Below are 110,826 nucleotides of genomic sequence, written 5' to 3'. Positions count from 1 at the left end.
TCCTGTTGGAGGCCATACCTGAGTGCCCACAAAATAACCTCACCCTCCCTGGCAAACTTAATTTTTAACCTGTCTCATTTCAGTGGCCAGGCTGCACGTGTGGGTACAGAAAGTCACTGTGTGCTTGGGTATGGGATGGGGGGAAATCCTGACCCCTGCCTTTACCAGGGCCCACCAGCCTCTCCCAGGAAATTGTGAGGAGCACAGCACTGTGGAGAGCATAGGGGATGTCCTTTTCCTGTGTCAGGTGGGAATTGTGCCCTGGGAGAGAATCTGGATTTTTCTTAGGGACTTTTGAGTTTGTTCCCCAAAACAGAGCAGAGATTTCTCCGGGACAGGTAGTTTGGCAGCTGAGTTGAGTTCATCACTGCCCGTGTTCACATCTGCTAGCAGAGCTCATGAATCCAGCTCTGAGGAGGGGCAGGAGTGTGAGGACTGTGGGAGTGATGGGGGTAGGATGGTCGGGATGGATGGAGATGAGAGATCTCTGCAGCCAGGGCTTGGAATTGTGGTTTATTGCAAAGGGCCTGGGTGCAGGGCCCTGCTGGGAGCTGCCAGCCACAGCTTGGAACAGGTCCCAAAGTAAGAGAGTGAAGGCATGAGTGTGGTAAAGAGGATAAGAGAGTAAAAGAGAGGATAAGAGAGGGAGTAAAAGAGGATAAGAGGGTGAGGTTCCCGTTACAATACCATAAATCTTCTTCTGTGCTGAATATTCTAATTCTCACTAACCAATCTAGTACAATATACAAATCCTATAGCATTTACATACAGCCTATAAGAATCATTACATTACCATATTGTGTTACATTTTAAACCCTAAAAACTCCCCTTTGGGCCCCTTCTGCCAAGCTGGCAGGGTCTGCTCTGACCCTTGGGCCTGTCTGCAAGCAGAGGGTGTTGTTCCATCAAAAGGGGATTACCTTCAGCTGGCCACACCATTGTTTTCCAGTTGTTCAGTAACTGAGGGATCTCAAAGCTTGCTTTTATTTCAGTCTTGCTTCTAGTTTCTATATTCTCAAAATCTTTTGCCAGGCAATCATATTTATAAGGCTTTCCTGTTTCATCTTCCCCAACAGAGGACAAACCCTGCAAGCTCCTGAGCCCAGAACCTGCAGGCAGAGCTGAGGTTGTGCCAGGGGACAGAGGGTGGCCAGGGCTGGGGCTGCCCGGGTGGAGCCATTGTCTGCAGGAATGCAGCCCTGCCTGTGCCAACCAGGAAGGAGCAACAAAAATCCACCACCCACCCCTAAAGGCTGGGAAAATGCCACCCTCCTGTCACCCCTCCCTGCTTTGTGCAGTCCCCAGGGGTGCAGTCAGTGCCTGATGTCGTTCCTTGGCCCATTACCCCCCGTGTCAGGTGTTGGTCACATCAGGATGCAGGGAGGAGCTCTGCCACCCCTGCTGCCAGCACCAGAGGGGGGATGATCCCCACCACAGCCTGCACCAGCTGATGGATGAGCAGCAGGAACCCCACCAGGTGCTGTAAACACCTCCCTGTGCACTTCTGCATCACCGTCTCCACCTCCTTCTTGTAGATCAGCCCAGGAGCACAAACTGGGAGGGCTGGGTCCACAGAACTTTTCAAAAATGGAAGATAGAACAGTTAAGGCTGGAAATGACTTCTAAAAAATGGAAGATAGAACAATTAAGACTGGAAAAGACTTCCAAGGTCATCCAGTCCAACCATTAAGCCAGCACTGCCACGTTTACCACCAAACCATACCCCCCAAGATGAAGTGCAAGTCTGATTTTATTATTACAGCTTTTCAATGAGTGAAGAACTCAAGCAGCCATTCTTTGGGCAATGTCACAGTCTATATACTTCAGCTGCCTTGTCAGAAATGACCTCCAGAGTCCAGACCAGAGCTGAACCCCCAGCTCTGTCTCCCCTGTCCCCTGGGGGCCACACCTGCTGTGCTGCATGTGGAGATAAAAGGCCAGCACAGCCTTGGGTGCCAGCAAGGATTGGTGAGAAAAATGCCAATCACTTGTTTTTAAAATTGTAAAAGTTTAATAGTAATAAAATGCTTATAAAAATAGTAATACAATCAGAGTAATAATAATTTGGACAATTGGAATTAGGACAATATGAGACAACAAATACAAAGAGTTACAGACGTCTGGGTACCTTTTTCTGGGCAGCACAAGCCTGAAAAAGGACCCATGTTAACAGAGGATTAACCCTTAAAAACAATAACCTGTTGCATATTCATACATCTCATACATGATGCATAAATTCCATTCAAACACAGGATTCTGTCTGGTCAAAGTCAACTCCTTCCTCTGAATCCAACAGCGCCTTTGAGGTGGGAAGAAGTTCATTTCTTCTGATAAGGGGGCAATAAATTCTCTTTCTGTGAAAGATTCAGGTGTCCTGTGGCTGCTATCTCGCTGTGAGTCCTTTCTTTAAAAAAAGTATCCTACATAGCGTCATTTCTATTTTAATATTTTTTATAACTTAAAACTATATTTAACACAGTACTTAAGAGAATTAATACAGCATTACTTTCTAACACAACACATATAATATTAATTTTAATATTTGCAAAAAGCCAATCATAAAATACGCATTTTTCACACAGGGGAGGAGGGAAGGGCAGGGTATTCACACCTGAGCAGCAGTGCTGGCCCTTGAGGCAGATCTGTTTGGGTTTGGGAGGTTTTCTGTCCTCAGCAAGGATCTGGGTGAGGCTGAAGATCAGAACAAGACTGGGACTCGAGTTCTCTTTGCTGAGAGATTTCCTGGGCAGGATTTCTCCAGACTTTCTCTCCACATTCCTCGTGCACAGAGACCCAGCAGCTCCAGAGGAGGATTTGGGGAGAGGCCCCAGGGCTGCCTCCAGGGCTGCATTCCCGTGCTGGGGGTGAATCATTCTGCAGCCCCACAAGGAAGGAGCTCGGCTCTGGGGCACTGCGGGCCAGGGAGGGGCTGGAACAGGCCGGACTGGTTTGGGAGCTGCGGGCAGCTCAGGGAGGGGAGGGAGAGCACCGAGCACTGAGCAGGGAATGTGTGTGCACAGCCCCGCAGTGCCAGCAGCTGCAGCCTCTGCTCTCTCAGGAAATGCAGGGACACAGGGATTGAGGAACTGCAGGGAACAGGGATTGGGGAACTGCGGGGATTGGGGAACACAGGGACACAGGGATTGGGAAACTCAGGGACAAAGGGATTTGTGAACACAGGGCGTGGGGACCTGCAGGGAACACAGGGATTGGGGAACAAAGGGATTGGGGAACTCAGGGATTGGGGAACTGCGGGGACACAGATTGAGGAACTGCAGGGACAAAGGGATTGAGGAACTGCAGGGACAAAGGGATTGAGGAACTGCAGGGAACACAGGGATTTGCGAACACAGGGATTGGGGAACTGCAGGGACACAGGGATTGGGGAACAAAGGGATTGGGGAACTCAGGGATTGGGGAACTGCGGGGACACAGATTGAGGAATTGCAGAGACACAGGGATTAGGGAACTGCAGGGACGCAGGGTTTGGGGAACAAAGGAATTGGGGAATACAGGGATTGGGGAACTTCAGGAATCAAGGGGATTGGGGAACTGAAGGGAACACAGGTATTGGGGAACTGTAGGGAACTCAAGGACTGGGGAACAAAGAGATTGGGGAACACAGGGATTGGGGGACAAAGGGACACAGGGATTTGGGAACAAAGGGATTGGGGAACTGCAGGGAACACAGGGATTGGGGAATTTCAGGGATTGGGGAACTGCAGGGACACCGGGATTGGGGAACACAGGAATTGGGGAACTGCAGGGACACAGGGATTGGGGAACACAGGAATTGGGGAACTGCAGGGAACACAGGGATTGGGGAATTTCAGGGATTGGGGAACTGCAGGGACACAGGGATTGGGGAATTTCAGGGATTGGGGAACTGCAGGGACACCGGGATTGGGGAACACAGGAATTGGGGAACTGCAGGGAACACAGGGATTGGGGAATTTCAGGGATTGGGGAACTGCAGGGACACAGGGATTGGGGAATTTCAGGGATTGGGGAACTGCAGGGACAAAGGGATTGTGGAACTGCTGGGACTGGGGAACTGCATGGACACACAGATTGAGGAACTGTAGAGACAGGGATTAGGGAACTGCAGGGACACAGGGGTTGGGGAACAAAAGGATTGGGAAATTGAGGGAACACAGGGATTGGGGAACTTCAGGGGAGATAGGGATTGGTGAAATCAGGGGACAAAGGGATTGAAGACCTGCAGAGACACGGGGATTGGGGAACTGCAGGGACACAGGGATTGGGCAACTGCAGGGAACACGGGGATTGCTGCTTGGATACCCTGCCTGAGGAGAAAAGGACCTGATGTTTCTGAAGGATCACACTTTACACACAGGAAATGTGTGGTCTGAACAAGTGAAAACCCAGAGGTTTCTCAGGAACATTTTTGCACTTCACCCAGAAAATGGCGATTATTACATAAAGCCCACACCCCAGCTCTCAGCTACTCCAGCCAAACTCCAAACCACTGCAAATCTCCAATGATGCAGGCTCCAAGTTATTTCCTTCCATCCCCTTTCTCCTCTCCCAGATCAGCCTTCCCAGCTGGATCCCACTTCCCAAAGTCTCCAGCCCTTCTCCCTGGGCTGCTTTGCACCTCACACTCCCTGGCAGCAGAGCAGCAGCAGGTAACTCCCTCCTGGCTGCTGGCAGCTCCCACAGGATTTGCTGTTGAGGATGAGTCCAGCTGCATTTGTGCCAGGAGATTGCAGCTGCAGATGTTCCTGTGGCCCCAGGGATGCAGGGGGGACAGAAACCTCACATGCAGCACGGTGACAGTGACAGGGGGTGTGCTGCTCCTCATCAGGGGAGTGTGAAATGGGAAATGTGGAGGAAGCTGAAGAGGACACACAGCTCCTGCCCAGCTCTGTTTGGAGTCTGCAGAGCTGTGTGATGCTGGAGCCCAGTGGTTGAGTTTGGTTCTCAATATCCTCACTAAAAGAAGCTCACAGGTGCTGCAGGTACCTTGTTTTGGCATTTATAGAGGAGAGAGGAGTGAAAAGAGGCGGGGAAGAGGGGGAAGGGAAGGGAAGGGAAGGGAAGGGAAGGGAAGGGAAGGGAAGGGAAGGGAAGGGAAGGGAAGGGAAGGGAAGGGAAGGGAAGGGAAGGGAAGGGAAGGGAAGGGAAGGGAAGGGAAGGGAAGGGAAGGGAAGGGAAGGGAAAAAGTTTTCAGTTGGAAAAGATCTACAGAAATCACCCACTCCAGCTGCAGCACATGCCCTTGCAGGAAGGATGGAGCTGCATGCTTGTCCTTACACATTGCTGAAATCTCATTTTTGTGTTGAGAATTAATCCTCCTTTTTGATGTGACACAAATCAGACGTCCTGCTGAAAGCCAGGCATTTATCCTGGTAACAACTTTCTGCCTCTTCTAGAGTCCTGGGGTGGTTTGGGTTGGAAGGGACCTTAAAGATTGTCCAGTTCCGACCCCCTGCCATGGGCAGGGACACCAGAGGAGAGGAGAGCAGAGCCTCTCTCTGTGATGTTTTTCTCCCCCTGTGCTTTCCACACTCTGTTCTGTGGCACTCCCAGCCCACTTTATCTCTGATTTCTGCCCAAGGGCCCACTGGCACTGACCACAGCTCTGTGGAAGCCTCTCTGGCACCCAGCAGAGCAGCAGCATTTATTTCCCATTTTTATGTAACTCCCCTTTTGAAAACTGCCATTCCTTGAATGAGATGGGGATTTTTTGGGCAATGCTTTGTTGTCTAAATTCATGGTTGTTTTTCCTTCTGAAGCACAGCACAGGTGATCCAGCCAGACCTTGTCATTCATTGCACAGGATCATTCAGTCTTTACATTTGGAAAATTTAATCTGTGATCCATGAGTCCAATCTTTAACCCAGCACTGCCAAGCCCACCGCTAAATCCTGTCCCCAAGTGCCACATCTACACATTTTTTGGACACTTCCAGGGGTAGTGACTCCACCACTGCCCTGGACAGGCTGTTCCAGTGCCTGACCACCCTTGTGGTGAGGAAATTTTCATTAAGATCCAAACTAAACCTCCCCTGGCACAACTTGGGGACATTTCCTCTTGTCCTGTGCCTTGTTACACAGGAGAAGAGACCAACTCCCACTTCATTATCCCCTCCTTTTATCCCCCTGCTCTCTATTCATGTATTTGATCTGCTTGGATTTATCACTCGAGATCTCCCTGCTCCCATCTCGGATTTCAGACATTCCCAGGTGTCACAGACATCTTTTATGGAAAATCCTTTCCTTAGGATTTTTCCTCCTGAGAAGCTGAGAGGCCTCAGGAACAAAATGTAAACATTGATTATCTGCTGCTGTGGAATGCAACAGGGGCATCTGTGATTGGTCTCATGTGGTTGTTTCTAATTAATGGCCAGTCACAGTCACAGAATCACAGAATCACAGAATCACAGAAGTTCAAGACTGGAAGAGACCTATAAGATCATCAAGTCCAGTCAATGTTCTAACTGTTCACTAGATCATGGCAGCAAGTGCCACAGAGAGCCGAGCCACAAACCTTTGTTATCATTCTTTCTTATTCTATTCTTAGCCAGCCTTCTGATGAAATCCTTTCTTTTATTTCTTTAGTACAGTTTTATGTAATATATATAATAAAATAATAAATCAGCCTTCTGAAACATGGAGTCAGATCCTCATCTCTTCCCTCATCCAAAAACCCCTGTGAACACTGTCACACCCAGGGACAACTCTCTTCTGCTCCTCCTGCATTTTCAGCTGCAGGTTGTTCCTCCATGGATTCAGAGACTGGATTCAAACCTCCTGGTTTGGCTGGGCGAGCATCACTCAGGTGTGGCTGTACCCACAGATCCACTGACAGAGGAGGTGATTTTGCAGGGAGCTTCCCTAAAAAGCAGCAGGGCCTTGCTTTCATCTCCCTCCTGCTCCACAGCTCAGGTCACACAAGGCACTCACCAAATCCTCACAGAAAGGGCTCTCCCTGGGGAAGCTACTGCAAGAAATGGTGCTTGGAAAACCCCTCCAAGCCCACCCAGCTCAGCTTGAGACAGGAGGGTTTAGCTCTTTCCAGGGGGCTTTGCGCATGGCTAAAGCAATTTTCCCCCCAGATTTTGTGTAAGCAGCACTTCTGGTCAGGCTGGGGGAGCTGAAGGATGAGCAAAGCTGTGTTACAAACCTCTGGTGGAGACAGACATCAGCTGGAGCAGGTAACAGCAAGTGTGCTGGTTTGGAAAGCCAGGTATCTGCCAAGGAAGGCAGGAGCCTCCCCTGAAATGGAAAATGAAAACCCCCTCCCTCTGAATTGTTATAATTTTGAAATTAAGGGCCTCTCAGGCAAAGATATGGGAGCATGAATAACAGTTCATTATTAGGGAAGAAAATAAAAAAATAAAATAAACAATGCAGTAAATCAAAACAACACTGACAGAGCCAGAACCCAACCTGACACCCTGTGGGTCAGGGTGTTGGCAGCAGTCCCATTGGAATTGTGGCTCAGCCCTCCTGCAGTGTCAGGGGTGGTTCTGCTGGAGCAGGGATCCTGTAGAGAAGGATGGATTCTTCCTCTGAAGATCCAGTGGAAGGAGAGGCAGCTGCTGTTCCTCTGGGGAATCCAGTGGAGAAGCCGTGCTGGTGTTCCAGAATCTCCAGATTAAATCCAGGTAGGAATGCTTGACTCCTCCCCTGGGCGGAGCATCTCCCCATGGGATGCTGGGATTGGATCAGCCCTGCAGGGACACTCAGTGGCCATGGACAGCAGAGATCTCCTGCAGGGAGGGTTGGCTGTGGGAGAGAGAAAGAAAAAACTGCCCCATGAACAGAGATAACTGCCCCAGCTCTGACAAGTGGGAATAGAACACACATTGCCTTGCACTCTAGGACACAAGGGAAACACTGACCTCACCTGCCTCGTGGGATGTGTCCCTACTCATGGGACTGGATGGGATTTAAGGTCCCTTCCAGCCCAAACCATTCCCTGATTCTGTGAATGACTTTTTGGCCATTCCCACCTTGGTCTGACCTGAGATCAGAGAGGATTCTCCCAGCACTGTTTTTCCCAGGGAGCTCACTCTGCCCCTGCCCTGGGCACTGCTGGGGTCACACCTCGAGTGCTGTGCCCAGCTCTGGCCCCTCTGCTTGGGAAGGACCTGGGGACACTGAGCACATCCAGAGGGGACAGCGAGGCTGGAGAGGGGCTGGGAACACAAACCCTGTGAGGAGCCCCTGAGGGAGCTGGGGGTGCTCAGCCTGGAGAAAAGGAGACTCAGGGCTGCCCCCATCACTCTGTGCAGCTCCTGAAAGGTGCCTGTGCTCAGCTGGGGCTGGGCTCTGTCTGCAGCAGCACTGACACAGCCAGAGCACACAGCCTCGAGCTGCACCAAGGGAAATACAGGTTGGATAGCAGGGAAAAGTTTTTTACAGAAAGAGTGATAAAGTTCTGGAATGGCTGCCCGGGGAGGTGGTGCAGTCCCCATCCCTGGGTGTGTTTAACAAAGCCTGGATGTGGCACTGGGTGCCAGGGTTTAGTTGAGGGGTTGGGGCTGGGTTGGACTCGATGATCTTGAAGGTCTCCTCCAACCTGGTCATTCTGGGAATTCTTTGAAATAGGCACCTGGTTTTGTTTTTTCTTTTTTTTATTTTCCCCACTCCTGCATGTTTCCCAGCTCAGGTTTGATGCTCTGAAGCTGCTGCTGGAGATCTGAGGGCAGCTCCAGCCCCTGACAGCTTCTGCTCCCCATCCTCCCTCCTGCCTGGCACCCTCATCCTCCCCTCCCACCTTGCACTGTTCAATTTTAAATAGAGCATCAGGATAAGCTCTGAGCATTTAGCAAAACAGGGCTGTGATTTCACACAATTTACAGAGCTGGACTGGGACCATTTAGAATTCAGCCTCTCTCTCCCCTTCCCTCCCTTGAATAGTGGTTTAGGCTACCTGCAAGCTAAAATTGAATGTTCAGAGGCCACATACAGCTCACTGCTACAGCAGCAGCCTTAGCTTTCCCATCTCTGTGTTTCTTTCATTACAGCAGTGCAGCTTTTTTATAACAGCCTCAAGGCTGTTGGTTGATAAAGCAGTAAAGCTGCAGTTGCTGCTTGTTTAAAGAAAAAAAAAAAGGAAATAAAATAATAATCACAGAATCTTTATGAACCTTGAAAATGCTGTTGGAAAAATGACTTTTTTTTGTATTGTTCCAGAGCTGTCTAAGAATAGAAGAGGGGAGCAGAAAGTTTGTAGTAATCAACAACGTTTGAGGTTTGTTTTGATAAAATGTTGGCCTTTAAAGAGGCAGCTCAGAGCACTTTGACTCATCTCTAATTGCTGTCATTCTCAGCAGGGCCATGGCAGGGGGGATCTCTTAGAATTCCAGAATGGTTTGGGTTGGTTGCCTCTCTGTCAATTCCTAAACTCAGTAAAATACAACCTAAAATTGTCTTGGTAGGAAACTAAGATATATCCCTTAAGAATTAATATGCCCCTCTCAAAATATGACTTCCATATTTCATCTGGATATGAAGATTTGTTACATCCCTCAGGTTTTTAAATATCTGAGTTGTGCATTGGTGAGAAAGGATCAGTGTGAGCCACACGATGAGGTTGGTAAAAGTGTGGTTGTGAAAGGATCAGGAACATGCAGGGTCTGTCACAGGAGGGGATTTTGTTTGGTGGGGACAGTCCTTCACCTGTGACAGGGCACCTCTTCAGTCACAGCCTCACAGAAGGGTTTGGGTTCAAGCCCATCCATTGCCACCTCCTGCAAGGGCAGGGACATCTCCCACCATCCCAGGGTGCTCCAAGCCCCATCCAAACCTGGCCTTGGGCACTGCCAGGGATCCAGAGGCAGCCACAGCTTCTTTGGGCACCTGTGCCAGGGTCTCACCACCCTCACAGGGAACAATTTATTCCTAATATCTAATCCAAATCTTCCCTCTTTCAGTTTAAAGCCATTCCCTGTGTCCTGTCCCTCCATCCCTTGTCTTCTCCAGCTCTCCTGGAGCCCCTTTAAGGCACTGGAAGGGGCTCTGAGCTCTCACTGGAGCCTTCTCCTCTCCAGGTGAGCACCCCCAGCCCTCCCAGCCTGGCTCCATCCCTTGGAACATCTCCATGGCCTCCTCTGGAGTCCCTCCATCAGTCTCTCCAACACATTTTTGTGGTGTTGGGAGCCCAGAGCTGCTCCCAGCCCTGCAGGAGGGGTCTCACCAGGGCAGAGCAGAGGGGGAATCATCTCCCTTCCCCTGCTGGAGCCAATCCTGGTGATGCAGCCCAGGATGGGCTCCACTTGCTGCAGGATGACCTGCTGCCCTCTTCATTTGCCCAGGTTCTTCATGATCCCATTTCTACTTCACTGATAATGACACACCAGTTCTCAGGAGGTGCCTGCTCTAAAGCTCAAGATGATATCAGGGAAAAGAACCCACCATTATGACTAATTAGTGGCTCAGCTTCAGCATTTCTGGCTGTCTCCAGGATGGAGCTGAAACCTATTTTGGTAGTGAGATCCCTAAAAATGGGTAACAGCACACAAACCCAGTGCCTGTGTGATCCAGCCTGTCAGCAAGCACATCAAATTCATTATTTTAAAAAACATCACAACAAAGTGTCACAGCTGACAACCTGGTTATGAAAAAGTTAAAAGAAGAACTTGATTTTTTCTGTAAAGTTGAAATTTAGAAAATCTGGCTCCCTTTGCTGCCTTGTAGCTGACTCATTGCAGGCAGATAAAAAACATTTATCCCCCAGCACTCAGAGATTTTCAGGAGAACAAGAGTGATGTGGAATTAAATGAGATGAGGCCACAACCTTTACAGAACAGAAAAGAAAATATGTTATTTGTGGAATGGTTTTACCCCTTGGACAATGAGTGTTCCAGATTGCAGTGCAAGATGTTTTCAGTTACCATCTGTATGGCAGATTACCTTTGTCAAGTGGGCAGTTTGCCTTATCTCTCTCTTTGAGTGACCACAATCACTCCTCCCTCGGGAGGGGACATCTGCTGATAACAGCTATTGAATGTCACTGCATGGCTGATAAGAACTACAGCATCCCATTGGGAGATGTGAGCCCAGAGGGAGGAGCCAAGCATTCCTACCCAGATATAATCCAGAGGTTTTGAGACACCAGCACGGCTTCTCCACTGGATTCCCCAGAGGAGCAGCAGCTGCCTCTCCTTCCACTGGATCTTCAGAGGAAGAATCCATCCTTCTCTACAGGATCCCTGCTCCAGCAGAACCACCCCTGACACTGCAGGAGGGCTGAGCCACAATTCCAATGGGACTGCCACCAACACCCTGACCCACAGGGTGTCAGGTTGGGTTCTGACTCTGTCAGTGTTGTTCTAGTGCACTGCATTGTTTATTTTATCCTTTATTTTTTTTCTTTTCCCTATTAAAGAACTGTTATTTCCTGCTCCCATATTTTTGCCTGAGAGCCCCTTTATTTAAAATTTATAGCAATTTGGAGGGGTGGGGAGGGTTTATATTCTCCATTTCAGGGGAGGCTCCTGCCTTCCTTAGCAGATTCCTGTCTTTCCAAACCAAGACAATGAGGTATAGATAATTTCCTTCCCTTTCATTCAAGTGAAGGTGAGAAGTGCCTGTGCCCCAACAGCATCCAAGGAACTGAAATAATTTGAGGAGAACTGGATCTTGGAGAGACCCAGATTTAACACCAAGTCATTAACTGGGTCCGGACCTTTTCCCTGGCACACTGCAAAGGTTAAGAAATGCTTGTCAAGGAATTTTTCTCCTTTTAATTTAAATTTTCCATATTGACTGGATTACATTCACTGAGTTACACCCCTTCATCCTGCATCCCATGGGGAACATGGATTTAAAGATAATCTGATTTTTGCAGCCAAGAATGTCTTTGTTTTGCTAACAGAGATGCAGGAGTTGCTTGCAATCCCCTCCCCTTAGCTCCAACAGCCCTAGGTCCTGTGTGGCTGGACAAAAGGTGTCTCCTGGAAAAGCCAGGATCTGGGCCCAGGCAGGGATCCTAGATGGGATTTAACTTCTAGGGCAGTCTTGTCCTCATGAATTGAGGCAAAAGAGGAGGAGCCATCTGTTGGGGAAGATGAAACAGGAAATATGCCTTATAAATATGATTGTCTGGCAAAAGATTTTGAGAATATAGAAACTAGAAGCAAGACTGAAATAAAAGCAAGCTTTGAGATCCCTCAGTTACTGAAAAACTGAAAAACAATGGTGTGGCCAGCTGAAGGTAATCCCCTTTTGATGAAACAACACCCTCTGCTTGCAGACAGGCCCAAGGGTCAGAGCAGACCCTGCCAGCTTGGCAGAAGGGGCCCAAAGAGGGGTTTTTAGGGTTTAAAATGTAACACAGTATGGTAATGTAATGATTCTTATAGGATGTATGTAAATGCTGTAGGATTTGTATATTGTACTAGATTGGTTAGTGAGAATTAGGATATTCAGCACAGAAGAAGATTTATGGTATTGTAATGGGAGCCTCACTCTCTTATCCTTTTACCCTCTTACCCTCTCATCCTCTCTCTCTCTCTCATCCTCTCTCCCCCTCTCTTCTCTGGGGCTGCTCTGAGCTGTGCCTGGCAGCTCCCAGCAGGGCCCTGCACCCAGGCCCTTGGCAATAAACTCCAAATTCCAAGCCCTGGCTTCAGAGATCTCTCCTGTCCATCCATCCCCACCATCCTACCCCCATCCAAGCCAGAAGGAAACAGCCAAGGTTGGGTGGCTCCTCCTCAGCTGCTGGGGCTGCAGAGCCCCCCTGCTTCACCATGGTCATCCCATTGCTGGGCACAGCCTGCCAGGAGGGGCAGGGTGATAAATGGGAGTCACAGAATCAAAGAAGATCCCAGGCTGAAAGAGATCCTGATCACCTGCTCCAGCCTCTCATGGAATGGAAAGGGAGCCTGGGTGAGCTTTCCATCATTGTCCAGTCCCACCTGGAAACCCTCCAGCCTTGGGGACTCTACCACATCCCTGGGGAAGTTTTTTCCATGATTCATGGAAACATTTTTTGTGATTTTCCATGACTTGTGTCAAAATAAAAGATGTCTTGTGTCAAAATAAAACCTTTTTGGGCAACTTGTAGCCATTCCTTGTTCTCTCCATGGCTCTCTGGGAAGAGAGAGGGGAGGAGAGAGCCTCCATCCTCTTTGTGGCACCTTTCAGCCCTGGGCTGCTGTGATGAGGAGCTCCCTGAGCCTTCTCATCCCCAGGCAGCAGGGACCCAACTCCTCTGGTTTTTCCTCAGGTGCTTCCAGGTGGCAAGGAGCCTGCCAGGAGAGCAGAAAGCCAAGGAGATTTGTTGAAAGGGGTGGCTAATGGCCTGGAAAACCCACCCTTCTCCCAAAAAAACCCCAAAAAGCAGATGCTGCAGTCACTAAAAAGGATTCCATTTCCATTCCCTGGAAAGGCCCAACCCCTTTGGTGCAGGCTGTTCCCTGTCCCTGTGCCCCTGTCCCCTCCTGGACGCGGGCAGGGAGCGGAACTGGCACAGGCAAGGTGCCTTGTCACACACCTGCCAGCCTGGCACCACCTGCCAGCCTGGCACCACTTCTGTTTCTTCTTTTTTATTCCCTCCCCCTCCTGGAGAGTCAACATTTGTCAACAGTTCTCCTCGTGAACTTCAGCCAAAGCTCAATTTAAAATGATGTTGTTGAGGAAAAAAAAGGTGAGCAGCGAAGATTTTGGAGGAAAAAATGGTTTAGCACAATAGGGGAGGTGTAAGGACATAATTTAGAAATCAACAGTTCGAGAAACACTGATTTCCCTCTTAAAATTTTCCTGCTCTGATCACATATTTCTGCATTTTCGTGGAAGAAAAAATAATCAGTGACTAGAATTATCATGAATACTTACCCTGTGTTCAGGTGTGGAGCCACCAGTTCCTTTCTCAAAGGAAACTCAGGAATAACTGGGCAATGAAGAAATTGCTTGTGAAGTACCAAAAGGGATTTTTTTAACCTGAAGGGAGGCGTTATCCATGGACCTGTGGAGCACAATCCTGGCACTCAGACACCCACAGCTGTGGTGATGCTCCCTGAGATAATAAAGTCATTTACATTTCCTCCAGGGCGCTTTAAAGGGCAGCGCTGCCCGGCTGCACCATCTCGTGGTGTGACCGAGCCCTGCACGGCCTGAGCCTTTCAAACCCTGCTTTTCCAAGACTTCCACCACTGACACATCAAAACCAAACGCTGCCACTGCCAGACCATGGCACGGCTTGGAGCATCACAACCACAAAAGCCATCCAGACCTTCCTCCCTCGTGCTCCTCTTTGGGATGCAGCAGTCCAGTTGTTTTCCAAGCATCATCATCATCACCCTGAGCATTTGCCTGATCCTTCTGGTTGTTATTCCAAGACCTATCCAGCAGGTCAGGGCTGGTTACTCATCTGAACCTGCTCAGGGTGACTGAGATCTGCTACAGAGGATTCCACTGAGACCAGGGCTCCAACATTGAGAGGAAAATCAGAAGGAAAGTTGAGTCACAGAGCTCCAGCCCTGTGATGCAGAGGCAAGGCAGGACCTGTACGTGCCCTACTCCTACACAGCACCTGGTCCCTCTCAGCTGTGACTCTTTTCTAACCAAAATGATTCTGTAATTCTGTCATTAAATGGGTTCTTTAGGTCTTTCTGACAAAAATCTTCCCCTCTTATTCTAGAAGCATTTGCTTGTGAAGGAAAAAGATGCACTAAAACCCCCACAGATGAATTTTACACAGATCCCTGGTTCTCAGTCCTGAGGGTACAGCAGGTATTAACCAGGGGATCAGGCAGAGATTAGAAAGAAAGAAACCTAACAGCATTTATAAAATAATTTCTCCTATTAAAAACACACATGAAAACGCCAGACTTTCACCTTTCTGTGGGTTTGTCTTGCAGCAAATGCTTCACTTGCAACCACCTTCTCCAGCCTGACCCTTCCATGCAGACCTAACTCGAGACATTGCTGGAACCCAGGACATCCCTCTGGCTGCCCTGGAGACTCCAGACCTGGCAGGGGGCTCAGAGCCCTTGGCACGGAGTCACAAACACCTGTGCCTTTGATTTTAACCCATGGAAACAATTCCCAACTTTGTGTGAGGAGTTACAAGTCACAAGGGTTTGAGTAGAATGTTAGTGAATTTGTCACAGGGTGAAAAAGTAGAATTTTGGGGATTTAGAATGGGGGTTTAAGAGGCAAGATGGAGGAGGAATCTAGGTATGTCCTGTCCTCCTTCTTCTTCTTGCCCTCCATCTTCTGCTGTGATGGTGACACTTCTGGATTGGTTTAGAGTAGAGACAGACTGTCTAACACAGGCAATAGGTATTGGAAAATTATTGTAAATAAAGTACATGTATTTTTTAGTATAAAAAGCTAACACCATCCCAAGGGTGGTCAGTGTGCCACAGCCCAACCTGCTGGACAGATCTCAGCAGGTCAGAGAAAGAATGTAACAGATAAGAGAAAATAAACAGCCTTGAGAGGCACAGCCCAGGAATCTCGACGACTTCTTTGGTCGTGGGGCTGGGAGAAAGACTTTTAATACCTTGGGGGTCATCTTAACCACAGAAACCTGAGAGAGACCTCAGCCAGGTGAGAAACACGTGGTGTTCCCGTGGGCACCTTGACCCCATCCAGCTCCAGCAGCTCCCCCAGCTTCTCCTTTCCCTCAGGGGATGAATGTTTGCTGCAGACTGGGTGACCCAAGACCTGTGCCAGGTGAGCTGCCCAACAGCAGGCACTGTCACAGAGAGGTGACACCACAGCCTGGGAGAAGGACAGTGATCCTGACCCACTCTCAGCCCTATTTAGCCCTAAAAACCCAGGACAGGCAGGTGAGGAACCAAACTGGTGAGGAACCAAACAGCTTCAGGGGTGCTGGGAATGTCATCATACAGGGGGTGCTGCATGCAGGGACTGGAGGGGATTTGTACACAACCCCACCAGCCACCATCGGGTTTCCTCCTGCCCCTTTACCCTCTCCCAAAATCCAGGACCCTGCTTTTCTCAGCTCCATCCTGCAGGCTCCAGTGGCTGTGGAAAGCAGCCAGATGGATTTATCCAACCCTCAGCAGGTTCACCAAAAGGAACAGGAGCTGAGCCTTTCTGCCAAACCTGCTGGCACAGGAAGAAGGCCTTGGTGCTCAGCAGTCAAGGCTTTCATCTTTACTAAAGCCCAGCAGCTCCCAAGAGCTGAGAAGAATGGAATGAGAACTTTCTGGCCTGATTCTCTGAAGTCTTTGCTTCCCCCTCCCAATGCTTTCCCCACAGAGAATGGCATGTGGACAGAGAAAAGGGGATTTCTGGGAACAGACCTAAACTATTTGCATTATCAGACATAAAGAGAATGAAAAAAAAAATAACACAGATAGTTTATTGTCAAACTGAATCAAAGCATGAAAAAAAAAAAATTACCAGGTTACACTGTAAAGAAATTTGGTTTCCATCACAAAAGCTCATTAAAAATCAAAGAAAACAACCCATTGTCAAGCCAGCAACTCCCCAACAACCCCCCCAGCTTCTGAGTGCAACATTTATTGCAAGGTTGGGAATTCAGAGGTGGTGACATCATGTTTGCAGGGACAAAAGGATCACCCCTCGTTATCTGGAGGGTCAGAGAAGTTCTCCAGGGGGTGACAGAGGTTCTCCAGGGGGTGATGGAGGTTCTCCAGGGGTGACAGAGGTTCTCCAGGGGGTGACAGAGGTTCTCCAGGGGGTGACACGTGTCTGGCTGAGCGGTGACTCCTCTGTTCCTTGTGAGCAGCAGCAGCAGCCTGGTCCTTGCTGGGGTGAGGAGGGTGATGGGTGCCAGCTGTGCTCGTGTCCAGCTTTTCCTGCCTTTCCATCCCCACCAGGGGTGTCCATGTCATGGAATCAAAGCCTGGGTGCAAACCTGAGCGATGCTGCTTTGGGGAGAGCATGGCAGGCACCATGGGGGGACACAGCCACAGCCACCTCCTCCCAAACTCCTTGTGAGCCCTTTTAGCCACGGCCAAACCTCCCCTTTTGACTTTGGGGTGCAGTGCAGGGGGACCCTGCCCTGTGGAGCCACACTGACCCTTAGTGTGTCTCAGAAATGCCCTGGACACAGCTCCAGCCACGGACACCCTCTCCAGCCATGGACACCCTGCTCCAGCCATGGACACCCTGCTCCAGCCATGGACACCCTGCTCCAGGACAGCTCCATCCCCACAGAACCATGGACGCCCTGCTCCAGCACAGCTCCATCCCCACAGATCCATGGACACCCTGCTGCAGCACAGCTCCTTCCCACAGATCCATGGACACCCTGCTGCAGCACAGCTCCTTCCCACAGATCCATGGACACCCTGCTCCAGCACAGCTCCTTCCCACAGATCCATGGACACCCTGCTCCAGCACAGCTCCTTCCCACAGATCCATGGACACCCTGCTCCAGCACAGCTCCTTCCCACAGAACCATGGACACCCTGCTGCAGCACAGCTCCTTCCCACAGAACCATGGGCACCATGCTCCAGCACAGCTCCTTCCCACAGAACCATGGACGCCCTGCTGCAGCACAGCTCCTTCCCCACAGAACCATGGACACCCTGCTGCAGCACAGCTCCTTCCCACAGATCCATGGACACCCTGCTCCAGCACAGCTCCTTCCCACAGATCCATGGACGCCCTGCTCCAGCACAGCTCCTTCCCACAGATCCATGGACACCCTGCTCCAGCACAGCTCCTTCCCACAGAACTCCTGCAGCTTTCCAGGGCTGCCACCTGCCCAAACCAGAGTTACCCACTGATCCCTGCTTCTCCAGCAGAATCCAGAACTTTCCGGAACATTCCTGGGCTCCGGCCAGTGTGGCTGGGCTGGTGGCAGTCTGGATAATCTGCATGGCAAATGCTGCTTGCCAGTAAAACTGCTGGAGGCTGCATCCCACCTGGAGCAGCCCCACCCCATCCTGCAGGGAATTGCAGAGCAGTTGGATTTCCTCCTGAGTCAAAAAACAACAAAAAGGGGGAAAAACCCATTGGAAAGCCTATAGGTGTACAGGTTATTGTGTATTCAGTTGTGCAGACACTTGGTTTCTGTCAGCACACAACAACAGGAGCTTTCTCACCACTATAAATGAGCTGTTTCATGAATTTTGAAACACTTGTTTTACCGAGTGAAAAAAACAAAAAAAAAGAGAAAGGCATGTTTATCCTCATCTTCATCCTAAGTAGCAGCTAAGGAGATTGGTAAAATTAAAAACAAAACCAAAACAAAGCCAAACCTAAATAATCAAAACCTGACCAACCAGTACAAAGTAAAGGCAGGTCAGGTCCTCCCAACCAATCACAGGACTAACTAAAAAAATATTTTTAATTGCAACTAATGTGCTATCTTGAGCCAGCTGCTAATTCCAACAGGCCTGAGGTTTTGTGCTCATAAAGCATCAATAATATGTGCCTTTCCTAGAAAGGAAGGCTCTGCCTAAGTCTTACTGTGTCAGATAAAAAGTCCCAAAATAGATTTTTCCAAGCAAATAAAGTGTTTTATTCAGATATTCATGTGGATATGGCAGTGATGTTAAGAACAGCTATTCAAGTAGTTGAAGTAAGCCCTTCAAAAGAAGTCACACAGCTTTGAGACTTGAACAAATTATTGTATGATCTCATCCAAGAGACCTAAATAGCTGGAACATCTGCAAGAGTCGCCACCAATTTATTTAGCAGAGTTCACCAGCAGTTCATCAGCTCTGCCTGCACAAGCAGGTGCCAGGGCAGCCACTGAGGAGTCCTGCCATGACTGGGAGGGGAGAGGAGGAGGAAGAGGAGGGACAGGCATGGGTGATTTCACCCTCTGCCACGGATGTGCATTAGCAGCAGCGATTCCCTGCTGAATCAGCGCCTGCTACTGAAGGAGAAGTGCAGAAATGCTTTTTCCCAGAGAAGTATTACATGCACAAGTAGCTATATTGTTAAAATTTTTTATTTGTGACAGTAAAGAAACCATTCAATACCTGATTGACAACACTTCTCTCTCCTGCAAACACTCATATGGTATCTGTAGTGTTTCTCAAGTATTGCTGGATTGTTCATTGCATCAAAGTGTAAACAGCTCCATCATAAGGAAAAAAAAAGGAAAAAAAGAAAGAAAGAAACATTTCCATTGCTTACTCCTCTGTTGAGGAGCTCCCAACAGATCTTTAACAAGAAATAAGAGAGAGTCAGCTGGGATTTTACAACATCATGTGAAACAGAGAACTGACAGCTGGTTTTGCATAGTTAGCCCAGAGATTTTGAAGCAATTGCCCCACGCCAGCCTCACCTGCCCCTCCTCACCCCACAAAGGCAAAAAAACATCACAGCACCTTGGAATCAGAGGCACAAACTTGTTTTTGTTTTACAAATAGGGCTGTGCAGAACTGTGGTTTATTAGGTTAAAAACAATCTGTCCAACAGAGGGTTACGCCTTCGGAAGTCACACAGCTACAGATTCTTTTTCTTGTTTTGTTTTTTTTTTCTTTTTTACATTGAAATTTCAAAAGCTGCAACATCAGCACACACCAGTGTCATTTAGATACTTTATTGTCCCCAACCAGTCTAATCAAAATCATGCTGTAAGAAAAGTGATTGCATACACTGACAACCAAAAACGCCTCCAGGTGTTGAGTTTCTTCCACGTACAACTTTTGCTGTTTTAATAAAGACCAAAAGGGCGAAACAAAGAGACAAAATTATTCTTCCAAAGCTACCTAAATGAACACAGCAATATTGTACATTTGCCACCAGCTCCCCATGCCCAGCCTGCCACGCCTCGTGGTGTGACCAAGGATTCTGTGCACAGCCCTAAGGTTACCAATGGCAATTTCTTTGTGAACACTTCTGTTGGGTTTCAAGGGTCTAAGGCATTCTGCCTTACAGCTTCATTTAAAAATACCCATACAGGCAAAAAAACCATTTTTTAACCCAACATAAAAAGGACAACAGAACTTCAGGCCAGGCAGCATGTCTTTAGAATGACCAACTGGGAAAAGGGTTTTTAATATTTCTATAATATCCAGAACTAGAACTGAAACCCAGGGTTTAGAACAGCCCTGGTGACCTGCATGCAGTAACTGCACTTCAAAATATGCAAGAGATTTAGGAAACAAGGGTTGTTTTTTTAATTTTTCCTATTTGAAATTTTTTTTTAAATCTTGTATTTAAAATACAATCAAATACCCGTATTGCAAATTTTACAAACATTCCACTCGTTTTCTGACTTTATGGACAGAACTCTATTGCTTTTTTTTTAGAATCTAGAAACTCTAAATATATAGCGTATGTATATCCACGCAAACTCAACACTTGAAATTTCAAGTATGATGATAGTGTCAAAATAAACAACTGTGACAGTTGTTGGCCAAATCTGAATACCCAGGGGAGTCCAAACCTGATTGCAGAGCACTCTGAGTTTTATTCCCACACGAGTTGGGTAGGTTAAAAAACAATAGAACTGATCAGAACTTATAGAAAACACTCTTAATGCTCACAGAGATCAAAGCTGTGCTACGTTTTTTGTCTTTGTATTGTCACCAAGTGTCATTTTAATGCTGTAGCAAATTACAGCAAGTTGGGGTTTTTAAAATTTGGGGGTTTTTAAGAGCCAAAATGATACAGTACAAGTATGGTTGTACAGAACATCATCAGAACCATTCCTGCAGAGGCTGGTGCAGAAGTTCAGTTGCCCATTCTATGTGGATTGGAAAACAATACAAGACACTTTAATAATAGAATTAACATTCATTCACAGACTTAAGGCAACTGGTTCATGAAATCGCTGCTTGCAGAGATGCAGACGGGTGACATGGTTTGTCTCACGTCCCACAGGTCACAACTGTCACACTGGCTCGTGGGTTATTTACTCTTTGTGTGATTGTTTGGTCTAATGCTAACGAGAAAAAGTCTTTGAATTTCTTCAGCCATTCCTCTCATACCTGCACGACTAACTACAACCTGAATACTTCCCTGCAAACTGCACTGGGGCCCTGGGGCCACAGGCACAGTTGAAAATACTGCTCAGAGAACAACTTTTTTTTTTTTTTTTTTTTTGGCAGCTTACAGTTTAATTACTCTGGAGTCAAATACAAAATTAAACCATCTTAAACTGAAAGTAAACGTTAATGGACTAACCAGAATCCACACGTCCTCTTTTTTCTTGCTTAATTCTTTTTGTTAGATTTTAAACAAAGTAGGCTTTTTTTTTTTTTTTTGTTTTTAGATTTTTCGTTTTCAAACCTGACACTTTTGTCTTTTTGTTGTGGCACAGATTTATACAGTACTGAGGTGATGCCAGCTGGTTAAGAAACAAAAGGGTGATGCCCTAGAGACTCACGGGTGTGATGGGGCTGCCTCCAGCACCCCTGGGCCCAGCCAGAGCTGGAGCACAGCTGGAGCACAGCTGGAGCACAGCTGCACTGCAAGGGGGGCTCAGTTTGACACTGCACCCACCACCACCCACTCACTGCCTGTGCAGACTGGCCTGCCCCTCTCAGATGGATTTGTTAAGCTGCTTCACCAATGGTTTTGAGACGAGGATCACAAGCCCCAGGTCCATCACAAAGGAATCTGTGTTTTTCCCAAGTCATTGGGACTTTTCAAGGAAAAGAGAAAAGGCAAAGGGGGTCTACAATTCAGAATTTAGCACAAGGCTAATTAGAAGCACCAAATAATCCATTTAGTCTTCTCTGATGACAGCCAAACACAGCTGCACTTTTTATGTTTGCAGATTTCTGCTGTGGACAATAACTGAAAGGTGACACTGGAAAGGAGGAGGGGAAAAAAAGGTGCCTTGTTGTTCAAAGGCATAAAATATTTAAAAATCATTCATCTGAAATACCTATGGCACTGCAGAAGATGTTAAGCAGGCTCTCAGATTCAGAGATGAGTCTAACTCAACTCCAAAGCCAGAGGACAAATTTTAGTCTAGGCTAGTAAATTCTGCCCTTCAGCAAGACTTGATACAGCTCATAATCTGCACCTCACACCTTGGGGAAAAAGAAATACAAATCAAAGGTGTGGGCAGTGAACTTCCTGCATTTTTGTGTATCAAAGAAAGGAGAGGGCTTCATCTTAATTGAAAAAAAAATCCTTTACAGGTCACCTTTAACTGGTATATCAGATACCAATGGATTAATCCATGGGGGTGGGTTATGAAGCCTGCATGTTTATTTATTGCCCAAGTTTGCAGCTTACAGAACATGTCTCATAGCACAGGCACAGTGGCAAAAACAGTATAACAGCCGATGGTCAACTCCATTTGGTGAGTATACAGTAGCAGCAATGAAAAGAAAAAAGTACTCCAAACAGCTCAATGTAGATCCAGCTTCCCCAGATGGGTTGTTTTGAGAAAAGAATCTGAAGCTAATAAATGATCTTGCTGTTCTCCCAAGAGAATGGTTTTCCAAAAAAGAAGAGGCATGGCAGTTGTGCGTGAGCAGAGACAGCAGAACTTCATCTGTCTGCATTAAAGGTGCTTTAGGTCTATCAGCCACCTCATTTCCTCAACTCCATCACTCCCTAAACACTCAAAACAACTGCAGATATATTTTAAAACTGTGCCCAAAATCCTCCTCAGTGAAACAACCATGTTAATGACCCCAGTTCACCCCTCCCACGACCGCCTGAACCTTCCGAGCATGACAAAGTGTAACACAACTCATTGTCATCGTGGAGACAGGAACCCAGCATCTTGGTTTCAACTTTTTCCTTTGTTATATATTACAGTGCTCTATAAATTTTTTTTTCCTTTTTCCTTTTAAAGCATTTAGACAATACAAGACTAAAAGATGTCTGGAAATACGTCTTATACAAAAATGAATTTTTATCTTAAAATAACATTCAAAAAGGCACTTCACTCTGTAAGAAAAAATTCAGAGTCAGGTCAACTGCTCTAAGCAGGGGGGTAAAATTGTCTGCATAGTGGGAGGGGAAGAAAGGGAGAGAAATTCAACTGCTGAAATACAAGCTTCTTTTTTTTTTTGGCATGTTTTAAGAAAAGCTGATCCAGTAAAAGATGTCCATTTATGAAATTAATTAAAAGAGTCCCATTTAAAATAGCTTTTTTTTTTTTTTTCCTTTAAAAAAGTAGTCTGAACACATGACCTTAGGAGTCAGGCTTCTGAAGGCTTAATAGCATCACTCATGATTGTCCTTCGTGTCCAATGTAACAGGAAGATCAAGAGTAGCACTTCTGACTGGGGCGACCTCCCCAAGCTTACATTTGAAAGAGCTGAAAGAGATGGAGACAGCCTCTAGCAACTGCAATCTAGGAGCAGGAGTCAGTCAGAGTTAAGGGCTACCTGTTGCAGAGTTTATGAAGCATACTGTAAACTTCTTCCTCTTTGCTTAGTCCTTCAAAGAAAGGAATAAGATCTAGCAGCTCTGTGTCTGTCATGTCATCAAACCAGGACTGCACAGGCACCTGAAACAGAGCAACCAACAAACACTGAGAGGGTTTCATGATGTAAAAGACACTGAGTTTTGTCTGTGTAGGTGTTCTGTAAGCATCACCACCATGGTTAATAATAATCATGGCAATTAGCCACTCATTAGCATGCAGGTGGAGCAGCAGGGTCAACCCCAAGCCCAAGGAGGACAGCTGAGCTTCACTGCATGTCCAGGTGACCCACATGAACCCCACACACTGGGCAGCTCTCCCTGCTCTGCCTCCCTGCTATCCAGAACAGGCTGCAAGGCACACACAGCTTATGAAGCTGCACTGACACTTTATTTACAGGCAATTATTTTTTAAGAATTATCAGAGTGAGTCACCAGGCACAGGCAGGCAGCAACAACCCCTTCCAGCATGGGGTTTGCAGGAAATGTTTAACTGCAAGGGCAGAACATTGTTCAGGGAAAAATGTTACATCTAGTGAGTGGGTTCAGAGAACAACACAGATAATAACCCTGATTAAATATGCAGCCTGGATTTGGGGAAGGTGTTCTGTGTATCTTCAGCACACTGAGGTCTTTCCAAGACTATCTTGGATCTTGTTACAAGCTCTGGTTTCTGCAGAGACTCCCGTATCAGTCAGCCAGCAGCACTTTTCTATACATGATTAAACCGCTCTGACAAGGCCCTCAATTTCATCTCCCAAATTTCTACAGCTCATTATTTCCTTGGCACTGATTTCTGAGATACCAAATGATGATCTTGGATCAGGTTTTTAATTTTAACCATGAACATAAATTAGAGCTGCAGGTCCTGGTTATTATAAATGGCAGCTTTAAACCATGTGTGGCACCAACCAGAAAAATGTTTTCACCTCATCACTTAGGGCATCACAATATTAGGATCTGAACTTGAAAGCTGACTGCTGGAAGATAAATAGCTCTTGATACAAAAAGAAAGAAAGAAAAAAAAAAGCTTCTGGAGAGGCAGGACTGTGCAAAGCAACGTTCTTAATAAAAGATTTCCTACATTGATTTTTAACAGTTCACAGAGAAGGCAGCCTAAAAACATCAAAGCCAACAGTGCACAGCCTCGTTGTCTAAAAGTCAGCAGATCTGAGAGCTCCAGCTTCTCCCCTGGCAGCTGAAGCAGATGTGAGCAGCTGTGCTGGCTGCAGCATGGATGGAGCACCCCACACCTCTCCATCAGAGCTCCTGGAGCCAATGCAAACACACAGTGAAAATGCACATTGCTCCTCATTGTTCTGCCCTACAGAACTGCTGCCTGCCCTTTATCCTTATTCCTAAACCTTGATTAACTTGTTGACTAACAGTTCTAATTATGGAGCTATGACAAAAATAATTGAGAGAGAAGTGTAACAACACAATTGGATCTTGATTTTTTTTTTCTTTCCCTTACCCACAAATGCAGACCTCAGTAGCAACCAGTAAATCATTAATTATCTTGCCTAATAAAATATTATTCACACAATGAAAAAAAACCCTTCACCCAGGATTTTTTTCTCCTAGGAAGCTGAGAAGCCTCAGAGATAAAGGAAAACAATTCTTATCTCATTTGCTTCTCCTGTGCTGTGCTCATGTGGAATGTGTTTGGAGATTGTTTACCCACAGGTGATTGTTCCATTGGATTCTGCTGTGAGTTGTTTTCACTCTTTGGCCAATCAGAGCCAAACTGTGCTGAGGCTCTGGAGAGAGTCAGGAGTTTTCATTATTATCTTTTTAGCATTCTGTAAGTATCCTTCCTGTATTCTTTAGTATAGTTTAGTATAGTATTCTTTAATATAATATAGTATTATAAAGTAATAAATTAGCCTTCTGAGAACATGGAGTCAGATTCATCATTCCTGCCTTCATCAAGGGTGCCTGAAAATACAACACAAGCAAACCACTCTTTCTGCAGTCACTACTCCAAGGAACAAAATCTGTGCTGCAGGGCAGCTTTGTTTCTTAGAGCTAGGTTGGTTTTTCAGGTTCCACACCACTGTGTATCTCTCAGAAGCGCTGGAGCTCAAGGCAGCAGCCAGAGCTCAGAGCACAGGAGCAGTCATGGCTGTGACATTCTGTCAAGATCACTTTGCCCATGTCCTTCAGTGAACTCCAGAACCCACTGCAGCCTAAAAAAACACACATCTGACACAGTGCTCTGAAAAGTCCATTTTCTCAATCACAAAACCTGGGTGAGGGCCAGAGAGATGAAGTTAGGCTGGAGTACTCTGAATACTTACTGCATTTTCAGGATGGAAGATGTAAGATGCAGGAGAATTATCTACTATAATAACTTTACTCAGCTCACGGCCCAGTCGACTCAGATCCTTCACGTAATTGCCTCGGTGGAAAACACAGGATTCTCTAAAGAGCCTTGCCCTGAACACACCCCAGCGATCCAGTAAGTCAGCTACTGGGTCTGCATACTTAAAAATACAAGTCAGAAACATCAAGTTAGCAACATGCAGAAAAGGCTGATTCACAGAGAAGGGACACAAAATAGTTTCAGATAAAATGCCCCTTTTCTTCATTTTCGTCCCTGCTCCTCGTTAATTAACTCAATTGCCTGCAAACCTGAAGTGATTAATAAAGAGATAAAGCAAAAGTAGGACAATTCTCTTTCTAGAAAAGCCTAACTTAATGTTTTCTGTGATTTAATTAATTAAGTTTTATTCTCAGGGCCAACTTAGTGTTAACCTGAGAGTTTCCTAGAGGTTGATGGATCCAGAGATCTCACCTGCCATTACCATAAAACCAGCCAATGCTAGTAGAAAATCAACAGGAAGTTTTTCCCCAGCTGATTTGTTTCCATGTGCCTCTGAAGATAAAATGCAGTGAACAAATCTGAGCCTGATATGGCTCTACCAAATGATGCCCTTGGAGCAACTGGGTCAGCAGGACTCTTAAGATTACCAAATTGCATAATTAGGCCAAAAAGGATCAGCTAAAGATGTTATTAATACAAATACTCATGTACAATATCAGGGAAATTAACATTTTATACATAAGATGGGATTTTAAGTGAGGCACAGCTTAGAATCCAACCATTTATATAAAGTGACCAAGAACAAGTATCTAAATAAACTCAAACATGAATAACCACATAGTTGAAAACTGTAGTTAGATCTTATTATTGCACAACAGGAGTTACCATTTTCCTATATTTTAAACCAAGAAAAAAACCTGATGTTGAAATCTATCATCTCTTGATTATGAAATAATGCACATCATTTCAGTATGAAATTGGGGCAGTATTTAGGATTTTTTCAACATGACTGAACAGTATGTGGTAAAGAGAATGCAGGGAAAAAGGCTTTACAGGAGATCAGGGTCCTGGCCCCTGCCACCATCTCTACACTAGGCTGGAGCAAAAGCTTGCCATGCCACAGCACTACTTAGAAATAATCAAATCATTTTACAAACACACCACAAATACAATACACTGAAGGAGGTGGAGAATTCCAGATCACTCTACTACTGTAACATCTACCACAAAAACTACCTACGAGCCACTACTGCTACTGCAGGACCAGAGGGCACAAAATATTCCTGGGGATGTTCCAAGCTTTGCAAAAAAGTCTCCTTTCTTTAACTCCAGGTTGAAATTGCCCCTCAAGAGAGCAAGAAGCTTGGTTCCCAATTTCCAGTGAGTTTCTGAGTCACTGGTTGATGGTGTAGACAGGGTTTAATTCGGTGCTTTATTTCATGCCCAGCTTTCATGTGCTGCTTCACTGGCACTCTATTTGTTCTAATTTCTCACTATAACCATGGTAACTTGGGAGCCTTTCATATTGGCATCATGAGCAATGCATGGAGGCTACATTATGAGACAAGCCCATATGTGATGGTGTTACCATGGAAACACTTACCCACACACTAGCAGACAAAGTACACACTGTCAGACAAAGAAGCAGAAAAGAAGGGGAAAAATTAAGATAGTACCAACTGTGGAAATAATCATCCATAGAAAACCCAACCAAAAGTCCACTGACCAGCACCATCAGGGTTAAAGAGATGAAAGGAGGAACAAACCTTGGCTAGACTGGCTGTGAAGAGTACACATTCAAAGAGCTCTCCCATCCTCTGAAGAAACTCGTCCACATGTGGTCGTTTCAACACATAAACCTGGAATGATAACAGCATTTAGGTCAGATGTTGCTCAAGGAAAGGAAAAAAAAAAAACCAAAAAAACAAAACCACTCCTGCAATGCCAGCACTTGAAACAAAAGTTAACAGGGAAGCAGTTCAAATGAAATGCTGGGGAAAAAGGAAAGTATGCAAGATAAAAGTAGAGCTGCAATAACGAGAGATTGGCACACACAGGCTGCCAGGCCCCTGCTGGTTATGGAGCTGCAAACACAGCATCATCAGGAGGGTGCTCCTCAAAAATCCTATTAAAGGCAAAGGGAGACAGGAGGGCTTCTCAAGAAGTGAGGATCTGGATCCTTCCACCAAACCCATTCTGGTGCTGGGAAGCTGAGGAGCTCCACAGAAGGAATAAATCTGATTAAACCTCTCTGACAGCAGGCATTGCTCAACAGGGACCTGTTTTCCTTCTGTGGCTGATTGTCTCATTTCTGAAATTCCAGGTGCTGAGTACCACAGCTCACTATGGAGAGTGATCAAGCCCTCCAGCTCTACAGGGAACTTTTCTCACCAAAAATCTTCCCAGCACCATGGAGAAAGCCTGAAAGTGCTGGGTTTGAAATCTGACAAAGTCTACAGCATCTTCTGAAGAGGACCTTGCCAAAAGAAGGCAAATTCCCAGGATTTCTGTCCTCTTCAGCAGTGCTCTGCTGCCTTTTAGCACTGCCTTGGCTGCCTGCTGTCAACAACCTGATTAGCAGATTATTAAAACCTCCCTGGTTCTCCTTGCAGAGCCCACAAGATGATTTTGTGCTCACACAAGATACCAGAACAAGGAAAGTGCTGCTCAGAAAGCTTGGAAACAGCTCACAATATACTGGGAAGCTGAAGAGGGGAGTCTGTTTGAAAAATATTTATCTGTCTTGTTTGCAGTTAGATTAAAAGTTTGAGAGAAAATATTGGCAGCATTTTATCTTCTTTTGTTTGGCAAATAATCCCTAATGCTGGAAATTTCAAGTGGAGAAGTCTGGCATAGAGCTGAATTCAGGAAGAATTGCAAGACTGATGCTATTTCAGGAATTTCATTCTTTGATATGTAAAACTAGATTAATTGTATGTATTTTACTAGATTCCTATTAATAAGAGGTTAAAAATAAAAATCAAGGTACTCAGAGAAAAAGCCTGAAGGAGAAAAATATGGAAACAGCAGCTTGAACTGAAGTGTAACAATTAAAGCCTTCAGCAAAAACAGAATAAAAGGAACTGTGTAATTGAAATTGAAAACCTAAAATTGAAAGTAAAGTTTTTTTAAAAACACATATAAGGAGCTGTATCTTAATGACTAAAGCAGAAATGTTAATTTTCCCCTTTATGCAGCATACAGATCATACCATGAAGTCTTTATATCTTTTAAGTTATTTCTGTGAAATTTATCGAAAGTATTTCTGACCCCATAAACATTACATTCAAACTTTGATACAGATAACAATTTATAACCCAGATTTTTTTTAAACAACCACAGCAGCATCTAACACATCAAATAATGGTGACATTTTATGGATTAAAGACAGTTAACAGATGTACTTCACCACCACTCTTTCCAGATAATTACAGCAATGTTTCCTGTATTTCACCAGGCATAAACCAAGTAATTTCCTCTCCTATAACAAGGCAATTAATTTTTCATTTAATTCTTTCTACACAAAGTTGTGCTGTAGTATTTCCTCTCCAGATTCCACCTTTACAGCTGCAGTCCCTCTGCTTTTGGGTATCCAGAGAGTTTCCAACTTCCCAGATGTGAGAGGAAAGACAGCAGGATCCAAGTTCATAATTAAGTTCTTGATTCTTTAGCCTTAATTTTATTCCTACACTTATTTTTGAGGGGCACCCCAGAGTCTTAACATCAGTCTTGGAGAGTAAGTGCTGGAATTTAATATTAATGTCCCTTTTAAAGCCCAGTGCTTCCAGCCTCAGCAGAAGAAGTCTCCTCTTTGCTCTCCATCCCTATCTCTGCCCCTGTCAGTGAAGTATTTCCACTTGGAATGTAATTACAAACTCCCTGCCAAGGATCTGAACTTTGCTGCTTGCAACACAAGCCACCTCCTCCATCAGGAGCACTCAGTAAATCAAGCCCAGAGCCCTGAGCTGCACTGGCAGCCTTGGCAAGAAACACTCCCTGGCTGTTTTTAGGGCTCCTAATCCTGCCCCTTATTCAGGGTTAGCTGTGAATACACAGCATTTTTAGTTAGTCTCCCCTCTGCAGTTTGGGGCTCCTGATCCACCACAGAGCACTCACAGCCTCCTCTGCTTGAGTTTCTCCTGCTGCTTTGCCTTAAATCTTTCCCTGCTGGGACCTGGCCAACAGATTTGCTTCTCATGTTAATGCCTAATTAATAATAAATGTCACCTCTTAAGATGAAGTCTCACCAAATTTCTCCCTTAATTATTTCCCTCTGTACAAAGCCCCAATTCCTTGACTTTTTTTTTCTTCCTTTTTTTTTTTTTTTTTTTTTTGGCAGAACAACATATCTTAATACTCTGGATAGTTATTCTCCAGAGTTGAAGTTTTCTTTGAGAAGTCCTGCTTAGAGCCTGGAAGCAACTCCAAAATGTGCTGGTATCCTGGGCTACAAAATCTCTTTGGTTTACTCCACATAGAAAGCTTTCTTCAGCTGACAGAGCAGCTCTTTTCTCCTCTTCCTTCTCATTTGGAATTTTTTCCCCTTTACTTTGTTAGTGGCTGGACTTGAATCTCAATGCTGCATGGTTATTTGTGGCTTGGCTTTTTCCTCCATTGCCTGATGGCTTTTGAAATCTCTAGACTAACTGGCTCCTGGCATTTTTCTGAGATTTATATACTGTCTTCAGGGCATTAAAAAAAAATTAAATCCATCTTTTTTTTTTTTTTTTTTTTTTTTTGGTATGCTCACTAATTTTTTTTCCTTATCACAGCAAGAATTTAGAGGAACACAGTATTTTTTTTATTATTTAAAATGAACCCTACTCAACATTTTAAGCACAAATCAGGCACTAGGCATGTTTCCACAGGATTTTTACTAATGGCAGAACACAAGCAATTATCTTTAATTGTTTTCAAACATTTCATATTTCCACATGAATTTTCTATACCTCAAAGCAGCCTCAGCCTACAGAGAACTCAGTATTTGTGAAATCCAATGACAAACCCAGCTCATTTTCAACCAATTCAACAGGACACATAGAACAGCCTTTCAAAACCACCTTTACAGTGAGGAAATCTGCAAGTAATGACCAAAAATCCTGCCCATGACAACTCCAACTGCTGTAATCTCCTGTTTCAAGTCTCTTCTGAGCAGCGAGCAGAAAATCCCACGTGTCCCTCGTGGTCCTGGGTCACACACTTGTGGCCCTGTCCCAGTGCAAGTAACCAAGAATAGGCCAGTTAGAATGGATACAGCCTATCCTGGATTACTTGAACCAGGCCACAGCCTTCTGCAAGAAAATCCATGAATTCTGTGCTTTACAGGAAGGAAAATTATTATTCAAACAGACTTTCCACCCATCATCAAAAAAAAAGAAAAAAAATTTTGCATATTATATTCAAAGTATACATGCCAAATGTTCCCTCAGCTTTCAACAATTAAAAATAAGCAATTAATTGAATTAACTCCCCCCTCACCCCAAAGAAATACTTAAAAATTAGTTTTACTCAATAAACAAATTGTATTTAAAAATAAAATTCAAAATAACACCAAATCAAACTCTTCCTGGCTAGCTCTCTTTACTCCTGGACACCAAAAGCAAGGCACAAAGGCACTGGAATTCAATCTGGATGACAGATGAAGGACAAGCATTGCCTAAAAGCCTTCATTCACCCTTCGGGGATTAAAGCTGTGTTTGATGCAGTTCTGCTCTGGGGGCTGTGGTCACTCTGCTCTTGCTCAGTGGGTCCAAAGGAGAGGAGGTGTCCTGCAGAGTTAAATCAAGGTGCCCAACAGGGGGAACATCTCCAGCCACCACTTCCATCCCCAATGAGCCTCCTCACAGCTCCAACACATTCCACTGGACTCCCCACTTGTCATTTGGGAGAGAAGGTCCAGCTCTGATCTCCTTGCACCCAGAGAACCAGAGTGGAATGAGAGGAGTGGCCAGAAGGGGCAGCTTGAACCAGAACCCCCCCTGTGTACCAGGGCCACCACTCCCAGCCCAAAGCAGAGTGCCCTGGTGGCCAAGCAGGCCAATGGCTCCTGGCCTGGGTCAGGGATGGAGTGGCCAGCAGGAGCAGGGAGCTCATTGTGCCCCTGCCCTGGGCACTGCTGGGGTCACACCTCGAGTGCTGTGCCCAGCTCTGGCCCCTCAGCTTGGGAAGGACCTGGGGACACTGAGCACATCCAGAGGGGACAGCGAGGCTGGAGAGGGGCTGGGAACACAAACCCTGTGAGGAGCCCCTGAGGGAGCTGGGGGTGCTCAGCCTGGAGAAAAGGAGACTCAGGGCTGCCCCCATCACTCTGTGCAGCTCCTGAAAGGTGCCTGTGCTCAGCTGGGGCTGGGCTCTGTCTGCAGCAGCACTGACACAGCCAGAGCACACAGCCTCGAGCTGCACCAAGGGAAGTTTAAGTTGGTGTGCAAACCAGGGCACTGGGAATATTTCTGTGTCTGCTCTGGGCTGCCCTGACCCCCAGGGCAGCACTGACTCTGACCCTCCTCCATGGAGAAAGTTTCCCAGACTCCAAGATAGACCAGAATCCACAAAAGTGTGAAACAGATCATAGAGAGCAGTGTAGGTGTGTCACTTGGAGAGAAATTGAGGGTTTGGGATTTTTAGTGTGTTGTGGATGGCAGCAAGATGGAGGGCACAGGGTGTCATCCTGGGTTCCTTCTTCATGCTTCTCCTTCCTCCTTCTCCAGGGGTTTGGGTGGCATTTTGTAATTGGGCAGAAAAGTCCCCATTGCAGCTCTGTGGGATCAGTTATTGGGTAAAAGGGAAAATAATCCAGGTGTCAGTTCTTCATTGGATAGTTTAGTCTGAAAAGCCCTTGGAACAAGAGATTGTTGGCCATTTTGTGCCTTCTAATGAAAAGCTGCAGAACTCCCAGCAGTGAGACTGTTTTACTGATAAGAAATAATAAACACCTGAGTCTGAACATGAATTACTGTCTCAAGTGCCTTCAATCCAGACCCAGAGAAACCAACAACTGGAATCACCACAGGCTGGATATCAGGAAAAAGTTTTTTACAGAAAGAGTGATAAAGTTCTGGGATGGCTGCCCGGGGAGGTGGTGCAGTCCCCATCCCTGGGTGTGTTTAACAAAGCCTGGATGTGGCACTGGGTGCCAGGGTTTGGTTGAGGGGTTGGGGCTGGGTTGGACTCGATGATCTTGAAGGTCTCTTCCAACCTGGCCATTCTGTGAAAATGTGGGATCCATCCCTGGAATTTCAGCTGCCCCAGGATGGGCAGCTCTGCAGGCATCCAGAGACCCACAGAAAGAAAGGAAGGTTCCTTCACACTTGATTTATTTCCGTCTTAAAATAAAATGACAAATCCTTTCAAAAGATGAGGCAATTTAGGCAGGAGTAAGAAAGATGGGAAAGGGAGAAGGGATGTTAAGAAAAGCTGGTTTTTAATCTAGGGAAGCTCATTTACCCAAGCACCCTTTAGGATGATGAATTGTCCTCCCTATAAAAAAAACCCCAAGAGTGTTTCTGACCTTTGGATTATAAATTATATAAGGGAAAGCAAACTCCCCAAACTAAAGACATTATTTTTTAAGACCTCTGTTGAACTGCAAAAAAACCAAAAAACCCAAACCCAACCAGCATTTACCATGAAAAACCTTGCTAGATAAGTCAATCTCAAAACTCTTTCAGGAGTACAGCAATTCCATTTGCCACAACTTGTATTTTTTGGTATATGAGAGCTGAACAATCTCATATAATTCCAAGTTTCTATATGAATGGGTAACTCTGAAATGGTGTCTCTCAGCAAGGAAACTTCTTTTCCACTGGGGTTCTGCCTAAGGAAGAGGTCAAGGACAATAAAAATCTGTCAACCTCCTCCTGGTAAGGTACCAAGCTCACTGGAAAAACAGAGATATGCACTATGGACAGTGTGGTTCCACAATATTTCCCATCTCCTGGGATATTTTGCACAGGTGGAAACATTTCTCAATGTCAGTGATTAATCCTGGAGTTTATAAACTGCTTAAGAAAATGGACACACATTACACAGATGACAAATCCTGATAAATGACAGAAATTGCTCAGATCAGTTCATTTAGGCTCTAAGTGACTACAGAATTACAGGTTTGAAGTGGGAACAGGTTGTCAGAGCTCTACAGGCTGTGTTAATGCACATCACACTCAGCCAGAATATCCAGTTTTGCCCTTTATCACAGTGCAAAACAAAAAAGAAAAGATTCCTGAATGTCAGCAATACCACAAGAGGCATTACACACCCAGGCTTTGCCATATCCTGTGTGCCACACAAATTACCTTTACTTCAAGAATAACAAATTCCTTACAATTACCTTCATTTTTACCATCCAAATGGGCCTGAGGTATTTACCCATTTTAGAGGTTAAGAACTTGAAATTCAAAGAGTGAAGCAATTTCCCTGAAAATCATGCAGGGACTTTCCAGCAAAGCACAGAGACCAATTTCACCTGTTCTCCTCTGTCAGAGGAGGAGATGCACAAATCCACTCCCTTTGGACCCAGCTGTGAGTTTTTGTTTGTTTTCAGGGTTTTTTTTTGTTGCTATTTTCTCTTTTCTCCACATGGAGTCATCTCCAAGTGCCAAACTGCATCAGTTTTGGTGAAGAATCTCAGAGTTTGCAGCAGGGAATGGAAAAGCAACCAGGTTTTGAAATGTTTGACTATAAAACCCAAACCTTTTATTGTGATTTGTTTCCAATGTGAATATGTCATCCTGACAAGCCAAGTGATCACAACTCTAAGCCACGCAGAAATTCACTTTTTAAAGCATTCTGTGAAGTTTTAGGAGAGAGAATTTGTCTGTTCCACAGCACCAAACACAGATAAAGCCCACATCAAATCAGGATTAAAAATCACAAATCTCCAAAACATCACTTAAATGTTGTAAGCATCAGCTCTGGTGAACATTGCAGGTGGAAGTACCACAAATATTTTTTTTCTACATAAAACAGGCACAGTGTAAGAACTGTCAAAATAACTATTAATTTAAAGCACATTTCAGTCCACTGACTGATATTCAGTAATCATTTTAAGAGTGACAAACACATGGAGAGCTTCCATCACAGGAAACCAGCCAAAATTATGAACTATCTTTATGACCCACCAAGAAATAATATACAAATAAAATATAAAACCTTTTAAAATACACAAACCTCTTTGTCCAAGTAGAGATAATCCATAAAGATAATATGTAAACAACATTTCAGATTTTAAAGTACTTAAAATTTCTGTTAAATCAAACAGAAGGTTTGCTAACTGTAACACCCAACAGAAGATGTTTCAAACAATTTACAGAGTTCATGGATCAGAAAGGCTCAACTTGACATTAACCTGTTCAATTAATCTCCAGCAAGAACCTCAGTGTCTGCCTGAAGAGGGAAAGTAACAGCACTGTAATTTATTTGATTCAGCCCTTCAGAAATGATCACTGATTAAAGACACCAATCCAAGACACATGGAAGGGACTGATTTTCAAATTATGGGTGTTTTGCATTTACTCAAAACCATTTCTCACAGCCTTAAGTGAAGTTCTTAAAGAGTAAGACACAGAAATCAGTCTCCTCATGATTTTGTCCAGACCTTTCAAATATGCTGAAGTATATAATGACTCCTATCAGAGGAACTTGAATTACTTACAGGAATAAAAGGGGACAGAAATTGAACACAGACTGCCATAAAAACTGAATAAATGCCTGTTCTTCTTTTATATTTTTCTAAAATATAAATACCCTTTAGCATATGAGCTACCAACATATATTAAAGCCAACCTATGTCCTATTTATGTTGGAAGGAATGAAAAATGCAGTGTTCAAGCAGCTTTTTCTAGGCTCAGCAATGTTTGAAACCCCATCCTTACATCACTTCCTGCTGGAAAACGTTTTAAAATTGACAAAGAATTGAGTATTGAAGTCCTGAGAGAGAGACTCCACCTGAGCACACAGGGATGCCTGTCTGCATTCCAGAATAAACAGCTTTGCAAGAGAAATTATTGGATATAAAGCAGCAAATGGAGGAAGAGAACATTCTGGGACTCAGGACACAATGCTGAAGAAAAAACCAGCACTTACCTGATGTATGGTTCCATCAATTTCAACAGGAACGATGAAATCAGCATTGCTAATTGGCTGGAAAGAATGACAAGGAAATAATCAGCAAAACTTTAAAAATCAAATGGTGAGAGGGAAAATTTCAGGGGCATGAAAGGGAAGAGTACCAACTTCTGAGGAACAAGTTAATAATCATTGTTGACCACACATATCCACTCTGTGTGTGCTCCTACACGAGCCAGAAGTTCCCAGTTGTAATTTCAGATGCTGCACTTCCCTTTTCTCTCCTATTTTTAAGCCTCATAAAATCCAGCATGCTTCACTGCTTGAATAACCCCCACTACCACTGAGTGTGTTCATCAGGAAAACATCTCTTTGGATAAACTCTTCCATCCAGTCTTTATGGATAAATGACCATCAAGAATATCAACTGTGTGCTGCACACATTCTACTCGAGGGTATCAACTCGTGACTAAATTAAAGAGTGTGGTAAAAGTAATACCTAGTGATCATATTTGAATCAGCAGCTGCAGCAAGACTAAAGGACTGTAAACATGCCAATTCAATCAACCTAATCATGTAAAATTGCATTTTAATTCCAAAAGGAAGAGCAGGCACACTCTGCCCAAGTCCTTGAATCTGTTTTTCCAGCCTGTCGAACACAACTTAATTCTGAAGACTGACTGTGAAAAACTGCTGGTCAAGGAAAATTGCCTTGGAAAGCAGCAAAGTGGCCTTGTAGAGAGTTCAGGAGTTCATAATCTAATCTTGGCTACACAGCAGGGGCAGTTGGGAAGAGGCTGCTGCCAATGTTTGCTGGTTCAAGTGGACACCACACTTAGGTACAGCTCATGCACTGTGTCCATGCTAAAAAAGCAGTCATGTAAACATGCCTGGAGCTCATTCCATCACCTGCAGCCTGGAAATGGCTGAGACAGAGCTGCCAAAGACAGTTTTAACATGAGTGATTAACAGCCAGTATCTTGCATGGATACTGCCCAGGCTGGGGAACATCTTCACTCAGCTCTGGGGGATTTGTACAGATGGTCCCAGCTCTCTTCTGCACCAGCAGGCTGATCTCAGGAACCACCAAAAAGGTGTCCCTGGAGTATCTGTGGGACTGGAAACAGACTTTAAACTCATTCAAGGGGGCAAAGGTGTGCCAAGAAAGCAGAGAAGCAGCTGAGGTCAAGTGACTTGAGAAGCAGATCACAAACTGGGGAGTCTGAACAGGTGCTCTGTGAAAAAATGGTGGGAAAAGAGGATCCTGCAGTATGAACCTGCCAGCAGCACTTTGATCCCACTCCCTGGATAAACCAGATTGTAATTCCCCTGTCAGACAGCCTCCCTGCCAGGAGAGCAAGGTGACCACAAAGAATTTCTGTGGAGGGAAACACCCTTTCTCAGGAGAAAAGAAATAAAGAAGGTGGTTTGATCTGACAGCTGCGAGTGCTGCTCTGAGGGCACAGGAGAGGCTACATGAAATCCTCTCATCCTGACCAGCCAGGATTGGCAACAGACCTCATGCTGCCCCCTGTGCTGATATGATCTGAGTAACTCCTCAAATACACACAGATCAATCTGTATTTTTCTTATCTAACACTGAGCAATTTCCCCTTTCTGCTGTGGAAAAAGACAGAAGGGAGGCTCCCCTCTGCTCCCTGCATGAAGCCCCTCAGATAGAGAAGATACTGTGCAGCTCCAACAGCCACAGAACAGCCACACAAAAGTTCTGCTGCTTCACCTTAAAAAAAAACAACCTCAAATGAATTGTCAAGAAGGCTCAGCCACCAGTTTTCCAGTGGGTGCCAGCTCCCTGCAGACTTTGAAGAGGCTTGCTCACACTTGAAGGATTTATATATGCATGACTCCCTTCAGCAAGAAACACTCTGCAGCAGCAGCAGCCGAAAAAGAATAGGTCACTGCAAGCTGCAGAGGTTTTGAAATCCACTGTTAAAACTCCAGCTTTTACAGAATTTAACCTAACAGGAGCAACATCAAACCACATTCAGTGTGAGCAACTTTGGTTTTTCTCAGCCTCAGACTTCGTCACCAAACTACTCCCAATTTGCTTCCCCCACTTATATTTCAGGTATTTTGTTGCTTCTTGTTGTCACTGGTGATAAGGAAAGGAGCACAGCCTGGATTCCTGTGCTCCTCAGGGAGGGAAAAGAGGAGAAAAGTCTGCAGCAATTTGCTGGGCAAAGGTTGTTGGGCACACGAAGCACGTCCCTGCTTCCAGTGGGAAGCACAGAGACAGAGCCTGGAAGAAGGGAATGGAATTCCACTGAAAATCTTCAGCTCAGTTAGAACTTTTGTATTAAAAAAGCCCCAAACTTTCAACATTTTAAATGTTCTAAAGGTGTTTCACTGCCAGTTTTGAATAGGACTGCATTCCAGGCTTGCATGTGGTTTAATACATTTTATACAAAACTGTGTTTACATCTCCTTGATTGAATAATTTATTGTTTTTTGCTTCTATTATTGTTTTATGATGGGAATGATAACTACCCTGTCTATCTATTCCTTTTTTACTCTTGCCAAAGAACCCCAAACTTTATTCCTTTAATATGCACCTAACATGAAAGACCAGTACCTCCTTAAAGCTTCACAAATATGCAGGGGCATAAAAAGATGAGAATTACCCTCCCTCAGATGTTGCTGCTTTCATAAAGAGCACTTTAAATATTCTGCCTCTCTGGTTGTGTCAAAAAAAACATGTAATCTGCATTTAAAATATGAAGCCTATTTCATAACAGAATTACAAATTCTAAAGTTATCAGATGCTTTAAATAAAGCCTTTTGTACTAAAACTCTCAAATTTATGTATGCTTTTCCACCTTTTAAGTGGGGAGCTACCTGGTTAGAGCAGATACGTTTTAATGGAAGGAAAACCCCCAAAATACCCCCAAACTCCTACAAAATAAAAAGCTACAAAAGTAATTTTGACTATCCGGGCAGAGCAGGGTGCACCCAGGTGTTCAAACCCTTTCTCTGCTGGAATGTATCATTATTTTTGATGACAATTAATGGTCTTAATTCAGCTGAAGAACTTGAAACAAAACCCAGACAGCACCACTGGACAGTGCCAACCACTGAACAACGAAATTAATTTCCTCCAGCACTTGCTTTGCTCTTACACACCCCCAATCACAGGATTTCATATTGAAATAACACCATTGTCACCCTAAAATTCCAATTCTGCAGAAAATCCAGCATCTGCCCAACTCTACTGACCTCACACAAAAAAAGGACCAGTTTTTTTTTCCCTCACACAAAACATTATTCAGTGCTCAGCATCAAGCAGAAAAAGCTTTTGGTTTTTCTTAAATATCTACTCAACATCATTTAAATACCCATTAAATATCATTTGAATGTGGGAGGATTAAAAGGAGTCCTCTAAGAAACACTCTGCAAATCTCAGTCCTACAAGAGAGATTTGCAACTGTGTCAACCATTAAACATACATTTCTTTAAAATGGTTAAAAAAAATAACTAATAACCACTTAAACTGAATCTCATTTTGTTTCAAAACCAGAAAAAAAATCACAGTACAAAATTACCCACAGCACTCAGAAAGCAAAACTGTATTTTTACCTTTCAGGTAACAATAAGCCTAATGCTTCAGCTTTATTATACACAATTAGACTTTTACATTCAGCTTTCTCTTCTTGTTTTTGATTCTTGCTTAAATAGGAAGGCATGGCTCCTCCCTGCCCAATCCAGCTGTGGATTTTATCTCCCTGAAAAGCTCTCCAGAGCAAACTCAGTCTGGCTACAGAAGACAAATATGGCACTGAGGCTTGGAGTTTCCTGTACACCAGAAATTATTCTGTACCATCAGGCACAACAAAGAGAAAAAAGAAATCTTCATTTCAGACTGAGGCACAAGAATATTTGTTCCAATATTTCCATATAAGGTTTTCTTTAAGTCAATAAAGAGAGGCTGCTGCCAAATCCTAACCACAACATGAATTACAAGTTTGCATTTTAAATACTGGCAACCAACAAGTGAAGGATTAAAAAGTGGAGCTGATGTTTCCAGTGAAAAATGGAGTGCAAGCAGCTGGAAGACTGTAAGGGTGGTTAATCTGGTTTGGGAGTGGTAAAATAACATTATTAATTCTTATAAATTCCCCAATCAATGTATAAAACCAGCAGATGCTTTATCAGTACTAGCTGTACTAACCAGAAATGCTATCAGTACCCCAAGCCAATTTAGACTTTGTATTTCTGAAGTCTCCTAATTTCAGCCCTACTTAAACAACAGAAAAAATACATAACATACAGTATTTTGAAGAAACATTTGTTCAGCACATGCTGAACTCTGGAGGGTTACAGAAGCTGCTTCTTGAAGATGACTGACTCACCACCAACAGCTAAATGGTATTTGTTTTCCTGCTCTGAAAACTAAATACCTAAAACCAATTGCTGGGATCAGGAAAACAACATCCTCCAGCAAGAGAGAAGAGCCACCACTGGTGCCCAAAATCTCCTTGTTTAAGGTACATCTAACCCAGCACAAAGCTGTGCTGATTCTCCATTCTCCTACACTAACTATGGCATCATTTGAACTGCAAAAACAAAAAACTTCAAAGCATCTGTTGCTATTTTCAAAGCAACAAATTTTGCACCTGTTGAAAACTCAGGTCTTTGGTGGAATACACAAAGCCCTGCAGTCAATACCTATTCCAGGCCTTGTTGCAGTCAGTGTGATTTTCTCAATAAAATAAAATCAAATTTAAGAAGCAATCCCTGTTGTTACTCCCCTGAGAGCTAAATTAGGATGAATAATCACAGGAGAGGCAATGAGGACTCCCAGGCAGAGGATGTAAGAGGAGTTCAAGTATTAAGAGGCTTAACAGTTCCTGCAGCATTCACTGACAGATCCAAGCTGCAAGAGATCCCTTTTGAATTTACTTACCTTAAATGAACTGTGCACTAAAGTTTCATCTAAATCAATGACCACACACTTCTTCCCATAGTCTGATGCTGTCAGTTCTGGCAGGAGGTATTTAGCTGGTGGCTATAAATAAAAAGAAAAGAGGAAGACAACAAAAAAAAAGTAAAACCTCTATGGAAGGGGCACCCTTTTGTCAATATTACTATTCCAGTAATTACTGGCAGCTGGAATACATGACTTGAAATCAAATGATTTTCTGGGCTCATCCCAAGTTTATGTATGGGTATTAATGGCTCATGCAATTGCAATACCCATACAGACTTTTCTTTTTTAAATTAGAGCCTTGTTTAGAATGACCTCCAAAGCACTGGAAATGAAAATGGTAAAACACCACCACTATCCAAAGAAAAATAATCATAAAACCAGGATATTTGATACAACATCTTTTTCCAGGGGCTCTTTTCCCAATGCCTGGTTTGGTTGCTGTTGTTACCCTATTTCCAGTCAATCCATTTGCAGCCATATCAGGCTGATGGACACTTACACAAATCATTATTTCTGTTTGCCATGAAAAATGCTGAAACTGAGGAATCCATCCTGATGGAAGACAGCATTACTAATTTTATCTTCCAGGACATGTCCTCACTCTTGTTTTTACCACTTAGGAGGGTGGAGATCACCTTCCATGTGAATTATGCTCCCAGTCAAGGTATTAAAATTGCAGTGAAGAACCTGAACTGGGCTCCTGTACAGCACACCTTACTAAAAATGGAACCAATCCCACGAATTTTGACAATTTTTCTGAAAGCAATGCAGACATTCTCATATTCTTTGGATCATTTCCCACTTCAACACCCCAGTTTGCAATAGAAATATGTTACTTTCTGAAATCACAGAAATGGGAGAGAATGCTTCCATTTGGAGCTGAAACACTGCTGCCACTTGGGGTTTTTTTGATGAAAGAAAAGGATTAGCTTTATAGAAAAGCATCAGTAGGGAGAAGCTTAAGACAGAGAGGAAATTAAATTAATTTAGACTTGGATACACAACTCTAACTCCATTCTTTTCCTATTTCTTTATCTGTTCACTGTTGCTCTGGTAAGGATTCATCATTTATCATTTATATTTATTTATGGGTTTGCTCTTTGCAGAGGGGCTGGCAGAGATCTGAGGCCACCCCTGTGCAGGCAGGGGTGACACAGGTGAGGCAGGGCCACCTCCAGCGGCCAGGACAGATCATCAACCACCGGCTGAATTCAAATGTCACCTTGATAGATACTGGCTAATGATGCCTAATGAACTCTTAAATGAAGCACCTAACAAATCAGATTCTGGACTTAAATTAAGTGCTTGTAGCTAAAGCAGGAGTTCTTGGGGCATTTTTAGGAGCATTCACTGAAATTGATTAAGTTCCTTACAATTAACACTGACAACAGTTCCCTCAGCCACCAAACTGGAAGATACCCTGCCTAAAACCACTTTTCTCAGGGCATTTCCTCTCAGCACACATCTGACAAGGACTTTCCAATTAAAACAGCTCCTGCCTAATTACTGCAAAGGCTCCAGAGCCACCCAAGCAGACTGGGATTTATACAACACCCTGGCTAGGTTATGGACAGCCCCACAGCTGCTTCAGTTCCACCTCTGCTTGTTGGCAGCTAGGACCAAACCTAAAGAATTTTAGGTTTTTCCTCCTATTCAAAGCCTAAAAGGTATTTAGCACCCCACCTCAGTTTTCATATTAAGAAAGATCCAAACTTGCAACCTAAATAAAGTAAAAGCTTATTGAAAGAAAAATTTGACCCATTTAAAACCAGTAATCTTCAGAAGCCATGTTCCAGTACTTCTTGTCTTTAAAGATGAAAAAAAGGCAGGAACATCCCAAGAAACCTTAAACATACTTCTCCAAAAAAAAAAAAAAAGCTCAGTTTATTGTTGTACTCAAAACTTTTATCTCCTTTGAATTTCTGACTACATTAATCTGCACAGGCAGTTCAAAGCCAGAAATTCCTTCTGCTATGTGAATTCCTTATCAAAATGAAAATATCTGTATCTATGGAAAATATATGGAACTGTATATTCTTCAGTGTAAAAATGCATATATGAAAAATATGAGCACTGTCTTACCATAGGTATCTTTATTTTTTTAGCTGCAAACTGTTGCATTTGTCATCAAGGAAAGGATGGACACACACCAAGGACTACAAAATGCAAGAACTTTCATCTCTGAGAGCCCAAATTCCCTGAATGCACAGTGAGGTGACCTGCATCTGTTTTTTTTTTTCATCCAAAAGCAGTGGCTGGGAGAGGCACAATTCCCCTGTGGTACCCACACAGAGATTCTGGTCACTGCTGGAGCTCCTCTCCCTCCTCAGCACTGCTTTAGGGGATCATGTGCAGTTTCTGACCCAACTGCATCTAACAAGGGCACAACCAGCTCTCACACAAGCTTTGGCATCTTGAGTTCATTCTGATCTTGCTTCCTTAAATTCACGCTTTTGAAGATCAGAATAAATGAATTTTCCATTTCACAAATTGCAATTCTGTTGTCCTCAACTGTGCAAACATTCACCCTCTTGATAACAGGGATAAGGAAATTATTCCGAAGCTGAAGCCACTGCAAGTTGTGAGGCTGCTAAATAGCTGGTGAAGGACTTGGGAGCAAAGGTGGCATTTTTGAGGCTTTTAGGAACTTGAAAGGATTTGTATGCAAAGTATCAGCCCATTTGTTTTGCTGTTCAAGCTTTCTGATCTAAAGCAATTTCCACCTGTCAAGGGCAGCAAAGCTTTTAGTCAGAAACAAGCGTTACTCAACACTGTGTTTTAATTTTCTCTCTAATGGAGACATACCCAAGAAGAGCTCTAAATACCAATTTCCATCACAGTTAACGGTGAATAGTTATGGAAGTTTGACAAAGTCTTTTATTTTTTTACACACATCACTTTAAAGACATCTGAGATGATTAAGAATATTTCATTGTGGCTAACAGCAACTCATATTTACTATGCAACACTCCCCCAAAGGCTGCACAAAGAACTCAGCAGAAAAATGCCACGTGCTATCCCACTGGTTTGCTCAATTCCAACAAGACACAAACTGTACACAAATTAAACTAGTCACTGTTTGGGATTTATGCATTCCAGCCAGGTCTCAGGGCTGATCAGCTCAACAGACCTTGTAGTGGAACGACTGCTGCACTGCTTCAGTCCCGTGGAAATAGTAAATTCCCTAAGAAAAAAACAAAAAAAAGGGGATGGTGGCGGCAAGAGAACAGGACTTTTGGTTGAAGCATCAACAGCTGGTCAACACAAATCTTACAGAAATTCACAACCATCAGCTCTCCTCCCTGCAGGCCTGTATTTCCCACAGGTATCAGAATTAATAAGCCTTTTTTAGTCTCTCTCTCTGTCCTGGCAGTGTTGTTAAGCTCAAGTGCAGCACATTACACGTTAATTTACTGTTTGTGTCCTCTGCTCACACTCTGGGCTGCACTTGCAGGCTAGCAGCTTCTCCCAGCAGCTCTGTGCAGAAAGAAGATAAATTATTCCTACTTAAAACACAGCTGCCAGAAGATGCCAGCTCCTCTTGTGGAGCAGGCAGCTCCCAAAATTTCTGCTAGAACAAGTTATAATAAGGATTTAGCTAATGTAGGTGAGGACAAATGGAAAAAACCCCAATATCCCTGCGCTAAGATTTAACTCCTGCAGGGATTCTGAGGGATAATTCTGATACCACTCCTTAACAGTGGAATTTTAAGCTGAACAAAAGTGGACACTCCAACTCATTTAAGAGCTGAAGTTTGACAATATCTCATTTAATTTGTTGCATAAGCATGGCTTTGTATTTCCATCTACATTCAAAAGAATTCCATCTTCATTCAAAAGAATATAAATTAGTGAAGCTGCTATGGGTCTACTTTGATTTGGGGGTTGGAAGAAAATAATCTTTTGAAGTTCCTTCCAACCTAAACCACTGTATGATTTTATGATTTCTCTACCATATCATTTCCAAACAAAGCTGAATAAAATCCATGAAAACACAGGCATCCTGAGCTATATTTGCATTTGTCATCAGGTCTATCAAAATGTGTCAGCTGGGGATGTTTAGGGTTTGCCTTTTTAAAAATTTTGTATTTATTTCAGCTCTAAGAATAATTAATTTTGCAGTATAAGGAAAATAATTATGCTGCTGTTTAGCCTATGCCTTAACTGGAAACAGTTTCAAAACATGAGTTACAAAGTTCATATTTAAAAAACTCCAAAGCAATGCTGTTTCTAATTTCTGAAGAACCTAACTTTAAACTGGAATATTTTTTGTTTAGCAGTCATCTTCATCAATAACCAAGCAAAAATTCACATTAAGTCAAACTTTTCAATTCAGGTCAATTAACGCAGGACAAATCTGATTGAGCAGAAGATCCATTTCACTGAACTGCACACATAAATGCAAATAAAAGCAATGCAAACTGCACATCAAGCAATGGAAGCTTTCAAACAGGTGACCTCAGCACACTGCCAGGTTTAATACACAATAAAAAGCACAACAAAGCTCCAGAAATCCTCATATTTTGACTGGAGGCTTCAATTTGAAAGGGGGGAGTGGGCAGAGCTCTTTTTAGAGCCACTCAGGAAATCTCTGAACACTTGAACTGATGACATTTGCAACCAGTAAATGTGAATGTCCTGTAACATGGAAATGTCCACTGAATTGTGGCCAAGCTCTGTGTCTGCTCAGAAGATTTTTCTCCTGGTTTGTACAAGAGGCAGCTCACACAGCCTCACTTCTCATCCCTAGGTAGCAGAAAATCAACAATTTCTGCCTTAATGGGTCTGAAACACAACATTAGAGCTGTCTTGGACCAACACCCCTCCTAAGACCAACACTTCAATTTTAGGTGTTTTTCCTAACACGAGCCTGCATTTTCCTTCCCTGCACTCCCTGCATGTGCAGCTCCCTTGTGCCTTTATTTAGCTGCTGGCTGGCTCCTGAGAGGCAGCAGCTCTTTGATCCTGGCAGCAAATGTCACAGAGTGCCCGAGGGCCATGGCTGCCTGACAACACCGCCCTGTCCTGCTGCAGGGACAAGCATCAGATGGCACTGGAGAAGGGGAAGGAGGGTTTAAAGTCACCTGCTTGCTCAGAACTCCACAGCATGGCTGCAGGGATAAGTTGATTTTACTGCCTGGTTAGTGCTGGGAATGTGTCTGCAAAATTACAGCTGAGCTTAAAAAAAATAATAAAAAAAGCAGGGGAAAAAAAAGATGTCCCTTCTTGAATCATTCATTTTTGTACCACTGCCCAAATCTAATACTGCTTTAACACTGCAAAGACAATGTTCTAGCAAAGCATCTGATTTAATTTCTGTACCTGTCAGAGCTCTACTTATTAATCCTTCCAAAATTTTGTTCTCTTTGAATTCTTATTCTGTTAGTAGCTACAGTCACTCTTGGGAAAGGTTTTATTCCAGGTCAGAGCACAGCCAGAACATGTTTCATGTTCAAATAATTCCTAGTGGAGCAGCTACAGCCACCTAACAGAATTTGGCAGGTATGTAAAAAAGAAAAGTAGTTTGGAAATCAGCATTTTCTGATTTACATTTGAGGTTTTTCTATTCCTAGACTTGCAGAAATACAAATCACATGCATGTCCATGCCTGCCTGCATACACAGCATGCATGAGCCACACCAGAAATCACAGGTAAGCAATAAAGAGGAATTTCCAACAGTTCCCAACCCCAAGGAAAGCTGTTGGAAGAGGGAAGATGTGCCCAGTCCCTGGCACTGGTGCACTGCAGCACAGACAGGGGGGTTCCTACAGGAGGATTTGGAATGCTGGGCTACGTGAGAAGGAAGGGAAAGAAGATAAAGAATGGCATCTTGGGGAATATCCAGGTCTTTAAAAGCTACCAAATATCTCAAACAAGAGGGTTGGGTCATTATCTCCACACATCAGCACTGCTGCTTGCAGGGAAACTCTGCAATGATGAAGTATTGTAAACAGCAAAGGAGATCAGGAAAAAAAAAAGTGTTTTCAGCTTTACAAAGCCTAAGCCTTCATCCTTGTAAAAAAACCAGCAGCTTTTTGACCAAAAACGGTTAAAACTAATTAAATTAAAAGCTTCAGTTTGAAGGACTCGGGTTTTTTTCTTCCTTTTATTTAGCTTTGAAAAATAATTCAGATGCCAAACGGCATTCCAAGTTTAATCCGGGGAAGATAAACAGAAATATTGAGGCTCATAAAGCAGCAGCTGATACCAAGAGCATCATCTCAAACAAGTGCAGGGATGAGCAAGTCAGTGTGCTCTGTTTTCTTAATGTGACTTATTTCAAATAAATTATGCAGTTTCCAACTGTTCTTTTCAACTGGAATATAGAGGAAAATGAGAGGAAAAGGTTTTTGTAATTGTGTCTCACATAATGATGATGAATCACCTTTTGCCTCTATTAAAATAAATAATTTTCAGACTACCTCATGTGTTTTCAACATGCTAAAAATCCAGAAGAAACCCAGATAAAACCCAAACTCTTCTTTCAGTCCCTGTAGAAGACATGCAGTTCACTCCACCTCTGGGGATACAACATTACAGACAGAACATAAAATCCTTTTGTTAACATGCAACACAAAACAGACCTGTTAGACTGCAACATAAAATGAATCAAAGCAAAAGTCATGAAAATTATTAAAAGAAAAAGGGATAAAAATACATACACTTGGTATAGGCATGACCTGCATCTGGTCACCCTGGGGAAAAAGAAAAAAAAATCACTGTAAGGGTAATGGCTTTTAAAGGGTAGAACAAAGGTCTGGAGCAGTAAATGTAGCACTCAAACATTTTAAACCAAAAGTTCCAAGTATTCAAGAAACCAGGGTAAAAAAAAATAAAAATAGGATTTTGCATTTTAGTTGCTGAAATGATCTGTTAGTACACTGGCATTTATGATTTTTAGGAGACTGGACTGATAAAACCCATGCTATGATTAATAAGAGATGACAATAAGAAAGTACCTGTATTTACTGGAACCTTTTCAGCTTTAAGATCTACTAATGGGTGTATTTGTCAAATTGCACTGCAGCAAGAGGCTGAGCCAGAGCCTGGCAGAACCCCACTCCTTGAACCCACCTTCATTTGAGACAACTGACTTAAAAATCAGCATTTTCACTCAGGCAACAGCAGAATGTCTGAGAAGGACATGATGATGTTAAATTAACCCAAGGAATTCCATTTTTTCCATCCAGCAGTGCCAGTGCTGCTCCCATGGTCTCACTTTTGCACCACCCTTGGGAGAAGGCAGGAAATTCTTGGCCAACCTGATCCTTCCTTCTCATCCTTGGACATGCAGAAACAAGGACAGCTCCAAAATGGACAAAGCCTGGCTCAAATGGGCAATTCTCACTCAAACTCTCACTCAAATATATAAGACACTTTTTAAGCTAGAATTCTATTTTCTCAAACTCTCACTCCAATATCTAAGAGATTTCTGAAGCCAGAATTCTATTTTCTGATGTAATCCTTCAAAACCAACTTTATTTTCTGGTGGGCACAGCACATAAAGAAAAGGAAGCTGATCCTTCTAGCATAGATGTTGCTTGGGTTTGGTTTTATTCTTTAATATTTGGGCAACACAGGCTCTGATCTCCAGCAGAGAAATATTGCAAGGGCTGTTTTCAATTCTAGAACAGCCTTTTCCAGCTGAAGAAACCTCCTGCTTATTTGTTTTCAAGTCTACCAGTGTTGACACATCACTGACAAACAGAAATAATTCTTTATTATTTTTAAAGTGCTCTTTTTTAGTGTTGCTCAGCAGAAATTTTTTTACTGAAGTTTGCCCAAAATCCTGAGAAGCTGAAGGAACAACTACCATGAACTATCAAAAACTTGGCACTAGTAAAAAAGTACCTGATTTCTAGAAAAAACACACACAAAAAAGTTGGTGAGAATACAAGTTTTCCTCAGGGTAACAGCAATAAGAATAGGAAAAAAAAAAGACAATTCAATATATTAATGTCCTGTTAGTGGAACTGACTTTCATGGGAACCTAAAACCAAAGTTGCATTACTGTTTGCCGAATTTCTCTCAAAGAATTTCTTAAATTAAAAAAAAAAAAAAAAAAGGGGGAAACAAGCAAATTTCTTAAGAGGAACCCTGGGAATACCTATGCAAAAATCAAAACAGTAGTAAGAGAGATGAGAACAGGAAAAACAAGCAGAAAGAAGTGCAAGAGTCTGCTGGGAAAGCAAAAGTGTTCATGAACAGGCAAATGCTTCTTAAAAACAAGCCTGCTCTGGGAAACTTCTTACAAGCTCCTGCCTCATTTCCTAGTGCCTTGGAACAGGAAGGGAAATGGGTCAAACAGCAGAGTTTGAAAGATGACAGATGACTGCATTTGTTGAAGGCTTTCCACGAGCTGCTGATGTTGGTAACAGAACAAAGCTGTTCCTAGAATGCCAAAATTTCCCTATTGTGTCCCTAAGACAACCCAGGAACTGATTTGTCCCCAGCCATTGAATACAGGGTTTTTTTAATGGGTTTTATTTTTTCCATGCTATATACAGATGGAACGATAAATCCATTCTTTTCCTTTAGCTGCATAATTTTTAGTTTGAAATAACAATTTCCAGCACTGTGTTCCTCACTTACACTGCCTATGGTCATGTGTGGCCTCGATGAGCAACAAGTGACAGGCCACAATATTTTGCTTTTTTTCAGAGTCTGTATTGAAAGATAAGGAGCTATTTTCACTTTAGAGAAGAAGCTGACCAATGTAACAGATTCATCCTATTAGTTTCTTTAGCACAAGGCTTGCTCTAGACCATGACAGGTTCTTTTACAACAGTAGTACAGTTATTATTTGACACTTAAGTGATTTGACAAACTCTCAAGCTGTCTCTTAATAAAGAAGGTCAGAATGAGTGGGCAAAGAGAGGAACCCCATCACTCTGTGCAGCTCCTGAAAGGTGCCTGTGCTCAGCTGGGGCTGGGCTCTGTCTGCAGCAGCACTGACACAGCCAGAGCACACAGCCTCGAGCTGCACCAAGGGAAATACAGGTTGGATAGCAGGAAAAAATGATAAAAGAGTGATAAAGTTCTGGAATGGCTGCCCGGGGAGGTGGTGCAGTCCCCATCCCTGGGTGTGTTTAACAAAGCCTGGATGTGGCACTGGGTGCCAGGGTTTGGTTGAGCTGTTGGGGCTGGGCTGGATTCGATGGTCTTGAAGGTCTCCTCCAACCTGGTCATTCTGGGAATCTTTGAATAGGTACGGAGAGGAGATCTTGTTTTCTGAACACCTTCCACACCACATCTTGATGGTGACCAACAGAACCAAACACGTGGAATTTTCCTGCTCTGATCAGCCAAGGGTAAGCAGGAGACAAAGCACAATGATTTATGGAGAGGGATTCCCACCTCTGCTCAGCATCCTGTCATTAATGATGTCCCCAACACAGAGCCCACACTCCTGCTGCTCCTCGAGGTCTCCAGCATGAAGCAGATGCTACTGTGACCTCAAGAACGTGCTCCCTCCAAGCTGTTTCCTCATTTTGCTGGGCTACATTCATGAGGGACTGAGAGAAGATCCTTTTCCCTGTGCTGTGCTATAAACAGAGATCCCTGAAGCAGAGGAGAGTGTTGGAGACACGACCACAGAGCATCTACACAGCTCGCCAACATCACCTGGGAGATGATGGCAGCATGCAGTGGGGAGAAGGAGCCACAGCTTTTGGAGTGAGGTGGAAATTCAGTGACAGGAATTCACCTGGGAGGTGATGGCATCATGCAGTGGGGAGGAGGAGCCACAGCTTTTGGAGTGAGGTGGAAATTCAGTGACAGGAAAAGCAGAGGGAGCAGCTGCTGCCCCCAGAAAAATCCTCCTCTTAGTTCTGTCTTCTTCCCTGGTGCATGTGGATCAAGAGCTTCTCCTCTAACCCAGCAAGTGTAAAAATCCCTTTCCTCATTCATGTTTCACCTCATTAACTGGAGCCATCTGCCTGATCTGGATCTTGCTGTGAAACAAAAGCAAGGTTGACTCCAGTGGAAGTGGGCTGGGGGTGAAATGGAAAGTGCCCACAGACATGTGAGGGCTCCCTCACCCACCAGGACTGAAAGCAAAGGGAAAAAAAGAGTTTGTATCTTGCTTTTCTCACCTTTGTCTATGTGGACTCCCTCTCCCTTCAAGTCTGAATAAATGAAATCTGTATCCACAAACACCTCAAAACTCAAGTAACAAACTTACCCAGAAGAAAAAACTTATATGCAGAAAATACAAAAACTGAGTCAAGTTGCTAACTGAAGAATGGAAACTGAGATTTGAATTTATCTCAAAGAAAACAAAACATAAGTTTTGTTTTCTCTCTCCCAACACTCTGAAGAAAAATAAAACAAAACAAACCAGTGGCTGGAAGGTGTTGGGGAGCTGCCTGATGCAGAAGCAGAAGGGGCAGGAAAATATTATAAAGGAGTTCATGAGGTTGAATATTTTGTGTTCCCAGTGACACATCTGGCTCAGCATCTGAGCTGCAGGCAGGCTGATATACCCAGATATCACCTCTCACAGTGCATCTTCTGCTCTGCTGGAGAGCTGCTGCATTTGAAGGAAAACAAATATGCCACAGTTTCAGTAAATACAAGTTATTATTGAAAAAAATGTTGTATTGAAACTTCAGAGACGGAATGGACCATTCATTACCAGTATTAGAGTCACACTTGAACAAGCAGCTGCTCTGTGAGTAGAAGGTTTAAAAGAGAACTCAATACTTTGAAGAAGTTTTTGGGCTTTTTTTCCCCACTTAGAGAATAGAATTCAGCACTGAAAGTAACTGTTTAATCAAAACCTTGCTCAATTTGGTGTTTCTTCCAACCCCATGAAGAAGTGACAGACACTTGACATGTCAAGCACCATCAAGTCACATCATGAAGCCCTGATTAATCTGAAGCACTGATTTCATTTTTTCTCCTAGAGCCAAATAAGAATTGTCTCACACATCACAATTATTCTGAACAAAATTTCAGGGCTGTGTTTTCAACTACTTTATAAAATATCCTTCTCCCCCACTTTCCCTCCTTTTGAACAGGGCAGCATTTAAAAAAAATCAAGATTCCTAATTAGAAGAAAGTTGGCTTATCACATCAGCTTCAGAATGTGCCAGAAGCAACAGAGAACTCTGAATTCCAGTGAAACCAGCAGAAGTTTCCCCCATTCTTCCCTTCCTCTGAAGTCTTTACCATCAGTTTTCATGTACCAACTCCACTGAACAGCAAAGACATGAGGGAAGTACCTCCAAGCCATTTTGCACTCATTTCTAGTGGTAAGTGCTTGACATTATTGTGCAATTTTCCTTGTCCATTTTTTAAAGAAAGGGTCACAACACATGAACTGACTGGGGCCAGCCAGAAGTGAACAGTGATGTGATAAATAATTAATAACACACAGAAGAGAGAGCAGATATAACCAAGTGACCATGTGAGCAGCAGCTTAACAGAATTTCAACAATTCCTACCTGGCAGTGAAACTAATGCAAAAAAAAAGAGATTTAATGAAACAGCAGAGGAATTTAAGCAGTGGGTTGTCAGGTTTCATTTTCTTTCCTGAGAGGCAATTTTGTCATTCCTGGACATTTCATTTCACCAATTTAGAATCCAAGGCCCAGTGGTGCCTCCCCCACTTTTCTTATTTCTGAATCTAGACAAGATGCTCAGTGTAACTCCACCAAATTCAAGCAGCCTGCACAGCTCTGAAACAGCTCTCCTGGTAAAAATCACCAGTCCAACAGTGTAACAATATTCAAACATATTCAAAAGTCTTCAGTGCTCTTTTGATTTCCTTAGAGGATTTTCCTACTTACACTGTGTTAGCACTCAAAATAAAAACAGTATAAACATATATAGAGATTAATCTTTAATACAGCATCTAAAATAGCAATGTCACTGACTTTTTACCTGAAGAACCACCTGAAAGTTGAGCTATACTGATTTCTTCTAAAAAGATATGAGTATCTGAGTGCCTTTCATTCAGTTGAAGAAAGTACTCTTCAATTAAATTCTCTTCAATATATTCTTTGAATTATATTTTGTCTTGCACATTTTGATCTGGTCATTTTAGGAATGCTGTGATTTTGTCCTGGCCTTGTGTACAAGTATTGTACAGCTCCAGAACTGCTCAGTGAGGCAGCACAGAGTGAGAATGAAAACTTGTGTGGACACCCATGCAACCTCTCAAGGCATAGGACATATTTAGAAAGTAATTGTTTTGCAAAATGCAATCTGGACACTACTGACTCCAGACCATTCTGATTCACGTTATTCTACAGAAAAAACAAACTTGCTTTTATGTTTTAGTTTCTACTGAAGTCCCATTTTCTCTCAGCTGTAGTTTTGCCAGTAGCCTCAATTCTTTTTGCTTTCAATTCCCCAGCATAGTGGAAAGGAAATTTTAGTAGCTTCCCATCCCTTTTTTTTTCCCCTCAGATGAATGTGTGCATACATGTTACACACTCCTCAGCTTTCCCTTCAGCACATCCAGGCTAGATTTCCCTCCTTTCACTCCAAATGTACCTTGGCTAGCAGGAGAAGTCTAAAAATACATGTACAATCCCTCCTCTTGGCAGGATTTTCAGGGCATTTTACCTCTGTGAGAGCAGTTTCAGCAGGAACTGGTACAGTTCAGGCTTTACCTCCACACAGAAATCTCCATCACTTTCATCTGCTCTCCCTCCCTCTCTCCCACCAAAGAGTTCCTTGTTCTTTCCCCTGAACTTTTCAGAATTCAAACACAACCAGCAGAATTCAAACCAGAATAAAATGGACTGGACAAGGGAAGGAAGGAATCAGCTGCATCAGACATGAAAAACTGTGTGAAAAGCAGAAGGATAAAAAACTCAGAGACATCTCCATTTCTGCCATAATTCTCCACCATGGATTCACCTGGATTTGCAATCTCAGAGTCCTGGAAATTGCATGGAAAACTTGGCATTATTTGCCAGATTGAACTGAAATTCTTCAGACCATAGCACAAATGCTCTCAGTGTTATCAGATTTATAAAGAAGAAATGTGTGTTGCACTGTTTGTATTCTATCTGTATTTGCATCTAAAATCCCCATCCATTCATTTAACTCATTAAACACAACTTAGTAACTTGGGAAAATAAGGCCAAAAGCTGCTAGCCCTGGCCTCAGCATGTACTGAATGTAAGTGGACTACTTAGGAAAAAAAGGTCTAAATAATTATGGTCCTTTTGATTTGTTTTTATGTCACTGAAAACCCTTTAAAATGATGTTCAGAAGGTTCCACTATGTTGCAGTGGAACACATTTTAACTTTCCTTTAATCAGAAAAAGGAACCAAAGCTGGGGACAACTCAGCAGTTGAAATTTTACGAGAAGTCTCCATTTTTTTAGTGTCTTACTCAGGTTTTAAATGTTGGTTGTTTACAGAAAGTAAAGTGCCAACACCCACGACAAAAATATTAATTTTATATCACAGATGAATAGACAGTATTAGCAATCCACCATCAAACCAGCAATTTTTTTTCCTGTATCTCACAAGGGAAATCTGTCAGGACAAACCTTTGGAAGCAGAATTAATCCTTGCTTACAAACCACCCACATGACAGCAAAATAAGACAAAATCCTGACCTTCTGAAGTCCTCCATTCTCCTCCACCAAAGGAGGCAGAGCACTGGTGCTGTTGGTGGATGGTGGCTCAACATTGTAGTCACGAAAGCAGCAGAATAAGGTGCTAAAGATACTTCGACTCCTCTGCTTCTTCAAGCTGATATTACATTGGGACACTGGGGGGAAAAAACACAACAGAAAAATAAATTCATGTGGTACAGACCTGGTTTTCCAGATCACAACAACTGAATGGAAGAGGTAAGGTTTCTATACACAGAAATCTTTATCAAGTCTTAGGATTACTGAGGTTTTCCAGTCATTATATTGGGATAATAGGGCGAAAAATCACGCAGGGGAAAAATAAATTCATGTGGTACAGATCTGGTTTTCCAGATCACAACAACTGAATTGAAGATGTAAGGTTGCTATACCCAGAAATATTTATCAAGTCTTAAGATTACTGAGATTTTCCAGTCATTATATTGGGACAATGGGGGAAAAAAATCACACAACAGAAAAATAAATTCAGGTGGTACAGACCTGGTTTTCCAGATCACAACAACTGAATTGAAGATGTAGGGTTTCTATACCCAGAAATCTTTATCAAGTCTTAGGATTACTGAGATTTTCCAGATATTACACTGGGATATTGGGAAAAAAAGCCCCACATAGCAGAAAAATAAATTCATGTGGTACAGATCCGGTTGTCCAGATTACAGCAACTGAATTGAAGATGCAAGGTTTCTATACACAGAAATATTTATCAAGTTTAAAGATTACTGAGATTTTCCAGTCATTACATTGGGACAATGGGAAAAAAACCTCCACACAGCAGAAAAATAAATTCACGTGGTACACATCTGGCTTTCCAGATTACAACAACTGAATTGTAAGATTCAATTGTTGTAATTGAAGATGTAAGGTTTCTATACACAGAAATCTTTATCAAGTCTGAAGACTACTGAGATTTTCCAGTCATTACACTGGGACAATGGGGGAAAAAATCACAAAGCAGAAAAATAAATTCATGTGGTACAGATTTGGTTTTCCAGATTACAACTGAATTGTAATATTCAATTGTTGTAATTGAAGATGTAAGGTTTCTATACACAGAAATCTTTCTCAAGTCTTAAGATTACTGAGATTTCCCAGCAGATTGAGACTGCTCTTCTTCTTTTTTAACACATTTTTCCCTTGCCAGACTCGTACTGTGACATCCTGGAACTCTGCATAATCACACTGAGACAACACAAAGAGTTTTCCCAGTAACATCCAAGGTGGATACTGCAATTACACAAAATAACTCACTGCCAAAATCCATCTCTGGACAGAGGAAGCAAAGAGATCTAAAAAGCAGAGATGCACTAAATGCCTCCTGTAGTGTTTCTACACAACTACACCATCATGGGTGGAACATTTACAAGTCCTGTAAGGGTCAGGAAAATCTCTGAGATGCTTCTGAGTTTCCTCTTTTTGACAGCATTGCTGGAGGACAGAAGACACAACACAGAGGCTACAACAACAAGGGTGGTTCTGAAGAAACAGGAGCCCTGGCCTTGACTTTCAACTTACTTACTGGTCTACCAGGATGAAAATAACCCTTAAGTGGTAAAAAATTACATGCAGCTGAATGAAAGCAAGTGTAGCATCTTTAAAGAATGAATACTGTAGTTGAAAGCAATAGTTGAGAGAAAAGAAATGCACCTAAGACATCTAGGGATTCCCCTAAGGAAAAAAAACCTCCTGAATACACATTAAAATAAAAGAGTTGGAGAAAATTTTTAGGATGTTTTAAATAATACTTGATTTGTTCACCAAATGTTTTAATGATCTATTATCATGCTTGTAGATAATGCTTATTTAGAAGTATTTCTTTCCTGCTTTGGGTAGGAAATCAACCCCCTCCCCATCCAAAAATTAGAGGGTAGGTGAAATTTTTAATAAGTGCCATCATTTCCATATTTGCCAAAATACTTTTCCACTTCAGGGCAGTGAGCACTGCCCAGGTTCAGTCATTAATTGCTATAAGAGCAAAGCGTACCAATATAAAAAACTAAATGGGTTTTACAGACTCTCACCAATTCCAAAAGTGCTCTGATAACAGGATGAAGTCAGAACTGTGCAGAGATTTGTGTGCTTAAGGAAGTGTTTCATTACTTTAAAAAACATCTGTAAATTGAAACCAACCCAGCACCACTTATCAATATTCCAGTTAAACAGAAAACACATGAAGAACTCTGCCGGGTTTTGTCTGTTTGGGTGACTGGAAAGGCCCGGGGTGGCCTTGGACAACCCGCGCTTCAAAGGACGAGAAGAGGCTTCAGGTTTTTTCTCGGTCTCGGTGTTTATTAATTGTTTATCTAAAAGATTTTCTCTCGGCCCGACAGAGGTCTGCACAGCAGCCAGCCATGAGCGCACTGAGAGCCCCCGGGGCGGTCACCTATCTTTATACTCCAAGTTACGTGTACAATATTTATCAATTTTCCCCAATACCTTTTACCCTTATTAACCAGTGCACTTTTAGTAATAACCAATCCCAAAGTGCCAACATCACCACAGAAGATGGAGGCCAAGAAGAAGAAGAAGAAGAACAGGACACGCCCCAATTCCTCCATCTTACTTCTTTAGACCCCCCTGTACCAAAATCCTAAACCCTGTGTCTTACACTCTAATTAACTTATCCCTTCACCATTCACCCAGTGAAATCCTCCCATCCTCATACAGGTGTCGTCTCCTGTGTGGGATCAAAGTCCAGCCACCAGACACTTCTGGCAACATTCCAGGACTCCTGAGCCCCCCAAGGGTGGTCTTGGTGCCTCTGTACCTCAGTCCTGAGGTGCTGAGATCCCACAGAACTCTGGCCACCGGTGCTACAAGTTACAGTCAAAGGCTAATTCTCCAATTCTCAAAATGTCATATTCTGTTTGCAACAACAACACTGGTTTAGAAATGCCCAAAGGATACCTGGGCAGTTGGGAAGGACATTTTCAAAGCACTCAGAGAAAATGGTATTGCAGCACAAGCAAGGTAGGTGCAATATAATCCTGGCAAGGAGAACTCCTTTCCGCCATTAAAAATTGAAATATGCTGAAATTAGAACAGGAGGAACAATGCTCTGTGTCCTGCTGCCTACAGCTACTGCCACAGAAACCTTGCTAATAATTTCTGCTTTGTTTTCAGCCTCTGCTTAAAAATATGAGGGCAAATTATCTCATTTGAGTGCAGGTATCAATTACAGCAGGGTGCTTAAATTCCTAACTCACAACAGATCAATGGGAACACCAAAACCACTCCAGAACTAATACTTGTATCATGTCTACTTACTATAGAAAGAGACAGTAAATTGTTTAAATAAACATTCAAAAATCTCTAGACAAAAAATGCTGATTGGTCCAAACCTTCTAAGAATACTTGGATAGAATCATACATTTGAAATCTGGCCACTCCCTTCACTTAGTGAAACATTTTACTAGGAATAAAATCCTTCATTTTGGTTTTTAGTCTTGACAATTCTGCCATTCATAACACAGTGCTGTTTCAAACAGGTCTTTGCACTAATTTAAATGTTATTTAATAAGCTATTATAGAAGCTTTACAGTGACTTAACAAATGATAATTTTGGATGCAGCAAGGAAAAGAAGTTTTCAGGTTTTATGTGCTGTGTTACATTAAAATACAAGTACTGCACACACAGAAAATGTTTGCACCCATATCTCATTTTTAGCTACTCTGACAGTGTTGTGCATCATGGAAAATAGTTCCTCCCTCCTCAGTTACCCTGAGCCACCTGCAATCTGTGTGCTGCTGACTGGATTTCTTCTCCTTGAAGCAGTGACAGCATAAATATAACAACTACAAAGGTGCAAAGAAGCACTGATGTTGAATTACCAACATAAATTTAGGCATTCTGGAGCAAGAGAAAAAGAGAAGAGAAAAAACAGGTGAGGAGAAAACTTGGCATTCCTTAAAAAGTTCATAGGTGAGAGCAGATACTGACAATAATGGAAGGGTGAACTGAGTTATCCAAACTGCAGGTCTGAGCAGCATATGGAGTTTAAAAAAACAGAATTAAGATTTTCTTTTCTCCCTCCTCCATCTGTCAGAAGTCACAAGCTCAGTTTCTGGAGCTGATTTCCTCCCCAGACACTGTGAACCACCACTACCCCAGCACTGTGAGCACCGAGGACACCTCAGTGACGTTTTCCTTCTCAAACCCTGCACATGGAACACGTCAACACCATGGCCCAAAAAAACCCAGGCAGAGCAACCCCAGAGCATGAAAATGTGTTATCTGTGGAAGCAGAGAAGGCTGAGAGCAGCAGGTGCCTGCAGGAGGGCTGAGGAAGGATCAGGGTGAGCTGGAGCTGCTCTCCCCTCCCACCACCCCAGGTTCACTGCAAGTGCACTTCAAGGACCTGAACATACCAAATGTGTGTGTGCAAAAACCCTCAACAAATTCCCTTTTCATGGCTTTGTCCCATCACTTTTCACACCAACACCAACTTTTAGAGCCCAAAGTATCTCATGAACAAGAGTTCAGCTGCTTCAGAACTCTGAGCATCCTTGTTTCTTACCTTTCTGCAGGCCCTAATTGGTATTTCTGAAGCAGGAAGCACACACAATATCCAGGATGAAAGAAAGAAATTCCACCTTGAATTTATACACCCACACAATGCTTTGTTCTCTTGCTTTTCTCTAATAATGCTTAATATCTTACTTGAGGTTTACAACAAGTGAGCACTGGGCTAATGTGATTTTTCAGATCTGATTATAACACCAAGACCTCTTCATTAGAAGGGATTTCAGGCATCACTGAAAATATAAATCAAGAATTCTCATATCTTTCCATGCAGAAAATGTCACGTGTATCTACATTTAATTCCATCTGCTGTTTTAGAGGCCAGTCATTCAAAGTCATGATGCCTTCCTACAACTTTTCCCAGTTAAATTTTAAATACAGATGCCCATATAAACACACGCATCTATTTACATGCACCAACAAATGCATACCCTTCTCCCTCACTCATTTTTAGCACTTTATTTCCTTTTCCATGTGGTGTAAGGCCACACTGAAGAGGAGAGTGCACAGATCCAGCACTGCTTCACTCCTGGGGGTCTGCAAGAGCCTTTAGTGAAATACTTGGCCAAATTACCTGAATTTGTAAAATATTATTTACAGCAGGGTCAGAAACAGCACAATCTAGAAGGGAAGTAACTCTGGTGCAGACTGGCCCCAATTTAGGGTCTCACCTGTAGTTTCCAGATGATATTTCTAAAAACAAGCTTCACTATCTAGGACCCCTGTGCCACCCACGGTCTGAGGGCATGTTAATCCCTGAATTGTCTGGAATCCAAGAACAGTCCCAAAATTGTTCTTATGGAAGTCTTCTGGCAAGTCTTAACAACCCCACAGCACTGCTAAGGCAGGAGAGGGGCCCAAGGAAAAAGATAAAGGCAGTTTTTAAAATAAATTACTGCAATCACATAAGCTTAAATGGGAGGTATGGAGCCATACTGGGGGGGTTTCCAAGAGAACAGGGAGAAAAAGGCCATAACAAACCCCAGGTTTTAACACACACAGTATAATAACTCAAATGTTAGAACAGAAATTAATACAAGAGGTGCTGACAGAAATAATCTACAGCATCTTCTCCCAGCTCCTTTCATACCCAGGAAAGAGGAGGCAGAAGGGCTGTGCTGCTCTCCCACCAGCAGCAGCACAAGTTACACAGCCAAGGAAAAGATTCTCCTCTCATGCACTGTACTCTAAAAAAGTTTACTTGAGGGCTTCCCCCATCAGATTTTGCTGTGGTGGTGTGAAATGACAAAAGCAGATTCTTGTGCAGCCACAGCACCACAAGGAGCCACCTCGGGATGAGCGGCAGGCTCTGAGCCCACCCTCTGCAGCCAGGAGCGAGCTAATTACTGCTGAATCTGTCCTAATTAAATGAATGCAACATCCAGTTCTTCCAAATAATATCAGCTGAGGAATGAGGAGACTTCTCTGCTTACAGATGAACTCAGTAAATGCAATAAAATGGAACATCTGGGTATGGTGAGCTCTCACCACCCGTTTGTTTATAACACAGGATGGAAAGAGGAGTCAGAATTAAGTGATATTAAACAAAGCCTTTCTTCAAAGAAAGCAATTTTAAAACCTAAACATGATTAGAAATGCCTAATTTCTCCAACTTTTGAAGAGGCTGTATCTGATTTTCTCAGAAAGAAATTTTATATCCCACATGCCTCAAGATAGAAACAGTTAAATAGAAAATCATCAACTTGCTGATACAGCTCCTCTTTTTGTGGTGTGACCAGGACAGGAATTGTTTTACAACACCTGGTGCCAAATCTGCATGTGATGCTCTCATAACTTTGGTTTTAAAATGCCATTTGTAGTTTATCATTGAAAGGTTCCATCTCCTGTGTAAACTTTGCAGCAAAAACAGCAATAAAAGCAATAAAAGCACTGTCACATACCTGAAACCACCCACAACTGGTTCAACCTTCAAGCATGTAAAGCCCAAGCAAATTGCTCTGCTGAAATTCAGCATGTGATACCCCAGAATTACATTAATTTCAACTGAAACTGGCAATCTTTCTCCCCCCAGCAGCACAATTAATTAAAAGTAAGGTTTTGGGTTTTCCACTGAAATTATTACTTTGAAGGGAGAGATCCCAGACTAGTTTAGTGAAATAAAAAAATCTTTCCAAAACATTTGACTCGCCCTCTCCACCAACCTGTTTCCCAGGCATTCCATGAGTAGTTTGCTCTGGATGAAGCTGATGGGCAAAGAATAAAACCTGAATACATAAGGAAGGTGAGGACATGAGGGAAAAATGACCAAGAAACTCATTTTTATTTTTGAGAGAATTTCTTTAGGTCAGTGCCCTTGGATCTGCAAAAAAATGTCAACATGATTTAGGAGCTTTTAGGGAATTTTAGGAAAAAACTGAGTATTACTCTTAGTAAATGATTCCATGATGCTTTGGAAAACAAGTTTATGAGTTGCACCTGTATGCCAGGATGAAACAGCTACACAAGAACTGCTTTTCCTACAACTTATCCTTCTATTAATAACTCTAACAGTGGATATCAGAAACTACAGTTTCACTTCCATACCTCCCAAAGTCATCTAATATAAAATTTCACATAATACCTAGGACAGAAATCATCAGGATGGATGTCAATTCATCCATCAATTCAGCTAAAGCTGTATGAAGAAAAAAGAACTCTACCTAACCAAACAAAGCTTTGGAAATGTTTTTGTTGCAGCAGCTTAAAGCTAAAAAACTCCCCTTATTTCACCCTACATAAATGATTTATTACAGCCCTCAAATCTGAGTAGATTAAATATCTGCTGTTGGTTATTGGATGCTCATATTTTAAGGATCAAAGGTAGTGAAACTCTGAAGTCACTTTTAAAAGACACGACTGAGAACTCAGCACTGCTGTCTCTGGAAGGGCTCTGATGCTTCATGAAATGCAGCCAGTAAATGTTCAAAACACCAACTGCACCCAGAAGCCTCTTAAACGACAAGGAGGGATAAGAAACCATGAAAAGGCTCAAAACAGCACAAGAACCTGATGGATCTCAAGGCAAATTCCAAAACCTTTTAAAGCTGCTGCTGCACTTCAGCCTTCATACTGTGGTTTGGCTGGACACATATATATGATGGTATAACCTTCATATTTGTGTCAGCTTCTCATGTAAGCCATGATTTAAACATCTTTTGCAGTATTCCACGAGTGAGGAGAGCTGCTACTAGGCAAGATCATGTAAAAATAAATTCATCTGTCAGAGCCCAACTCTGCATTTGTTCAGCCCCAAGACTGAAGGCAGATCCACAGCTTCAGGGGTATCCACGTTTCAGAGAGAAGCTCAAAAGTTAAATACTGCTTTAAGAACCCAATTAACCTGCTGAACCATGTTCTGAGCAAAATACCTTCAAATTCAAATTAAACAGGGCAGATTTTGGCTGCCTCCTCCCCTGCTCCAGTGCTGAGAGGGCTACACTGAGACCACTTCCAATTCTGAGCAGCAGCACATGTAGATCTGTATCTCCAAAGGACTCAAAAGTAGGGCTCCTGTAATATAGGAAGGAGCTAATTAACAAGCAGCACTTTCATTCTTGTGCCTGTATTGCTTGCCACTGAAACAGCCACTGGGATCAGAAGATGGATGAGGATACAAAGGAGGAGCCAGGAGATGCTCAGCTCTAGTAAATCCCTCAGCAAGAAGAACCAGGGAGCTGCTGCACCTGTGCCTTTGACATAAACACCTGAACAGTTCTTAAAAAGGAGCTGAATGTGCCCATCCAGCCTTGTCTGTGCTCTGCTTGGAGCAGCCAGGAGGGATGTGCCCCATCCTTCAAGCATTACCTGTGCACAATTCCTTTTTACACAGGGCTGAAAAACTACTGGACACACTAAAAAAGGTGCTACAAGGATACACAACAACTTTTAATGCACACATAAAATCTTTTCCTACTATTTGCTTTTCTTTGAGAAGAGTGATAGCACTTCATAGCTCCCAGAGCAGCCTGTGAACACACGTGCTCAAAATACACATATGCTTGAAGAAAATAAGTAAATGATTAAATAAAGTAAGTAAATAAGTAGCCACGCCCCACAATCATCAGCTGACAGTCTGAAACATGTACAAAAGACCAGAACCATTTAAGAAAAAAAAAAAAAGGATGAAAATTAAAAGAAATAATTTGGGTCACTCATCTGACACTACACTCCTTTCACACTACACTCAAGGCCAGGTTTGCAGCACGGGAGTTCAGTGCTAGCTGGCAAAAGTGATTTGACTCCAAGCTTTTTGCCTTGAAATCTTTCACTCCTGGAGTGAAATTCATGTAGTGTAAAAGTGATGCCTTAAAGCAGTTTAAGGGCCAAGTAAAACACAGCAAATAATGAGAAAGTCGCTGCAGTGCCACAGGATTGCCATGGTTTGTAACTGGGTGGTAAACCAAGCTAAATGAAGTATGCAAGCAATGCTGGGGAGATGTATTATGATACAAAATAAACAGAACTTTCTGCAGGGGCATTATGGAGCCATTTCCCTGTCCCTGTAGCACTTCAAGTGTTTTGTCTCAGCCCAATAATTTATAAACGTTACAAAGCAACAGCCACACACTGATCCATTTACAGCACCAGCACACCATGACTGCTCCCTTTAAAAATGGTAGTTTTTCTGAAAAACAAAGCATTTGGGCCTCTGTGGTGTTTCTGTGCAGCCTGAGCAAGGTTGGAGCTGCTGGATCTGGATGTTTTCCCAGCGCTGGGGTTTGGAGCGGCAGTTGAACAGGAAATACTGCACAGTCTGTGCATGCATTACATTCCTGTCCCGCCCCGAGCAGCCAACAAACAAACCTTTCTTCTAGTAAAAGAGAGAGAGAAAAAATACACTGCACAAAGTTCACCAGCAGATGTGGCCTGTGAATCCAACCCAGCCTTTTCTGCTGATAAAAAGAATTCGATTTATTTGCAATGTTGGTGTAACGTCACGGTTTGGTGGAGCTGGATCAGCAAAGACCTGGCAGCTTTAAAGCTGCAAAATCTGCACTGCTGAGGTTCCCTGAGCTGCTGCACCCACAGCAGAGGCTTTCTCTTGGGGAGGGTTTGCCAAATATAAGCAGCAGCTTCCAATAAAAAGGATTGTTTTATTTCCATTTTACTCAGCACTTAAGTTTGTTTTCCACCATCAACCACGCACAGCAACCAGATCAGATGTTTGCATATCTCAACTCGAATCACTCCAAGGTTGGCTTGTTTGAAAAAAATATTCTGGAAAATATTTAATACTGATTTGTTAAATACTTGGGAAGGAAGACAAAGGAGAAACAAACAAATGGGAACAAGAGCAGCACACGGGGTCAAAATGGCCGGATCTCAGCGTTGGTCAGTCAGGGCTGAGCCCCTCTGGCATGGGGAGAGGATCCGAGTGGGAACGCAGGGAAGGGAATGTAAACAAGCACGTGTTTGTAGAGCAGAAATATGTCCAGCATCCGCTCTGCTCCAGCCTCTGCTGACGTGGGACACGCTGGGAAAGGCAGGGGAGAACAATTTGCTCCATCCCCAGCAGCTCAAACCCGGGGAAAAGCAGGAACAGGCGAGAAACAGGCGGCACCCGGAGCCGTCACACAGCCCAGGCAGTCACTGCTGCCCACACATTAATGGAACTCACAGCTGGCAGCATCATAATAGTAAAAAAAGTCTTAGAACCAATGCTGATTGAACAAGGAAAAGGGACAAACAAATTTTTCTTTAGGTTGTTTGGGAGAGTATTTCCTTATTGCGAACAGGTATGAACGGACAGAAGGACGGACACACACACACCCTCTGCAGCCCCAGGTCACATTTTCCTGAAGAAATTATGCCATGAAATTAGTGTGAAGTTACTGAAGAGCTGCAAAAACCTCTTTTTTCTGTGCTCCTCACCTAGCCACACAGCTTTTACCCAATCACTGATTTTTCAAGACAAAGAGAGATCCAAACCTAAAAAACATTGCTGGATATGGGACTTATAACCAGCTCATTTCCTCATCAGATCGGTTCAGTTTAATAAACTGGGCTTTATAAGGGTTTTAATGGGGTTTTCTTTCCCCCCAGTGACCAAATTCAGAGCCTGGGGTTGTGAAATTAAGCAGAGCTTCTTCCTGCCTCCTGCCACACTCAGGTTGATTTAAATTGAAGTGACAGTTTTAGTTCTTTTGACTTGAAAAGTGTAAGACAAGTGGTTCACCAAACACAAAGGTCAAAGAAATTCCTCTACTCTCTCCCCCCAAAAAATATCATTACACCTCCAACCAAAGCCTTATCAAAACCTTATCAAATTCATCTCAGGAGAATAAGCTTAATTTAATTTTCCTAAATATAGCCCAAAGATGTTCCCATAGAGACAGCAACATTCTATATGGTACTTTTTGCAGCAAATACTTCAGCAAGACATCAAATCCAAAGCATTAGTCTATTTTTGCAAGCTTTCTCCCCTCTTTCCTAGGAACAGCTCTTTCTCTAACAAATTCATCTTGCAAAAGTATGTTAAGGGTCTCTGCAAAGAAAAGTTTTGTTTCTCCATTTTGCCTTATGAATTTTTCATACTCTCCTGGGGATATTTTTGGGCCAGGCTACAAGTCTAATTCCTGCCAGGGAAATTCACTCATCCACAGTTTGCTCCCCAAAAGACACATCCCTAATAGCAAAATATCAAACTGGGACATCTTTTCTGCACTTCCTTTGACTTCTCTTTCTAAGCCCCATTTATTTTTCCCAACCCACTGGTATTTTGTGGATATTGAGTGCAGGTCTCATAAAACATTCACCCTGTGAGAAAATACACATCTAAAATGATGCTGCTTCTGGTGACATGTTCTACAGAACCAAAGCCATTTATATCATGTAAGTTCTGAAAAGATTCTTAATGGAGCAGGGAACAATGTGTGACCATGTATGAAACATTTACCTTGTGTTTTGGAAGAAAAACAGAGGTGGCTTAGCTTCGAAAAGACACTGATTTAAACAGAGATGCAGATTTATTTGGTGTCATTTCCCCATTCCCCCATGCCCCTCCTCAGATTTCTCTGTATTATGAAACCCAGATACAAAGGAATAAAGAGGAATCCCACTCCCTTGGAAGAGGAAACTTTCTCTGAATCACTGTATTATCTGTGCTTCAGTCATTAATAGAATCTGAAAGCAACAGCTGTTTCTAACAACTAAAAATGCTCTTAAAATCCATTTACAGGCACCATACAGCAAGGATAACTTAGCAGGTTACTTGAATCCAGCCCTTCTGGGAGCAAAATAAAAACATCAGGTTTTGATTATAAACTTATTTGTTGCAGGGATTTCTCAATAAGAGGTCTGGGTTACACTGGAGTGTATCTGCTGGGACAAAATCTCACTTGGAGAAATTGTTGCCAAGGTAATTTCTTCTCCAGCTTTTAGCTTTTATTTTACCCTATCTTGGATTACTCTTAATAAATTCTTTTTTAAAGATAATTATAATATTTATAGACATGTAATACAAATGCCTATTACAGAGAGAAAAATGTAATTTTATTTGCTGCCTTCTTCTTCAAGCTGTTGAATCCACCCTCACCAGTGAAGCTGGAAAGGATTTTGATCAATTTACGTTTTCAGTAAAACCTACACATCTTCTGTAACTATTTTAGATCTAAAGTAATTACAATATCAACCACTGTGGATTTTCAGTTCAATTGAAGTGTCACCTGCAGAACAGCAGCTCTGCCAGGTATCTCTGACAAAAAATTGAAGCTGTAACAGAGCATCTATTGTTACCCACTAAGTAAAGAAGTAAGGAAAAATCCCCCACAGAAGCACATTCCAAAGGCTCATTAATAATTTGCTAAAATATCTCACATTGCCCTGGTGCTGCATCTCTCCCTTCACTTTTCAAACTCCTTTTTTTTTTATTTATTTTATATTAACTGTGTTTTCAACTGATTCCAAGAAATAAGCTGGAAAATATTCAACCCTAGCTCTTCTGACCTTGTACTTTGGAGTCATGAGTATTTTATCCATTCAGCATTCCCAGACCATTAAAAGCAGCACATTCCCACCTGGAAATATGATATTTAGAAAGCTAAAACTAGATTAAGAATGAAACAAAAGATAGAGGAAACTGCAAGCTTTGTATGATAAAGTGACTACAGTTTTGACAAAAAATAAAAGCAGTGAAACTTGATGAACTTCCAGCAATTCCTTTCTAGAACAAAGCCACAGTTTACTGCCCGTTGAGAAACTCAGCTAATAAGAAAAATTATTTTCTAAAATGAGTTTTAGGAGGAGGGAATTTTTAAAAAAGCATTTTGATATCTTGAACAAGCACTCAGATGCCTCCACCACGCTGACAATTCAGCTGCAGGTTGGAACAGCTGCAGACATGTTTAACTGCCTCTCCTGTGACCTATTTGAAATATCCTAAACTTTGTACTAAAGGAATGCACAAGATTTAATGCCCATGCTTGAACTCCTGACAATCCTGCAGCACTGAGAGCAGCCCACTTGCTATTTCACAGAGGAGGCATGAGCAAGTATGAATAACTAAGGATATTAAATAACCAGTGTCTTCAGGACTACAAGTTTAGAAACCTTATAAATAAACTGTTTCCTAAATTATATTAGAGGGGGGGAAAAAAAGCAACAAAAGCAGTACAGTGATTTTTTGCTGCTTACTGGAGCAAAAATGATGGTAATTGTAACTATGTTGATTCATTCTACAAACCCCACTCCTGTTATCCCCAAACAAAGGCCACATATTGACCTTATCAAAGGCAGACTAAAAGGAGGTAAAAAAATTCCAACTAACCCCATTAACAAGGCAGAAACTCTTCCCCATCTTACTTTGTCAGCATGTGCCTTTGTGCTAATTTTAAGAGAGAATCCAGGCATGAGGCAAGAAGAATTATTCTAATTCTGCATCTTGTCCAAGCAGCCTCTCTTAGCCTACATTCCTGCCCAAGCTGTTTATGCAGAACACTCCAGATCAGCTGGTCTCTGCCCAGTTTGGCAATAAAACCCTGCTGCTTTCCTCCAGCACTGATGCAGAGGCAAGGGTGAGCTGTGTGTTTAGTGCATAATGATGCAATACCATCCCCAGTGCTTTGCATCCTTCTGTCTTGGCATGAACAGCCAGATTTTCACCATTTACATCAAACATGTCATAGCAGCACAGAATGGTTTGGGTTGGAAGGGGCTTTAAAGATCAGCTGGTTCCATACCCTGCCATGGGCAGGGACATCTTTCACTATCCCAGACTGCTGCAAGCTCTGTCCAAACTGGCCTTGGACACTGCCAGGGATGGGGTGAGAGATCTCAGAGGTAAAGGAAGCACATTTCATCTCCTAGGGAGGCAGGAACCTTGCTTTATCACCATCACTTTCAGTAGCAGAGGTCCCACTTTGGCTCACGACAGAGAAGCAGATGAGGGATTCACAAAGGTCCCACTTCAGCTCAGGGCAGGGAAGCAGATGAGGATTCACAAAGGTCCCACACTGGCTCAGGGCACAGAAGCAGATGAGGGATTCACAAAGGTCCCACATTGGCTCAGGGCAGAGAAGCAGATGAGGGATTCACAAAGGTCTCTGGCTCAGGGCACAGAAGCAGATGAGGGATTCACAAAGGTCCCACTTTAGCTCAGGGCAGAGAAGCAGATGAGGGATTCTCAAAGGTCCCACATTGGCTCAGGGCAGAGAAGCAGATGAGGGATTCACAAAGGTCTCTGGCTCAGGGCAGAGAAGCAGATGAGGATTCACAAAGGTCCCACAGTGGCTCAGGGCACAGAAGCAGATGAGGGCTTCTCCATGAGCCCTGAGCAGATGATGGATCCAGCACATTCCTGCACTTAGCTCAGATGGGAAACCCCAGGCATGAGGATTCATAAATGCTGGATCCCATCAAGTCTATACTTACAGAAATACCCAAGCACTCAGAGAGCCAGGCTGAGTTCCTGCTGCTCTTCATCTCCCAGCAGGTAACAAGCTCCAAGCCCAGGGAGTCCACAGCCACCATCACTCCTCTTGAGCTGCTTCCAGCTCCCTGTGCTGCTCTCAGCACCCCAGCCCGTGCCCCTCTGCAGCTCAGGAGGCTGCACTGACCCCACACACACAGGTGTTCACACAACAAGCCCCTGCCACGTGGGCTGTACTCAGACTGAGGGAAACAGGGGTACAAAACCAACAATTTCTAACTGAAAACCCTCTGGGTGCCTCCAGCACCCCCCCAGCTGTGTGCAGCAAAGCTGCACTGAGAAAAGCAGAGCCTGAGACAGTCACACCTGCACTGCTGGGTGTGTTGTTTATCCTAAGAGCTTTAAAAATCCCTTTTGGCACCAGCAGTAAGTATTATGTTCTGTACCATACCACAGCACAAGCAATTTGAAAGGCTTTTTTCTGGCTACTGGCTGAGCTCTATCAGTTTGGGCAGAGCCCACTTGGCTCCTTCTGCCCAGCCCCAGCACATTCAATGAATTACTCAAATCTAAACAGATTCTGCATTTCAATTGCTCTCCCAAAGCTGCAGCAGGAAAGCTCTGTATGCTCTGGCATGCCTGCTGCTAAGCAAGATAAATATCTGGCACCTCTCCCGCTCCTACATAACCAGAATGAGGACAAACAGCTGCATTATTGGCTTCATTAGGGCCTGTCTTAGATCTTATTTCTCCTGGTGACACAGAAAAACATGACAAGGGAGACAGTGGAAAAGACTGCCCAAGGAAGCAGTGAATGCCCCATCCCTGGAAGTGCCCAAGGCCCTGAAGTGCTGGATGGGGCCTGGAGAAACCTGGTCTAGGGGAAGGTGTCCCTGCATGGCATGGGAGGTGGAACAGGATGATCTTTAATGTCCCTTCCAACCCAAACCATTCTGGGATTCTGTGAAATCCATGACCCAACAGGATTTTCCCAGATCAAAATCTACCAAACACCCAGGTTTGTACTCTTGCTATAACTCTGCAGTGCTGCAGGGACATTCTCCTTTCTGCTGAAGAACTGTGCTCCAGTGACACAGGAGCTGAAACCAAGGCCTGAGTCCCCCCCCACGGCTCCCCACACACACAAGGAATTCCACCCTACAAAAAATAAAAAAAACCAAAATAAGGTCCAGTGTGTTTGAGACACTCACTGCCAAAAACCTCCTGCCAAGACCCAGCCACCTGGAGGGGAAAGTCTCTGGGTAGTAATGGGTCTTGACATTGAAAAAAAATTGGTTTATTTTCTTGTTTCAACTACATCATTACAGGTCCCAAGTAGTTTCTGTTGAATTTTCTCCTCAGCCACCAAGCCCAGCTGACCACAGCAGAGCTCACAAAGCCAAGCTGATAAGAACCTGTAGGGCACAATGCATCTCATTTGTCCACACCAGAACCCACCCTAAAAATGCCAATATTGTTTTTCCCCTCTCCCCTGGGAAGCCCTGATGAACAGCTCAGCTGTTTGTACTGCAAACATTTACACTTAAGGGAAAGATCACCATCCCCCACATCCCTGCTCCAGTCCTTCCTGTAAGTCACTGCAGTTGGCCAAGACCAGGAACAGTCCAGCAAAACTTGCTTTTACTAAAAATGCTGCAAAATAACCCCTTCATTTAATCCTCCTGCCTCTGTGCCCAGTGCTGCTATTTCCTGACCACTCCACACCACCGATCTGCACATCCAAAATGGAAAATGTTGCTCATAAGGAAAATAAAACACAGGATCAGGGCTTTAAATGAGGTTCCTCAGCAAGGCTGACCTGGGAGCTCTGGACTCTCAGCACATTTTCCTGCACCTCTCAGGTGATGCCTCCAGGATTTCTGAGGAACACTGGGAGTTCTCCATGAGGTGCTGTGAAAAAAATGCCACCATACAGAAAATTCTGATGGCAGAACATTTAGCGGAGGATCGTTTGCTCCAAGTATTTTTTGTACCAGCTGAAAGACTACAACACAATTCCCAAGGGGGAGAGCTTACACAAACAGGGCAAAGCTTCTGGATGGGCTCTCACAGCAGTTTTTTGAGGTTTTTTTGAACTCTCTTCCTTCCTCCTTTCGCCCAGAGGTGAAAGTGGAAAGTTTTCTCAGGCAGAGAATGCTTTGACCACTGAGCACTTAAGCAAACACATTATCCACAAAACTTGGGGGTTTTTTCCTCTCTCATTTTAGGAAATTCAATTGTTCAAAAGCCTTATTTAATCAGCTGGTGCACACCCACAGCTGAGCCCAAGCACTGAGGAAGCTGTTTCAGCCCAGCCTTTAATGCAGGATGAGCACAATTTCCAAACACCTGTGACAAGCCTCATGTCCAAACATGCTCCAGCAGCACCTGATAGCACCATGAGGTGGTTACAACACTCCTGGGATGTTTGTACCTGCTCCCTGGGCACAAGTTTTAACTTTCCCATCACCACCTTGCATCTTCTCTTCAATCCCCAAGATTATTGTATTCAGGGTTAACATTAAAAAATGGCAATTTCTACAAATGTGGGACCATCCTCCTGCTGTTTTGCTTGTGGTATTCTTGTATCAGTTTGTAATTTACATCACTGAAAGTTTCACAGCAAATATTGAAGGAATGCGGCTCCAAGTAAGTACCAAACGGGTATTTTCTCTTGCAACCCCAAGTTTTGGACACTCCCATCAAAAGGAAAGACAATTCAAGAGTTCCAAGTAATGCCAGAAGGTATTAACTGTTCCAAATGACAGCTGGGCACGTGGAATTGAGGCTTCCTAAACTCTGGATCAAGTGAGAAACAGGCATTTTTTGTACTTCTTAATAGGATGTATGTCCTGCAAAGCACAGGGAATAGGTCAGCCCCATCCATGGAAACCAGTTCAAGCCCAAAGAGAACCCTGGTCTCCTTTTCTGCTCCACTCCAAATTCCCATTTGTTTGGACAAGCAGCTTCTAAGTCTTTGTGCAACAGTTCCTTGTTCATAATTTTTAAACCCAGTGTAAAAACCAACTGCAGAACATTTTCTGCTTCAGTTTTATTCTTAGGTAAGGCACATACACAGAGTTGAGTAGGACCTTGGGGCAGAATATATATTAAAAATTGAGAGGTGCTCATATAATTTAATAGTAGATTCTAGAGGAGCATTTAGCTTGTAACATCCTAACTTTATTCCCTTATCACACAGAGCAAATATTCCTGCTTTATCCAATGTCTAGAAATGACATTAACCATATCTAGGAAATCCTAATAGATCAATCTTAGCATTTAAGTAACATTTCAAGTTAGGCCTTAAAATAAGATATAACTGTGGTGTTTGGATATTACTAATTACTGGTATTTTTCTTATTCATAAACTAATTGTTATTTGAGATTCTAACAAGGCAATGGAAAAAAATATCTCTAGAGCTGCTTAAACATGCAACTTGTTTTTTTTTTTTTCCTGGAGTCATCTCAGGCAACTAAAACTAAGCATGATCTAGGAATGAGAAAGTACAAAGGAAAAAGAACATCAAAAATTATGTCACTTGGCTTATACTTCTTGTTTATACTTATACCACAGCAGGAAATATAATTACAAACATCAGTCTGCACCGGGTATAAAATATTCCATATTGAAAAGAAGCAATGTATTACATAATACTTTAGAGTTTCTCCAAATTCCAAAGCTCACACACATTTTTCCTGCCTTAACAACCCAAAAGTACACAGAGATCTGCAGGAATACATGGTGTGCACATACACACATCTGCAAAAGCCAGCTTGAAAGTGGCACAAGTAACAAAAATATGCAGCCAAGCCCTCCATCCAAACCAGAGGCAATAACTCTTAGACATGGGGTTTAAAGCAACTTCAATAAACAATCACTCCATCATTCTAAAAAGCACATTCTAACTGGAATTACCCTGACTTATTTTAGGAATTGAATTCCAGTAATGTTGTATGAATTATTCAATCATTGTATCAGTTTATTTTCCACCAAATTCTGTTTCCCTGAGGAAATTCCAGCATTGGAAATTGCATGCACCACACCAATATTAGCAAGAGCTAGAATCCTTTACATTTTTTCTTTTTTCTATACAGATAATGTATTCTTCAAGCTCATTTCCACCGAGGGGAAGAAAAAAAGCTTTCAGCTTGGCTCTCCTCATGAATAATACATTAAAAATTTAATATTAGAGCACAAATCTTCTTTTTAAGCCTCCAGAAACAGTACTATATTTGCCCTATTACTTTGAAAAGATTCATGTACATATTTAAATAAGGGTAAACCATAAGCTCCCGTTCTCCATAATTAAGCTGCAACAAAATATTTCCCCATTTATTAGCCCAATTCTGAAACAATTCTGTAAAGCTTTGTAACTGTCACTAAAAAAGAGAATTCCTTACCATATCCACAATAAGGAGTGTAAGACATTTTGTTCCATAGCTCAGTGTAACAATCTGAAGTGGAACAGATTTTTTTCAGCCATCCACAAAACCCAGTTTTTTTGCACAGAGGAGAATCCTGATTTCAAGAAGGCATCTCTAGTCCATGTTACTAACAGCAGACATAAATAAAACCCAAACCCACAAGAAAAAACAGCTGCAAAAATGATGTAAGGGGGGAGAGGGAGGGAAACAAGTGCCTGGTGAAAGGATGAGAACTTCCAGGAAGAGGAGAGTCCTTCTAAGAACAGCAACCGCATCGATCCCGTGCCACTTGCTCCAGCCCTGACTCCGCAGGCTGAGGGCTCTGCCACAGCCTCAGGCTCCCAGCCCTTCTCAAAAATAAACAAAAACGAACAGACTGTGGAGCACAAACCCAGATGTTTCAGGGCTCAGAAAGCAGCAGTCCCATCGTGCTGCTACAGAAATATTTTTAAGCGTTTGCGTCGAGAGGCGGCACCGCCGGGGCTCAGCTCCCTGGAGGCTTCAAGCATCTTCTCCAGGAAGCCAGCAGCAAGTTCGGGACACTCTGAGGAACTGGACAAGGTGTCCTCTGAGAAAGAGCACACACTCTGCAATCTGCAGCACAAAGGACAAATTTAACCAGCAGAAACTTTGCTTTCACTGTTCAGGGCTGGGCCAGCAGGGCAGCCTCAGCACGGAGCAGGACTAATGGCTGGGTTCAATGTTTTAAGGGTTTGCTCCAGCCTAAATGATTCTAGGATTTCCATGCATTGCCTGGTCTAAGGATGAGTCAAATGGGAAAGAAAAAATGGCAAAAGATTTATTTTTATTAAGGTGAATGGAAGAAATGTTACAAACTTGAATATGTGCCTGCACCAGCAGATTTCAGCCAACCATCACCCCCTCCCAACACTCTTTCAAAATTACTTCTAATTTCTCTTTAAGGTATCCTGTTCTAATTTCTCTTTAAGGTATCCCTTAAAGTTGGGATACTCTGCTCATTACTACAGCAAAATAGTAGGAAATACAGTTTTCTTCTTTACCTAATTGATCACAATTAAAAAAAATATCATTACTGATTGGCATTCAAAGATTTCACTCTGGGCTGAACTTCTAGGAGGCTCTTCACATTCCCCCAAAAAAGCAGATTTAAGGCGCAAGACATGGGAACCAGAGACTCTCTCTGCCTCTTCTGCAGAGAATTATCTACAAACACAGTTTGCTGATCTGTTCCCAGATGACAGATTGTGGAAGTGAGCTGTAAACCCTGTCACACACACATTTCCAACCCAGCTTTCAAAGGGAAGTGGATTCCGAGCAAGGTTTTCAGTCTGCACTGTGAAGCTGCTTGGTTTTGCAGTCCATGAAAAAGCTCCTACAAACCTGTGTCTCTTCCACTAAAGACCTGTGAATTTCCTCTGTTACTTTTTTCCCTACAAACTTGTTTTCCTTCTTTTCAGCCACGATTTTAAACACAAAATCCATAAGGAGCTCTTTGCACCTCTCAGAAATGAACTCCTGTTGCGTTCTGAGCGGTTAAACCCATGAGGAGCTCCCTCAGCCAGCTCCTGGGCTCAGCTTTGCAGTGACAGTGACTGTCCCCAAGGTCCCTGGTGTCCCCCAGCAGGAGCAGCTGGAAATCAGTGCCCTGATGCACACAGCCCATGTTTGTCCATCACCCTTTTCCCTTTGGCTGCTGCCTCAGCTTTCGTGAGCTCCTCCCCTCATACAGGAAGCTGGGGCCTCAAACTTAATCCTGCACATTCAGTTCTCTGCTCTTCCAGCTACCACTACAAATGTACTCTCCAGAAAAGAAAAAAAAAAAAAAAGAAAAAAAAAAAAAAGGCACAGAAAGCTCTCGCAATCCAATCTTTGCTAAAATTCTCCACGGTGAGATTATTTCTCTTTTTTTCTTTTTTTTCTTTTTAACTGAAGGAAAGATTAACAAATTCCTGCAGCTGAACAAACACACTGAACATTATTCATCAAGACAGAAAGCAGATAATCCAAATCTGAAAGGTACAAACAAACTTTGCAACACCACTAGAGCCAGAAACTCTGGAAGGTGCCAAGGTCTTTATTCACAGGTTTCAGTGTTTCTGAAGGCACTTTCACTCCTGTGGGGCTGGGGCAGCAGCACTTGTGGGAGATGGGGAGGAAGATGGAGAAGACGTGGTTGAAAGAAGATTGAGCTTGGCCACAGCAGTCTGGGAACCCAGAGTATCAGATCAAGGAAGTAAAATGAGGAAGGAGCCATCAACAGCTCTAATTCATCTCTTTTTTCTCTGAAAGCTGCTGAGTTTCTCTGCCTGCTTGTTCCAAGTCAGCCCCTTCCATCATCAGAACTGTTTCCTTCTCAGCCTACAAGAATGAACCTCCTTCTCCTGTCTCTTGGCCATTACAAGATCACCAGGCTCCAGGGGGAAAAAAACCAAGCAAGCATCATAAACTGAAACACAATGTTTTGTACTGCTATTTGTGTGTGTCCCCTCCCAGCAGCTTCCTCAATTCCTTCTTCCTGAACCTCACAGCCTAAAATAGAGTAAAAAAGCCTTCCTGTCATCCTTTCCAATTATTCTGGTGCTTCCTCAACTACTGGCTGTGGGTAAAAACTCCTACACCACACATAAAGACATCTGCAATTTGCTTAAATGCATCCATGGCACTTTGGAAGGGCAGGATTGCCTGGATCCCAGACTCACCCTTCCTTCAGCTGGGATCAGCACAACTCCACCACAGCTTTTACAGGCTTTACACTAAATAATTTTACACCATTTAAGATGTGCAGCAGCAAATTGCTGTTTACTGTTGTAGGAAGGGCCTCAGCCAAAGGAGCTGATGCCTCTTTGATGCCTGTGGGTGGCTGACGAGCAGCAGCTACTCATGGAAACACCAGGGGATTTGCAAAGGGCTCCACAAATCAAGGAGGGTATTAAACCCTCCTTAAAATGGAGGTGTTCTGCAAAAAGCATTTAATATGATGAGTAAGAGAAAAGGTACTTTCTGAAAAGGGAGGGAAGAACAGGCTTAAAGCACCAGCTGAAGTGATTTATTCCAGTGATTTATTTGTCTGAAATGCTGATTCAAGGTGCTTCCCATGGTATGAATGAACTTGGTATGCTTTAAAACCCTCACTCTTTATTTACTACAGATATAATGGTTAATAATGGAATAGCAACAAGAGGTGGGAAGAAAGGAAAAGTAACTAGACCTGAATTAACTCTGTGCAGAGTTAACCACACCAACAAACTTCCTCTACATGAAAATCTGTGTGCCAGGGTCACACTACTGTGACTTCTACTGCCAAACTCACTGGTGAAATGCTGTGGTCACACCAGTCACAGAAACCAGGGGCAGATATGTAAATAAAGAAATAAAAATACCCCTTCACAGGACAAAAAGAAGAAATTCTCAGTTTGTTCAGCCTTTTATTGCAGGTCAGATTTTCTACTCTGCTTTCTCCCAGCTCCTTGGAAAGCTCTCAACTCTAAATCCAGAGGACAAAGCTTTACACAGAAGCTCAGAGAAGGAAAAGTCCTTCCAGAACAGGGTACAGCAGGACAACTTCACCATTCCTACAAATCAGCTGTCACACTGGAATGTGTAAACAGACATATATCTCTTTTTTTTCTCATTGCTACAAGTCAGATCTGACTACTACAAATACCTCAAGATTTTCTAAGGTCTACCAACAGTACCAGCTGTCTTCTTGTTCTCAGCGTTTGCAGTGATTTATTCCACAAAAACTTGAAATAATCTGATTGAGTAATATGAAAAACACATGATTTATGTTTTGCTCCCTCCAGTCCCTTTCTATTTTTAGTGGAAACACCCAGTATGGCTCAGATTTCAGTACCTGCACATTCAGAGTCTGCTCCAGGGCACCAGGTCACCAATGGGTGACCAGATCTGGATATTCCCACCTGCCACGTCCCTCTAAAGGCTGCTGATACATCAGCAAACATTTCTGCACCCGTTTTATAGCAGCTTATATGCAGACCAGCATTTTCCTAGTTTATTCTTAAAAAGCTTCTTTTCAGCTTACGGCAATCTACTCCTTTTTGCTCCCCATGTTACAGAATTAACTTCAGCCTCTGTGGCATGGTTTATTTTTGAGTAGAAAAATCTGCTGGGTATTATTGGCTTCCTTGGTTTCTTGCAACATTTCTCAAGCTTCTGTGTTCTTTTCTGAAAACTGAAATTAGAAATTATGAATAAGGCAGCCTAAGCACTATTTTAGTTCTTACAGGGTTTTTTTAGAAGCTTATTTACTCTTCCCAAGGTGTCAAAGGTAACAGCTCACAGTTCTGAAGTTGTACAGTTTCACACCAGCCACCAAGTGATTTAATTTACCATCTGCTCCCAATTAAAGTCATAGCCAAAGACTGATGCAAGCTTCCCTCCCCCAGTTTAATACAAAATTTTAGTGTCAGAAGTTGGTGACTTCCCTTTCCTGCTGAGCACCAAACCAAATCCTTTGTCTTCCTTTCATTACTACAATACTTTGCCAATCCTTTGCCTTCTCCACTGCCAGGTGCATGCTCCGGCAAGCACAAGACAGAGAACATTAAAAAGTTATTAAGGAAAAATTAAAAACAACATCCAAAAATATCAGGGAAGCAAAAATATTCTTGCTCAAACCATCCCTATTGGAAAGCAGGGCAGACTTTTTGCAGGCTTCCTTCCTTCCTCCTGCACTGGAAAAACTCATCAAGTTAGTGAACTACAATATTTCCTATGCTGCATTTGAACTGGCACAGCCTGTGCCCATCTCCACAATAAAAAAACCTGTTAAACTGCTACATCATCATCTTCTTAAATCCTATTTTCCTTTCAGGTTTGCATCTGAAGGAACTGAGTCATGTCTCCAGCTTCTCAGAGCTTACTGAAGTTTGCCACCCTGCAGCTCACTGGTTTTCTCACTGATTTTCAAGTTTTTGCTCTTTCTCCTCTGAACCTCCGATAGATGTCACCATGTCAGCCACCCTTTCTGAGCCACATCCCACTCCTGTCCTGTGGTGCCTCCTTACACCTGTGATGCCTTTAGGGATCTCTGTCAGCTGCATTTCCTGCACCAAAGCCTGCTGCAATATGAGAAGGATGTGCTGGACACCATGCCCTGCTGTCCTTCCCCAAGTGACTATTGCAAAAAAATCACTGTACCAGCAGCCTGTGTGGCTGGAATCTCTGCAGCACTCACCTGTGGGAATGAGTGAGGGGCTTCCCTCAGGGCACACGGACTGAACTGAAACCCCTGGAGAAACTGAGATATATGAAGCCACCAAGAGAAACAGAAATAGAGATTTAGAATATAGATTTTAGCTTTTAGTAGATACTAGTGCCTTGAGTATCTAACAAGCTGCAGCAGAGAGCAGAGGCCTTTTTGCCCTTAGGGACCATTCTACCATAGCAGTGGTATTTCTGTAAGGTTGCCTTGCCCCCCAAAAAATGTAAACTCTCACCCACCCACTAAGGGCAGGTACCCGAAGGAAGGCCCTGTGAAGGTTTGTAAGGTTTTCCAAGGAAAATTCTCCACTGCAATGTGGCTGCAGTGACACCAGCAGTGCTCATTTTACAGCCTGTTCTGCTGGGACACAGGAGCTTTAATGAAACTTGCCCACTGCTGCAGCTTTCTGCTGCTACCATTTATTTGTCAGTTCTGCTATTTTTAACATTTCATCTCAATCTTTCTTTCTTGATAACCCCATAAATGAAACTCAAATATGAATTACTGTGTCACAGAGACCCTTCACAGGGCTGCCCTGTCACAGGTGAAGGACTGTCCCCACCAAAATCCCCTCCTGTGACAGACCCTGCACGTTCCTGATCCTTTCACAACCACACTTTTACCAACCTCATTATGTGGCTCACACTGATCCTTTCTCACCAATGCACTCAGATATTTAAAACTCAGATATTTAAAAACCTAAGGGCTGTAACAACTCTTCGTGTCCAGATGAAATATGAAAGTCATATTTTGAGAGGGGCCTATTAATTCTTGAGGGATGAATCTTACTTTCCTACCAAGACAGTTTCAGCTTGTATTTTTGAGAATTTCAGATTTGCCAGAGAGGCAGAGTAGCACACAGAATTCAGCTCAGGTTTACATTCACCTCTTGATTTACATTTCCCCTCTGATCCAACATGAACCGGCTCTGCCCAGCTGCTTTTAAGGAAGCTGTCAATGGGACCAAGGCTCCCCTTCACACAACAAATCCAACTATTTTTGTTTGGTGGGTGTTTTTTAATGCTTAAGCCTTTAAAAAAATTAATTCTTAACTCAAATGCCTATGAGAGAAGAGTAAGAAACAACAACCAACAAACCTTTGTGCAATTCTGTAGTGTTTTTAAATGAACTTTTGTGGACATCATTGTGTGCACAGGTCTGTAAACACTATGCATTTCCTTACAGGTAGGATTTAAACTGGCCACCAACACTTTAATCAGTATTAAACATCCTTAAAGAAATATAAAATTTTGTAGCTGTCCCAAGCTGATTTTTTTACACACTATTTCTGAACATCACTTTGTATGCTCAACTGTTTATAACACTAAAAAATGAAGACCTGAAGAGTTCAAGGAGTGCCAAAAAAAGAGGAAACAGAATGTTCCAGGCCAATGATGACAACTCAGAGGGACATCAATGGGTTCCCATCACGTGTCAAGCAATAACCACTGTCACCACACTCAGAGCTGACACAGGAGGTCCCCAAGCTTGAGAGGCTCTTGTAACTACAAATGTTTCTACCACCACACTCAATCCACACTATCACTTGACACAGGAATGCTCAGATCTGCTCTGTATATATATTCATGCCAAGCAGATGAAGAGAATCACATTTGCAGTGATGAATGAAATGACTGGAGGCACATTTGTTGTGTTCTGTGTCGCTGGTGACATGTTCATCTATCAGCTTTTCAACAGAAGCAACCGCCTTTCCATCATGAGATGTCTTATTACAGACCCCAGCTAAAGCAACCACAACAATTAACAGCTTGTTTGGTGTGTTTGTCTCTGCAAGTGGGTCATGAAGTCAAAAGGAGTGGGGAGAAAAGGATGAATCCTATGGAAACCTAGTGGCACTTGTGAAGGTGATGGTGGGAGGTCAGACTTGAGAAACTCTCACAATCTCTGCTGGTCACAGTGACCCCAAGATTTGTCAGAAAGTCTCTTTTCCCAGCCCAGCAGTCAAAGAAGGAGTCAGAGCTCTTCAGTTCTTGGTCTCAAGGTTGTTTATGGAACCTTATCTATAAAATTCTTTCTCCTGGCCTGCAGAGGTCTGTTCAGCAAGACAGTCCGAGGCACTCTGACTACCTCAGGGCAGTGTTATCTTTTATACTAAAAACTACGTGTACATTATTTACCATAACTTCCCAATACCCATCACCCATGTTACACAGTGAGTTTCTACTCTAAACCAATCCAAAAGTTTCAATCTAGTGAGTTTCAATCTAAACCAATGCCAGCATCACTCAGAAGATGGAGGCTAGGAAGAAGGAAAAAGGACAAGGCACGCCCAGATTCCTCCATCTTGGAACCCCAATCCCCCATTCTAAATCCTCAAAAATCTGTTTTTCACCCTGTGATAAATTCACTATTATTCTACTTAAACCCTCTTGACTTGTAATTCTTCATATTAAAGTTGGTAATTGTTTTTTCCAAGGGCTAAATCAAAGGCACGGGGGTCCTGGGCTCTGTGCCAAGGTCTCTGAGCCCCCTGGGAAGGGTCTCAAGCCCTCCAGGGCAGTCCGAGGGATTTCCTGGGTTCCCACAAGAAACCTTCAGCCTGATGATCCCTTTTTGAAGCAATAGGGCTCTGTGTTTGCAACCCCTTTTAAGAAGATATAAGTGCACATTAATAACCCATTTTTTTTTGTGGACAGAGGTGTAAAAATAAATATTAGTCTCACTCCAAACACACCATTTGCTTTAGGAAATGAGAAGCCACCAAGTACCAGTGGCAGACAAGGATGGACAACTCCCAGGACTGCACCTCCAGGTTCCTTGATGAGAAAAGAACCCCACGTGTTTCAGGAACTTCTGAAGCAGCCTTTCAGAGCACAGGATTGCCAAAAGCTTTTACTCACTGAACTTTAAGTGGAGCACTGCTAGTAGATAGCCCAGTGTCCTACATTGTTTTGGCACCAGTCAATAAAGGAGCTGAAGAGAAAAGCCAGAAGAGGAACAACCATCATCTGTTCCATGTGGAATTATGTTTTAAAGGCAAAGTCCTACGAAGCATAAAGAATGAAAGAAAGGTTTCAGAAAAAAAAACACCTTTTTTATGAAAAATCCTTTCCTTAGGATTTTTCCTCCTGAGAAGCTGAAAGGCCTCAGGAACAAAATGCAAACATTGATTATCTGCTGCTGTGGAATGCAACAGGTGCATCTGGGATTGGTCTCATGTGGTTGTTTCTAATTAATGGCCAATCACAGTCAGCTGGCTCGGACAGTGTGGTCAGTCACAAGCCTTTATTATCATTCTTTCTTTTTCTATTCTTAGCCAGCCTTGTGCTGAAATCCTTTCTTCTATTCTTTTAGTATAGTTTTAATATAATATATATATCATAAAATAATAAATCAGCCTTCTGAAACATGGAGTCAGATCCTCATCTCTTCCCTCATCCTGAGACCCCTGTGAACACCATCACAATTGGGTGGTTTAAGTTTGTCTTTCTTCTGCCTAATACAACTCCTATTTAAACTTAGGTTATAAAAGGAACCAAACTCATGGAGGAACAGATGAGGCTGCAGCAGGTTGGCACACCAGTGAAGCACAGAATCATTTAGTTTGGAAAACACCTCCAAAATCAATGAGTCCAACCATTAACCCAGCACTGCCTAGCCCACCACTAAACCCCGTCCCCAAGGGCCACATCTACACCTCTTTGAAATCCCTCCAGGGGTGGTGACTCCACCACTGCCCTGGGCAGCCTGTTCCAATCCCTGATAACCCTTTTGGTGAAGAAATTTTTTCCTAATATCCAATTTCAACCTTCCCTGGTGCAGCTTGAGGTCATTTCTTTTGATTCTGTCACTTGATCCCTGGGAGAACAGGCTGATCCTACCTTGCTACACCCTCCTTTCAGGTAGTCGTAGAGGAGAAGATGATCCTCCCCTGAACCTCCTTTTCTCCAGGCTGAGCCCCCACAGCTGCTCCAGAGCCATTCCCAGCTCCATTCCCTTTTCTGGACACACTCAAATCTTTCTTGTATCAAGGGACCCAAAACTGAAGACAGAATTTGAGGTTTTCTGTAGTCTCTGTTCCATTTAGGTGAAATGTTTAACTCCATGTATACAACACATGTGGATTAGCTGGGAGGTTTTTATTTCATGAGGCTCTGACAGCTCAGTTTTGCTGAAACATTTCAGTTTTGCTGAAATGAGCCCCACAACAAATGCTGGAAATAGCAGCAGAGAATGATTTCCAGCAACATGTCAAAAATACACTGTCAAAGATGAACTTCTTACTTCCAAAAGCAAAGGCTCCTTTAACTGGTAATCTCCCAAACTGCAGTTATTACAGGGAACTCAATTAATCCATACCAGAGACAGAGAGCACAATCTAATATATATATATATATAAAAATATACTGATATAAAATATACTAAATATATAATATAAAATATACTAAATAGTGCTGATATAATATAAAATATACTAAATATATAAAATATATAAATATATTAAATATACTAAATAATGCTGATAAATCAGAGAATACTTTTCCCCAGATTGTGCAAAATTTGGCTGCATGGATTCATTTGGTACTAGAAGTCCATGTTTTGAAACACTGGGCAAAAATGGATAAATAAGCACCTCCACAAACATGAGTTCTACTGTTGATGCTTCAGTTTGGGCCTTGTATCCCATAACAAAAAGCCCCTAATCCACTTTCTGAGATTTTTTTTTTGGTTGTTTATTGTTGTGTTTTTTCATTTCTCTTGACTAAACTGCAAGACTATGCCCTGCCTTCCCTTGCCATTTCACTGCACAAGAATAAAGCCTCTGTCTTATTATGCAGCTTAATGATATGTTAATCTTAAAGCAAAACACTGAAGGGAAACACTAATACTCTCCCCAAACAAACAAACAATCAGAAAATGTGCTGTTGAGTGTAACAGAGCTGTTTGCCCAAATAATGTGAGAAACCCAAGCAGTAATTAACACAAATTGTTTTATTTGAGAGAATTAACAGAATACAAGCAACCTGCCATCATGATGCAGTTTGGACTTGGCTTCTTATGGGCTGGCTGGTGTTACAGCAATAAAACAAAGGGCACTGCAAAATGCAAAGCTGAAGCTAAAAAAAGGAGATGTCAGAATTTTATTGGGAGATACAAAGGGAATTTTATATATTTTTTTCTTTGAAGACAGGATTCACAGGGATTTGTAAAATGAGGAACAGATTTTCTATAGGGATATTTAGCCCCTGATTTTTTTGAATCTTCTGCATTGAAAAATAATGTTCATGGTATTCTGATTAATCTAATAATAATTATTACTAAAATTCTTCTTGAGGCTGTGAGAACAGCAGACTGTAGGAAGTATTAAGTTATTTTACCTCTGCAGGCTCTGTGGTAAATAAGACCACAGGGTCTTTTTAGAATACTGTTGTCCTACGTGTCCTAGGAAAGTCAAGCAGCAGGAAAATTATCCTACCCACAAAAACTAAAAAAGAGGAAAAATAATAATAATAAAAACGAAATACAAAGAGCCCCTAGAAGTTATGCCACAAAAAAATCCCCTACTTAGTCTCAAGAGTTATTTTCTGTAACCTCAGAAGGAAGATGTGACTGGCAGCTTCAGCAAATAGGAACAGACAGAAGGGAAGAAGGGATGAAAATGCCCCCAAACCCAAAGCACCAAGGTCTCCCATGCTGCCCTTCCCTCAAAACCCAACCTGCTCTACATGAAGCCCCCACAGACACCACCTCACAGCATAACCTGAAATTCTATTTTAAACCATTATACATTTAGGGAAAAAACCCACAAACACCCTTAAAAAATGGAGAAAGCCGTCAGATATAAATTTATTTAGAAGTAACCCATCATTTAAGCTGCTTCACTGAGTTGTTTATGGATCATCATCTCATTTCTGGAGGAGGCCATAATCACCTTGTGCCATTGAATCCTCACTCCCATTTTCTGTAGAGCAGGAACATTTTTGCCTCCTCACATTCACTCTACACTGTGCAAGAGCCATTCTCATACTCACTGAAATTATAAACACACAGACTCTGTGTGCTTTACAGAAAATCTATCAAAGTGCCACACAAAGTTGCTGCAGGACATTAAGAACTGCTGAATTTTAAAGCAGAGAATGTAGATTTTCAGAGGTAAAGAATGTCATCTAAATTTTGAATCCAAACTTCAGCTGAATTCAAGAATGAGGATGAATATACACTGTTCATTTTTCTGGATATGTCATTGAGCAAATTAAAAAAGTTGATAGTTGAACAGTTTGTATTTTTCTGGAACATTCAGTAATTTGGGTAGAGCATCTCAAGAACCAGCACCTTAAATCTTTATCAAAAAAGGAACATCTCTTTTAAATGAAGTGACTTACAATTCAGAGGGGGTTCTGACACACAGTATGACTTATTGAAAGTGGGATTTTTATTTACTCTAGAAAACCTGAAAAGCTGCACATGCACAATAGGGAAGCTACTCCCAACACACAATTATACTATATAAAAAATGGCTTAGATGAGAGTATAAAAAAATTGTTATTATTTTTAAAGAGGAATCTATAGCCACAGTATTTACAGGAAATAAATAAGGCAGGTGTGAGGGTAGAATGAAGCACTGGCTTTAAACTGGAAATCACTACAAACACTGTGGGAGAGAAGGATCTTTGCAAAATAATTATATTGAAGTAAACACAGAACTGCCTGAGTTAAACACTTGATAAAGAATCATTTTATTACTCCTTTGCACAGTTTGTATTTTTCTGGAACACTCAGTAATTTGGGGAGAGCATCTCAAGAGCCAGCACCTTAAATCTTTATCAAAAGAGGGCTGGAAAAGAGGAACACCTCTTTCAAAAGAAGTGACTTAACAATTTTGAGAGGGTTTTGTCTTGTAGTATGACTTAGATGAAAGTGGAATTTTTATTTACTCTAGAAAACCTGAAAAGCTGTGCATGCACAATAGGGCAGCTACTCCCAACAGATAATTATACTACACCAAAAAATGGCTTAGATGAGAGCATAACAAAATTGTTATTATTTTTTAAGGAGGGTTCTACAGCCACACTATCTTCAGGAAATAAATACAGCCAAGGCAGGTGTGAGGACAGAAGGAAACGCTGGCTTTAAACTGAAAATCACCACAAACACTGTGGGAGAGAAGGATCTTTGCAGATAAATTACATTTAAGTAAACACAGAACTGCCTGATTAAGAGGAAAACACTTGATAAAGAATCATTTTATTACTCTTTTGCACACCTAGGTTAACGTTTTAGGCAGACACAGATTCTGAGGAGGTTATGGAGAACACAGACTGAGATTTGTAGAGCTACAGACACACGAGCAATACAAGAGGCAACAGATCCTACTTGCAACAGGATAAATTTCCCCTAAATATTAATAATTACTGTGGTTAAACACTCCAATAGGGTTCCAGAGGCTGTGGATCCAAATTTGGAGCATCTCCATCCCTGCTCTGAACAAGGATCTCCAGAAGTCCCTTCCAACCTGAGTTCCTGGGCAGTGCCATGACCTGGAGCCTCCTCTCACAGCAACCAACACAAAACCAGGCAACAATATTTAACTCCAGTTGTTCCATGTGATTACAGGAGCACAAACTCACCCTCAGCTACTCAAAGAATCATTTACAATGGCTGAAATAACATTAATGGGTTAAAAACCCCACTGCTTTTTAAAAAAAAAAATCCCTCTCTAACATTAGTCTGCCAGTCTTGTATGAACAATAAGCCTTTTCTTTTAAATTCTTTTCTGCGGCAGAAAATTAAAGCTTAGTATTTTTATCTTGAAAACCTATACTGCCAAGGAAGAAAACCTTAAAAGGGCTTGTGTGACACCTGAAAGGTGACTTTTTTTTTTTAAACTGACATTTATATCACACTGAATTCCTTAAAAGCTTTCCTCCAGTTTTCTCTTAGTTACCTTGCTCTCCTTTTTCTCAGTTTTCTATTTACTGTAGAAATATCTTCTTTTTCCAGATCCTAACTTTTCAAGCATCCTCATTCCCTTACATTACTTCCTGGGACATTAACAGCAGAGGTAGAGCCAGCAACCTCACAGTCTGCCAGTGGAAATAAACACACCTTGCTGATCGGTGATCACAGTGTTAGAGTTTCAGTGTCTGCTAAATGCCCTGTAAATATTTCCTAAATTGCAAATTTTGATCATGAATCTCACCATGCCAAGCTCCAGGAGTGAGCTGAATTTTATCCTTAGTGCCACACACCAGCCCCACTAAAATCACAGCGAGCTCACAGCTGAGGCTGCAGAATGATTTCATCTGGTCCTAAGGGAGGATTTTAGAGGAGGAGTTTAAAGTTGGCTGTAAATTCAACCCCTTCCCAAGCCAAAACACAAATACCTGTGTTAATGCCTCCCCCTGAACCAGAGCTAAGCTCCTGTACAGGGGCCAGGCACAAATACCTGCAGGATGAGGAAAGATTCCAAAATATCCCAGCTCTAAGCTCACAAGAGGAGAAAAATGGGAATGAGGGAGGGAGAAGCCATGGGAACAGCTCTGCCAAGGATTCCCCACTCCTGCATCTTTCTTTCCACTGACAAAGAGCACCTTGAAGACCAAAATCACTGAAAATCCAATAAAATTCATTAAAAAATACATAAAATCTAAGTTCTAAACAGCTATGAAAATTTTGTTTTACTGTAAGTCCAGAAACTTATGCTTCCTGAATACATGAAAAGAGAAATACAGGACAGTATGGAATTCTTCTAGTGGGATGCAGGCTTTGGAATTTTGGAATTTTTTTTTTTCCCCATTAGCAGTTCCCTGGACTATCAAAATTTATAAAAGATAAATCCAGTCAGAATCCAAAATTTATAGAAGATAAATCCACTCAGAATCCAAAATTTATAGAAGACAAATCCAGAATCCAGTTCATGTGATATCACTCCACAACAGCATCCCATCTCCCTCTCCAGCCAGTGTTAAACCATTATCTCAGATGAATCCCCCTCCCTTTTCAGACCTGAGTATTGATTTCCCTTAGATGCATGGGGAAAAGAGCAGGAAATGCTCTTCCTTCAAAAAAAGCAGGAAATGAAAAATTTCTTACAAAGACCTTTCCTGAATAATCATGCAAAGCATCTCGATCTTGCAAAAATAATTTCATTCAGAAACAGGCAACTGAGACAAGATTTTATGGCAATGCTGAAGGAAAAACACAAAAAAAGTTGGTGGTACTCACTCAGGAAGGCAGCTGACAAAATCCATCAGAGAAAGAATGAGGAGAGGTGATATTTTATGGAATTCACTTGCAGCTTTTTGCAATGGGTGATTTGCTACCATCCTATAGAAACAGTGCCATCCATCCAAAAGGCCCCTGGGATAATAATGCAGCCTTTCCATAAGCCTCTATATTGTTCTCCTGGCTGTGCAACAGACACAAGAAATTTCTCTACACTGGCAAAACAACCCAGCCCTGCTGATGCTGGGTTCAGGTTTGCTTTATGGAGTGGAGCCACAGGACTTGGCTGTGACATGAACCTTCCACAAATCCCAACTGAAATGCTCTGCCTCCAGCTCATCCGTGACAAAAGCACACAGTTCTTGCCTGCAACAGGGAGAGCTTTTAAATCTCTTCCATTTTTACTAAATTACTGTCAATTCACCCAGGTGTTGGGGGTTTGGCAGCACGGATGGGCTTCCAGCACGTTACCTAACGCCGCTCCCAACGCTGGGTTTCAAAAATCTGAAAATTCATTTTAACAACCACCCCCAAGGCTGCTAAACTTAGAGAAGCAGAACATCACCACCAACCACTGAATTTCTGCTGCCAAGTTTTCCCCTCTTCTTCTTCTCCTTTCTCCTGTGAAGAGGAGCTGACTGGTGGCACTCTGCAGGTCTGTATCCCCAGTTCCACTGTGATGGAGCCAAACCCCCGTGCTGACACACAGGGTGGCAAAGCTGCCAAATCAGGATTTTGAACTCTATTTAACTTCTCTGTGCACACAAGTCAGTGAAAATCTGTACAGGCTTCTTCACTGTTAATGGAGTCCCCAAAATTCATGTCATCCTACAGCACCTGTGATTCCTCCACCAATTTGTAAGACAAACCCACTTTCTTTATTTATATGCACATAGGACAAAGCCACACTTAAATTTTTTTATTATCAAGTATTATTTTATCCAAAAAAACCCCCACCAAATCCAAAAACTATTCAAGTACAAGATGCCCTCAACCTCAAACTTTATCAACAAAAAAAGGAAAATTCTCCTGTTCCTCAGCACCTGGTAAGGACCAGGCACAGCAATATTTTCTTTTTTCAGATATGGAAATGGTTCTAGCAACAGTTTGAATACTTGATCATTCTCGAAAAAGTCCCTTCAGATTTTTAAGTGCTGCATTATTTAGGACCCCTCCAAGCAAGCCAAATGACTGAACTGAAAGCACCAATGATGGCAGAAAGCCTTGTCTGGAAGACAATTTTTGCCAAATGAGGACGAGCAGAGATGAGCAGGACACTGCCTCTTTCAGCCACACATCCACAGCTGAGAGCCAACAGAACAGCTGGCTCAGCTTCTCCTGAAAAAGGCTGAAATGGATGGTGAAAACACAGTGCTGTTTGTGAATAAACACAGAAAAAAACCAAACCAAACCAATAAAACACCCCAGGCAGCAGAGAGGGGAGTCAGTGACAGGCAGGGAGTGCCCTGGGACATCTCCTGGCACCACACAGGGCAGGAATAGCGAGATGTGGGCACTCCAGCAACCAAGGCAAGTGGCATATTTGGCCACTTGGACCAAAAGGCAGCTCATTGCTATTATTTCCTGTGAGTGTTCCAAGGGCTGCATTTATCCTCTGGGAAGTGCTATAAATAAATGGGATGTTTTCCAGAGGGAAGGGCGTTCGTGGTCACTTCTACCCAAACATTGCCGAAGAAGTATCTTAAAGTCCAGCATCCAAGCCCTCCCTTCAGCTGACAGGTTTTGTTTCTAGAATTAAAAATCCTATAATTAAAATGTCAATTCTATAATTAATTCAAGTTTTAATTCTAGAATTAAAACTAAAATTTTCTAGAATAAAAAATTCTAGCAAATACTTGATGGTCCCTTTCACTACAACACAAATCATGTTCATAATAATTTCTCTTGTCCATTTATTATTTTTGCTATTATTTATCATGCAGCACAACTGATTACAGAGAAGTTAATCCAAGAAGACTTTGCAAAGAAAACAACAATTTACAGGTGTTTTAGTTGCTTAGTAAGCTTGGAATTTGGTGGGTTTTTAAACATGTTTTTGGATACTGGGCCCAAACAGTTATTTTATCACCTGAGGGAAATATTCTGTGTCTATTTCATTCCAGCACAAGACCATCAAACCTCAATCAATGTTTGACTGCTCTGAACGAATAAATAAAAAGCAAAACCAAAAGTTTTCAAAGATATGTGCCCACTGGACTTGGCAGTGATTTCCACAATTACAACATTTTCTCAGCTATTTGAAAATACAGGATGCAGCTTCCCAGACAATCACAGTTGCTGTACACATATGGTCCTAATTAAAGCAAGAAAAGGAGTTTATTCCTGTACAACACCTCCCAGCAGCAGCAGCTGCCAATCACCTGGTAACTCTGAACCTGTTTTCCACTCAGGATTCTTATGCCTTTGAAACTTGTTATTATTATCCAAAAGAGAAACCTTTACTGACCTTATTAGCAGAAGAGAAGATAAAGCCATTTATTACTGGAAGGCTTTCATACAAGGACCACCTACAGAGGGACTTCAGAAACCATCTTCATAACAAAAATTGCAGTTTTTTTTTTTTTTTTAAAGAGCAGCATGTATTGGGCTGACAATTACTGGAAAACAGTTTAAAAACAGCACCATGAAGTTTTGTTTTCCCATCTGACGCCACCTGGTATTTTAAGTGGCCAGTGGAAACATTTTACTTCAGCCTTTCACCATCAGCAAAAGAAAAAAAAAATCAAGTTGTTTTGTTTGTTTTTGTTAATTACTATTGTTTGCTGAAAAAATACTGAATTTTTTACCTATGAACTTCTAAAATTATTTCGGGTGAATTCCAACACCCTCTATCCACAGCACAAGGATAAACAAAGCCTAAACTAAGCAGATATTAACCTTAACAGCAACTCAGGATTATCTCAGCACATTCTGCAAGGAGTCAGCCCAGAAATATTTTACTCTTATCTGTCTTTTAGTGCCCACTGAAGGTATTTCCAAAATAAAACCAGAGTTACTTCTGTGTTTTGGCATAAACAATACTGAGATAAATGCACACCCTTGCAGACCAGCATCCCCCTTTCTCCAGGGGCTGCAGACTGGTTTGTCCAGGCTGAGTGCCAGGTCACCTTGCTAAAAATTGTCCTGCTGTGTCCTCCTGGTCACCACCACAAGGTCACCTTGCACATTTCCAGGAGTGGTTTCACATTCACAGCTTACATCCCTGCTAATATTACTGGGAATTTTTCCTGTGCTTTATTCTGCTTTGCTTGATTTTATTCCTAGGGGGGTTTGTGTTGGTTTTTTGTTTTCTTGGACTGGGGAGAACAGGTAATTATTTTTTATGTTGTAAAGCCATAATCAATATTTTTAGATGTACAATTTAAGAAGATTGCAAATGTTATTTGAGGAGGATTTGGTGGAATAAATAATTTTGGGTGATGAGGGAAAGAACCAGAACCATCTGGGACATCAGAAATTCACCACTGTGGAAGCGGTATTTGAACAGAACCACAGCTGCACATGGTCAACAAAAAGTTCTGCACTTCAGGGCTTAATCCAGCATATCACACAAAATGAAATGGCAGAGTTTCATTCTATTTAGGGCTTTTTCTGAAAAGACACTTTGGAAAAATTATAAATCAAAACCTCCTTGTGATCTGTTGTTTTTAGTTACTGAATGCTGCTCCGCATGCTGTGGCAATGGCACCTGGCTGAGGGACACCTGGTCCTCAGGAATCTGCTGAGGCTGCTCCCAGCACCTGGGCCAGGTTTGCTCTGAAAGCTCATTTTTCTCCTCTGAATATTATTACAGTTTTGTATCATGAGCTAGTAACAGCATTTAGCTCTTATGTTTCGATAAACAACTGATTGATTTAAAGGTACTGAAAAGGATCCATCACTGCTACAAGTGACATTTTTAAAAACATTCTGCTCTCAGAGCTCCCCTGCCTGCCAGAAGGATGCTAAACAGGTGATTTATAATGATGTGCAGCAGCACAAGTAAATACAGGCATTAGACCTGAACAGATTCCTATTTCAGAGACCTGAACAGATTCCTATTTCAAAACTGTCACGTTTGATTTCCAGTTTTGTTCAGATTTTTGTCTTTTCTTCATCATGACACGTTTACCAAGGGGAAAGTGGAGGCAACTCTAGGGTAACATGCTGAGCACCAATAAATATGAAAGATTTACAGGGAAAAATCCCCAAACTATCCTAAGAGTAACACTGAATGCTCTTTGTAGCAATACTAGTTAGCATGTAATTAGTGTGTACAATTAGCCATTAGCAACCTTCCCAGCAGAGACAGGAAGAATTTGCTGGAGTGTTTCAGATTTCTTAGAGGGTAGGGATAAAAAAAAGGCATTTGAATTTCAGGGCCAAGTTTGCATTAAGCTGTCAGTTTTATCATGGTAATCTGGAGCCAGGAACATTCATGTATTCAATCCACTCTAAAATTCAGAGGGACACTTCCTGCTTTTTCTTAGGTTTCACTTTCAATCTCCATTAAACTTCACCGTACATCCTTCTCTGACATATTTAATCTCAACACAAGAGGGAATCTTCCAGAAAGACAGGAGCTGCTGCAATGTGAGGGAGAAGGAAGCCCACAACTCTGCACTCATGATAAACCCGATTAAACAAATCCAGTTAAAATCTCATTCCTTTGTGGATAAGCACAGACCTCCACACAGATGCAAATTGTTTTCCAGTTATGCTGTAAACCCCCTCCTTCTGGGACTTTCCAATTTATGTCAATGTGTAATTAGCAAATGAATTGCTCTGCAGATTGCATTCAGTATTCTTTTCCTTTTCTTTTCTTAATTCCCCAACTAACATAACCTTCCCCCCTTTCTCCACTTGCAAAACTCTCCAAATCACTTTCAACTTGTGGATTCTCAACAAAATCAGCTTCACATCATAAAAAGTAATGAGAACTGGCAGCTGGCCAGCAAATGACTTGGCAAAGGTAATCATCTTGCAGCACCCAGCACAGGAAAAGGGTCAGTGAGTTCAGGATAAATACAAGTACAAACACTTGATGTGTTCCGTTGTAATGAAATTTTACCTTTCCTTCCTCTACTGCCCCATTTCCATCCCTGGAAATGCTCAAGGCCAGGCTGGAGGGGCTTGGGGCAACCTGATCTAGTGGAAGGTGTCCCTGCCCATGGTGGGGTTGGAGCTGGATGATGCTGAATGTCCTTTGCAATCCAAACCATTCTATGACTGATGACACACAGTTCATATGCTGAAACACAATCAGCGTTTGTAACACTGGTTTTCAGTACCTTTAAAGGTTGCATCAGTTATAACAAATGCAAATTGCTGCCAGTTAATCCTGTTTAGGAACTCCCAGATAAACAGTTTTGGAAACCATTTCTTCACAGGTTATGCAGATCACCTGTATGAGGCATGAGGAAATATTTCCTTTAACCCAAATGTGACTTTCTGCCTTTCACTCTGAAGCCAAGCTCTGGGAAGAGCCCTGGAGTACTTACTCTATTATTCTGGCTATTTTTCATGCATCTCCTCCCTTTAAATACAGCACAACATCCACAGGAGGTGATAAAAGACCTTTATTTTCCTATATTTCACACATAGAACATCTCTCCTTATGACTGCTCCTACATCACCAACTTCCCAGGAGACAAATCTGTCCCTACAGCACAGTCCAGGGTTCCTCCTCAGCCCCAAACATCAACTGCCCACAGAACCAGAAAACTTGGAAAAGATTTCTGAGGTAGAGTCCAACCTTTAACCCAGCAGTGACACCAGAATTATCCCTGGGTAATTCTGCCACCAAACACCTCAGCCCAGGGAGCTTCAACAGCATCAGAGCACAGAGACAGCTGCTGCAGTCCAGATCTTCTGAGGAGAAGATAAAAAGGCAAGAAAGCAGAACAAGGCAAGGGAGAGAATTTTAAAAAACCCCAAAAGGTCAAAGATTAATTCCAAAAATCCCTGTGAAATACATACTTGAAGTGTTTTCCCTGAAATGCTTCACTTTACACTGCATTCATCAAATTGTTAATGTGTATTTTTAACCAATTTTAGTTGAAAGGAGTCCCATAAGCCCATTTGTAAAAATTTTTAAGGGTTTTGTGAAGGCACAATGAGATACTTTACAATTGTACCCTTCTCTCCAGGTGATAAATGTCAGACCTTTCTTTGTGCTTGGCTGAAGCAAGGATATAAATGATTAAATATTTTCTAGGAATGTGTCACTATTGACCTCTCCTCTGCAGAATGCCTCTATATGACAATCACTAGGGGAAAACTGGCAAACCTCACACTGCAAACCAAGTTTAAAATCTACACCCACCATTCTGAGCTTCACTGAGCTGGACCTGCTGCAGAAACACCAGGAGGCCACAAAAAAAAACCTCTGAGAGCTGGAGAACCTCTGGCATGGAGACAAATTGTCACAGAGATCTTTTATGGAAAATCCTGTCCTTAGGATTTTTCCTCCTGAGAAGCTGAAAGGCCTCAGGAACAAAATGTAAACATTGATTATCTGCTACTGTGGGATGCAACAGGTGCATCTGGGATTGGTCTCATGTGGTTGTTTCTAATTAATGGCCAATCACAGTCAGCTGGCTCAGACACAGAGCCCGAGCCACAAACCTTTGTTATCATTCTTTGCTATTCTATTCTTAGCCAGCCTTCAGGTGAAACCTTTTCTTCTATTCTTTTAGTATAGTTTTAATGTAATATATATCATAAAATATAAATCAGCCTTGTGAAACATGGAGTCAGATCCTCGTCTCTGCCCTCATCCAAGAACCCCTGTGAACACCCTCAACAACAAGCAGAGGGTTGGGGCTGTTCACCTGGAGAAAAGAAGGTTCTGGAAGATCTCAGAGCCCCCTCCAGTGCCTTAAAGGGCTCCAAGAGAGCTGGAGAGGGACTGAGGACAAGGAACAATGACAGGAAAAAAGAGAATTGCTTAAAACTGCCAGAGGGCTGGGTTAGGTGGGATATTAGGGAGAAATTCTTCTCAGGGAGGGTGGGGATGCCCTGGCACAGGTGCCCAGAGCAGCTGTGGCTGCCCCTGGATCCCTGGCAGTGCCCAAGGCCAGGCTGGACAGGGCTTGGAGCACCCTGGGACAGTGGGAGGTGTCCCTGCCATGGCAGGGGTGGCACTGTTTGAGTTTTAAGGTTCCCTCCAACCCAAAGGCTCCTGTGATCCTGTGAGAGCTTTCCTGGAATCGGATCCCTGGTAACCACACGGACGTGCACTCATGGGGAACCAATGCAAGTATGTAAATATTCAGGCATGAAAATACAAGACAGCTTTTGTGGACAGAAATAAAGCAGCACTGTCTGCCAATTGTTAAATGCATGCTCAGAACGACTTTGTCGAAAATTTGTATCTTTTATAAAAACTCTTTACTAACATTGCTTCAAAAAAAAAACTCACACCTGAATTTTTCTACACGTGTCCACTGTAAGAGCAGCTTTGTGGCACAATTTCTTTATGTGATTATGAGGATGGAAACTGATTTATCTCCCCCAAAGTGTTCCCAAAGGCAGGAATTCACCCTCAAGAGCTGGAAGCACATCCCTCCCCCTGGCTCCCAGAGACCAAGGGAGGAGTCCCACACACCAAGGGAACAGCCAAGCTTTGCAAATCATCAAATAAACAAGAAAGTTTCAAATTTTACTGCTGATTACAGCAGGCCAGGAAACAGCAAGGTTCTTTTTACTGCCAATTCCGCTGGGAATGCTGGAGGACAAGGCAGGAAGCAGAGAGCTGCGGGGGTGGGGAGAGCAGGGCGGCGAATAAAAATCAATATTTCCCTTGCTACCAGCAAAATAAGCTTTGCAACAGTGGCAGCAAACAGCTGGCCAGCTACTCAGCACAGAGGACTTGGCTTTAAACAATATCATCAATATGCAAACTGTAACTGCAGGCTGAGGTTCAGGAAATATTTGCCTCCTACAAACCTGTTCTGATATTTTAGAAACATTTGAAAAGTTATATACACATTAGATTTTGATCAGGCATCCATTATTTGGGGCTGCTCCTCTGTACAAAATAGGTCCTGCAGAGTCATATTTTCCCCATCTGTCAGGCTTTACATATATTAATAAACATTGAGAAGAGACTAACAGCTTCTTGAAAACATAAATAAAGGAAAAAAAAAACTCATTTCAACCCCCAACAACCTTAGAATCCAAGTCTATCATGTATTTATTCAGCTTTAACTCACCATAAATTTTCTAGATAATAGAATTCTCATTTCTAGTGCAGCCAATCACTTCTAATAATTGGGTTCTTCTTTTTACAAATCATACTTTATTATCTTGTACAAAGAAAACAATAAGTGGCACTTTGCAAGTGATCATTTTGATAACAGGCTGAATAAAACCCACAAGCTTTAGAACATGACTTTCTCTGCTCATTTGGTTAAAGTTGATATTTTTACTGCTTGTATCTGTGTTACACAGTAGCAGCTGGCACTGAAAGGACTGAACTGTATAAGACTCTTAGACTTTTTTTTTCTTGTTTTACAGCAAACATTCCAGAAATACAAAAAAAAGGCCAAAATTATACCACAGCAGAGCACATGGAAGATATTTTCACTCAGATCTATTTAGATGCTACTTATGCTTTCCATATCCATCCCATCCATGTCCATTTCATGGCTCAACTTCTCTAAGTAAAAATAAAGCAAGCTCTCCTCAAACTCCAGCAAAAACAGAATTTATAGATGATTAACATTTCCAGCATGAAACTCTTGGAAGTGTCTGTGGTGACATTAAAGCACAAAAGGCTTCTTTGCTCTGGGAATTCAGCAAATCATTCAAACCCAGTGAGATGTTTGAGCTGAGCACTGAAAACAGAGTTTAGATCAGGAACATCCACTAGAACCAACTCATGGAGCCCTAGGAGATGTTGCTGAGAGATTTTTCCAGCCAGGTTTCCACTGCTGAGAAGCATGGGATGGTCTGCAATCCTCACCAGCAATCCAGATGTGATCTTTATAAACATCTAAACTGTTGCAGTTGTATCAGCCCTTCTCCTGTTTCAGCTTGGGAGATTCCATCCCTTTCTGGAAATAATTCTGAGCTGGGATAAGGGGACACACAAAGTGTGTGGGCAGAGACGCTCAGACTCCATCAGGAGTGGTCAGGGCAGGCTGGGAGCCCATCCCAAACACCAAAATTCTTCCCTGTGTCCCCACCAGGCTCTTGGGGCTCCAGAGGCTCCGAAGGCAGGACTGCAGTCCCTGCTCCATCCCCCACACAGGCTGGAGCACTCGGGCTGCTCTCGGCTCCCTCCTGGTCCCACACACATCCACATTCCACATTCCCCTGCCCTCCCGGCGAGATGTATCCCCCAGGCAGGGAGGAGGAAGAGGGATGAGCCACATTTTCCCTCACTGATTCACACAGCAGGCAAAACCTAGGCAAGAATGGAGATAATTAGACCTGTCTTTGCTTTTCCTTTTTTTTTTTTTTTTTTTTAAGAAAATGTTAGCTCTTGTTGACAGAAAAACTTCAAATTGTCTAATTCTCTGTTGGCTGGGCATGAGAAATGGATAAATTCAAACCCTAAAGTTATCATTTCCATAGGCAGGATTGCTCAAAATTGGATTTTTAATTGGAAATGTAATACTGAGCTCCAACCATGGTGGTCATTGCCAAAAATTCAAAATTCAAAAGTGCACTTCCTTACAGAGAGAAGAACTAAGATTTGGCATACACATAAAAATTATGGGATAGATCTAATTTTCAACCACTCTCATGTCAGAGTGGTAACTTTTAAAGGACAGTCAAGCTCATAAATCAAGCATTCCACGAAGGGAAAATAAGCTTCCCACAGTCCAACCTATCTATGAGGGCAACAGGAAAGTCCTTCACAACAATGCCCAAGTCAGGCAGTTTCATTTCTCTTGGCCTTTTGCCTTCTCAGCATTTCAGTTTTTATCCCCTTACAGAAACACAAATGGAGCTGTTATCCAGAGGCTCATTTGGAATGTTCAGCTTCAACTCTGAGAGCTGAAGCGTGGCATCGATCACACTGCATTTTACTGATTATGTCAGAAAATGCTATTTGCATTTCTGAATAGTGAATTAACAAAATGTAGGTCAACTTTGTTGAGTTTCTTTTTTTTTTCTTTTTTTTTTAAAGGCATGTTAAACTTCTGAACACTTTAGTTAAATCACCACATTGAATCCAGTATGAATTTCAGGTGACAACAAGCACTGGGAAGAAATGATCACACTGCAGGTTATAAAGTGAATATTTGATATTTAGGTAAATTATCATTCCCATCTGCCAGTGCACTTCTGCCTGTTAACTGGGACCCTAAATCAAACCTTGGGTTACTACAGACTCCCTGGAACATAAAACCTACTGTATGGCTACTCTGGTCTCATATAACAGCTATGTCATTAGTTAATGATTTAAAATTTTACCCTCTGCAAGCAATTCACATTCCAGTGGATTACTGGAGTGGTTTCCAAATCTTTTTTTTTTTTTTCTTTCTTCTCCCCTTTAAATGCTACTTTAGTGTTAAAATTCTGAAGTCAGTATTATAAAAATCTGTTGAGACAATGTCTCAGGATCATTAACATATGTTCAAGTGTTTGAGTACTCTGAATTCGGGTGATGTAATGGCAAAAAAGTACATTCAAAATATTTTCAGCTATATTCAAAATGGTTTTTTCATTGAAGACACAATTAAAGACATTTATTTTGGCTTTTAACTTGAGATCTTCAGAACTCTTTATTTAAAATTATAATGAGTATTGCTCTCATTGCTGGTTTTTTCCAACTCTATTTGAAAGAAAAGAAGGTAAAAAAGTTTGTGAAAACATCCCCAGAGACTCATTCACACTGTGATTTTAAAAAAACTCTAATGGTTCAGGTTCCATTGTGAACCTTTTGCATACAATTTATTGCAGAAGACAATTCACACCTGTAGGGACACTAAAACATTCTGTTACTCTAAATAACTGAAAACAGACACTCAGCTGACAGGAAAATTTTAGAGAAGTCAGGAAAGATGGAGCTCAAGAGAGAAAACAAAACACCACAGCCTGAAGGAGGCACCTGAAGGACTGGACTGGCTTTTTACCACTATTGAACTTGGCACCTGGAAACAGCCAAGAATTTGCATCATTTATGAGGATCAAATTAATGCAGGCAGGTAAAAAAAAGGGAAATTTATTTCTTTGGACTGAATGCCTGTTGCCCATGCATGACCACACTCTCAATGTGACACTCAGAGCAGCACTGCTCAGTTTTCTATACATTTAACCATACAGATTTTACATCAGAAGTAATATCAATTAATACAAATTTTAAAATAACCAGTTGATTTTATCTGTGCTGATTTATAGAGATCAACACTTTCACTTTTTCTTCATATTTTTTATTTATATTTTTCTTAGTTGCTCACATTTACCCTGGTTAAAAAAAAACTCCTTTTCACATACTTAGGTCTCCATTTTAGCTTCAAGTTTGTTAATGTTCCCAATTTCCAGAAGTGCCAGATGACCACACCATAAGATATTCTGCAAAGAACTCCTACTTCTGTTACTTAAAAAACTAACAGAGAATTGAATTCTCTGTGAATTTAGTGTCCAAAGAATTTCCAGGCACCTACGAATCACTTCCAGTTGAGAAAATCTAAGTTTCTATTTCCCAGAACTAATTTAACAACACAAATAGGGACCAAACTCCTCCAGCAGCACCAACACCACAGGCATTTGAGAACATTACAATAATAATAATAATAATAACAAAATATGATTGTAGCAAACCTTCCATGCTCAGCTTTCATCTTGACAGACAACTAAATCCAGTGCACCACCATGTGGCAACATATTAGGGAATGGTTCACATACCAAGACCTGGTTTTTTCCACCTTCAAAATTTTTTTGCTATTTCTTAAAAAATGAATGTTAACAAATCCTTCTTAGTGTTTAAAAGATCTCCCTTAAGTTGCCACAGTTTCACCCATCTCAAAAGGCTGTTTTTTAATACACCTGGACTAGTAAGAAAAAGCTTGAGCATTTGTAAAACACATTATTTACCTACAAACACAACTGCCCCAGGACCAGAGAAGCAGCTCTGTCTCTTGCCAACCTCACTCCCTCCCACAGGAGAAATCTGGCAAAAGCCTATACTGCACATCGAATTCCTTTTAAAACACAAATACATTTAAAATAAATAAATTAAGCTAAATGCTGGTCTCACATCTGATTAAAAGCTTAAAAAAAATCTTGGGAAAAAATCAAAACCTTGAAGGTATACACATGCATTATTTAGCAGCTGCTCAGTTACTCTGGAACTGCCTCTCTCCAGCTGAACAACAAGATTATAAATGATTTTTCTTCCACGAGAAACACCAACACAAGGTCTCAACAACCCCAAGAAAACCCTGATTCCCCAAGCCAGCACATGCCACTTAGTACCCTGGAATTTCCTTCTGCAGCCAAATGCTAAACTCAGAGGGAAAAAAAAAACCCAGCTTTTCATTAAACTGAACAGCCTTGCCTCACACAGCACAGCGCTGCTGTATTTCACCTTATCACAAAACTCCAGAATTCAGCCTCAGCTGACTCTGGATTTCATGAAACAGAGAGTTAATTCACGATGCCTTCACACATTTGTGAGCCATTTTGTACCAATCCCTGAACCAGCAGCACGGCTGAGTTATCTGGGCTCCCTCTCTGCGCTCCGGGCTCTTTCTCTCGAAGCTCACCAGACCCAAAGGCTCTGAAATCTGACAGAAATTTGGGTGAGGATGGGCAGCCACGCCAGGGAGGCAGGCAGAGCCACGGGCTCCCACAAGCTCCTACCTCCAGCACCGGGAAAACCTGCAGGGGAAGAGGTTGGAGCAAGCAGCGCTCTCCTTGCAGAGCCCAGCACAGACAGAGCCGCGGTTCTCCCGCTGCAAAAGTTGCTCTGGAGCGATGTGAAAGTCTTTCCACAGAGCTCATCGTCAATCCAAACACGTTTAAAAAAAAAATACACACCCTAAAAGCTGAAAAAAAATGGTAATTCACCTCCTGCTTGAAGATGACGCTGAAGTTTGCTCATCTCCAACTCCGGGTCCCCTCCTTCCCCTCTCCCCCAGCCCAGCCAACCCCAAGCCTGAAAAGCTCCTTCTCTGCTAAGAAGACCATCACGATTTTCTGCCAAAGACAAACCAATAGCAAGAACACAATGCACATTATGCAAGTTACTGCAGAGTTATGCAAGTTGGATGCATATTTTCACTCGCTCTGCCGAGGACTCCGAAGCCACTTGTTTGATGTGGATGCCTACTCTTCTTCCCAGCTGTCAAATCTTCCTCTGCTTGTCTCAACTGGCTTTTTTTGCACTAAAATTTCAAGCAGTTGCTGCAGATATTAACAAAGCCCTTCCATTACATACAATAATCTAGGCCATTAAAACCACAACATGTGAGCACAGTATCACACATGTCTAGCCAAAAACAGGTCTCAGGAGATGTGGTAGGCAGAGCACAGCACCTTATTTACTGCAGGTATCCCATCCTCCACATTGCCAAAACAGAGGAAAGCATCAAAAATCTCTTGAGCCAAACCAGGCCTCGTGGTGGAAGTACCATCTCACAAGCAAAAGGAATTAGAGAGTTACATAAACACTCCTATGCTGAAAATAAGTAATTTTTTTCTCAAACGCCCCCCAAACCTGATGGTTTGGGCTTTTTTTTTTTTTTTGATCTACCTCCATATTTCTGCAGTCAGCACTGGTGAAGCAAGAGACAGATTTCATGTATGGCCTGACAGTCAGAAGCAACTGAGAACAACTTCTCCAACAATATAGGAGCCCTCACTAGTTCCAAGATGAGCCACACAAAAATGCAAGCTTTTTGGGCACTAAATCCATAAATTTCAGGGGAGGAGCTACCAATCTACCATTTCAGACAACTGCTCAGAGATCTGACTGTACCTACCAAGGAACATGGAGATATAACTCGTTACTTCTAATTTCTGCCCTTTCTCCCCCATTTACCAGCACTGCCTGTTACAAAGCATAAAAGTGACATCCAAGTAACTTCCCAAAGCCGTGAACAAGCCCCAAAAACCTGAACCCTCCTCTCACCCACCAGACACGAGAACACAACCACTTACAGCCCCAAGACTGCTCCAAGCCTCTGAAAGCAAACAAGGTTAAAGGCACTCGACAACGAGCAGACTTTGGAGGGAAGCAGCTCCCTCAGGCAGGCTGGATTCATCTCATTTGGGAGTAAAACCCAATCCAAGTGCGATGCCTTACGCAAGCAACAACTATTTATCCAAGGAGTCAAACAGAGCCTGCTTTAACAAGTAGCCTGTGTCTCTTTCTGAGAGGCACAAGTAACCTCCAACAAACCCGAAAGCTGCACAGATTCTCAAATGGGGAGGCAGGGAAGAACATAGGAAAGAAATCTGGTTAAAAAAAAAATAAACAAGGAGAGGGGAAAAGAATTTAAAATCTTTCCAGCGGATATTTCAAAACCTTCCAACACACCCAGCACAGGTATCCCTTCCCTCAAGCAGGGCATAACTGCACAGTGACCACCTTATAAAGTTACCTGCCCAAACATCAAGGAACAAGAGTGGGTTTTTTTTTAATGACAGATGAAATTCGGTATTTAAACACTTTTAACAAGTTCTCAGCTGTATCCAACAAGCAGTTTCAGACACCCTTCACGCAAATACCTTCATCCCACGAAAAAACAAACCCAAAAAACAACAACCAGCCCAAACCCAACAAACCCTCCTCTATTCCCAGCAGCCTGGAGAGGATTAGACGGCCACTGAAGAATGCGAGTTGTTACTACGTGCATTTTTAAACAGAAGGGGAGGAAAAAAAAAAATCACGGAGAAAGATAGAAAGCAGCTCACCTTTATCCTGAGTGCAGGACAGGATCTCCTCCTCTTTGGGGTTAGTCACCTGGGTGATAATGGACGGGTTGTCCATGGAAACAGAGTGAGATTCCACCTGGCTATTTCCCTCTCAGAGGCAGGCTTGTGTGCGGAGGGGGTTATTGGGGGGGGAGCGGGTTTGTTTGTTTGTTTAAAAAAAAAATCAAGACGCAGGTTCGTATTTGGAAAAAAAAAAAAAAAAACTATCGGAGAAAAAAAAACCCAAAACAACCAAAACCTCAACAAGCAACTCCTCCAGGAGCGAAACCGAGGGGAAGGGGGTGGGAAGGACGCCAAACGCGATGCCACAGCGGCCTCTTGCCGGCGCCAATTCTGCACGGCGAAGGGGGGGGGGAAAGGAGCGCAAACCTCCCCCCCCCTTTCAAAAAAAGCGAATTAATCCAATTCACCCTTGCGGGAAGCCCGCCGAGCGCTGCCCCCCGAGCCCCCGCCGCCTCCCGAGGCGGGGGAAGAGCCCCCGTCCCTCCGCTCCGCGCCTCCCCCCGCGGCCTCACGCCGCCCCCCGCATCCACCTGAGCCGCCCCTACATTCCCCCCCCCGCCGCCCGCCCCCGCGCTTATCTCATCCCCGCGCCCCCCTTCCTCCCGCGGGCAGCGCTCGGCGGAGCGACGCCGGGCCGCCCCCTCCACCTCCTCCTCCTCCCTCCTCCTCCCCCCGTTCCCGGGTCGCGGGCGAGGAGGGAAGCGCGGCGCGAGGGGAGGAAGGGAGGGGAAAGGGGCCGAGCCGCTCCCCGCGCTGCGCCACAACCCGCCCGCCGCCGCTGCCGCCGCTGCCGCCGCCGCCGCCGCCCCGAGCCCGTGAGCGCGCCCGGCCCGCCCCGCGCCGGGTCCGGAGCGAGGGGCGGGAGCGGCAGCGCCCGGCGGTGCGCGATAAACAACGGGGCGGGGCCGGGCCGGGCCGCGCTGGGCTGGGCCGGGCGGAGCGGGGCGGGCGGCGCGCACAACACCGCGGGGGTGGGGCCGGGGCCGGGCTTGCAGCGGGGGTGGGGCCGGGCAGCCGTGAGGGCGCGGGGCGGGCCCGGCCCGGCCGCCATTTCCCGCCTCGGGCTGCGCGGGAAAAAATAAATCACGGCGGCGGAATTGTTTGGGAGGGAAAAGGGCTGTGGGATCGGCGCTGCTCTGTCAGCCACTGTGTGCTACGTGCGGGATTTCCTCAAACACCTCCCGGGACGGTGATTCCACCACCTCACTGCCGCGTCCTGTCCCTAATATTTAATCAACTTTTCTGTGGAGGAATTGTTCCTAATGTCCAACATAAACCTCCCCTGGCACAATGCGAGGCTGTTCCTTCTCATGCTGTCCCTGTTCCCTGGGAGCAGAGCCACTCCCGTGGCTGTCCCCTCCTGTCAGGGAGTTCAGGGAGTTATGGGGAGCCGCAAGGTCCCCTCTGATCCCCCTTTTCTCCAGGCAGAGCCCCTTTCGAGCTCCCTCAGCCCCTCCTGGTGCTCCAGACCCTTCCCCAGCTCTCTTGGCCATCTCTAGACCTAATATTAATAGATTCTTGAACAGATATAAACCATCTATTAGAAGACATGTGAAGTATTTTTACAGGTGACTGTAAGGTGTCTTTTTCAGAAGCAAGCATGCAGCTCAAATCACAGAATCACTCCATTTGAAAGTCACCACAGTGGGTCACCTTGTTCCCTGTCCCAGCTCCGGCAGAGAAGACCCCAGCAGGGCCATCCCAGAGCACACAGCACAGGATTGTGTCCGGATGGCTCTGGAATATCCCCAGGGAGCGAGACCCCACAGCCTCTCTGGAGGATCTGTTCAGGGTTTGGTCACTGCACAAAAAGTTCTGCCTCATGTCCAGGGGAACTCCCTGGGATCATTCCTGCCCATTCCTCTGGTGCCATTGCTGGGCCTGGGCCCTGCTCCGAGCCCTCCCTGCAGATGCTGACAGACATTGGTGAGATCCCCTCAGTGCATCCTCTCAAGGCTGAACAGCTTTTCCTCAGCTTTTCCTCATAAGAGAGTCCATTAATCTTCCTTGTAGCCTCTGCTGGACCCACCCCAGGAGCTCCATGTCCCTCTTGCACTGCAGAGGTACCGATGGCAGGCTTGGCTGCTTCTCTCACAGCAAATACCCTCTTGTGTTTTTTCTAAAAGGCATGTCTGGTTCTCCAAGAATTCCCAGAGCTGCTGTTTGCTGGTGCATGAGGATATAAATTATGCTGTACCTGTCCTGTTCCCACCCTCCTTGGTACCTGCCATTACCCAGGGCCTCGGGCCCAGTACTGGGGAAAGTACATGGGAAAACCCACCCCAAATAATGGCTCTTTTGTGGGGCTGCCAGAGTGTAGAACCAAGAGAAAACCTTTAAAAAAGCATGGTGGTGTTTTTTACATAAATAAAGAATTGCAACCTCCTGTGCCTCCTAGAAAAAAACAAACTAATGTATATTCAAGCCTCTGTTGTAACCGTGCTACACTAAAGATAGGTATAATTTTATAATTATTTAAATAAATGGGGAAAATCCTTCTGTAGCCAGCATAGACCCAGGCCACATGAATTTTAGTAATATTGGTTACAGTTATCTTCTTTTTGCACTAAAGGGGAAACCGGTGACAATTTACATTAACAAAATATTTTAAAATTTATCTATGAACAGTTTTCCCTAACAGTAACAAAGCCATGGCATTGACTCCCCATCCCTGGAAGTGTCCAAGGCCGGGTTGGACAGGGCTTGGAGTAACCTGGGACAGTGGAAGGTGTCCCTGCCCATGGCAGGGGGTTGGAACTTGGTGATCCTTAAGGTCCCTTCCAACCCCAGCCATTCTGGGATTCTGTGGTTCCTTTCAGCTGCCAAGCTGGATTCCAGAAATGACCATTTTGTTTAATTCCAGCAATTTAAGCAGCTGTTTTTGTTGCAGCTCTTCCTCACTGTGAAAGAAGACTGTGGGCCCAGCCTCGAGGAATTTCTGCTCTGCGCAGTGCCACATCCAGTTTCTGGAGAAAATGACTTAACAGCTCGGGGGCTTTGTTTTGTTCCTGCAGTCAACAGATTTAAACAATTTGCTGCAAGCCTTCAAATCACTGCTGGTTTTTTTTTTTTTTTTCAGTGTAGAAAAAGTCATTCCAAATCTACCTGTGCTTTCTGTCTCCAAAACTAACACTCCCTGCAGAGCAGAGATACCTGTATTGCAGGTTTCTGGGACTCGTATTTTAGGTTTTCCTGTCCTACTCTTTATGACAAACCCTTGCATGGGGAGTGAGCGCGATGCCACTGCTTGCATTGCATCCAGCTGTGCAAGTTCCAACCTGCTCCTGCTTTGGCTCCTCCAGACAAGAACCTTGCAGTTCCAAGCAGTCCCTCACAGGATGGATTGGGCACAGAGGAGCAGGAGTTGGTACATGTTGGCTGCTGGAATTAGCCCTGCTGCCTGTGAAGGCTGGCAGCTGCTGCTCCTGAGCTATTATGCAGCTTTATCACAGCTCTGGTTGTGTTGTAACCCTGCAAGTGCTTGATCTTTTACCCGCCCAGGCACTGCAGGCATTTTTAATTATCTGAGGGTTCATTTGCATAGGAGCTTTTGCTGAAACAATAAATTCATACCTCTGTTATTATCTGGTATGAGTTTCTGTATCAATATTTATATTTGGGTAAAAACCAAAGAAGCTTCCTGCTACCATTAAGACAAAAGAATTGTTTCAGAGCAGGTTCAGGAGTCAGCCAGCACTAAGAACACATTCCTTTTCTGTGCAGGGAAAGGGAAATTGTAATGTGTGGTGGAAGAACAAGCCTTCCAATGCCTCTTTTCTATGCAGGGATGAGGAGACAGAAACATCTTGTCTGATGAAAAGTACATTTTGCAAGGCTTGACAAATACAAGGTTCACCTCGAGCCAATGTGGTCTGTGTGATTTTAATGCTGGTAAGATTGTTTCTGCAACTCATGTGGTAAAACTCCAGTCCAACAGCTCCCTGTGTGCTCATCTTCATCAGGAATTTGGTATTTAGTTCAGTTTGGAGGGGTAACTGCTGTTTGTGGTGATATAAAAGGGGGGAGTAGGGTGAGAGGATATGCCAGAGGGGCTGTCTCTCACGGTGCTTTTCCCTTTGCTGCTGCCATGATGCTCCCTCACCCTTCCAGCCTAAGATGGAAGGTAAAAAAGCAGGATACTGGCAGCACACAAGGAGCTGTAGAAAGTCCGTACTCCTGCAGGGCAGTGAGAAGCAGAATGGAAGCTGAGGAAATGCAGCTGTTCTCACCCCAGCTGTAACCTCAGAAACAGGTCCCTTCCCTTGGCTGTGGGATCAGCCTCTCCACCCCCACCACTCCCAGTCCTGTGCCAGTTATGAGAGAGATGTTACAGAATCGAGAGCAATCCACGTTGTATCCTTTCTGGTTTTACTGTAGGAACACTCTGAAGTGTGTACAGTATCTTCTGTCCATGTTTCTTTGTGTGCTACATGAGCTAAATCCTAAATAATCCCATGGAACAAGGGAATGGTTTCATCTCCCTGTCACAGATCAGAGGTGGAGGTACAGACAAAGCAATACTTAGCAAGGAATTGCAGCACCAGCTAATAGGGGATCCAGGTTTTCATCATGACTTCTGACATTTGTCCTTGTTACTAAAATGTGTCCCTCCCTCAATGCCACAGGATGTTTTATAATGGGGGGGAGGGGGGTGTTTTTAGCAGAACTGTTCTACATTAAAAGGAAGCATTTATTTTCATTGGTATCAGTTCTGTGAAGTCTTGACCCTGGGCCCACAATGGGAGTTTTATCCTTGACTTTAATGGGAGAACAATCAAGGTCTCGTGATATTACATCCTAAAGAAAGGAAAATACTGCAGTTGGTATCAATAAGATAAATGTCTCATACTTAGTGTAAGCGGCTATATTCTTGCAATAAATGGTTTATTAGATTGATTAAATGTCTTAACTTCACCTCAGCTATTAATCACTTTTGGCAGCTGTTTACTGCTTTGTATACTTTGAAGTAATGGACATTATTCCTTAATTATCTCATTGCAGCTCAGTCATTGTTTCCTACATAGTGCCATTAGAATGGTAAATTGCAACAGTAAAACAGTGTCAATAGGAAGTTATGAAGTTCCCATTTTATGATGCATTCATAAAGTTAACTCAATCTCCTCAAGATGTGGCTGTGATTTCCTCACAGTGACCTATTTGCTACGACAGGAGAGATTCTGATGAGGAAAGAGTTGAGCTTTAAGTGTGCTGGGACTCTGCTTTTACCCAAGTAAAACACAGCATATTCCCTGTTGGAATATATGTGCACATCAGAATTTATTAAACTAGCGCTTGTTTGATCACTTTTGGTTTCACTGAGTGCTGTGAATTCTGAGGATTTTGTGCCTTTGAATACAATGCATTTATTCCTGAGGTAAAAAAAGAGAAAACTCCAAGCAGTGCTGTCATTTAGATGTTACTATTGTCATTCCACAGAAGGATAAGAGAGAACCGAATCAATCAGAAGAAATGGCTGCTTTTAGTTTTATCTCCAGATCTGGCAGCAAGTCATAATGTAGCAGTTGTACAACAATTTCCATTCTGAGTCCCTTTTTCAGTCAACTGTAACTGTCCTGAACTTTAACATTATGAGTTGTCTGTTTCAGGCTGAGTTGTTTGGGTGGAATCAGTATTACTGTCAATCTGAGAAAGAGTCATGAAACTGGCTTTCAAGTACTGTAACAGAAATTGTCTCTCTTCTTTCTCCCAAATAAAGGTTTTTAGGGAAAAAGAACCCTGGAAATTATGAGTTCTAGTGACTTTTTTACTCTCCTGGGATTTTTACTGTGCACATGATAGAAAATGTCGTTTCTGACCTTGGACTAAATTAGTGCTGAAGACAAGGGGAACGGGTTTTTTACTAACATTAACAATTTATGTTTAATCCCAAATTTCTGTAGACTGCTAATCCAAAAGCTTTGATTAAGGAATCCAACTAAAATGAAGCCTGGCTGTGCCAGATGTCAGACACCCCCAGGAGATACGATGCCTGAAAAGTGTTCAACCCAGAGGGAAGCAAACATATAATTAAAATGCCTGGCTGTAATTTTGGTTCTGGGTTGAATTCAGCTGGTGACCCAGAGCTGGAAGGCTCTGAGGGCTCATCACCAGGTGACCTACAAGTGACATATCCAGTTCTACCTAACTGCAAATGCTACACCTTTGCAAGGCAGCCTGCTATTTTTTTTTCTTTTCTTTCTTTTGGCAAGCAACCAAATCATCTTCCAGCCTTGTCAGAGGCTGGTGAAAAGTCCCATTCATGTGCTCATTGCATTTTTTAGTTCATCTGGTCAAGCTTAAACCATCTCCTGCTGCCCTAAGGTGCTCCTCTACCTTTTGGAGCTGGAGGGGAGCTGCTGCCAGGATGCAGCTGGCAGGAACATTTGTAACATTTGTAAAGCTCTCCCTCTGTCAAACCCAGGTGACAGAAGGCAGCAGGTTGAGTTCTTTACCCCAAATAATTTGTGCTAGATCAGATCAGAGATTACTTTGAATCTTTCAAACTCCAGAAGCAATAGCACAGGGCCAAAACCCAATGATTTAGGAGGCAACAGCAACTTCAAGCAGTGCAGCTATTTGTTTATCTGCAGCCTTAGACCATATTAGTGCTACAGAGAGGTGGTGATGCCCCATCCCTGGTGGATGCCCCATCCTTGGAATCATTCAAGTCAGGTTGGATGGGACTCTGAGCAACCTGATCTGGTTGAAGATGCCCCTGTCCATGGCAGGGGGGCTGGTCTAGGTGACTTTTAAAGGTCTTTTCCAGCCTAAACCATTCCATGATTCTACAACCATTTGATGCTGGTGAGAGATGAGAGATGGAACATGTCAACAGCAGCAGGGCTTCACTTTTGATTGTTGTGCTGATTCACTTGAGCACAAGAGTGGGGCAGGATAAAAGGTGGCTTTGCCCTTATCTGGTTACCCATTGTGAGCACTCTGTTCTCCAGTATCCTGCTGCAGCACTCCTGCCAATACTGCTGTAGGGACTTGGTTTCCATTTCAGTTTCACTGGTTGTCAGAGAGTTTATCTGTGAAACAGATATAACAACAGCTAATCTCATGTTATGGTTCCGTGGCTGTTTATAACTCCTATTAATAGCAACTGTGGAAAGCCTGAGAGTGGATTTTATAAGGCACTGGGGTAACCAGTTACTGCACATTCCCCTGAGGCTACGTAGCATCAAGTGTAGCAGCTTGTCCTTTCCAGACTAGGTCATGAGCATCTTAACTCTGGCATTCTCTGTCTTTTGGGGATTTGACTTTGTGCATGCTCTTGGTAATTCTTTCTGAGACATGATTCAGAAACAATTGATTTTGCTCTATGATTTATGCTTACAAAGATTCCAGCTGATTTAAAGGAGGCTCCATAATTAGGCTCTACCTTGTGCACCAGCTCCAGTGAGGATTTCACAGCACTTAAAAGGGATTGACTGGACTTTCACTGGAGGGAAATAGGATGGGTCCATGATGCTTTGGTAAGTCTTAGAGGTTAATATTTTTAAATGCTTCTAAATGTTCAGCATTCTCATTCCAGCTGCTGGTACCCATTTTTAAAAGTGTTTTTTCCCCAAATGTGGGAAATGTTCATGTAATACCTGATTCAGTGAGGCATTGACCATTGTCACATATAAAACAGGACAGCAAACACCTTCTTGCTGATAGTTCCATGGCGGGGTTTCTGAGTTAATGACAGCAATGGTTGATACTTGCCCTGTTAGTGACAAAGTTGTGGTTTCCCATGAGGCACAGCAAACAGGTATTGTCTTCTGATTCTGGGGGAACCAGCTGAGGAGCTGTGAGAAACTCCTGGCTTTGTGGAGGATGAAACGGGATAAGGAAGTCATGACAAGGGCCTGAAACAGCCCTTGGCAAGGACTTCAGGTCATCTTGGCACACGGGAGCAGTAATTTATTCCAGAAGTCACTGCTGAAACCATTAGTGTGAGCTATGGAATAAAGCAATAGTGTGAATAAAGGCAGTAGAATCTGGCCTAATTGAGAAACAGAAAAGGAGGAGTGAGGAACACGAAAGGTCGTGTCAGTGCTATGTCCTGTCATCTGAGTCAACTGATAGTCATGGTAAGTAGCCATCTAATTTATTTTTTAAAGGACTCCTCACAGGAAAAACCTGCTGACTGTTGGAAAAATAAAGTCAAAATGATTAAGAATTGCAATGAGAAATTCTAGTCACTGCCTAATTCTGTGCCTTTCATTTCAAATTGCATAAATGGTAACTTAGCTTTTGGCCTCATGCCTAGAGAAGCACCTGAGAACACATCATTGCATCATCACCGAGAGTCCATTGGCCTTTTAAAATTATGGGCTGGCTGTGGAAAGTGAAGTGGCTTGGTTGGTTAAGGCTGATACCAGACCCTACTAGCAGTGAGTGACTACCACAAAAAACACTGGCGTGGAAACCACAGGCACTCTTTGAAGCCTTTGGAGCTATGACGCTTCCACTTGCACCATTCCTCTAATTGAGATTTCATTCACGTGGC

At 43.0% G+C, this 110,826-nt stretch overlaps 1 protein-coding gene across 3 annotated transcripts; it reads right to left on the bottom strand.

Annotated features, from left to right (window-relative positions):
• Window positions 1-18,862: 18,862 nt before the first annotated feature.
• On the bottom strand, window positions 18,863-102,796 carry CTDSPL (CTD small phosphatase like). Of its 3 annotated transcripts, XM_059494056.1 has the most exons (9): window positions 102,303-102,796; window positions 54,186-54,340; window positions 47,268-47,300; window positions 43,735-43,788; window positions 40,581-40,682; window positions 35,678-35,734; window positions 27,364-27,456; window positions 25,572-25,757; window positions 18,863-23,356 (listed from the first exon to the last, which is right to left on the bottom strand). In XM_059494056.1, the coding sequence occupies exons 1-9, from the start codon at window positions 102,376-102,378 to the stop codon at window positions 23,231-23,233; spliced, it is 882 nt and encodes a 293-aa protein (XP_059350039.1). In that variant the 5' UTR covers window positions 102,379-102,796; the 3' UTR covers window positions 18,863-23,230. The 3 variants fall into 3 exon arrangements, with proteins under 3 accessions (XP_059350039.1, XP_059350047.1, XP_059350056.1); XM_059494064.1 differs by lacking the exon at window positions 43,735-43,788; XM_059494073.1 differs by lacking the exons at window positions 43,735-43,788; window positions 47,268-47,300.
• Window positions 102,797-110,826: the final 8,030 nt, after the last annotated feature.

Source organism: Ammospiza nelsoni, chromosome 1 (assembly GCF_027579445.1).
Source record: "Ammospiza nelsoni isolate bAmmNel1 chromosome 1, bAmmNel1.pri, whole genome shotgun sequence".
Classification (NCBI taxonomy): Eukaryota; Metazoa; Chordata; class Aves; order Passeriformes; family Passerellidae; genus Ammospiza; species Ammospiza nelsoni.
Note: the sequence above shows the minus strand (reverse complement) of the source record. Positions and strands in the feature narration are given on the sequence as shown.

Coding starts and splice junctions, on each gene's coding strand:
- CTDSPL (XM_059494056.1), bottom strand. CDS start 102,378: ATGGACAACCCGTCCATTATCACCCAGGTGACTAACCCCAAAGAGGAG. Junction 40,683..43,734: donor AGCAGTCGTTCCACTACAAG/GTCTGTTGAGCT, acceptor TTTTATTTATAG/CCACCAGCTAAATACCTCCT. Junction 23,357..25,571: donor TCTTCCATCCTGAAAATGCA/GTAAGTATTCAG, acceptor GCTCTGTTTCAG/GTGCCTGTGCAGTCCTGGTT.